Source organism: Prionailurus bengalensis, chromosome D4 (genome assembly GCF_016509475.1).
Source record: "Prionailurus bengalensis isolate Pbe53 chromosome D4, Fcat_Pben_1.1_paternal_pri, whole genome shotgun sequence".
Taxonomy (NCBI): domain Eukaryota; kingdom Metazoa; phylum Chordata; class Mammalia; order Carnivora; family Felidae; genus Prionailurus; species Prionailurus bengalensis.
Window position 1 is genome coordinate 5,430,789 of NC_057359.1, and position 144,179 is coordinate 5,574,967.

A 144,179-nucleotide genomic window follows, 5' to 3' on the forward strand; every position below is an offset into this window, starting at 1 on the left:
CAAGCAAACGTTTCTAATGAATTTTAACTTGCTAAACGAGCGATGTCTTGCAATAGGGGTAGTATGTGACACCAATTGTCACATGATCACAACTGAGCCCCTAATTCTTGAAATTTGCTTTGATATATGAGTGCTTTGGATTACAAGCTTGTTTCCAAAATGAATTATGCTCGCACGCCAAGGTTTTACCGTATTTCTTTTCGGGGTAATGCAAGGGCGACCATCAGTGGTAACAGGCACTAAGGGGAAGAGGGGCCACAAAGCTCTGCAAACCAACAAACGTGTACCTGTCACAAGACTCTGCTGCTGTAGGTCCAGATATGGTGTCAGATCAGACTTTCTTTTTTCTTTTTTTTTTTTTTGTTTTTCTTAAGTTTATTGATTTATTTTGAGAAAGTAGGAGGCGGGGGTGGGGCAGAGAGAGAGGGAGAGAGAATCCCAACTCAAGGCTTGAACTCACAATCCATGAGATCAGGACCTGACCTGAGTGAAAATCGAGAGTCAGACACTCAACCCTCTGAGCCACCCAGGTGCTCCCCCAGCCTTTCTTCTTTAAAGAACTTGAACATCTTAGCTTTTCTGCAAAAATCATCTGATTTTTAATATTGGCTCAATTTTGGGGCGCCTGGGTGGCTCAGTCGGTTGAGCGTCTGACTTCGGCTCAGGTCATGATCTCACGGTCTGTGAATTTGAGCCCCGCATCAGGCTCTGTGCTGACAGCTCAGAGCCTGGAACCTGTTTCAGATTCCGTGTTTCCGTCTCTCTCTGCCCCTCCCCTGCTCATGCTCTCTCTCTCTCTCTCTCTCTCTCTGTCAAAAATAAATAAACAAAAAATAAAAATAAAAATAAATATATTGGCTCAATTTTTTTAACACTATTCAGCCCAACAAAACACATTTGCAGGACACCCACTTTCTTTGCCGCCAATGACATCTCTCACTGTTGAATCATCATTTCCTCCTCTTGCTGCTGCTGTGACATGTCTCCACCACACCATTAGTCCTTACTCCTGCTGCCACCACTCTCTGAGGCAGGGCTCTACCGGCTGCTGAAGAGGGCCAGCTGCGAGGCCAGCAAAGGCCACCCTCCCGTGACGGTGACCTCCCCCCCAGGTTGGCAGAGCAAATGGCCCGGGATGTCCACGAGGGCAGACGCAGCTGGAGAAACGCAGGCTCAGAATCATTTTTTTTTAAGTTGATGTATTTGTTCAGAGACAGGGAGAGCCAGAGAGCCAGGGAGGGGCAGAGAGAAAGAAAGGCTCCCCACTGTCATCGCAGAGTCCAACGTAGGGCTAGAAGCCACTAACCATGAGATCACGACCTGAGCCAAAACCAAGAGTCAGACACTTAACAGACTGAGCCACCCAGGCGTCCTGTACAACCTCAGAATTATTTTTGACGGTGTAACTCCTTAACGTTTCTGGGCTACACACAAGTGTTAGGAGGGGCTTAGTACAAACCTGGGAAAATCAATGTGAATTATCTCTACTTAAGCAAGAGACAAACAAGATTCAAGGAAGTGGATAGAAAACCACCAGTTAGTTCACTGAGTAACGGACCTAATGACTTTCCAATTTCCATATTCCTTTAAATTCTACTCAATATCCACAGCTAGTTAAACAAGAACTGGTTGATATTTATGCTTCTGTTTTATATTTATCAAAGATTTCCATCGAGAGGATGAATATTCTAAAATCTCTGGGCATTTTACAATCTTTCAAGCACTTTTAGAGTCGCTTGTGCCTCTTGAGCTAGACGGGGCAGAAGTTATTTATTTGTCCTATTAATACATCATTTGTGCAGCCTGATAACAGACCAAGCACTGGCAAGACATTGACGATGCAGGAACAAGCTGACGAAAATGGGTCTGACTACACGTGGTAAACGGTCTCGTACGTGCCTGGTGGGTGAGAGGATGTAACCAGACCACACAAGAGTTCATCCATCCGATGTGCCGCAAGCCAGTAAAACTTGATGCAGGGAAGGAAGACAGACTGTTCACTGGTGTGGCACGACCCAGGAGAAGTAGCGACTAAGGCTCAAAAGTCTGGAACTCTCCGATGGCTTACGAGTGAGGGTTTCTAAGGGCAAGATTTGGGGCAGCGGACTTCTGAGAAAGTCCTTGCTGCTGATTAGAGAGCCATGAGGTCATGTTGACAGAATTATTTAGTTGCTTCCGGTGCTGTTTCAACTGGTCCCGCGGAGGTCTGTTGCATCCCAAAAAACTTAGAATCTGAAAAGCGTCTTTGCTCTTTATGTTAGATATTTCACGAGATGTCTCTGGTGCTTCTGTGTTCAGGATAGTGCTGGTAGGGCGCCCGGATGTACTCTAACTACTTACGGGTGCATGAGCTAGTAGGACTGCCTTCCCTCCACTTCCTTCGAATGGTAGGCGAGCATTCCTAGGTCTTGGGCCTGGGTGTGCGTGTCCCTGGGTGGTCCAGCCACGCCCGGGGACAATAGAACCTCAGGTGTTCATTCTGTCATCTGAATTCACAAGATGGAGGCCGGCTTCAACGGTCCACAAAGGCTCCTGGAGCAAACCTCAGGTTCCATCAGAAGAGGCACTAAGTTATGAGGAAGGCTGCTTTGATGACACGTGACAAAAACGCCACAGGGCTTTATAAAAATCATTAAGGGTTTCAAAATGGCAACGGCAGAATGTTAAACCAGGTGCAGACTCTTCTGAGCGTGAGTTACTCTGGGTGCAGAGGACAGAGGCCTGGACCAGGTAAATGCAGGCCCAGGAAGCAGATCACTGAGGTCGGAAGACACATCGTGAGCAGATGTGTGCCGTGAGGGTCCAGACCTGCGGGCCCGGGCTCGGCCTAAGTGCTTTTGCTAAAGCTTCTGGAAGACCCGAGTTCTGGCCAAGGCAGGGCGGGGAGCATGACAGGTAATGTTGCTTTGTGACCAGATGCCCAAGAAGTGGTGGTCAATGTGGTTTATCGACACGGGTGACACTGGTAATTTGCACCCGGTCTTGGTGAGACGCCCAGACGACTCTGTCTTAGGGCTGGTTATGTAGAAAGAATATGTATATACGATCAGCAGAGACGAGAAACCCAGGCCGAGACTCCATTTTGGACTCTGGTTCTGAGGGCTCTGCGCCCAGGCTAGTAGGCTGACAACGAGAGCCCACACCCTGCCTCACAGGTGACGGACGCCCTCACCCAATGCTGTTGCCACGGCGCACCCTGCCCCTGCAATGAGCTGCGAATTGGTAATCGTGTTCATTGCGAGTCCTGTGAGCCTTTTCAGGACTCAGAACTCCAAGTTCACTTCTTTAGCAACTGAGCCCTGCTTGCTCACCACGATTGGTGCAGACACCCCATGGGGAGACATGTGAGGAATGGACTCACCACGGGTGTGACTGGGTGGGCGAGTGGGAAGGGCTCTGGATGGTGATCAAAGGAATGGTACCTTGACTCTAGATGGCAGAGGCAGTGGAACAATAGTTTTTGTGTCAGATGAACAAACACCTCGTTTGTGTGGAGGGGCCCGAGGGGCCTCAGCTGGAGAGGCGTAGCACACGGGTTTTGCTCTTTAAGACATTCACAAATGTTGTTTTGAGGGAGAGAGAGGGAAAGAATAGGGGAGGGGCAGAAAGAGAGAAGGAGAGAGAGAATCTTAAGTAAGTTCCAGGCCCAGCACGGAGCCCAACATGGCGCTCAATCTCACAACCATAAGATCATGTCCTGAGCCAAAATTAAAAGGCAGACACTCAACCGACTGAGCCACCCAGGTGCCCCCACAACACCGACACTTTTCTTTTTCGGTTTTATTGAGATATAGCTGACATACAGTATTGTATAAGGTTTAGGTATACAACATAATGATTCGATGTACATACATTATGAAACGATGACCACGTGCGTTTTATTAACATCCGTCGCCTCATAAACACACAAGAAAGCAAACAATATGGTTTTTTTTTCCTCATGAGGAGAACTTTAAGAAATTACTCTCTGCAACTTTTAATGTACTGTGCAGCAATGTCGACCGTGGCCATGGTGCTGTATTGGCTTCCATTGCGGCCTGTCCTCTATAGACTTTGGGGCAGCCTGCAAGGAGCTTAGACTCTCGGAGCAGAATACCATCACCAACGCCTCTCCTTCTGCAGCCACGCGCATAGGAGGGAGTCCTTTAGGTCTTAAGCAGCAGGGCACAGCAGTTAACAAATGAGAGAAGCTGGCCTGCGGCGGCTGATGTCAACAGAAGAGAACCTAAAAACGTTGATGACCGATCCATACCATTCAACGCAATAGGGTCAAATCCATTAAGTCCATGGGCTGGATCTGGCCCTGTGCCAGAGTTTTGTGTCCACTCCATAATGGGCTGCTGACCCTCACACGTGAGGAAGCATGCGGGAATCTCAATGTAACCCAGGTCTCCACTTGATTATGATGTCAATGGGCACCCACGGTAATTTGCGTTGGATCCGATGTGTCCCACTGGCCATGTGGGTGTGTGTCTTTCCGTTTGTCTTCAAGCATCCTCAGATACATCCGCGGCAGCAAGAGTGGGGACGGTGATCTTCTTTTCCACAACTGACGACGTGGCACAATGAGAAAGGGACAACTCACGCATCGACCCACTCAACCCAGAAAATACGGGGTGAGAAATAGAGCCGAAGGTTTTTAAAGCGTTTATCCCAAAGCATAGGTAATATGTAGGCAGAACGTGTGACATGGAAGACTCCAAACCATTTTTTAAATATCATGGCTTCTCTTTATTATTCCCCAAAGTGTAAATAATAAAGAACAGAATGAGGTTTTTACATTTAGGCGTTTTGTTTGGTTTTGTTTTGTTTTGTTTTTGTTTTTGTTTTTGGGCTTCTCTTAAATATCTTTCTGCAGTGGGTGTATGTTCCCTCTCAGGAATGTTCAGGAACGACTTTCCAAATGGCCTCTCAAAATGGGCTAACTCACTGGAAAGCTTACCTTAGTTTTTCAAACAGGGCATCTGGAACAGTCCGAGGAGACTCCCCCTGGGAAGACAGCACATGTTCTGCCTCCAACTAATGGTTATGAGTCTCCACCAGCCACGTCCCATGCTACGCCTGGGTTTCCCGCTCGAGGAACATCCAAAATCCCATCTGACACCCTTCTTTTTGTTTAGTCAAGCCATGTCTTTCTTTATGTGAGTGAGTTAGATTCCAGATCTTTCTGTTAGGGGCTCCAAGGTCCCAGGAGTCCATGAGCAAGAACGTGGGCTCTGCCTACCCACTTCCAAGTGATCCTGAGCATTGACCTGACATTTTGAGGTAAGGGGTCCTCATCTCTAAAGAGAAGGATGATAGGACCTGACTTGGGGGTTGTGATAATGGTTGCAGAAGAAACAAATCTGCAGAGCAAGTCCCCAGCAGATGTCTATGCAGTGACCACACGGCCAGGAGATGTTGGGCAGATTTAGGAGGAAGATCTCCTTTTGGGTGGATTTTTTTAAAAGACCATCAGGAGACCTCTTCCTTCAGCTTACAGTGTTACCATTAGATTTCTTTTTTGTTTTCACCAGAAACCAAATGGTCTTACTTGAAGAAGTGTCAGTGACCTCAGTCAACCATTAGCAGGGTAACAAGTTTTCGGGATAGCTGTTCCCCGCTGCCTTTCCTCTGGGGCCAATGGAATGAGAGAAAATAATACCAGTTTTGTTTTTTAATGAACAAACCAAAACAAGAAATAAAGTCAAAGATATTTTAAAAGCATGGTAAAGAAATATGCTTTTTCCAAGTAAATATGAATGTGTAAAATTTAGGAAATTTTTTTTTAAATATACCTCTGGGAGCTAATTAACAAATACCCTCAGATAAGTATTTAATAGAATCAAAATCTGCAAATCATGGAGGATGTCTCCAGTATCAAATTCAAATGTCTTAATTACTCACTGCCCTTGTTGGCACAGAAAACACAATCCAGAACAGCCATTCTAGAAAAAAATCAGAGGGGAGGGGGATGGTAGTCCCTGAGGAGAGCCCACATTTGCCAAGCTGCTACATGTCAGTGATTGGTCTGGACACCTTCCCATGAAGACAATCCAAGATCATCCATCATATCAGGGTGGTTTCAGGTAGTTGCCAGAGTCTCAACATTTTTGTTTCCTTTAAGCTATTTAGAAAAAAAAAAAAAAAAAGCACGCAATTTTTCAGCCTTTTTGGTCAAAACACCTAAAAACGATTTTACACTCGTGAGTTCTATGCTCTTGTGGAATGGGGGAAAACCACGTAAGCCCCGACTGGACCACAGTGAGACACGGCTGTTAAAGTGGTATGAAAGGGGGGCCAAGTGGACAAAATAAAGTGCCACCAGCACGTGAAGTAATAAAGAGTAACCTTCAGTACTCTCTTTAGCTCTATATACAATGCAAATCCACAAACAAAATTGCTTTATTGAGATGCAGACAAAAATCTCTTTTATCAGAAACAGTCATATTTCTTTTCTCTTTTGTAATCAGCAAAGTGAATGTGGAGGTATCGAACAGTCAGTGGGTAATAGGTTCAGAGAGATTAATTGGGTAGTTGTAATGCAGCCTGGGATCTCAGTCCCTCCGAGGTCTGTGAGGTCACCTGAACTCCTGAGGCTGACTTACGTTTCCATTTATTAGTCTCTGCTCTTTCTTCGTTCTTAGTTTTGCAATCGACGTCAGTAAGATACGTTCTCAAGACTACAAAAACAATCGGTGAAAGAGTTTTGTGGGAAATTATTTGGGATTTTTGCGTGGAACAGAATAAGGGAAATCACAGTAGCATTGCCTGGGAAGGAAAGAAATGATACAGGTATGAGTCGCTTTCCCACTAACTGCTCTTATTCGTAAACATTTTGGACCAGCATTTCTGTGTGACTGAAAAGTCGTCAGTTCTTGGTAAGCGGAACATCTATTGATTCAAACTCGCCAAGAAGCTTCCACAATGGTCTTCGTTTCCAGATTTTCTGTTGCTTTTCTTCCAAAACCTTCTTTGCATCTTTGACCCTATCCAATATTTTCTCTATTTAAATCAGAATTATTCAACCATTTGAAAACAATGGTATCAGAAACAATGTGACAGGAAAATCCCCGCATGGGGCACCTCTCGTGGCAAAGACAAAATTTTTGTGTTTTCTTACTTTGGCTTGTAAATAAAGGATGATCACACTTAGTCAAATCTTAAGTTGTACAACTTAAAAAAAAATGCCAATGGCTCAGTCACTGCCCCACGCACATCACCAGGTACTGACCACTTCGACCATGCGCTCATCATGGGCCCCCACACAGGAAAGGGGCTGATTAAATAAATGTATACTCAGCTCTAAAACTCCCACGGTTTCAGGCACCTCTTGTTTGACTTAATACAGATAGTTCAGAAGAGTACAGATTATGTGTTCTCTAAGTTCCGTAATAGGATAAAATTCCGAAACGTCGTTTAGACTTCTATTTCCCAGGAGTGCCTTGGGTGGCTCAGTCAGTTGAGCATCTGACTCTTGATTTTGGCTCAGGTCCTGATCTCATAGTGCGGGATCGAGCTCTGCATCAGATTCTGTGATGACACTGCAGAGCCTGCTTGGGATTCTCTCTCCCTCTCTCTCTCTGCCCCTCCCCTCCTCCAAATAAATAAATAAACTTAAAAAAATAAAGAACTTGGGGCGCCTGGGTGGCTTAGTCGGTTAGGCGTCCGACTTCAGCTCAGGTCATGATCTCACGGTTCGTGAGTTCAAGCCCCGCGTCAGGCTCTGGGCAGACAGCTCAGAGCCTGGAGCCTGCTTCCAATTCCGTGTCTGCCTCTTTCTCTGTCCCTCTCCTGCTCACGATGTGTGTCTCTCTTTCTCAAAAATAAACATTAAAAAAATTTTTAAGTAAAAAATAAAAAAATAAAGAATTTTATTTTCCAGCCACAACTGTGACCTTCCAATTTACTGACTCCAGTGACTCAGCGCTATTCCCAGGAAGACAGCCGAAGTGCCTGATCTCCCAGCAAGATGTGGCCCCGGTGTTCTTTCTCTGCTCTCCTTTTTGTCACAAATAAGAGACTTCCTAACCTGACATCTGAAAACCCGTATCATTCAAATCTACCACCTTTCCCAACCCGCTCCGGTCTCCTCCTTCTCCTTCCAAAGGGCCATGTCCTCGGCTGAAATGCCCTGTCCGCCTGGCCTCATCCTTCCTCCTGGACACGATTCACTGCAAACGCTCCCCGCCCACGCGTCGTCATCGGTTCCCCGCGACACACCTATTGCACCTGTTGTCTGTCTCGCTTATTTTAAAATGACTATTGGGGCACCTGGGTGGCGCAGTCAGTTAAGCGTCCGACTTCAGCCAGGTCACGATCTCGCGGTCCGTGGGTTCGAGCCCCGCGTCGGGCCCTGGGCTGATGGCTCAGAGCCTGGAGCCTGTTTCCGATTCTGTGTCTCCCTCTCTCTCTGCCCCTTGCCCGTTCATGCTCTGTCTCTCTCTGTCCCAAAAATAAATAAACGTTGAAAAAAAAATTTTAAAAACAAAATAAAATGACTATTACTCATGTATCGCTTTGCACCCTAATGCTTTTGCAAAACAGCTTTATTGAAGTATAGTTGACATCCAGTATAGAACCTATTTTAAGTGTACTGTCTGATGCGTTTTGACACGGGTATGCACCTGTGAAACCACCACCAGAGTCAAAATAGTAAACATATCCATCAACCCCCAGAGCTTCCCTATTTCTTTTTGTCATTGTTGTCTCCTGCCACTCCCTCCATCCCCAGGCAATCACAGATGTTTTCTGTAACTCCAAGATCAGTTTGAATTGTCTAGAATTTTGCAGAAATGGAAATATATAATATATACCCCTTTTTTCCTGGTCTGTTTCACTCGGTAAAATTATTTTGAGATTCGCAGTGTTATAATTTTTATTGTACGAGAGTGTTGTACGGACATCCCATTACTTGTTCACCCTGGCTCATGGTTTTAGTCACTACACTGGAGAGAAGGACCCTCTTCAGCACGGTTCACGTAAAGGGATAATGAAGGGGTGTTTGTTAGCCCTCGGCCCAACGGTGTGATGAGCTGTTTTAACTACAGAAAACCAAAACCCAAGCCAAAACCCAAAAATGACTACAATTCTAGGCTGCATTCGTGGGCCCACGGCAAGCACTCTGTCCTGATCTGGGTATCACGTCTTAAATGTCTCCACATCATAAGGCAGTACGAGCCATGAGAAGCCCAGAATGATGCCACCTGTGGACATCACAGGGCAATGAGTTGCAGCCACATCGCATAAGACAAGACACAGGGAGGGGCGCCTGGGTGGCTCAGTCGGTTAAGCATCCGACTTTGGCTCAGGTCACGATCTCGCGGTCCGTGGGTTCGAACTCCGCGGCAGGCTCTGTGCTGACAGCTCAGAGCCTGGAGCCCGCTTCGGATTCTGTGTCTCCCTCTGTCTCTGCCCCTCCCGTGTTCATGTTCGCTCACGCGCATGCACTCTCTCTCTCTCTCTCAAAATAAATAAATAAAAACTTAAAAGAAAATTCTCAAAGAAGAGTGACTCCAGCTCAAAGCTGAGGTGGACCCTCAAGAAGCCACCCCACTCTCTGGGGGAGTCATTTCTGTAGGGGGGAGGGGCAGGTTCTCAGCGGGACATCTGCATCTGCCTCCTTGGTGATCAATGGTTCTGGTTTGGCCAGGACTGCCCCGGACCTGACGCTAAAATTCCTGGGTCCTGGGAAGGACCCCGCCAGGCAATGGGGGTGTTAGTCAGCCTGCTGTCAGGGCTAAAACTGAGCTTTACATTAATTATCTCACTTGTCTTGAGAGCCACTCCCGACATTAGGAACATAATCTTTGTTTTATGGATGGTAAGACTGGGCCTCGAGCAGAGGGTGATGCCACAGTGAGTTGACGTATAAACTGATGAAGATCCAAGGCAGATGGGAACTAGTTACAGGCTGACCATGAGTCAAACCTTTTACAGGCAAGCTTGACAATGTGTCGTATATTTTGGCAGATGTCCGGGATGTAACGTCCTTCACAGATCGTAAATTTTTTGCATTTAAGAGATCCTTACATTTGTAAGGATGAGTAAGAGTGAATTCCGGCAGGGCGGCTGAGCTGAGAATCTCATGTACTGCTGGCGGGAATGTAAACTGCAGCAGCTCCCGAAAGTCACCTGAGATGGAGCTGTGTGTGTCTGTTGGCCCAGAAATGCCATTCCTGGGAGTCTCTTCTAGAAAACGGTTTTCTGAGCAGGTCTGTAAGGGGACCCATGCAAGAATGGTGTCGCAGGGGTGGTGTGTGTGGCAGTGGGGAATTGAAGTCACGTCTTGGTATCATGAGAAGGTTGGGTAAATGAAACGTGATGGATGGGTGGATGCTACGACATTCTATGTAGCAGTTAAAGACGTCATTAGAAATGCAGCAATAGGGGAGAGCTTAAAGACGCGGTGCTGGGAAACACCATGTGGAAGAACTGTGTGGAAGGGAAAAGGAGAAGAAAGTAATAAATGCAGGTAACATTCTAGGAGACACACAGATGCCCAGACGGACGACTGGGCAGTTGACTGACACGGATACTTAACCAAGATGGCACCCGGGTCAGAGGAAGAAAAAAGCCCAGGAGAGATGTAACGCTTAAAAACGGGATTTATGAGTGAAATTAATTCCATTATGATAGTTTACCAGAAGCTGAGACGTGAGTTGATGGCTGTACGTGAAATGTTGTGAAGAGTGACAAGGCTTGTACAGAAGAACTCAAGAGGTGGAGTTTGTTGGAGGAGGAATATCACCAGATCAGATCTGGCAAAAATTTATTTATCATGCCTCGTTTGCCCAAAGAAGCGAGGGGCTGCCTGAGAATAGAGGAACAAAGCATAAATCAGAAAATTTAGATTTTAGCTTACTACACTTCCAAGGAGCAAATAGGAATTTATATGCATCTGTTTGGTATAAATACCACATAGAATTTAAAGTTTGTGAAGCTTCATTTTTCTCTCCCCCGAGAACGTTGCCATCTTTGCCCTATGTACGTTTTGACTAAGTTGAAGACTGTGGAGACCACGATTTCAGATTTCTGATGCCCCAGATATTCCGAGGCTGACACTCATGAGTACGATCCATTTCCAGAAGTGCCTCCAAATTTATTTTTGTGTCGCGTTCAAATTTTTATATTTTCATATGGCTTATAATTTTTCATATGTGTCTGCCTCCCTATTACAGACGAGGCTAACAATTGTAAGAAACTTGACACTTAAAAAAATGTTGCTTTATAATTCGAGTTATTTTGTATTCTAGGTAAAAGAACAAATAGTAAACGCGGTACAAAACTTTAATCAGCACCCAGAAAGGTTGTTAATTTCTTCCCTAAGTGATCAACTGATTGAGCGGGGCCAGCAACTTAAAACTCCAGCCTTGGGAGGGGAGAAAAGCGCGTAATTACTTCTAGTCCTTGAAATGGAAAACATGTAGAGAACAAACCTTGCCTGATCGCAGACTCAGACGGACCTGAATGGGGTCTGCGGCTGCGCAGTGGAGAAGCTCCCTGTGGAAGCACGGGGAAGCAGGTACAAGCAGGACAGCCTGACGCAGTGGGAGAAAGAGAAGCGAGCGTGCGGAAAGGCCTCCTGAATCTTTAATTGTTCTTGAAAGTGCTGGAAAGCCATTCGGGTAAGTTTAGTTTAAAACAGCGCTTATTAATTTTCTACCAAAGAATTCGTGATCATCAAGTCACAGTCATGTAGAAGAAAAGAGCACAGCTCTGCCACCAAATGGGTAAGTTGAGTCACCTTTCCAGCCTCAGGTCCTCGGCTGTAAAATAAGAGGGTTGGCCACACGCCCTCTGAGATGCCCTCCGCTCCTAACGTTCTGGAACCAGGTCAGGGCTGATGTCACCTTTATATCACTTTTGAAGAGGGACATTGCTAAAGAAGCAATGTCAACAAGATTGTGGAATCACGTGGATTTTCAGAGGGACAAAAGCTGTTGACGCGTCCTTAGCACTTAATTAGCATTACCTGCCAATTGTTCATTAACTCATTAAGACACATTTCTTGAAGACCCATCATGCTCCCACATGCAGGGAGCAAATGAAGCCTCACACCCACTCTTACAGAGCACACAGCTGAAGGGTGCAAAGCACACTTATAAGATGCGTTGTAAGTTGTAAAAAGCTATGGGACTGGTCAAATCAGGGGTGAATGTCAGGGAAGGTTCTGGAAGAAAAGTCCTCTAAGCTCCATTCTGAAGGAATTCAGAATTGAATAATTGTTTTTTAGTGCACATCTCTCCTGTCGTATTTTTTCCTTCGCAGAAATAGAAACAAAAGAGGCTGCATTTTCAATAATCTGCCTGGAAAATTCCTTAACTAGATAATTGAGTTCATGACACACATTTCATACTTGTGTCTTGCTCCCTCAAGTTGACATTGTTGTCCAACTTTCTGCCAGTATGGAATGAGGGTCCCTTTTTCTCTGGCTTCCAATAATATATTCCTTACCTTACTTTATGCCCTAAGTGACACTTTCATTGAGGCTCATTAGGCTTCACTAATCATCTCCTCAAGGCTCTTCTGCCATCTAGCTTCTAGAAGCTGCTAGCAGCTTCTAGCTTCTAGAAGCTTCTAGCAGCTTCTAGCAGCTTCTAGAAGCTGCTAGCAGCTTCTAGCTTCTATCTGCCATCCTGTGTGAAAGGTTTATTTTTTCTTGTTTTTGTTGCAGCAATAAGCCAAAATTTGTCTTGTTATCTTTTGTCATGGAAAAAACATTACCCCCAAACTTCATGGCTTAAAATTGCTGTGGCTTAAAATAACAATAATTTGGCATGATTTCTGTGGTTATAAATCTGGGGAAGGCTTGACTTGGAGTTTCATTGGCTTCTTCACAACACGGTTGCCTCTGGCAGGAAGACTGCTTGCCTGGCTCTTGTTGGAAATCCCACCAACCAAGATGGAGGCAGCACCACCGTTTGTGATCTAGTCTTGGGCATCACACAACATTATTGTTGGTTAGAAGCGAAGGGGTATTAAACTCCGCTCCTTGATGTGGAACCGGCATGTTTTAGAAAATGTGGAATGGGAGATAGTACGGTAATCATCCTTGGAAAATACAATCTGCAACAGGTCAATAATGGTGTTATCTCCAGAATTTGAATGCAGTGGGGTGCAGAAGGAGATTTAGGAGAGGAAACGAGCCTTGGCAAAAACACAGTAGGGAATGTCATAGAGAAACAGAAATGGAGTAAAGAACTGCAGAGGAAGCCCAACGGAGATTGTGTGTCATGAAAATGTTTGGGTACAATTTAACTTGGTCTCATTTCCCCCCCAGCAGCACTCAGCGGGCTAGAATCTGAGATTGGCAATATGCAAGTAACAGAAAGATAAAAAGTCTAGTAAAGGTTAAACACGGGGTAGCCATAAGGCTGAGAAGATGTGAGCATGGTACATGATCGATGTAAACAGACAAAGCAACGAGTGTGTACTGATACTTTTCTAGATGCTGGGACTGCAGCAATGGACAAGGCGTCTGGTTGTGGTTTCTCAGCCGTGTCTCCGCCTCCTGTTTGTCAACAGTTTAGTGTCACTGCCCTACTAGAACAGAGTTCAGCAAATTGTTTCCATGCAAATCAAGGTAATAACTATTTTTAGCTTTGTTGGCAATACAGTCGTTGTCACAACTCCCTGCTAGTTTAGTCCAAACAGCCGTAGACAATACACCATGAATTGGTGTGGCTGAGTTCTAACAAACTATTTACAGAAACAGGTGACATGGTTCTCCAACACCTATTCTACAGTATTGTGAAAGATAACACATTTCAAACATTTTGGAAGCCACCTCAAGACTTGGAAAACACAATGATCTTCCCATAACAGACTTTTGTCCTTCCTTCCTCTCTCTCTCCCATCGATGAACAAATCTATTTTAAAGCTGTACCCTTCCAAAATAACCTCATGGAAGAAACACAACGAAGTAACACTGTTTAAGATATCTGAGACTCTAACAGATATCCTCCCACTACTTCTGTCAGCTTTTCTTCATTAATTTTGGGGCTCTGTTGTTAGGAGCATATAGATTTATAATTGTTATATCTTCTGATGGATTAACACTTTTAGCATTAAAAAATCTCCCTCTTTGTCTCTAGTAACAATTTTGTCTTAAAATCTATTTCGTCTGATATTTAATGTAGACACTCCAGATCTTCTTGGGTTCCTGTCTACATGCTGTTTCTTTTTTATCCTCTTACTTTTAACCTATTTGAGTTTTTATCGTGAAAGGATGCTGTATTTTGTCAAATGCTTTTTCTGTCTTTTTTTAGACGATAATATATTTTTAAATCTTTATTTATGTGCTGCATAGCATTTATTGATTTGTGTGTGTTGAATCACTCTTACATCCCAGAGCTATAGCCCACTTGATCCTGGAGTACAATCCTTTTAACATATGGTTGAATTTGGTTTGCCAATATTTTGTTGAAAATTTTTGCATACGTTAATCAGGGATACTGGGCTATTGTGGTTGTTTTTTGTTTTTTGTTTTTTTTTCTTGTCCGTATCTGGTTTGGGTATCAGAGTATGATTATCTTATAGAATGGGTTTGGTAGTGTTCCTCCTCTTAAAATTTTTGGAAGAGTTTGAGAATGATTGGCATTAATCACTTTTTAAAGTTTGGTAGAATTTACTAGGAAAACCATCTCGCCCTAGGCTTTTGTTGTTGTTGTTGTTGTTAGGATATTTTTGACTACTAATTCAATCTCCTTACTGAATATTGGCTTGTAGAGATTTTCTATTTCTTCATGATTCAATCTTGGTAGGATATATATATCTAGGAGTGTATCGATTTCTTTTAGGTTATCCAATTTGTTGGTATACAATACTTCAAAGTAGTCTCTTATGATCTTTTGTATTTCTGTGGTATCAGTTATAATGTTTCTTCTTTTTTTTCCTTCATCTAGCTAAAAGTATGTCAATCTCACTTACATTTAAAAAAATCATCTCTTGGTTTTTCTGATCTTTTCTACTATTTTTGTGGTCTCTATTTCCTTTATTTCTTCTCTGATCTTTGCTGTCTTCTTCCTTCTGATAACATTGGGCTTAGTTTGTTCTTTTTCTAGTTCCTTGAGGTATGTTGATGTTGTTTATTTGATAGCTTTCTTTTTTCTTAATGGAGTTGTTTATCATTATAACATTCCTTCTCAGAACTTCTTTTGCAGCATTCCATAGGTTTTTGTGTGTTGTGTTTCCATTTTCATTTGTTTGGAGGCATTTTTTTTTCTTTCTTCCCACTGGTTGTTCAAGAGTGTGCTATTTAATCTCCATGTTTGTAAATGTTCCAGCTTTCCTACTCTTACTGAGTTTTAGTTTCATACCACTGTGTTTTGAAAAGATACTTGGTATGATTTCCATTTTAAATTTGCCGAGACTTGTTTTGTGACCTATCATATGATCTATCCTCAAGAATATTCTAGGTGTGCTGGGGAATCCTGCTACTGTTGGATGAAATGTTCTCTATGTTGTTGTTAGGTCCATTTGTTTTAAAGTATACTACAAGTCCAACATTTCCTTATTGATTTTCTGTCTAGATGATTTATCCCTGTTGAAAATGGGATATTGAAGTCCCCTACTAGGATTGTGTTGCTGTTTGTTTCTTTAGATTCACTAGTGTTTGCATAATATATTTAGGTTCTCCTATGTTAAATGTACATATATTTAAGACTGTTATATCCTCTTAATGAATTGATCACTTTACCTTTATATAATAATCTTATTATCTTACTATATAATAACTGTCTTTTGTTACAGCTTCTGGCTTGTTGTCTATTTTTTCTGATATAAGTATAATTATCCCTGCTGCTTTTGGTTTCTGTTGTCTGGAATATCTCTTTTCCATTCCTTTACTTTGAGCCTATGTGTTCTTAAAGCTGAAGGGAGTTTCTTGCAAGTAGCATATAGTTAAATCATAATTTTTAATCTTTCTAGTCACTGTATGACTTTTGACTGTCATATATACCCACACATACCCATTTACATCAAGTAATTAATGACTGATAAAAACTTACTAATGACATCTTATTCATTTTTTTGGTTTTGTTTTTGGCAGTTTTTAAAGTTCCTTTCTTCCTTCTTTTGCTGCCTTCCCTTGTGATTTGATGATTTTCTGTAGTGGCTTTATCTTTTGTGTATCTACTGTAGGTTTTTGCCTTGTAGATATCCTGAGACTTACATAACAAGTTTTATAGATATAACAACTTATTTTATGCGAATAATAAGTTTCATTGCATACAAAACTTTATCATTTTAGTTTTCCCTGTGTTGTCTTTGATGTGACAATTTACCTCTTTTTATATGGTATATTCATTAACAAATAGTATAGCAATAGTTTTTAATGCTTTCATCCTTTAGCTGTTGTATTAGAGTTAAGTGGTTAACATCCCACATGTTACAGCATTAGAATATTCTGAATTTCACTGTGGATTTACTTCTCTCATGTGTTGCATATTTTTAGATGTTTTCATGTCACCAGTAAGAAAACTTTTATTTTTAGCTTGAAGAATTCCCTTCAACATTTCTCGTAAGGGAAGTCTTGTGGTGACGAAATCCCTCGGCTTTGTTTGGGAAGGTCTTCATCCACCTTTATTTATGAAGGGCAACGTTGTTGGATAGAGTATTCTTGGTTTGCAATATTTTTCTTCCATCACTTTAAATATATCCTCCCACTTTCTCCTGGCCTGAATGTTTACTGCTGTGTGATCTGCTGAGAGCCTAATGGGGTTTTTCATGTAACTTCAAAGAGTAACTTCTCTCTTGTTGCTCTTAGAATCTCAATTTGTCTTTGAAATATGATGGTCTTGTGATAATATGTCTTGGAGAAGATCTCTTTGAGTTTGTTTGGTGACCTATGGCTTTGCGAACTTGGATTTGTAAATCTCTCCTCATCTTTGGGAAGTTATCAGCCATCATGTTCTTAAATCAGTTTTCTGTCTCCATCTTTCTTCTCCTTCTGAAACTCCAATGGTTCATAGATTGTTTCTCTTGATGATGGTTCCCTTAGGCGTTCTTCACTCTTTCTCATTCTTTTTTCTTTGGTCTTCTTTCACTTCCAAGTTTCTGGTTTCAAATTCATATATTCTTTCTTCTTGATCCATTCTGCTGTCAATGTTCTCTGTTGCTTTTGGTTTTGTGTGTGTGTGTGTGTGTGTGTGTGTGTGTTTCTTTTCATTCATTCATTGTAATCTTCAGCTCCAGAATTTCGGTTTGGTCCTTTTGATGATTTCTAGCTGTGTTAAACTTTTCATTTCGCTCATGTATCAATTTTCCTGATTTCACTGTTTGTCTTTCCCTGTTTTCTTGCAGTTCATTGAGCTTCCTTAAAACAGCCGTTGGGAATTTCTCTTTGGGTAATGCACAGGTCTGCAGGTCTTTGGGTTTGGTTGCTGGAAGATTATTGGGATCCTTTGTCGGTGTTGTGTCTCACTGATTTTTTCAAGTTCCTGGAAGGCTTGTGTTGCTGTCTTTATAACACGGTGATCACGTCAGCAGTAGTAGTCACCTCATTCAATCTTTAGTAACTGGGTCTGGGGGAAAAACCTTCCATCGACCCTGATAGGGATGTTGAGGCTTTCTCGAACCCTCCATGGATATGCCTGTTCCATGCTTCTTGCTCCCTCTTGTGGAAGAATTCTTAAACTGTGCCTTCTCTTGGTTGATCGTGCAACGCATGAGGCTGAGTGCTGGCAGCCCCCCTTTTCCTTTTCCAATGTTGGAGTTCAAGCTCAAATTTGTGGTCTCTCCCTTTTCCACACATTCAGACCAGCCCTTTGAAGATGGTCACTAGCTGTCTACCAAAGCTTGCTCTTGCTGATGGCAGGTGACACACAGGGATCCAGCCACAGAGTGGAGGGTGTATGGATGGGGCATGTGGAGTGCTGGGAATGCACTGCAGGCCAGTTGAAGGGATCCCTGTATAAGGGGGTTCCCCACCAGATTAGGAGCTTCTTGATAAAGTCCAGGATTGGGGCGCCTGGGTGGCGCAGTCGGTTAAGCGTCCGACTTCAGCCAGGTCACGATCTCGCGGTCCGTGGGTTCGAGCCCCGTGTCGGGCTCTGGGCTGATGGCTCAGAGCCTGGAGCCTGTTTCCGATTCTGTGTCTCCCTCTCTCTCTGCCCCTCCCCCGTTCATGCTCTGTCTCTCTCTGTCCCAAAAATAAATAAACGTTGAAAAAAAAAATTAAAAAAAAAAAAGTCCAGGATGCAGTGAGGAACCACATCCTTTCAATGCCCTCCACGAGTCCTATTTGAATTTCTCCCAGCCTGTCCCCCATCCCTCACCAAAGTTGGACAGCCCGTGACTTGTTACTCTGGATGGGACGGGAGGGAAAGGAGCCTCTTTGTCGTCCTCTCACATAACTGAGGAAGCCAGACTCTCATTCACAATCTCTCACTTTCCCTCTTGAGAACAATCATGGGATAAGATCTTGCTTCATCCTGAGTCATGCCACCTTGGGCAGGGGTGACAAGGACAAAGTCAAACCACTTATCACATTTGAATTCACGTTTTTGGTGTGTGTTTGAATGGACTGCTGGAATGTTTTCATCGGACACTGGGACCTCCACAAAAGGTCTCCCATCCAAGAGTGATTGTCTAAGAATGTGTTCTTCAGGGCTTCTGGACTGAGGCCAAAAGGGGCTGGATCTGGTTCACAGAGCTGAGATCTGTATGCTTATCACCCAATACATGCATGGACAAGACTTCTCCTGGGTCTCCAGGCATATGGCATTGGATGCCACAGCTCCCACGAAGCCAGTTTTGCCTGTACGTGGATGCCAAATTGTTGTTGACGGCCAAGTGGGGCCGGGGAGGTGGGTATGATGGGGGCTATCCTGTTCCGCAGCATTGCTGACATCACTCCCTTGGTGTTTCAGGTGTTGACCTGAGTGCAACCTTGGTATCCTTGGCGTGAAACGAAGGCATACTGAGCGCCCCACAGTGGTTAGAATTTCCAGTAGCCTAGGGCATCCCATTAGGGGAGGTAGTTTTACCTATCAAAGGAAATTAAAGGTAAATTTAATTTACCTATCAAAGGAAATGAAACCCTGGGATCTATTTTCAAATAGGGAAATAGTGGAAGAGACCTAAAAAGAGAAGGAAATTGTGCATTTGAGCCCATCAGGACCCAGCCACTGGGCATGAAATTACAAAAGAGGAAATGACCCTTCAGGGTGCCATCTCAGTTTTGGGGGGTTTTTGTTTTGCTTTGGTTTTTTGGTGTGTTTTTCTTTTTTTGTTTTGTTTGTTTGTTTGTTGGTCTATAAACTAATTTAGACCTTTTTTTTTTTTTTATTCCTGTATAGTTCTGTCCTTGTCTGAATTGGAAAGAGTCTTCACAGGCAAAAATGTGGAATAATGTAGAGACCTATTAAGATACCTTGATTATTGTTGATTGCGGATAATTACTAAGCAAAAATATTGTTTGATTCTCCTTATTATGTCTTTTTTCATTGTGTGCTGACATTAGCATATATCGACAAAAGAGCACCAAAACACTATCGTTTTCTTTAAAAAATTTTTTTTTCAACATTTATTATTTATTTTTGGGACAGAGAGAGACAGAGCATGAACGGGGGAGGGGCAGAGAGAGAGGGAGACACAGAATCGGAAACAGGCTCCAGGCTCCGAGCCATCAGCCCAGAGCCCGACGCGGGGCTCGAACTCGCGGACGGCGAGATCGTGACCTGGCTGAAGTCGGACGCTTAACCAACTGCGCCACCCAGGCGCCCCGCACTGTCGTTTTCTTATAAAACATAGAACCATGGGAGAGTTAATATATAAACAAAAGTGTAAATATAAGCTCTTCCTTTTTCTTCATCTGATGGCTACAGAAGTAACCGTTTCCTATAATCTGTTCCTCAATTTCTATTCTAGGTTTGTAGTGTAGGGACTTGAGGACGTACCTTAGTATCCCAGGGGCCTTGTGCTTTTTATGAATAGAGGAAGTTACAAACTGAATTCCTGTGGTGCTGGTGACTATGTCGCCAAAAATGGATTTGTTCCCTGAATGGGGCGTCTTGCTTTGATTCAATCGGGTGCGCATTTCAGAGTGTGCTGTTTTTATGTTCTTCTATTAGTTTGAAAGGAAGACATTGTAAAACATGAAGAAATATGAAAGCCACAGATCCATGTGAATACATGTAAATGTGGCCATTTGTCTGTCTTAATCTATTTACCCGCTATAAATAGATTAACCAAAGAATGGCTTCTACTTGAAGTCACTTTCCTGTAGTTGGCCCATTTGAAATAGGCCAGTATTCTACATAAAATCTTTGTAATTACATCCTTTTTAAAGCAAAGAAATTTCTTTGAAACGAAACATTGGAGGTTGGCACAGAGGGCAGAGTTTTAATTGTTTATACGAATGCAAATCATTGATTTTTACTGCTGCAATCTTGGAGCAGGCTGTTTTGTGTAGAAAATTCTACGGAAAGTTCTTGCCTAGGCTGTCTAATTTCTATTCAGAAAATCAAAAGGCTGACATTGTCTGTTATGCGTCTCTATATTCCAAATGGAAAGTTACAGCGAAAGTTCAAAATTTGTTTTGCAACAGTGGTATTCAAAAAATAGAATACACCGAGGGCCATCAAGAAGACACAGGCCAAAAAAAAAAAAAAAAAAAAGGTTCCGTTGCCTATTTTGGGTCCCTTCTTTTCAAAATAAATGAAGTAAGACTCTCTTTAAAGGGAGTCGTTCTATCTCCCCATCTTTAGAGTAATCCTCTGAATCTTGCAATGTGATGAAACAATATGCCCCACTGACCGTTATTTGCAAAACAAGTTCATCCAATGTGCCAGTTCACTCTGTTCTGAGCAGCAGAGCATTTCAGACCAGATGAACACAGGCTACTAAACTCTCTCAGAAGCAATGACTTGGGTTGTTTTCTGTGCTGGCACAGAAGAGACAAAATATTGGATAAATAACAATGTTTAGCTACTCAACCTCTCGCCAGCTTGGAGCTTAGTGTGGCAGTTACAAGACAGTGGACAAAGCAGGCGTCCTAGGAGAATTCAACACTGACCACAGCATGACCACCTTCCAACACACTTGGAGTTTCTAGGACCTAAAGAATAGGTTTCAATCCGTAGCCAGGCTAAGATCTTCAGGATGCTGGAGTCCCTGGGGTCCCCATACTTTCTCTGTCTGGGCTCGCTGACTCCCATCTGGAAGGCCTTTCCCTTCCGTGCCTGTTGACCCAAAGACTAAACAGTCTTTAAGCCCAAGAAATGAGGATATTCTTCACCCTCTCCCACTGCAGTTCCCAACCCTCCCCCCAGCTTCCATCGCTTCAGGGCGCCTCTTCGTGACGTCATCACTTCATGACATCATCACTTCATGACATCGCCACTTCGTGACGTCGCTTTGTGACGTCTCCACCTGGCTTCCGCGCCGCACCTCGGAGAGTCAGCTCGGTCAGTACGAGCCTTGCGCTCCCCGCTCTAAACCTATGTAATAGGTGATCTTCTTGTTTTCCTCCTCCCCCTCCTTTTCTTCATCTTTCTATTCCCTAAACCTTTACCATTACTTGGAATGCAGTAAGTTTCCAAGGTCCTTTTCAGTCGAATTGAAAATGTTTTTTTAAAGTATGCACATGGCACAGATGTACCTTTGCAATCAGAGCTTTAGAAATCATCAGTGGAAACGAAAGTGAGAGAGAATGATGGCTGAGTCCGCAGGGAGGGTCAGCTCGCCCTGAGAAAGGACCGGCGGGCACTCTGACCACACAGACTGGTAGGGCAGACGGCGGCCTGTCTAGAATTTGGAAACTGTTTGGTTGCTGGTTTTTTTTTTTTAAGCTATTCAAAATTTCCTTCTAATCTCAGTCTGTGTGTGTGTGTGTGTGCGTGTGTGTGTGTGTGTGTTGTGAAATGTAGGGGAAATCGTAATATCTGAAAGGAATTGTTTTAACAACACAAGGCAATTCACATTTACTCAATAAGTAAAAAGTACTATTTTGTAGATTACATGATCTAAAGAAAGAAAAACACAACACAACACAACCACAAAATCCTAACCCGTACCCGTGTCTGCATAAAAGCAAACACATGTTTTGGCAGTGGGTAAGTCAGTTTAATGTGACATTCCTGAACAGTGGAGATAAATCTGGCTAACAACAACGATAATCATACATGTTTTAAGGTGCTAAAGTGGGTCAAGCATTCAAACAAATAATGGGATACATGGGTAACCCAAGAGGGTTTTCATTTATCTATTTATTTCTTTGAGAGAGAGAGAGAGAGAGAGAGAGAGAGAGAATGAGCAGAGGAGAGGGGCAGAGGGAGAGAGAGATCATCTTAAGCTTAGCACTGAGCCAGATACAAGGCTCGATCCTGCGACCCCGGGATCATGACCCGAGCTAAAATCAAGAGTTGGATGCTCATCTGACAGAGCCAGCCGGGCGCCCCACCAAGAGGCTTTTTAGAATTGTATACCTAAGCTTTTTAGACGCTTATGTATAAAATAAAGAAAAGGGTGGGCCCGGGACAGGGAAACCGAAGGGACCCATGAAAGAAAAAGCTAGTCTTTTTTTCCCCTCTGCTTTTTTTTTTCCTGCTTCTAGTCTTGCTAGGTCCTGCACCCCCACCCTACATGTGCCTCAATGTATGTCCCGCTCATAAGGGGCAGAGTGAATGATATCTTTGGAGACTTCCAGCGCCAACAGGTAACATCTAAACCACACTGGTGGTTTGCCCATCCCAACCCCAAGGACCCCTGGCTTCAAGGAATAAGTGACTTATGATGGACACCTGGATCCTGTCCTTATTCTGATGTTCTTGGATGACTGAGAGGGCACCCGCTCCAGACCACAGTCATCAAGAAAACCCCCCGGGGCCCCGAACTCAGGCAAGCCTCACTCTCCTTCTCCTTCCTGAGTGTCCCAGGTGGTCCGTCCCTCTCTGCTGTCTATATATCTTTAACACTTTGCTTTCACCTCCTGCGGGTTCACGTTTGATTTCCGTCCTGCCCGAAGCAAGGACCCTCTTGGCTGGTTCTGTGGGAGCCCCTCTGGGACCTCGGACCCGTCCCGACTGCATCGGGCCTTGCCAAAGAAAAACTAGACCTGGATAGGAAACTGATAAAAACAGATTTTATTCAGGATTGTTGTGCTAGGGGAAAAGAAGCTTCTACATAGAACTGGGCTCAGCTCAGAATATAGGGTGGGCAAGCGGAAGGTTCGACACAAGGAGCAGGGTGGGGGCCAGTGCACGGAAAATCACTGAAACTTCGGGCTCGGGGGGGGGGTCACGGCTAAGCCGACCTAAAGGGGTTCTTGCTGAAGGCAGGTCTGGTGACGGGGCACCTGGGGGATGAGGAATCCGGTATCGAGGGTCATCAGGTATGGTCGGGGGGGGGGGCCCTCTTGCTAAACCGACAGCCGGACCAAGAGAAGGTTCAGGAGTCTGGTCGAAGTTTGGTCAAACAAAGATTCTGTTAGCCTCCGTCCCTCCTCGACGTTTCTCAGGCTCCGTCTTCCAGAGGAAAAGGTTTGTTGGAACCCGGCCCTGTTCCTGTCTCTCTCGTGCTGACTGCCACAGCCCTGCTGCCCACCTGGGTTGCAGTAGACGGCAGCCTCATGCTCCGGGCAAGCTTTGGGGTGAGTGAAGGGCCAGCTGGTTGGAAGTCAGAGATAAGAGGGTCGTGGCATTTCTTCCAGGGCCAAGCCAAAAGGGACGCGCCCGGCCCGGGGGCCAGAGCAGCGCCTGCGGGTCCAGACTAGTCAGGAATGCTGCCCAGACGGTTCCCCGGGCAGGACTCCGATCATCGCGGACGCTCAGAAGCAGCAAGCGTGGTTTGCAAAGTACGCCGGGGACCGGCGATGTTTGAGCGTCACCTCTCCAGTGGCGAAAAGGTATTGACAACCCAGACTGTCGTCTTCACGCAGTGGATGTCTCTCTCTACCAAACTCACCATCTTGCAGATAATCTGCGGCCTTTTGAGATCTTCTCAGTGAACGTCGGGGCTCAGTTGGCAGCGAAACAAGCGAAGTAGTCGTGTGGTCTGGAAAGCAGCCATCGAAAGCAAGATACTCGGGCTCAGTGAACAGAGCCTCCCTCGTCACAGTTGTGTCGGGGCTGGGAGGACGTCTTTTCTTCCGCCACCTCGCTTCTGGGATCCAGGGCCTGTGTGTTAACTGACAGCTTCAGGGGAGAAAATGCAAGGTTTCCTGACAGGTGCTGGTGGACTGGCCCAGTAACGAGTGTCCTCAGCTACCCAGAAGCAAAGATTCACACACCGATTTAACAAGAAGGGAGGGATTTTAGGGCATCGCTGCTTGGAAGGTTCCGTGAGCTTTCTGATGCTAACAGCAATAAGCAATCTGTCTCTATGACAACGGGACTAGCAGCGAACTCTCCGGAGGCAGGTTAACGGCAGCCGCAGCCGTATTTTCCGAAGGCTCTGCGGTGGTCAGACAAAGAAAGTGCAGCTAAGATTTCTTTCCGCCCAAACGTTTTCACTTTAAAATAATTTTAATGCCCATGATGCGATCCCTTAATTTGTTACATTCAACACACTCATTCAGGGCTGACGGCGTGCAAATCACCAGGCGACTCTGGGGAGGAGGTAGGTTGAATGAACGCAGCACTGGCCTTCCCAGCATTTCTGTTCTGATGAAGGCTCCGAGAAATATCCCAGGCAGCCTGAGAAGAGTCCCATCATATATTTGCTCAGAAGTGTCTCCTGAAGACAGGGGCGCCTGGGTGGCTTAGCCGGTTGAGCGTCCAACTTCGGCTCAGGCCATGATCTCCCGGTTGGGGAGTTCGAGCCCCCCATCAGGCTCGCGGCCGTGAGCCTGTCCCCGCAGAGCCCGCTTGGATCCTCTGTCCCCCTCTTTCTGCCCCTCCCCTGCTTGCGCTCTCCCCCAAAGAAATAAAGATTAAAAAAATAAAGAAAGAAATATCAACTGAGGAGTTTCCTGAGTGCCGGGCGCTGCTGGGGACACCGAGGAAGGAGCCGGGGGCAAGGCAGGTGAAAGTCCTGACCCGTGGGCTTTGCAAGGATCCAGCAGTAGAGCCCACGAGATCAAGGGAAGGAGCAGGGCCAGTGAGGGCCAGGGACAAGCCATCCACCACCGGGGGACTGTCCACCAAAGTCTAGTTGGACTTCAGGAAACACTGAAGAGAAAACCTGCACCATGAGCAACCCAGAAATCTTGAACACGGTGCTTCCGCATCCACCCTCAAAACTGTGTGATGATCTTCACTTGTTTTGGACACAGGACGGTAGCATGTGATTTTCCTGATTTTACAACCTCATGTTTTGTGGCGTCTCAGTCGCCCGTGCCTTAGGAATGAGGTAACACGTTGGAATGTACTGACACGACGTTGGGCACACAGTGGATCTCGATGAATTTTTTCAATCTGATTTAAAAAAAAAAGGCTATTTACACATTCGGCCTTGTGTTTTATCAAACTAGGATGGGGAGTCTATGGAATAGAAGGTTTGTTTTCTTACACGTGGCTTGAAAGCTGGCTCCGGAAATTTTTGCCCGACTCTGTGGTTCGCCCAAGATGAATGTGTCGCCAGGAGGCTCTGTGCCGTTTCTTGGATTCGTAAAGCTGTCCGATCAAACAGTAAGTCATTCGTGAAATTTTCATGTGAAAATTGTGACCTGCTTGCTATACAAGGACCCATGACAGGAGCCTCATCGCCCTTTGCAAAATTCGTCTTATCGGGTCGCTGGAAGTTCACGATACGCACCTTTTCCCATTAGGGGCACTTCGCCAGGCTCTCTCTCCTCCAAGCCAGGAACATGGCCCAAAGCATTTAAAAATCCCAGGCCATCCAGCTGCACGCTGCCTATGCCTCTCTGGCACCCGGCTGCTGTCCCATGTACACGCGTCCAGGCAGGCACACTCATTCGTCAGTGCTCCGGGAGGGGACAGCTTGCTCTAGCTGCTTGTCCTGGAACCCTTCCTGGGATGATGTGCAGCCACAGCAGCAGCAGGGTCTCATGCTCACATGTCCCAGTATTTGCTGATTTCCCCCCACATTAAACATTCTGGATTTTGTTTAATGTTTATTTATTTTCGAGACAGAGAGACAGAGCATGAGCAGGGGAGGGCAGAGAGAGAGACACACACAGAATCCGAAGCAGGCTCCAGGCTCTGAGCTGTCAGCACAGAGCCCGATGTGGGGCTCGAACCCACCAACTGAGAGATCATGACCCGAGCTGAGCCAAAGTCGGATACTTAACCCGTTGGGCCACCCAGATGCCCCTAAACATTCTGTTTTGACTTAAGAGAGTGAGTGCTTGTCTGCTGTGAATGTAGCCACGCTTCTGACCAGACTTTATTCCTGAAAGGGCCAGGGAGCCAGGAAGCAGCTTGGGGGTGCCCAGGGGGAGACCCACTCATTCAATACCCAGGTCTGTTCTCTGAATCCTCCTGTCAAAGTGAAGACAGCACATCTGTATGGAAATGTCCAGACCTCCACGCATTCCCTGCTGAGCTGTGGGCTGGCCCTCTGGTGCCCTGAAGGTTTTTTTCTTTCCACTTTCTTCTTCTTCTTCTTTTTTAGACAAAAGAGAATACAAATATTTAAATGCAATTTGTTTGGTGTTTCTCTTTTTGTATGGTATTGAATTGAGCTGAATTCAATTGTATATGATAATCAGGACGTTTTACAAAATCATGCAAATATTGTTCCATTTAAAAACTAAAGAATTCCAAGCTTGCCAGCACTAATGAGAATTTTAATTTTAAATACCGTAAAGAGTGAGGCCCAGATGCATAAACTCTAACTCATCAATCAAACCTCATCTGGGACTATTTGTCTTGGCGGAGGAAGAAGCATCTAAAACCTTTTGTCCCCTGAGATGGGGGGTGAGGGGTCATTTATCAACGTGACTCCCTTGATCCTCCCATGATGGTAGATTTACCATAAATAAAAACTATAAAATGAACTTTATTCTAATCAGAAACATTTAGAAATGCTTATGGCTATCTGAAGGGCTAAATATACTAAGATTTCTTGGGACCCCCACTCACCTGTAAACAACGAAGCAGCACAAGAAAGCAGAAGGGAGTGGACAAATGAGCTGTCCTTTTTCAGAAGTATTGTTTCTTCTTTTTTAATGTTTGCTTATTTATTTATTTTTAAAAGTTTATTTATTTTGAGAGCGAGACAGTGCATGTGGGGGAGGGGCAGAGAGAAAGGGGGAGAGAGGATCTCAGGCAGGCTCCACGCTGTGAGCGCACAGCCCCACAGGGGGCTCAAACTCACAAACCATGAGATCATGACTTTAGCTGAAATCAAGAGTCCAATGCTTAACCAACTGAGCCACCCAGGTGCCCCATTAATGTTTATCTATTTTTGAGAGAGAGAGAGAGAGAGTAGGGGAGGTGGGGGAGAGAGAGAGGGAGACACAGAATCCGAAGCAGGCCCCAGAACTCACAAACCACAAGAGCATGACCTGGGCCGAAGTCCTGGGCCGAAGTCCGACACTTAACTGACTGAGCCACCCAGGTGCCCCAGAAATATCGTGTCTTTCAGGGATCCCTTTTGCATTGCTGTGCTTCAAGATCATTGGAAATTTTTTTCCAAAACTTTTTTTCCCAAAGGGTAAACCAGATTAAGGTTGGTAGGATACGAGGTATTTAGTGAATCTAAGAATTTAGCTGAGTGAGGGGCGCCCAAAGATGTCCACGTCCTAATTCCTGTAACCAGTGAATGTCACCTTACATGGCAAAGGGGACTTTGCAGGCGTGATTAAATTAAAGATGGTGACCTGGGGGGATTGCCCTCAAGTGTCTGCATGTGCTCAATGTCACATGCAGATCCAGAAGGATCCACGTGGAAGGATGGCAGGAAGATCAAGGTCAGAGAGACATTTGAAGTTGCTGCACTGATGGCTTTGAAGTTGGAGGGAGGGGGCTTTGGCCCCCAAACGGCAGACAGCCTGTAGAAGCGGGAAAAAGTAAGAGATCGGATTCTTCCTTTGGAGCCTCCAGAAAGAATGCAAACCAGCACACAATATTTCTGACCTTCAGAACCAGGAGCTCATGCATTTGCGTTGCTGGAAGCCCCCAAGTTGGTGGTAGTTGGTCACAACAGCAAAAGAAAACTTGGAAGGCACGTATCTGAAATGATCCGATGACCTTTGGTAACTCTGGGAATCGCCCAGAGTTCCCCCCGCCGCCCTGACCCATCAGCACTGCCTTCTCTGTGGTATCTGTCCTGAGGAAGTGTTTGTCCTCAGTCGCAAAAGCAAATTTCAAAGACTTTCTGAATAAATTAACAATGTAGAATTCAGTGCAGTAAAGAATCTGTTAGCCCCTGAATATGATGCAGATAACCCGACTGTAGACTTTTCTGATTAGGAGGGTGGCCTGTTTGTAAGTGTCCACTGTAATGCCATGGTCTGACCAATCCCTCTCGCCAGGTGGCATTTTCTGCTAAACATATGAAGTCCTAATGAGACGGCTTGCTTTAAAGTGAGTATGAAAATGTCATGGATCCACCCTCGTCAGCTAAATTGTCAGTCCTCCGTAGTCTGAGCGATTGGGAAAACATTCTTTGTGCTACGTGAACATCAGGATTTGAAGAGTGACTTTCATTAATTACAAGAGTTGGCAATATTTATTTGCAGTTTCTGAAATCATAATAAAAATCAATGCAGATTAAGTCAATATACAAAATAATTTATGTGATTTAAGGCAAACCTAGCAGGAGATGTAAATTTCTACCAATATCTCATCCATTTATAAAGCAACGTTCATGTCCTCCGTAGTCTTTAATTTTTATTCCCAAAGCAAAGTAAGTCAGCTGTTTATTCTTGCTTCTATTCTCAAAAGGTTTATTTTCATCATTAAAAAAATTCCTCACTATGGGGCGCCTGGGTGGCTCAGTCGGTTAAGCGTCCGACTTTGGCTCAGGTCATGATCTCATGATTCATGAGTTTGAGCCCCACCTAGGGCTCTGTTTTGACAGCTCAGAGCCTGGAGCCTGCTTAGGATTCTGTGTCTCCTTCCCTCTCTGCCCCTCCCCCACTGCTCGCCCCCCCACTCTCTCTCTCAAAAATAAATAAATGTTAAAAAATTTAAAAAAAAATTCCTCACTCTGTCAAAGTACAAATGATCGTTTGATAAGTTATTAAAACCCACTTTTCCAAGCTTTACATTCTAAAATAATTTTTAAAAATTTTTGTGAACGTTTATCTATTTCTTGAAAGAAAGAGACAGATAGAGCACGCACAGGGGAGGGGCAGAGAGAGAGGGAGACACAGAATCCGAAGCAGGCTCCAGGCTCTGAGCTGCCAGCACAGAGCCTGACCCAAGGCTCAAAGTCGTGAACTGCAAGATCATGACCTGAGCCGAAGTCAGACACTTCACTGACTGAGCCACCCAGGCACCCCTAAAATACTTTTATATATGAAAAGTAAAACACACCCTTTCATAGTGATGTTTTATAGAAATACGGAGCCCCCTTTGGATATTATGGCCAATATTATGCCAAACAATAGCACATTTTTGTGCAGTTCGGAGTTTTCCAGGCAAAACACTCAGGTGCTGGCTGGATCTCTTATAGCTTAGTCTCTTACAGCTTAGCCTGTGACACTTTGATTTGTAATAAGCGATATACATTTGGTCTTTGTCCTGTTTCTGGCGCAGAGCTCCTAAAACTCTTAGAATTTCCTGGGTAACAACAACAGAAGGGTGTAGTTTGTTGTATTAATGAGGTGACTTTGGAAGACACCTTAGGATGGGGGCTGGTTGCTAGGGGAGTCAACTTTCAGTCCCACCCCACCCCCCTTCCGGAGAGAGGAAAGGGGCAAGATGTTGGTTTGCCAATGGCCAACGGCTTAGTCAATCACCCCTATGCCATGAAGCCTCCATAAAAACCCAAAAGAATGGGATCAGAAGAGTTTTGGGGTTGGTGAACACCTGGAGGTTCAAGGAGATTCAAGGAGATTCAAGGACATTCAAGGACATTCAAGGACATTCAAGGAGTGCCAAGAGAGGGAATAGACGCTTCACTCCTTTTCCCACACCTGGCCCCACGCTCTCTTCCATCTGGCTGTTCCTGAGTTCTGTCCTTTTATAAATAAAAATAAACTGGTGATCTAATAAGTAAAATGTCTCTCTGAGCGCTGTGGGCTGCTCTAGCAAATCAATCAAACCCAAAGTAGAGGTCAAGGAAACCTCTGATTTGTAGCCCGACAGTTGGAAGCACAGACTGGGGTCCGAAGACCAAGGAGGGGTCAGCGGAACGTCTGCTGCGTAGCCAGTTGGTCGGAAGCACAGGTAACAACCTGGGCTTTTGACTGGGGTCTGAGGGGTGGGGGGCAGTCTTGTAAGACCGAGCGCTTAACTTGTGGACTCTGATGTTAACTCTGGGTAGACAATGTCACAATTAAGTTAAATTGAGTTGAATTGTAAGCCAGTCAGCTGGTGTTGGAGCATGGCTCTTTGGAGGTGTGGGGAAACCTCCCCCCTTCCCTGCGTACACTCCTTGAAATTGGGTCGAGGAACCTAATTTAGTAAGTCCAAATCATTTCAATGCCACTAGAGCTTAATGCGCTTGGTACTGAGAAGGGCAGCGGAGAGATCACACAGCCCAGGATGGAGGCAGCGTTCCTACTCCTCAGAGGTGTCTTATCAGCACCTCCACGACCAGAGCCTTGCCTGGCCGGGCATCTCCAGCACCATCATGCTGCCCAACTACAAAGGTTCACACGCACAAGCACACACACGCTTGCTATCATTTATAGCGTATGTTGGAATTACGTTCAGTTTGCATAATAACCCAAACTGTGGCCCTATCATAGAAGAAGAACTAAAACTCAAGAGAATGAAAAAAACAAGCCGCGGACTGGGAGAAAATATTGGCGAAAGACACGTCTGACCAAGACTGCTATCCAAAATACACAAAGAACTCTTGAAATGAACCATAAGGAAGCAAACAAACTGATTTAAAAATGGGCCAATGAGGGGCATCTGGGTGGCTCAGCCGGTTAAGTGTCCAGCTCGCTTTTGGCCGAGGTCGTGATCTCACGGTTTGTGGTATCGAGCCGCACGTCAGGCTCCAAGCTGTCAGTGCGAAGCCTGCTTGGGATTCTCTCTCGCCCTCTCTCTCTGCTCCTCCCCCACTTGCTTGCATGCATCCTCTTTCTCTCTCTTTCTCTCACTCTCTCAAAAATAATTAAACTTTGATTCTCTCTCGCCCTCTCTCTCTGCTCCTCCCCCGCTTGCTTGCATGCATCCTCTTTCTCTCTCTTTCTCTCACTCTCTCTCTCTCTCTCAAAAATAAGTAAACTTTTCAGAATGGGCCAACAACCTTAACACACACCTCACTAAGCAAGTAAGCATGTGAAAAGATGCTCCACACCACATGTCATCAGGGAGATGCAATTTAAAACAATGAGGTACCACCACCCACCTATTAGAACGACCCGAGTCTAGAACACTGACCACGTAAGTGTCGACAAGAACGCAGAACAACAGGAATTCACATTCGTTGCTGGTGGGCACAGCCATTTTAGAAGACGGTTTGTCTGTTTCTTACAAAATTAAACCTACTCTTACCATACGATCCTGCAATCGTGCCTCTTGATTATTTCCCAAAAGGAACCGAAAGCACGGCCACACAAAAACCTGCGCGAGGAGGTTCAGGGCAACTTTACCCATAACTAGCCCAAACTTGAAGGCAGCCAAGATGTTCTTCAGTAAGTGAACAGAGGGGATAAACTGTAGAACGGCTAGACGATGGAATATTACTCAACGCTGAAAAATGAATGAGCTGTCACATCGGAAAAAGACATACAGGACCCTTAAACGCATATTATTAAGTGAAGGAAGCCAATCCGATTCCAACCATGTGACGCTCTGGACAAAGCGAAACTATGGAGACAGTGGAGAGATCAGTGGTTGACAGGGCTTCTGGGGGAGGGAAGGATAAATAGGTAGAGAGCCCAGAGGATTTTTAGGACAGTGAAACTACTCTGTATAATGTTTAATGGTGGGTATGTGTCCTTACACATTCATCCAAACCCACAGAAAGTACAAGAATGAACCCTAAAGGAAGCTCTGGGTTTGGGGTGATTACCATGCGTCAATGTAGGTCCATCAGTCATAATAAATGCCCCACTCTGGCGGGACAGGTTGATAACCAGGGGAGGCTGTGCATGTGGGAGGGAAGGGAATCTCCATCTTCCTCTCGATTGTGGTGTGACCCTCACGCTACTCTAAACAACAAATAAGGAATAGTTTTGAAAAGAGAAAGAAATGTGTTGCTGGTATGAAGTAAATAAATTGCCTTTCTGGAAAAACAGACTCTTGAGGACACACCGCAGGTGTGTGTTTACGGATATGTGGGCAGCCATTAAATGCCACGGGTTGATTAAATGGACCTAGAATCCTAGAGAACATCTGCCCGACACAGCCTCGCGTCCCCCACGCATGTGTTACGGAGTATAGTTATGCACATATTTTCTCCTTTCCTGCGATATCTTCCATCCCAGTTGAGGCAGGGGGGAAATGTGTTCAAAGCACAGGGGCTCTGTGCCACGCGTTCTGCCCAGAGCTTCCGGCACAGAAATTAAAATATCAACGTCGTGCGGTAGACGGTTTGGTTATTATTTCACAGCTGAAAGAAATGGAGGCTTGGGGAATTTAAGGTGACTGGTCAATATCGTATAACCAGTAAGGAGTCCAGCCGCTGTGATGCTCTGGTTCATCTGATTCCAAAGCCTGGGCTCTTTCGGCCCTTGGAGTGACTTTCATTAACTTTCGTGATCTTCGTCTCCCTTCCCTTTTATTTCCTACCCGGCTAAGATGAGGTCTTGTTCCATTGCTGCTGTGAACTTATTACTTTAGAATAGAACAAAATAAGGTGCCAGAAATGATTTGCAGAACACGGTCTCCTTGCTTTTCTCCTTGTAATGTATGAGCAGAAGAATAAAATAGGCTCAGCGCTTCTGGGGCCGGAGAAGCATTTGGGGCTTTGGGAAGGGGGGGGTGGTGTTGGAGAGCAGAAAGTTACAGAACCACGTCTGAATCAAGAGGCTGCCAGCCTGGGTTGGGACGCAGGGCTTCAATTCATTATACTCTCCTTCTCCCGAGTCTGAGTCTGCGATCGATTGTCGTAACTCAAGGTCCGTGCGAAACTGCACCACCTTAGACAGAACGTGGGGGTCCTTCCACCCCCCCCCACCTCCACCCCTTAGCCCTTTCGTGATGGGCTGCTCTCACCTCTTGCTAATATTCTTCATAGGGACCAGGTATGGTTTGCCCTTCTGAAAAAGGTTTTCTTCCCATTTTATCTGAGCAGGTCTGACATAAAGTTAAGCTTAACTCTCAGGAAGTGGGCTAATTACAATCAGAGGTTTTAAGTCGTTTTGAGATGAGAGTTCCTAGAAAATGTTCAGTCGTCTGTTCTTTCTTTGGGACAGCTGGTTTTCACAGTGAGAAGTTTTTTTTTTTAATTTTAAGTCTTTTTTTTTTTTTTGAGAGAGAGACAGTGAGAGCACAGTAGGGGAGGGGCAGAGAGAAGGAGCCACAGAATCCCAAGCAGGCTCTGTGCCCTCAGCACAGAGCCTGGGCACGGGCCTCGAACTCACCAACCCACGAACCGTGAGATCATGACCTGAGCTGAGATCAAGAGTCAGACGCTTAACCGACTGCACAACCCAGGAGCCGGGAGAAGATGTATTTTTAAATCATAAGTGAGGAGAACTGGGGTTCCCAGTCTGGAGTAAAATCCCCTGCGAGGACATCATCCGGGGAGCCCTGTGCCAACTGATTCAGGCAGAGGAATAACATTCCTCCTGAAATAATGTAGCATTTTTATCCTCCATGGACCATCTTCTTTTTTTTTTTTATTTTTTTTTTCAACGTTTATTTATTTTTGGGACAGAGAGAGACAGAGCATGAACGGGGGAGGGGCAGAGAGAGGGGGAGACACAGAATCGGAAACAGGCTCCAGGCTCTGAGCCATCAGCGCAGAGCCTGACGCAGGGCTCGAACTCACGGACCGCGAGATCGTGACCTGGCTGAAGTCGGACGCTTAACCGACTGCGCCACCCAGGCGCCCCTGGACCGTCTTCTTAAGAATGAGATGGAAAAGAGATTTCCCACGCCACTATTGAGAGGGTTTTTGCTGGCCCATCTGTTCACCGGGGATGCCGTCGGAAGCAGCCACAGGGGAAAAGGCCACTTGGGATTTACCGGCGGGGCCGCGGCTACTGGCAGGAACCGGAAGTGGTGCTGAAATTTCGTGCTTGGGGATGAACACCCTCCATCACATCATCGCACCGCGTGAAATTAAAGTGGGAACACGAGCCCTCCTCGTATTCTGACGCGGACCCGGGAGTCCAGTGTCTGGCGTTGTGAACGTTGCCACTCCGGTCCTGTCTGCAGCTTGTTGGGTCTGCAGACTCGCAGGAGATTCATCACACACTCCCTGAGTACACCCTCCGTCCCCCGAACGTGCATGGTGCTCACCGCGTCCACCCCGAAGAGGACGCGGGCTTTGCTGGAGCCACGCGAGGTCCACGCGCACTCAGGGGAGCAAGGGCCTTCCTGAGGTTGTCCCCTTGATCTCCCGAGGGGTCTCACTTGGAATAAGAAGATGGCACTCGGGGGCACTGGGTGGCTCAGTTGGTTAACCATCCAGCTCTTGATTTTGGCTCAGGTGGTGATCTCACGGTCCGTGAGTTCGAGCCCCTCGTCGGGCTCCGTGCTGACAGCTCAGAGCCTGGAGCCTGCTTCGGATTCTGTGTCTCCCTCTCTCTCTGCCCCTCCCCTGCTCATGCCCTATCTCTCCCTGTCTCTCAATAATAAAATAAACTTAAAAAAAATTTTTAAAGAAAAAAATAATGCAAATACACTATTTTGATGGAAAACTACAGATTCCCGTGAAGAGAAAAAAAAAACCCAGAAATGTGCATATCCTTCTCCCTCCAAGTTGTCTTCTGTCACTGGTTTGCTAAGACTGTGCTTCCACAAAACGTTAAAATCAATCAGAAAGTGCTTGGCGTCGTTTCTCCAGAAGGAAATAAAGATTATTTCGGGGGAGTGCTGGAGGGGCCTCCCTTTCACAATTTTGATTGGATCAGAGCCTGAAGCGACAAGTGTCCACACCTGGTTTATGCTTAAATGGCTTAGAGATTGAGACCCGAGTAATAAAATGCATTCAGAAGCCGTGAGCTCTTTGGATGATGCTCAAGAAGGCACATGATGAGGACACTGTACATAAAGTGCTTTTTTCGCCTCCTTCAAAACGCTTTTCTGTTTCTCCGCATGTAGAAAGGGCACAAGTCCTCAGCGCTGGGTGGGCCATCGTGTGCTCTGTGGATGCCCTGCGTGAAAAGCGATAGAGATTTTGAACCACAGACTTCCCTGAATCAGAGTGCCTGGAAGGGCCCGGAGAGTCACCATCGGAGTCGCAGGCCTCCACCATCCGTCTGTCTTCCGGACTCGTGCAGTCCGCCACTTTGGTGCACATCTGCATTACCCGCCAAACTTGAAGTATCAGATGTCTGGCCTGCAGAGCTCCAGAGAAGGCCACATGGATCTCGGGCTTTCGTTTTGTGTAAGAGACCCTGCACATGGTTCTGTGATGCCCTCATTCTGCCGTGCGTGTCTCAGAGCTCCAGGGCCCGGCCTCCAGCGTGCCTCTTCCAAGCTGTGTCGCTGAGCCTCTTGGAGTTTTAGCTTCTCCACGCGAAGCACAGGCACAGATATGCCTGCCCTGGCTCTCTTCCGTGTGATCACCTGGGCGAAGCCGCCTTGCCCAGTGCCTCATGGGAATATTACAGAGCATGTGATTCAAGGCCTCGTAACTCGGCCTCAGCTGTGGCCAGGAACCATCTCTGGGCCTGGAAGCAGAACAGAAAGGATGCTTTTGCAGAGGTGAGAGCCAGGCTGGTGGGATCCTGACTTGGCACAGTCTCCTGTGGCCAGCCTTCTGGCCTCACTTGATAATGTCCTGTGTTTGTTCTTCCAGGTCCCCTGCCTGGAATGCCATCATCTCTTCCGGTTGGGAGAGGTCTTTCTCTCAACAGTATTAAAGGCCGTTCTGGGTGGTTCAGTCAGTTAAGCGTCCGACTTTGGCTCAGGTCACGATCTCATGGTTCGTGGGTTCGAGCCCTGCATGGGGATCTGTGCTGATGGCTCAGAGCCTGAAGCCTGCTTCGGATTCTGTGTCTCCCTCTCTCTCTGCCCCTCCCCTGCTCATGCTCTGTCTGTCTCTCAAAAATAAATAAACATCTAATGGCTATTCTCAGACACCAAGTTCTTGCCTCTCTTTTTTCCTTCTCATCTGTCTTCTAAATCTATGCCTTTTAATTCTCCAAGTATTCTGTAGATCCCAACACATCCCAGTGTAGACACTGGCTTATTTATCTTTGTATCACCTGTAAGGACTGGTTGAATTCTGGAAGCGGGTGACAAGCAGATGGCCATTGAACACTCCCCTGGATGGAGGGCTCTGAAGGCGGCCCAAGGCATCCTGGCCATGGGCGGGACACTGATGGCACCCCCACACTATCAACACAACTGTGGGCAAAGCAGTCAACGTAGAAAGAACAGCAGAACAGTGCCCCCAGTTATCAAAGGAGCTCCCGTCCTGGAATTTGGATACAGTGTAAGTTTGGAGAGGAGTGTGTTTTTCCTTTTGCTTTTGCAATGGACTAGGCCACAGTCACTGTGGAGGCACCTGTGGTTTCTCCAAAGGCTGGATAGGACGAGGCGCATGAAAATGTCGGAGGTGGATGCAGGAATTCGAAGAGAAAGCGGAAGGCTGGGAGTGGGGCCGAGGGAGTGTAACTGGCATGAAACCCATCCCTAAAGAGCTGTGTGTCGATCAATTCACTCCCACTTTACCATTAAGTCATGCCCTGCTTTTAGGAGTTACGTATGACCTCCTGACCAGAACCACCTGCTGACCCATCCAGAGAAGATATGTTACCTGGCTGCCGCCAGATAAAACCTGCCAAAGGGACAGAAACGGGGTACGAGCTGCGGATGGCTGTGACGTGCAGGGTGCCCCCCCTCATCTTGCCCTGGGCACCGAAGCAGCGTCCAGAAGACCGGAAATTAGATCGCCCCGAGTCTCTGCTCCAGAGAGGCCAACAGCGTCCCCCACACAGGCTGAGAAGTTTTGTTTGTTTCAGAAAACTTACCTTTTTTCACTGTTTGAAAACCGATGCTTGCCACCCCTTAAGCGTCCACCTTACTTTGTGGGATCGTTTTCCTTTCGTGGCGGGACGGGGAAGGTTTTGCGCATGGGTACGCAGGGAGGACTTCAGGCTCTCACATTTTCATTTAGAGCCGGATGAAGATGCAGGTTGCCAGCTCCCGGACTGCCCAGACTTGGCTTGCCGAGAGATTTCTTTTCAATGGCCTGGTTCCTCATCCTGTAAGCCATACGCAGAATTAGATTCCGCCTCCCACCTCCTCGCTTCTCTGCATCTTTTCTGATTCTGCGCTTTGGATGCTTGACCCTGCTGTCTTTCTGGTTGATTGTCAACTCAGAGACAAGGTACTTGTAGCTGGGGGCTGGGGGGCAGGCAGGGACATAGGGAGGCTGGCCGCAGGGTCCCTCACACTGTTCTCAGTTATGGGGGCTGGCACAGTCCGGAGCACAGGCGTGACCGAGACCTTGCCTGGCAGTGAAGAGGGAAAGGGTTAACATTAGGCAGGGAAGCATCAGGGACCCTCAAGGGATGCCGAAGAAACAGCCTGGGGTTGGAGGGAAAAAAAAAAAAAAAAAAAAAGGATAAACGTATTCCAGACCTGCCCGAGCTGGGTACCATGCACGAGTGTCACAGACTTGCTGATAAAGTCCCAATCAAAAGTCAGGGACAGAAATCCCCAGGGGCCACCCACTACTGCAGTACCTTACGGACGTCGCATCAGCCCACGAATCTCTCTGTTGCCATTTGTCAACAAAAAGGTGGCTTGAAATAATGGTTAATTTTGTCTGTCTCAAAGTTTTCTTGGATTGTTGGCCTGCTTTTGAGACATTAATAGAAACAAAAGGTAGACAAAGGTGGGTTTTTTTTTTTTTGTCTCTTTTGTCTGCCCCAAAATATGGAAAGAACTATGAGTTTTAACCAAAGGGGCAGGACGGCACGCCCTTTCGAGTTGTTCTGCTCCAGCCTTGGTTAAAATTGCCCCTGCTTTGATCCGAGGGCCGGGGAGACGGTGGTGATGTCCTCACTGCTGGCCTCCAAACCCTGCACATTTGTGGGGTTTCTGTTTAGCCAGGGAAGCGTGCCATACAAAGAATGGACGCCACAGAAAGGGCTTTTGCTGGGAGGCTTTTCAAAATAATACGTATGTTTTTGAGGTGACCTGAAACGATGCAGTGTTTCTGTTGAAACAGACTCTTAATGAGACAAAGAAGCCGGAGGTTCTGGGAATGAGCAACTCATTAGTTATCATGGGGGCTGGGGTCCTAGAGGGGGCCTCCAGGTTCCTACTGGGGCCGAGGTACTTCCAACCCAAGATCTTAATTGGGACTATGACTGTCCCATTGAGGAATGATACCCCCACCACTTGGAAGCTTGTGTTCTGGAAACATTATTTGTCTAAGGTTAACGGTTAAATTATGCTAAATTAGCCACTATTTTACAAACACCGAACGCGAGTCCGATGGCCTTCCTGGAGAGGTTGAGGGAGGCTCTCCTGACTATATGTCTATCTCCCCTGACGCCCCTGAGGCTGAGACAATTTTAAAGGGCAAATTTGTCACTCATTCAGCCCTAGATACTTGGAGGAATCTGCAAAAACTGGCCCTTGGCCCAAAAGGGACCCTGGAAAAGCTCTCACGAGCTGCCAGTCGGGTATATCACCACCAAGACCAAGAGGAAAGAACAGACTTAAAAAAAAAAATCTGAGGCCTTAGTTGTGGCCTTACATACTATGTCAGACCCGACTTCCCGAGGTCCTGGCACCAAATGCCAATTATGTGGCCGTTCAGGGACTGGAAACAAAAATGTCTTCAGAAGGAACAAGGGAAGTCAAAGCCCTATAAGCCATGCCCCCGAGGTGGAGACCATCCCTGGATGCCTGAATGCCCTTGGGGACCTCTATCTGCGAGGGCTCAGGTAACCAGTGTCCCTGAAAGGGACTGATAGGGCCTGGGGCTCTTTGTCAACTGTCAAGTCAACTGTCTGTTGGGAAACCTAGAGCCTCGAGTAACTCTGGATGTAGAAGGAAAACCAGTTGATTTCCATCCTGATAGCCGAGCCACATTTTCTGTCCTCCTTTCTTTTTTTTTAATTAAAAAAAAAATTTATTTTTGAAAGAGAGAGAGAGTGTGAGTGGGGGAGCGGCAGAGAGAGAGGGAGACACAGAATCTGAAGCAGGCTCCAGGCTCTGAGCCTGACGCGGGGCTCGAGCCCAAAACCGCGAGATCATGACCTGAGCCAAAGTTGGACGCTTAACCGACTGAGCCACCCAGGCGCCCCCCATCTGTCCTCCTTTCCACTCCGGGCCAACTATCCCAACGCAGCATAACAATTAGAGTCTCCAGAAAACCTACGACCAAATTTTGCTCTCCGCCCCTGGGATGCATAGGGGGAAACCCAAGTTTTCTCGTTCTTTCCTGATAATGCCAGAGCACCTTACTTCCTTGCTAGGAAGGGACATTATAACTGAATTAGAGACTATATAGTACTACCAACTCCAAGAGAGATAAACAATTGTGTGAGTTTTGGGGAATTACTGGATATTGTAATGACTGGGGTTCGGAAAATAGCTCACCCACTATGTCAATTATTAAAGGAGACTCAATCCCACCTACTCTCCCAAGGAAATAAACTGGGGCCTGACTCACAGACACTGTCTTCAGCCCTCAGGGTGGTTATACACAGAGGAGGGGCAACTATTATTGCCGAGCTCACAGTAGAAGATCATTAAAACCCAGCATCAGTTCTCTCGTAGAAAAAGTGCTAAAACTTATCAAACGATGCTCACGGGGGAAAAAGTGGTCAAGAACCGTTCAACAAGTAGAATCGGCCGTGAAGTTGTCTCAGAAACAATCCTCTCAACCACAAACTTGCGCTCCCGGGCACTCAAGGAACTGGAGGCTCTCCAGGGAAGACTGACCTTTCGTTTTCGCTCCTATACCAAGGTCAAAGAAATGCCAACATCTGTTGGCATGGGTTGATACATAAAAAGTCAGGGACGGAAATCCCCAGCGGCTACCCAGTCGGGACCCCTGTCACTCTTGAGAGCTTTATGCTTTCCCTCGATAAACTCTATCGCTTTGCTCACTCTCTGTGGTCGAGATTCATTCTTCGACCCTGTGACACAGGACCAGGGTCTCTCTCCCACTCCTGTAACAGCAGGAGCGTCAGAAAACACCCCACCGCAGCCAGTGATGCTTCCGGGGGTTCCAGAAGGGACTGGAGAAGCGGACAACTTAGATCACAGCTCAGGGCAGCTCAGAGACGGACACTCATGGGTCGGGACTTGGCAAAAGGGCAGGGGGACAGAGAGAGGGAGAAGGAGAGGGCGAAAAGAGAGCGAGGAAATGGTAGAGAGGCTAGACTAGAACGTGAAAGCCAGGGCACACACCCGTCAGGCTGTGGATGAAGCTGGATGAGGTTTTCCATCTTGACCTCTGTGGTCAAGATTCAAAAGCACTGACGTGACCGTGCTCGTGTTCCGAGCAGGATGGGTGTCTGGAGCCTGGGATTCCTGCTAAAAGCCCGGGGGTCCCCTCCCGGAGAGTGCGGTCCCGGTAGGGCTGGTCCTCTAGGTGTGTTCCCCTGGGGGAGTGGAGACACAGGACGATGCCTGAGCCTCAACTCCCTCCATCTGCACGTCTGCTACGTCGGCTTGTGGTGATCTTGGAGTCCTTTGGGGCCTCGACGGTAAAGGTAGCATAGAAAATACGGAGTGTCCACTTAAATTTTGATTTCAGATAGACAGCAAATACTGTTTGGGTACAAGTATTTCCCACACAGGGGCGCCTGGGTGGCTCAGTCGGTTAGGCGTCTGACTTCGGCGCAGGTCATGATCTCGCAGTTTGTGAGTTCGAGGCCCACATGGGGCCCCTGCTGTCAGTGCAGAAGCTGGAGCCCACTTTAGATCACCTGCCTCCCTCTCTCTGTCCCCCCCCAAAAATAAAAAAAACATTAAAAACAAACATTTCAACAAACATTAAAAAAATAAAGATTTCCCACACAGTATCTGAAATATACCTGTATTCAAAGGAATATTTAATTGGGTGATCTCTATTTTTAAAAAATTTTTTAGCGTTTATTTTTGAGAGAGAGGGAGAGAGTGTGTGTGAACAGGGGAGGGGCAGAGAGAGAGGGAGACCCAGAATCGCAAGCGGGCTCCAGGCTCTGATCTGTCAGCAAAGAGCCCGACACGGGGTTCGAACCCACGAACCACGGGATCGTAACCTACGCCAAAGTTGGATGCTCAACCGACTGAGCCTCCCAGGCGCCCCATGGGTGATCCTATATTTTTATTTGCCAAGTCTGGAAACCTGCTCAGAGGACAGCCTCTTCGGCCTGCAGACCCACAAATATGGTGGATACTGGCCACAGATCCCAGATTTGCCAACTACCCGCTGTTAGAGGATACGTCCTGATTTCGGTTGGGCAAACATTAGGTTGGATGTCAGGCAGCCAGCTAGAGGCGGATTTTCAAAGGGACTCTCATCCGCCTGGCCTGGGCTCTTACATCGGTCCTATTCCGAAATGCATTTAGGTGGACTCGGAATTCACACGAGGGGCTCAGAAGACCCTTCCAGAAGTAGCGTGTCTCATGGTGATGCAAGATGGGCCTCAAACCAAGGCGCATGGGAGCCCGTGGGGAACAAATGAGGCTCTTCCCAAGCAGAAGGAAACACTCGTTAGCCCCTCCCCTTTTTTTTTTTTTTTTTTTTGCACGGGCCACATGAAAACAGCAAATGTTCACTACACAGTATGGCTCTGGGGTCTCAAGACCCAAGAAGCTTGGAATAACACCGCCAGTCTCCACAGCCAATATTTTCTCCAGAACTTTTATTGCTGTTTCTACTTCATGGAGCTCTTGCAGTTTTGGACCGTATTTTACAACTCAGATAACCCCCCATATATCTGTAGAAGGAACCGTGTGGATGTGGTCCATGGCATTTTCTCCCCCTCTTTGGGGAAAACTGTAAAAATAGTATTTTCTTTCTACAGGGCTTTCAGTGTCTTCCTACCTATTTGGGATAAAATTGCATTACCTCGCACAGCCTGGGAAGCCCGTTTCCAGCTGTGTCTTTCTACCTCTCGGGTCCGTCTCTGCTGCCCTGGCTTGAAGGTCCACAAATGCCACGTTCTCCCGATGCCTCACTGACCTGCATGCCGGTCACCTCTGTCTGGGGAGCCCCTGCCTTCCACACACCGGCGAGATAATGTACGTTTAGTTTCCCAATCTCTCCTCCATAAATCCTCCCCGTTGTTACTGCTATTATTTTTCACGTTTTTGGAATCTATGCCGACTCTGCCTTCCCCTCTGCATCATTTCAATTACCCAACATAAAATGAACACATAGAATCCACAGAAAAAGAGAACCATCACTTACTTAACTCTGATGAAGGACCACATTACATGAGGATTTCTTCAGGGCAGACATCGTTAGAGAATTAGCAACGATTTCACTCGTTAAAGCCCCAGAAACCCTATATTCTCGCATTCCCTCGCCGTGCTGTCATGTTCGATGTGCTTTCTTTTTAGTCAACTTGATTGCAATTTAACCCAGTTAGAGGTAAAGGGAATGGGAGGATCTCGGATTTTCTCAGCTGTTGGCTGCTGTTCATCACTGTTTGCTCAGGAGGCAGGCTGTCCCCTCTCAGGACAGCCCAGGCATGTGCTAAGTCTTAGGGTCTGCAGATGAGAACACAAATTATTTAGGAAGTGTTTTAGGCAGAGTTGATACCTTTGGCAAAGAAACTAGCAAGGAAACAGAACAACCAATGGACACGGGGACACGGGGTCAGTGTGTTCCTTCATTTGAAATTGCAAAGGTGTCAGAAGGGAACATGAAATACACATTTTAACAGCAAAATCCTCATTATGTTCCATGGATCACCTTCCCGCGTTTGTCCTCCTGCCAGTAAGTTTCACTTCGCTTTTGCATTTTCTGCAACAAAGTAGATTCTTTCTCGTTTCTACATAGCCTTGTTAATTACCACAGCCTAGGCTTTGCTTCCTAGAATTTTGTTGTTCAACCACCGTAGATTTAATCATCTTGCTATACTTGAATTGGGAAAATACATAGAAGCTGGCGTTCTACGGGAATCATTTCTGAAAGTGATTTTTATGTGTGAAAGATCGGAAGCATTTTATAGTTCTTGACGTAAATATAGCCAATTGATTTTCCCCCAAAACATGTTTGCAAGTTAAAATGTCACCAGAAGCTCTCTCCCTCTCTCTGATTCTCCCCCACTCATTCTCCTGGTCTCTCTCAAAATAAATAAACACACTTCAAAAAAAAAAAAAAAAAGGCAGGGGCGCCTGGGTGGCTCAGTCCGTTAAGAGTCTGACTAGTGATTTTGGCTCAGGTCACGATCTCACAGTTTGTGAGTTTGAGCCCTGCATCAGGCTCTGGGCTGACAGCATGAGCCTACTTGGGATTCTCTCTCTCTCTCTCTCTCTCTCTGTCTCTGTCTCTGTCCCTCCTCCACTCCCTCTCTCACTCCCTCTCAAAATAAATAAATAAACTTTAAAATATCACCAGCATAAAAAATAAATTAAAATAAATTAAATAAATAAATAAATAAAAATAAAAATAAATAAATAAAACTTTTTATTAAAAATTTTTATTAAAAATTTATTAAAATTTTTTATTAAAAATAAAAAATAAAAATAAATAAATAAATAAATAATAAAATATCACCAGCAGGACACGACTATTCCAGTTTCACTTTGACCCTGAAATTATTGATGGGGGGCGGGGGGAGGCATCCTCGTTGTAGCTATAAAATCTTGTTCCAAGGTTGCTCAGTTTAATGAGGATAAACAAACCCTGTGTGTTTACTATTTTAAATTTATGTTTGCTTGTGTTGTTCAGGCTTACCTTTCCCCTGTATTTTTCTTTATTGGTCAGCTTGTGCTTTCGTTGCAAACTTGAAAGAGCACTTAATAAAGGCCATGCCATTTTATTTCAGAGCTGACCCTTCATAGAAGGAGTTAGCTTCAGGAAGGACGGTCCAGGTTGAGGGAACAGAAAGTGCTAACTCCCTGAGGCGGCTGCACGCTTATCAAGTCAGAGCAGCGGCAAGGACACGTGGGCCGTTTGCACAGAGTGGTGGGGGACAGCCGGTCATAGTGGAGAAGGAGCCAGAGGCAAGATCACGGGCGCTGCCTGGCCAGCCGTCGTTAATGAAGCTGGGTTTTATTGTAAGCATCTTAGCAAGTTACTACGCTAAGGGTCTTTCTAAAATCCTTTCACATACTCTGTTCTCTTTATCTTCCCCCTCCTCCTCTTCCTCTTTTTTCTCTTTCGGTTTAAATGACCGCTATCAGGGCTTAGAGCCAGGTATCAACTTCTTGATTTGCTTATTGATGAGGGAAACCAAGGCAAGAGAAATAGAACAGAAATGAAATCTTCGAGCCCACCGCCCGCCGACACATACCTGAAACCTGCAGAGCGAGACCTTCCTCAGGCAACTCATGGCTGCCCCACGCCCGTGATGGTTTTGTTTTACTGAAAGTAACCTTATCTCAAGGTCCTGAAAGCCTTGCTTCCAAATTCCTTAGAGACTTACGCTATCCCTAACCCCCACACGCCTAAAAACACATCATCACTCACTCCTCATGGCCCCAGTGCAACTCTTTCTGCCCACGGGTCCTGTTCTTGTGCTTTAATAAAATCCCCCCTTTGCACCAAAGACGTCTCAAGAATTCCTGGGGCGCCTGGGTGGCGCAGTCGGTTAAGCGTCCGACTTCAGCCAGGTCACGATCTCGCGGTCCGTGAGTTCGAGCCCCGCGTCGGGCTCTGATGGCCAGGAGCCTGGAGCCTGTTTCCCATTCTGTGTCTCCCTCTCTCTCTGCCCCTCCCCCGTTCATGCTCTGTCTCTCTCTGTCCCAAAAATAAATAAAAAACGTTGAAAAAAAAATTATTAAAAAAAAAAAAAAAGAATTCTTGCTTAGCTCTTTGCCCAAGAACCCCATCCCTCAACACATTAATTAGCAAATCAATAATGACGAGGGCAAGAGTTAGTGCTAGTGTTTGAGGAAAAGAGGAACTATGTGAATGTTGTCCAAGGGCAGAGCACTGTGGGCAGAAAGGGGCCTGAGCTCAGGGTCGGTCTGGCACCTTCCTTGCCAAGCCACGTAAATGGGGGCGTGGGGACGGGGGAAGGGGAAATCAGTCTTCGCACAACCGTCTTGAGGGTCTTCCGAGGGCTGCACAGAAATCGCTGCCTTTTTTATAGATTTTTATTTGCTCTTCCTATCAGGTCATGAGACTAATTTGGTGGCGCTCGTGCTGACTTTCCGTGAACTTACATATTCACTGCTGTATCTGGCAGATAAAATCCCAGTTGCTTTATATTCTTCTCAGACAACACGCTTCCTGCTGCGGGTCCGGGGCTCACTCTGGGAGCAGGCTTTTAAACGATCATAATTATTTGCTTTATGAGACACTCTGGAACGCTAAGACACAACAGTATTTCAGTGGCACCTGCCATCACCAACAGAGTTGAGACCCTTGTCAGCGGGTGTTGATGACGGTTTAAAAAATCACTGTTGTGTTAAAACTTAGCCTAAAAGACGGTTGCCGGAAAGCGATTTTCTTGCTATGAAATACATTTTGTAAGTAGCGACGGGTCACTTTTACAATCGTGTTTTGTTGTTATTTCCTAACTTAAAACGGCTTCAATAAATAAGAAGGGAACGGCTTCGGCTTTTTAGTCTACGCTGGTGACTAATGTCTTGTGTTTATCGAGGCTCCTTGAAGACTTGCAAGAGGGACCGCAAAACACAGTGTGTGTGGCAGGTGGTGGTGAGGGTCCTGCCACAGCCCTTTCCTGGGGGGCGGTGGGGGAGGGCGGGGGGAGGCACCGGATGTGTGGGGTTGGCTCTATTATAATCTTAATTATGGAATTTCTGATGGGCAGGGTTGCAGCTAAACATCCACAATGTGCATATATGAAATCCCAAACATTTCCATTATTAAAAAAAAAAAAAGTTTCCTTTAGGTCTTGGTGATTATGGCTCAGTAGGTTAAGCGTCCAACTCTTGATTTCAATTCAGGTCATGATCTCACAGTTCATGAGTTCGAGGCCCCATCAGGCTCTGCGCTGACAGTGCTGGGCCTGCTTGGGATTCTCTCTCTCCCTCTCTCTGCCCCTCACGTGCTTGTGCTCTTTCTCTCTCTCTCTCAAAATAAAGTTAAAAAAAAAAAAAAAAGAATATGTGCCTAAAATCATGCCTGAGAAGTCAAATATTTTTTTTCAACTTTTTTTTTTTGGGGGGGGACAGAGAGAGACAGAGCATGAACGGGGGAGGGGCAGAGAGAGAGGGAGACACAGAATCGGAAACAGGCTCCAGGCTCCGAGCCATCAGCCCAGAGCCTGACGCGGGGCTCGAACTCACGGACGGCGAGATCGTGACCTGGCTGAAGTCGGACGCTTAACCGACTGCGCCACCCAGGCGCCCCGAGAAGTCAAATATTTTTTAAGGAAAAGGAGGTAAACTTGAGTTGTTCCTATGACAAAGTGCACCAAACCCTTCAATGTTAAGAGAATCTGTCTCTCCTTTGCAGGTGGAGGGGCCCAGCGGTCTGAATTCATGAGACACTGGAGGACTTCTTTAGCTTTCAATGAAACAAATCGGTCACAAGACCAGTCTGTACTGACCTTCGTCAGCCCTAAGTGCTCGTAAGATGACTGCTCTCAAGGGACTGAAATTTCATTCTGGAGGAAACAAATTCACAGAGAAAACAAGTAAAGAATAGTTTAAGGTGAACGGAAGGGGCTGAGCAGAAAGTGACCGTTCGGTGCTGTGTATTTGCTCCTTTTTGAAGACGTGAATGAATGAGTAAGTGAGTGAATGAATGAATGAATGAACGCACTCAGGAGAGGAGAGTTGCCTAAGGGCTGAGAAGTGAGGTAAATAGTCAGATATTCCTTAATATCTGAAGATCTGTATTTCTGCCCTGTGAACCCATATATGATGATGAGTACTCCTCTTAAGATTCCTGCATTTCCTTTCCAACAGTTATTAATACCCAGCGATAGCTTGCCTTCTTTCAGCTAAGAATTTATTACTCTTTTTTGGCGACTAAGACACAGTTAGGGTTAGCCTCCCCCGCCTCCATCATATCTGCTGTGCGAGACTTAGGTAACCTTAACTGTTGCCTTTTGTTGGCTCTACAGATGTTGGATTGGGGAAAGGGCAGACACGTCGCTATGCAGAATGTCAGGTGCAAAGGAGACAGAGCCAGTTACAGATTAAGCAAATCATGTCTGCACCTCAGCATAGGACCAACTTTTTGGGGGGAAAAAGTGAAGGATGAAGGACCAGATGCTTTAAGGGGCATTTGGTTCTCAGCACAAGACCACTTATAAGTTTAGATATGAACTAAACTTACTATGGTAATTGTTTCACAACATACACAAATATCAAGTCGTTGTGTTGTACTCCTGAAACTAACAAAATGCTACATGTCAGTTTCATTTCAATGAAGAAAAAAAGGCATTTGTAGAATCTGCAGCAGGAGAGAGAAACCAATGTGGCAAATAGGACGCGGACGTTGGAGGGATGTGATGCAGGCTGACCACCCCTAGATGTATGGCTAAAATCCCAAATTACTACTGGTCAGAACCCTCTCTCATCTATTGGGGCCTTGGTAGATTAGGAGGTGGCAGAGGTGAGGTACAGGCTCAGCTCAGGGGGGTGACATCACGGCAGGTAATTGGAAAAGGCTAGGGTCGGTCAGGAATTTCTCTGGACAGATTGGTTTCATGGTCATGTTTCTCCTTGTATGTATTGGAACATCTTAAGAGGCCGGTTATGGGTCAGGCGAAAGCAGTCTTACCTTACGATGGGGGTGGTAAATGTTAGCTTAAAATCTCCTGCCGAGGGGCGCCTGGGTGGCGCAGTTGGTTAAGCGTCCGACTTCAGCCAGGTCACGATCTCGCGGTCCGGGAGTTCGAGCCCCGCGTCGGGCTCTGGGCTGATGGCTCAGAGCCTGGAGCCTGTTTCCGATTCTGTGTGTCTCCCTCTCTCTCTGCCCCTCCCCCGTTCATGCTCTGTCTCTCTCTGTCCCAAAAATAAATAAACGTTGAAAAAAAAAATTTAAAATCTCCTGCCGAATGCCTCTCTTTATGATTTAAAGTAGCAGACATTTTCCAATCTCTTGGAATCACCTTGGTGTTGAGGAGTCAGGCAGAGAACAACAGAGCCAGAGTCAGAATCTAAAAGTATGGGTTTCTAGAACTGACAGTTTTTATGAGCTTTTCTCTAAAGGGAAGCGGAGGAATTTTAAATTCCTATAGCACAAGAAATACTGTCTTATTTCTCTGAGTTTGTAGCTTGTTGATTGTTCCTCAAAAAAAAAAAATAGTGTTTTGGATCAGAAGAAGTGGAGAAAATCTGGTCTGTGATAATCTCTGCAAATGTCAGAGACTTACAGTAAATGAGAGTTACTGTTTCCTTGATATACTTTATTCATGTACTTTATTATTCTACATAGAAACTGGCGGTGAGAATACAAAGAAACATTGGGAAGTTTAAATAAAAAGGAAAACACAAAGAAAAACTTCTAAAATAAAATATGAAGTGTTCACGAGTGGTTCTCAGAAATATAAAGAAACGACCTCTACCTATTTCTACCATAAAATGCAGCTATAAATACTACACAGAAAGTACGGAGCAGCTGGGGAGTCTGAAAAACAACTGATCTTTTACAAAAATTAAATCAAAATGGATCAAAGACCCAAATATAAAACAAAACCGCAAGACTTCTAAAATTAAGAATAGGAGCAAATCTAGGTGACCTTGGGTTTGGTGATGAATTTTTAGGTACAATACGAAAAACATGATTCATGAAAGAAAAAATTGGTAAGTTGGACTTTATTAAAATAACATAAAACAACAACAACAACAACTGTGCTCTCTGAAAGTCACTGTTAAGAGAACAGACAAGCCATAGACTGAGAAAGAATATTTGCGCAATGCCGATCTGATAAAGAACTTGTGACCAAAATATACAACGAGCTCTTGAAACTCTCAATAAGAAAAGAAACAATCGGTTGTAAACTGAGCAAGATACATATCACTAAAGATGTTGCCAGTAAGCATGTGAAAAAGTGTTCAACATCATTTGTCTCAAGGAGATACACATTAAAATAACAATGCAATACCGCCACATACCTAGTAGAATGGCTAGAATAAAAATTTAAGAACAGACACTACTAATCATTGGTGAGGAAGGCGAGCAATGAAAACTTTCACTAATTGCCGGTACAATTTGCAAGACACAATGATGGCTTCTTAACAAAGACAAACAGTCGTAACACACAATCTAGCAATCGTGCTCCAAGTGTTTACCCAAATGGATTGAACAATTTACGTCCGCACAAAAGCCGGAACGCTAATATTTACAGCAGCTTTGTTTATGGGAGAAACAAAGAAACTCGAAGGAGCCAAGAGGTCCTTCAATATGTGGACCGATTGCTAAACTGTGCTACATCCGTAGAACGGAATGCTTTTCATCTACAAAAAAAGGAATAAGCTGCCAGTCCCCTCAAGGATACGTAAGAATATCAAACTCATGCTGGTAAGTGAAAGAAGCTGGTCTGAAATGCTGCATACTGCATGGTTACGTCTAGGACCTTGTGGAAAAATCAAACCCAGAGGGATGGCAAACCCATTATGTGGTTGCCAGGTATTTGGGGTGGGAGGGGACGTTTGAACAGGTGCAGCATGGGCGTTTTTAGGGAAGTAAAACTATCCTGTGTGATAAACCCATAGAACTTTATATATCGCCAAGAATGAAACTTCAGGAGCACGCGTTTTTCTAAAAAATCATTTAAGAGGTCAGAGGACCGTCGGATGGAATAAAGACCGTGTCATAAGCATGTAACTGTTACACGTGTATGAAACAACTTCCGTGACATAGTGGGGGGCGGGGGGGTGGGAAGAGCAATGGATATGAGTGCACTCTGTTGAGACTAAAGGCAAGGGAACTATGTATAAGCACTCTAGTAGATGAAGTTGTTTCCCATGGGGTGCGGGGTGACGAGCCTGAAAACACGGAACATGCATGCTGGAACCGAACAAGAAATACAAGGGTGGCACATGGTAGGAGCCAGGGTTTTCGCCGACGGAGAGGGAGATTACAGACAAGCCGGAGGAATACGTTTGTGCAATGCATGTGACGATGGATTAGAGCTGGAGACATCACTGTGGGTTCACGTGTGGCTTAGGATACAGATGGATATACCGACACAGTAACATGCACAAAGAGGAGTAGCTACGTGGATTTCCTGGCTCAGCCAACTGACAGGAGCAATGACCCCGCAGTAGTGTAGTCCATCTAGCACCCAGACCTTGGTTTCTAATCATTCTCCACTGAGAGGAGAATGGGGAAACGGCTTGCTCTCGGGCTGGGGCAGGAAATACAAAAATAATCCTGGAGGGCACCCTGGGTGGCTCAGCCAGTTGAGCATCTGACTCTTGATTTTGGCTCAGGTCATGATCTCAAGGTTTGTGAGTTCGAGTCCTAAATCGGGCTCCGCACTCACAGCGCAGAGCCTGCTTGGGATTCTCTCTTCCGCTCTCTCTTTGCAGCAGGCCACCTCAAAGTAAACAAATAACATAAAAAAAAAAAAAAAACCACACATAGCCTTGGAGTATCTTATAGAGAGAGAAAGTAAGGGAGTACTCAAACACACACAAAAAAATCTCCCAATAATGGGGGGTATGACAAAGGGTCACAAGACCAACTGAAATTTGGGCAATAAAATAAACAATGTAACATCGGATTATAACTTAAAATATAAAATAAATACCCATGAGTCCATACTAACACAAATAAATGATTGAATGAATGAATGAATGAATGGGAGAGAAAGAAAGAAAAGAAAGAAAGAAAGAAAGAAAGAGACAAAGAAAGAAAGAAGACAGACAGTTATGTGCAGAAAATGTACAAATAACTTACATGGATATTCTTGCTCCTGAACTTGATCGCACTTGATTTCCTGCCAAAGAGTACAATACAGAAGGGACAAAAAAGAGTACTTTCGCAGTTGAGAGATGTGGAGAAGATTATTTCAGCTAGATTAACAAGGTTAATATGAACGGTGGCAAATTGTGTTAATAGTATATAGTACTGACATGATGTGGTGAGAAGGGCACTTACCCCCTGTGGCCTTCTTCCCAAACCCCATAACTACAGTCCAATCATGAGGAAGCTATCAGACAAATCCCACTTGAGGGACAGTCTACAAAATTTTGACCGGCATTCCCCGAAATTTTCAAGATCTTCCAAGAAAAGAAAAGTCTGAGAAACCGTCGCCATCAGTAGGTGACCTTTCAGATGGGAACCTTTCTGAAAGGATAGACTTTAATTGTGAATAAAACATCAATATTGTCTCATTTGGTGTGACAACCCCCCATGCTAATGTAAGATGTTAAGAATATCTTGGTTGAGGGGCGCCTGGGTGGCTCAGTCGGTTGAGCGTCCAGCTTCGGCTCAGGTCATGACCTCAGGGTCTGTGAGTTCGAGCCCCGCGTCGGGCTCTGTGCTCACAGCTCAGGGCCTGGAGCCCGCTTCGGATTCTGTGTCTCCCTCTCTCTCTGCTCCTCCCCTGCTCGTGCTCTGTCTCTCTCTCTCTCTCAAAAATAAATAAATAAATAAACATTAAAAAACAATTTGGAACGCAAGAATATCTTGGTTGAAACCAGGGGTGGGATGTGTGGGAACTGTGACGGGTTTTCTGTATATTTGAACCTAGGTTCCATTTACAGGCGGAATCTAAAGCACTCCAACTCATAGATATAAAGAATACAATGCTGGTGGCTGGGGAGGAGAAAGAGGGGGAAATAGAAGGTGCTACTCAATGGATAGGGAGTTAAAGGTGTTAAGACAACAGGCCCAAAATGGAGTTGCTCGTGCTAAGCCCTCCATCACCCAACAGAGACTTAACTCTTACAGCTTCAGCTCTTCCAGAAGTGGAATCTTAAAGCAGTCACTCAGGAATTACCTGGTCGGTTCCAGTTAGGGAGTCTGCCTGATGGACCACTGTCATCCCCAAAAAGGAAGTAACCTGACAATAACCGGCCCACATTTTTGCCTAGTACAACTTCCTTGTTTCCTGCTCCCTTACGGCCATAAAAATCGTTTATTTTGTACAGCTCCTCAGAGCTCTTTTTTGTCTTCTGGACTGGATGCCACCCGACTCATGAATCATTGAATAAAGCCAATAAAATCTTTAAAATGTACTCAGTTGAGGGGCGCCTGGGCGGCTCCGTCGGTTAAGCGTCCGACTTCGGCTCAGGAACTCACGAACCGAGAGATCATGGCCTGAGCTGAAGTCAGAGGCTTAACCGGCTGAGCCACCCAGGCACCCCAGAGCCTAAAACTTCCAAGGAGTATAAACTGGCCTAAGGGTATGTGGTCCCAAGTGTATAAGGGCAGATATCTGTGGGGGGTTTTCCCTTTCTCTGTTTCCTCTTGCAGCTTGGCCCAGAAGCAGACCCAGTCATTCGTTGAAGAAGAGGGGAAGTAAAGCCCCAACTTGTGAACCAGAAGCCCAGAAAGTTTCAGGGAGATCACAGAGATCAGGGGAAGGCAAGTGTGCAAATTAATTGCATAACTGTATGATTTCTTTTAAATGAAACATCCAGAAAAGGCAAATCTATAGAGAAAAAGTAGGTGGTGAGTGGTTGCCTACAGCCAGGGGTGGGAATAAGAAGTAACTAAAGTAACTAAGAGTGGGCACAAGGTTTCTTCTGGCATGATGGAATGTTCTAAAATAAATCATGCCAATAATTCCATAATTCTCTAAATATTAAAACATTGAATTGTACTTTTAGGAGGGGTGAATGCTATGGTATGTAAATGGCATACATAAACATCGTATTAAATAAGTTATAAACAAATAACAAATAAAGCTGTTATTAAAAAGAACAGAATTAGGTAGCCTAATTTCTTCAGGAACAGCGTTTCTCCTGGCCATAGTGTTGCAGCAATACAAAGAATTGGACCTTGAGAGACCCTGAGCGAAAACACCATCAGTCAGAGCTCGTGAGGGATAAAAATCACCTAACATAATATGAGTATGATTCATTATGCCCCGATCAAAAGGAAATCATTAACTTGGATTCGAAAAACAAGAAGGAAACAATAACAGTGCAAACCACTTGAAAATTTGAGCCAATATCGGAGCTACAGATCACAGAAGCTATATAGGAATCTGTATTGTTTCTGGAACCTAATTTGGTGTATTGCCTGCTGAAATAAAACACTGAACACATCATAGGATATAAACAATAACAGAGTCTGAAAACAGTATTCAAAATACCCAGGATTATAATCTGAAATTGCTTTATGTACAAAGAACCAGGAAAATCTTAACTCTCAAGCAAAGAAACAAAGACACCAGCTCTGAGTAGACAGAAATGTTCAGATTATTAGGCAAGAGTGTTAAAGCAGCTATTAAAACCATGCTTTAAGAAGTAAGGGTGAACACTCTCTGAAATTACTAGGGGCATGAGTCAGTGCGTTAAACATGCAGATATATCAATAGAAATGATCAAATCTTAACAACAGAGACAAATGTTAAAAATAATGAACAGGGGCGCCTGGGTGGCGCAGTCGGTTAAGCGTCCGACTTCAGCCAGGTCACGATCTCACGGTCCGTGAGTTCGAGCCCCGCATCGGGCTCTGGGCTGATGGCTCAGAGCCTGGAGCCTGTTTCCGATTCTGTGTCTCCCTCTCTCTGTGCCCCTCCCCCGTTCAGGCTCTGTCTCTCTCTGTCCCAAAAATAAATAAACGTTGGAAAAAAAAATTAAAAAAAAAAATGAACAAATGTTAGCAACCTGTGGGACAATAGTAAGAGGTCTAAGAATCAGGTCTTAGATCTCAGGGAGAGGAAAAAGACCACAGCACAGAGCAAACATCTGAATAAACATGGTTGAACCCTTCCCAAATTCAGTGAAAGATAAACTTACAGACTTAAGAAGCTTGACAAATCTTAAACAGGATAAACTAAGAAAATATATATTTCTAGACACATGAGGATAGAACTGCTGTGAATTAAAAAAAAAAGAAAAGAATCTGGAAGACGGTTATAGACAAATGACATTTCACGCAGGAGAATAACATTTGGAATGACTGTAGATCTCTCATCAAAAGCCTGGAGGCCAGTGGCCATTAGAACAGCTTTGATAAGATTCAGAAAAGGAAGAATGAAGCAATATTGAATTCTATATCCAGGAAACAAACCTTCATGAACGAGGCTGAAATTAGATTTTCTCAAATGAAGGATACCAGGAGAACTTGTTTGCTAGAAGACTGGATCTACTGGAAATGTGAAACTCCGTTCTCCAGAAGAGAAGAAAAGGACAAATGGGAGTACATTTAGAACACCAGAAATAACGAAAAAGCAACCTAAATTGTCAATAGGGAAGTAAATGTAAGAATCTGTTATTATCCTCTTAAGGTCTGTAAGATATGCTTGACAACTGAAGTGCAGTTATAACATTGTCTGAAGAGGGGTTCCTGTATGTAGATATTACAACTCTAGTATAAAGAAGGAAGGGTAAATGTACCTATATGGGAGCAAAAGGTCTCCATTCAACCCGAATGGTAAAGGAGACCGTGAGAGGCTAAGAATGCATGTTGTAATTCATTGTGCTACTCTTTCCCCAATATCCAAAAGCGTATAGTCAAAATTGAATGGGTAATTGAAAATAGAATACCAAAAATGTCAAAGAAGCCAAAAAGAAGGAAAGAAAGGAGAAACACAGGCCAGATACAACAACAGCAACTAAAGGGACCAAACAAAAAAATAAATAATAAAATGATAAGCTTGGGGCACCTGGGTGGCTCAGTTGGTTGAACGTCTGACTCTTGATTTTGACTCAGGTCACGATGCCAGGGTCATGGGATGGAGCCCTACCTTGGGCTCCAGCCCTGTGTTGGGCTCTGTGCTGAATGTAGAATCTCTCTCTCTCTCTCTCTCCATTGCCCCTCTCCCTCATTCGCATGCACGCATGCTCTCTCTCTCCCTCTAAAATAAAAATATAAATAAACGAACAAATAAATCAGATAAACTTATATCCAAATATATAAATAATTTCACTAAATAAAGGTGGACTAAACACATGACTAAAAGGCAGAGAATGTCAGAATTAACTGAAAAATAATAACAAAAAATAAAATAAAAGACAGGAGCCAAATGCGTGTTGTCATAACCGTACGTGTAACTTGAAAATCAAACAATGTAGTCCATCATACTAACGGACTACAGAAGAGAAGCTACATCATCCTATCAATACATGTAGACAAAAAATGGAAAGTGCTCATTATTCGCTTCGTGACAATAACACCTGCAAGCTAGAGGCAGAGGGAAGATTCTTTACGAGGTAAGAGGTAAAGGGTAGCTAAACGTCATGCAGCTGACATCATAGTAAATGGTGAGAAACTGAATGCTTGCCACCTAGGACTGAGCGAGACAAGGGTGTCTCCTCTCACCAGTCTGATTCAACATCCTGGAAATTGTAGCCGGTGCAACAGGCACAAAAAAAAAGAGAGAGAGACAGTGTACAGATTGGAAAGGAAGAAAAAAAGCTGCCCCTACTCATAGACGTGTGTGCATTTTAAAGAATATGACTCCATTTTTATGTTTGATGATGGCTTTTAAGTGCCACCTCTCACTTCTTCCCTTTTGCCCCGCATCTGGTAAAGACAATAAGAAAGCCCAGGGAATGGCCACCAGGAAAGCCCGAGTCTGCATGCAGGAGCCCTTACCCCGGCCCCACCGCACAGCCACCACAAAAGTCGAGGTGTCTCTTCTCACTGCTCACGGCATTTCCGGACCTACTTGGGAGCCTCACTTGCCTTCCACAGAGAGCTTCATTGTGTGAATCATGAACGTTTTCAAGCTCTCTTGGTGCTCCCTTGGTCTTGACATCAACATCAAATTCGGGGTAGGGGGTCCACTCCACTTCTGTGAGATGACTGACAATTGCCTACGTACAAGTCTCCCAGCATCTATGAAACAAAGAAAAACTCCTAGAAGTAATCAGTGGGTTCAGCAAGGTCATACGATGCAACATCGCTTCACGGAGATGAATTGCGTTTCTACATATAAGCAATAAACGATTGGAAACCAAAATATTTTTTAAAGCACATTGATTGTAACTCCAAGAAAAGAGATAGGTATATATAAAGGTAACAAAATTTGAGCCTCATCTATATGCCGAAAATAAACTCTGATGAAAGAAGTTAAGACATAAATAAATTCAGAGACATCTTATGTGTCCATGGATGAAAGAGTTCATATACGTAACATGTCAATTCTCCATAAATTTATCTAAAGCTTCTTAATATTCTGATAAATAACCCATAAGGATTTTTGTGGATACCGACAAATTGATTCTATAATTTATGTACAAAGTCAAAAGAAACAGAGTACTCAAAACAATTTTTTAAAAAGTCAGAACAAATTTGAAGAACTTACGCTATCCGAATTTAAGAATTACTCTGAAGTTAGTCATCAAGAGCGTGTGGTATGGATGAAGAGATACACACAGACTCGATGGAACAGAATAGAATTTGAAGTAGACCCAAACAAACTGATTCTTGACCAAGGTGAAAATCTAATTTAATTAACTCGATGAACAGAGTAACATTTTCAACAAATGATACTGGAACGATGGGACATCCACACGCAAAACAACGGAACCCTACCTAAACATCACACATTAATTAAATGTATTAATGCATTAAATGATACAAAAATCATTTAATAATGGAACATAGACTAAGTGTAAAATGTAAACCTATAAAACTTCTAGAAGTAAAAAACAAAAAACAAAAAACAAAAAAAAACCAGGAGAAAATCGTTGTAGTGTGGGGTTCGTCAAAGAGTTCTTAGACATGACCGCAATGTGACCCATAACATAACAAAATAGTCAATTGGACCTCATCAAAATTAAAACCCTTTTCTCGGTAAGAGAGAATCAAAAGACAAGCTACAGGTTGGGAGAAAATGTTTGCAATTTGCATACCTGACAGAGGGCTTATATTTAGAATATGCATAAAGAACTCTCAAACGCACCGGTAAGAAAGCAACTTAATTTAAAAACAGGGCAAAAGACGTTAACAAACACTCCACTGAAGAAGAGCACATACAGATGGCAGATAATCACATAAAAGATGTTCAATATCATTAGCCGTTAGGGGAATGCAAATTAAAACCATGATGAGATACCACTCCACACCTATTAGAAGAGCGAAAATTATAAAAAGGAGCGATTGTAATGACAATACCAACGTGGGCAAGGTTACAGAGCAACTGGGTCTCTCACACATTGCTGGAAGGGACGGACAGCGGTTTCCAAGACAGTTTGGTTTCTCTTACAAAGTTTCACGTACACTTACCGCATAACCCGTGATCCCACACACGGGCACTTACCTGAGAAACATGAAAATTGTTCGCCCAGAAACTTACAGACGAACACGAAAGAAGTTCTATTCATACTCATCAAAACCTGCAGCCCAAATGTCCTTCACTGGGGGAGTAAATACGCGGTGGCATATCTATATAATAAAATGCTACCCTGCCGTAAAAAAAAAAAAGCAAATTATCGACACATACATGAACTTGGTTGAGTTAGCAGAAGCACATGTCGCATGAAAGGAGCAAATTTCGAAAGGTTACGTATTCCTAGAAACTGTCTGTAAGACATGCTCAGACAAACTGTTCCTAGGTTGTTTCCGGTTCCCCCAAAGACATGAGTCGGGGAGAGCGGGGGTGGGGGAAGAGATTTGCAGTCAAGAAGGTTGTTAAATGTAGACCAGAAATAAAAATCACATTTATCATATGTTAATTTTAAAAATATAATAAAACAAACTTTTTATGCTACCTTCCAGTTTCTTTGGAAACAGTATTTAGATGGAATGTTTCTTTTTTTTCTTTTTTGTAAATGTTTATTTATTTCTGAGACAGAGAGAGACAGAGCATGAGTGGGGGAGGGGCAGAGAGAGAGGGAGACACAGAATCGGAAGCAGAGCCATCAGCACAGAGCCCAACTCGGGGCTCAAACTCACGAACGGCGAGATCATGACCTGAGCCAAAGTCAGTCGCTCAACCGACTGAGCCACCTAGGCGCCCCTAGATGGAAGATTTTTTTATTTCCTGTATACTTGCTAGAACATATATCTAAGTCGCTATTCTGACCTTTTCAACAATTATTAATTAGGCCATGCTGGGCTAATCTATTAATGATCCATTGGTACTACACTCGATCTTAGCCAAGGGACTTATGTGCTGGTGGTGGGTGTGCAAAATGGTACAACCACTGTGGAAAACAATATGGAAGTTTCTCAAGAAAATTAACACTAGAGCTATCATATGATTGAGGAATCCTGCCTTTGGGTGTGCACCCAAAAGAACTGAAATCAGGATCTTGAACAGATATCTGCACCTTGTTCACTGCAACATTATTCAAAATAGTCGAGATGTGGCGACAACCCAGTGTCCACTGACAGACGAATGGATAAAGAAAATGTGTTTATGTGGTAGACACATCCATTGGAATATTACCAGACTTAAAAAGAAGATCCTGCCAACTGGGACAACATGGATGAAACTTGAAGACATTCTGCTAAGTGAAATAAGCCTGTCACAGAAAGACAAATTCTGTATGAATCCACTTATAAGAGGTATCTAAAACAGTCAAAGTCACAGAAGCACAGAACAGAATGATGGTCGGCAGGGACTAAGGGGAGGATGCGTGGGGAATATGGCAAAACCACAGTTTGCGAGCCTAACTCGTCCCGGAAACGAGGAGTGATCCAAAGCACTCGTATAGCAAAGCGAATTTCAAGAACCATGAGCTCAGTTGTGATCACGTGATGCTTGGCATCTTGTACTACTTGTATTGCAAGGCATCAAATTTATTAGAATGTTTGCTCATCTTGTGGAACACTCGCAGAGCGAGGTACCCACCATCCAAGGTTTTCCTGTATTTTAAATTGCATGAAGTTTCTGTCATACAAGATGCATAGATTCTTGAGATCTGTTGGACAACATAGGGTCTGTGGTTGTAACAGTATGAACTTTAAGATGTGTCAAGAAGAAATCTCATGTTAAACGTTCTGATTTAAAAAATACCCAAAAGAGGGGTGCCCAGGTGGCTCAGTCACTTAAGCATTCAGCTCAGGTCATGATCTCGTGGTTCGTGAGTTCGAGCCCCATGTCAGGCTCTGTGCCGACAGCTCGGAGCCTGGAGCCTGCTTCGGATTCTGTGTCCCCCTCTCTCTCTGCCTCTCCCCCGCTCATGCTCTGTCTCCCTCTGGCTCTCTAAAATAAAATAAGTGTAATTTTAAAAAAGATTTAAAAAAATAATAAATATGCACGGATTTGTTACGGCAGCAACAGGAAACTACTACGGTTATCATTGCCAACCCACAGTCTATGATGGGGCATCACCCTGTCTTGCTCTGCCCTAGGTTGGAGCAGTTATAGGGATTTAAATGTGTTAACATTTGCGAGTGCATCCGCAAAGCCTGGCAGATATTATCACTGGGCATGTCTGTTGAGTAGAGGAAGGGGCATGAAAATGTTGGCATCTCTCTGGCCCGACCCAGACCAAGCGGCGAGGCTGGCACACCTTGTTTCCGGGCCTGGCAAATAACCCCCACCTTTCCCCTCTCCGAACTTCATCCGTGGCAATTGGATTTGGGTCTCGGAAGGAATGGCCGTGGGCTCTTGTTCACTCATGTAGCGCCTGGCTAGTGTGTGGCCAGCACTGTATCGGGCACTTTGCAAATATCGACCTGTTTATTCCACACAACAATCTTGTAGGTAAGAACTATCATACGGCACTTAAACATGCCCAAGTTCCCCAAGACGGTGAGTGGCAGAGTTGGGGTACAAGCCCACCCTGTCCAGTTCCAGAAGTGCCTTTAACCTCTGCTCGAGGACTGAAAAAAAACCCTCAGAAATATTAAGGGAAGCTCTGAACCAGGAATCAGCTCAAAAAATCTGTGTTCCCTTTTCTTGAACCTTGAAAGATGGTCAGTGAGGACCAGAGAGGGTGAATGGCTTTTCGGGTCACACGGCAGGCAGGTGCCAGGGGTGGGCTCAGCACGGCCACCTCCAGTCCGCTGTCCTGTCCCCCCATACCACAGCCCCATGGGGCCCCCAGTTAGGGGGTTCTGCTTTAGCGACAGCTGTGACATGTCACACATCTTTTTACCTCGTGCTGTCCTCCTCGCCAGCCCCCAGCCCCTCCCAAGGTCTGCGACCCCTTCTGCTGTCCCGCCGGTCTTGCTCCAATCTTACTCCTGCAGACTGTCCCCCGAGCCAACACGCTTCAGAAAGATTACTCTGTTTTCCGTACAGCTGGGGTACTTTAACTTCAGTCGTATTTCATTATTTTTATTTTATAAGAGCCTCCATACAACAAACGGAATGCGAGAATTTGGAAGCCCAGAGAGAAGGCTCTTTTTAGAGTTGACGCTTTTATCGGAATTGAGGAATTAATGTTGGGGGGGAGGGGAGAAAAACACAAAACCCTGTGATAATAATTTTGTTAAATGTTGCAGTTTAGAATAGTGTCACCGGATTACATGTGTTGTTCATTATGTTTATGGCCAAAAGTGCTACCACCCTCCTAATTCTGGATGTTAAATAAGTGTTTAAATCTTTAAACAGCTGCACTGTAAAATTTTAGATACTTGCCTGAAGATAACATAATTATGTTTGCGGCTTTCCATCATCTCAGTGTCTGTGCCTATTCAGAAGGTTGTGTCTGCTGGGGGACCCTCCGAATACGCTGGAAGCTTCCGTGGAAACTTCTCGGCATTGCTGAACACGGAAGCCTCATCACCTCAGGAGTTGCTAGTGGTCTTTCCCGAAAATGATGCAAAGACATTCGTGATCGTGTAGAGTAAACAAAAAACACCAGTTTTTGTCCACCGTTCCGCCCACAGTGTGGTGACCCGACCATCCGAGAGGAGAGCCACCATACCGATGAAGCAGATGGAATGTGTCGTGTTGGACAGACACACAGAGGACCCCATTGCTAAAATGAAATAATTATAAACTCAAATTCTCTGTTCTGATGACTCTCTCTTCGAGTCCACAGGGATCTATCATGACGTTTTAGAGACGTTCAAGACACCTCATCATTGTGTCTCTCGCTGTTGGTCACCACACCTTCTCTCTAATCACGAACTAGATTTCCTTTTTATGTTCCTGTGGTCCTTGTTTCTCAGTCTCCCCCAGTGACATCTCCTTCCGTACATAGGACACCAGTGTAACCGCGCTTCCAGCCTGGCTATCTTGGGTCACGACTGGGGTCGAAGAAGTCAGAATGGATGACGTCTTTGGGCGAGAATCTTAACGCAGCGATACAGTGTCGTACGTATGGCACCTTGCTGCCGCTCGGGGTGTAAGACGGAGAGTGGGGAGGGTTCCCCTTCACCCGAAGACGAGAGGACCTTCAAGGGAACGTGGTGAGGAGGTGACCGGCACCTCCTGGACTCTGTGGGATGAACGCACTGATGTTGGACCCCCTCGTGGAAAAGAACTAAAGCAAGATGCTCTGACTGGCTCTTCTGAGGGTGACACAGGGAGAGAGATCAACGCTGGAGACGCTCTGTACCCCTGAGTCTGCTGGCCTAAAGGGCGGTTGTGTTTCACCCGAGCCAGAGGTAGATCCTTCTGTGGAAAAGAAGCCAGTGTAGGCTGTGTGGATGGGATTCCCTTGCCTTTTGAGCTTTAGTTGAGGTCAGCCAAGAAGAGCCACCACAAGATATCGGCACATGGGATGAGAGAGTCTAGGCACTGGTTTCCTACTTTTCTGAGGTTTTGGCAGTGGGCGTTTTTCTACCTGTATCCACACGTCCAGGCAAGCAGCCCCTTCCCCAAAGCTACGGCCCTTTCCAGGTTCCAGTCATATTCTTCCTCCCACTTTGCTCCTCTGCCCCCCTTCATTAAGCTCCTTTTAACCCTTGAGTGAGTTTGTTACCTTCTTCATTTCCAGACACTGACATCTGGTATTATCCCATTCCTTCAAGGACATAGAAGGGTCAATGTTAAAGAGAGAGAGGGAAAGGATTTATTTGGAGAAAGTTAGAGTTCTATGTCAACCCTCCACGTCATAAGGCACCTTTCCACTCACCTCCAGCTTGGTGGGGGGTGGGGGGAACGAGAAGGCTGCTTGGACAGTTCAGTACGTGTCTGCTGGACCTCAGAGGAAGCAGTCGATGCGAGCTGGCTCCATACCTGGAGAGCCTGAGGGGTGGACGTGTGGCGATCTGTCTGCCCAGATTTGGGCAGATTGAAGACGCCGCCCTTCAAAGGGGCTGCGCTTTCACAGTGACCCTCAAGGGCCACGTGAACTGTGGGAAGGAGTTATCTTTCCCTTTTGGTGAGGGGTTTTGCCCAAAGAGAATTCCACCAGGGGCAAGAAAACCTCCACCAAGAAAGGTTAGGGGTACTGTTGGACGCAGAGGCTGTGGTGGAGACGGCCAACAACCCGCCAGATGCCTGTGCTACCCTAGGGGGACGATAGTTGGAAGTTTCCAGTGGAGAAACACCAGTGCGCTCACCCTGCTTCCTAGGAGAGAGATTGTCAGCCTTAGATACCCCTTTAGCCCACAAAGCTGTGTTAGGTCTATGCAGCATACCTCACTCAGAAACTTTCTTGACCTGGAAATCTTTTCTCCTCCCTCCCCTACCCATGCTATTGGTGAGAGAGTGAGTGATGCCAGGGAGGCATGAGGAAGAGGAAAAGCGATAGGAAGAGAAAGAGGAGGAGGGGGAGGAAGAGGAAGGAGAGGAGGATGAGGGGGAGGAAGGGGAGGGGGCGGAGAAGGTAGTAAAGCAGAGATCTGACCTGGTAAGGCGGGGAGGCTTCGGCTTCAGTGATTATTAAGCTACCTGTGTGCTTTAAGTACTAAACTGGGTTTCCTCTCAGAATCAAAGATGATTAGGGAATGTTGTATGATTTAATAGCACCCTAAAATCTTACGGGATTTGCTTGAGCCTTTCACCCAAAGGGAGGGAAGGAGGTAGCCACAAATGGAGTTTTAGAAAACAATGCAAAGAGGAAAATAAAGTGTTTCTTTTCTTGATTCCTTTTAACATCTTTCTTTTTTTCTTTTTCTTTTTCTTTTTTTTTTTTTTTGCAAATGCTCTGGTTTCCACGTTCTTCTCCCCTTAGGCTACGGAATCTTGTAAGAGAAAAGCCCATGAGCCAAAGCAACTGGACCACTGTAATTCCATAAATTCCAATTTCACCTGCACGTTCAAGTCTACTTGTCACTTTCACTTGCCAACTTCCTCTCTTGTTCATCATGAGAAGCGATCTAAATACGTAAGCACAGTTTAACGACCCCTTCCCCATCCCATTTGCTCATCTCGGCGTAAGCCACACGCCTCTCCTGTTTGCCAGCCCTGCGAAGGCACCTCTCAGACCTTCTGTTACAAGTAACCCCTTTCACTGGCGTCCCCAACACTGCCCCTCAGGACGCAATCCTGAGATTGCCAGTCAATGACTGGGCGCAGCAGGCTACATGCAAGCCTGTTCCCGTGAGACGCAGGATCCTTAACAGCTTTGGCTCGAGGATTCCCTCTAGGAAACTTTCTTACGGCGGGGCCCAGGACTCCTCCTACCCAATCTTATTTCCTTCCCCTCCATCACAGGAGTTAGACCTGTCTTTTGGATGACTACCTCCGGGCCAAGTGCACATTAAGTGCACGGACCACATTTCACCGGGCTCCGTCTCCGCACCTAGTACTGTGCCTGGAATACGATAGACACTCAACGACTTTATGTTTCTTCCGTGGGGCACAGCTGAATGACACCTGACATGAACATTTAATACTCCAAAGCCTCGAGGTTGGGTCCATTTCTCTATCCGTCACTTTCTCATGAGCCATAGTGTAAATAAAATCCGGACATGCCGCCCCAGGCTGCCCCAAGTCCCCACATTAAAATGTGAGAGTGGCCACAGGGAAGGTTGGAAACAAAGAGGTAGGGACACGCGGCAGCTGTGGTTGTTACCTTTTCCTTTTTGATGAGGTGATTAAAAAAAATCTACTAGTATTTACCACACGAGCAATTATCTAGAGCTCATGACTTGAGAGAGATGCTGGACAGTTTGAATATTACACCTTCTGGTTTAAGGCTTTGCAACGATCTCAGTTTTAAAATTGAACTCTACAGGTGCCCGGGTGGCTCAGGCGGGTAAGTGTCTGGCTCTTGATTTCGGCTCAGGTCACGATCTCACAGTTCGTGAGTTTGAGCCCTGATCGGGCTCTCTGCTGTCAGCACAGAGCTTGCTTTGGATCCTCTCTCTCTCTCCCTCTCTGACCCTCCCCTACTCTCTCCCTTTCAAAAATAAATAAACATTAACAAAAAATTTTAAGTTGAACTATATTCCCTTTAAAAATTTTTCTGATTTGAATACGAAATACCTTATTTGACATATCTTTCTTTTTACATTTTTTCTACACCAGACTGTGGTCAAAAATGTTAGCAGTTGGTTAGAAATATACACACAATGTTTGGCGCTGCTCACATTTTTTAGGAGAGTGAAGGAGCTATCCACCCACTTTAAGACATTAGGCAAAAATTGAAATAGAAACATAGAACTTCAGAGGGCAAAAGGAACCTCCTCCACTCACTTGGCAGTTGAGGCACCCGGAGATCATAACTGACGCGGATCATTGGGCTAGAAGTTAGGTACCTGGTGAGGTGCCTTTCCTGTCCATGTGCCCAGAAGTGGGGCGGAGGGAGGGGGCAACTGTGGGGGCAGCAAGATTGTGCGGGGCAGAGCAGAATTGCCTCCGTGCGTCTTCCATAAAACCTTTCCGTGTATGATCTCATCTTAAGAAAGCGTTTTTTATCCTAACAGGTGGCACTTGATCCTTCAAAGCTATGTTTTGAAATTAAGCCAAAATTCAACAACTGGCATAACGTCCGGAGAAAAGTACACACGGCTTACCCATCTAGGGAGGAGAATTTATTCCATTCTATGAACAACTCAGAAAACGATTCAGGTTTCAATGCAATTCTTTGATTATAAACGATGGAGGATTTTGATCTTGTCTATATTTTTTTGGATACCCAATGCTGATTAGATTCTCCTGGTTGGTGAACCTCTAGCACAGAAACTGCTTGCAAAGGGGGTCCACTTCTTTCCTGGCTTGAGGCCAATCCATTTCACTCAACCAGAAATGTGTTTCAATTTCGTTCGGGTACTTGCAAGATGCCCTTCTATTTTGCATTGCAAGTGGTCACCTGAATAAGGAGAATAAATGAGAGAATCTAATAAATAATTAAGTCTGCTACTTGAATTGCTCAGAAGTATAACTTCTTTAGATTTCCTTAAGAGGAGACTTTTAGAATTTTCTTGTGGCTCCTTCCTTCCTTCCTTCCTTCCTTCCTTCCTTCTTTCTTTTCTTTCTTCTTTCCTTCCTTCTTCCCTTCCTCTCTTCCTTAATTCCTCTCTCTTCTTTTCTTTCTTTCTTTCTTTCAACAGAATGCATGAATGGGTGAATTCTCTTTTCTTTCCTGATTCTCTATTTCCTGCTTAAATAGATAAAGTTTGTATTGTGCATATGCAGAAGTGTTTTATTACCACTTAACAAATCCTTCGAAAGGTCTTAAATGGGCAGATGGGGAGGGAAGGCAATGCAATCGACTTTAAGTGGCTAGAACACATATGGAGAGTAAAATGGCGTGCGAAGCTACGGAAAATTGGGTGATCCGGGTTTACACGTTAACGTGCGCACTAAGCACACATTAAACCTGCCAAAGTCATAGAAGCTTTCCTAATGCTGCTTAGAATTGTCCTGGAAAAAACACCTTCAGATATTAAGAGACTTGTCATTTACAGGTATCTGACAGAACCTTGAGGAGCGTCAGCAAAGCAAACTAATTTGGTGTTATGCCACAACCCTCTCCAGAAAAATCTGCCATATGCTGGGAACTGATTGCTCCGGCTGAGCAGCAGCCATCGTGCAAATAAGGGATAAAGTTTGATATTAGAAGCCAGACAACACTCCTAGTTAATTCCACTTCCCTGGAATCATCCTGGCCTCGTGATGGCATTTTCCCAGGGGGCTGTGCTGACCTCAGTGGGGACTTCCCTCTTAGGCTTGTTCCATTTGCTGGTGGTAACGTGTGGGGTTTTCTCTGCACGTGTAATTCCTATGGGAAAAGTCAAGGAGCTTGGGAACAGGACCTCTGCAAAGGCTGCTTGGCTGGGAAATCAGAACCCCGGAGACGCACAGAGGTGACCAAGAGCGGAACGGGGGATCGGGCCAACTGGCACTTTCCTGGTGGGATCCTGAGGGCACAGGAGCATCCGAAAGGGCACCAGGCCCTGTCTTCCCTGGAAAAGCTAGGCACGTGTTGGCGCAGGACGGTTGCCCTGCAGAAGGTGCTGACCGCCTGTCCCAGGGCAATTCTGGAGGGAAGGAGGGATGTGGCCATGGCTTGGGAAGCCTCCTCAATCTCCCCTCTCCTGGATGAGGTGAATCCTAAGAGCAGCTGAAAGCCTCAGGCGTGATGCAAAGGAGCTCTAAAACCCTGGGCAGAACATCCATCCGAGCCCTGCCCTAGGGCTCTCCACCGACCTTAGCACAGCTCCTGGCCCCCAAGGCCGCATCCGTGGGCTGACCCAGCTCCCCTTTGAGTTTCTATCTGAAAAAGTTCAAGACCGTAAAAGACTCTACTGTCTGTTGTAGTCAACAGCTGACAACAGACCCCTCACTTTGAATCTTTACTGAAAGCTGACAAGAGTAAATCTTTCCGTGTTTCTTTGAGATAGAAACGCACGGATCTCCCGAAGCCATGGAGTGTCTTTCTCAAGGACCCGAAAGCCATTCCTTTGAAATGTAATCGTCAGGAAGGTTGGGGGCCCTGTCTCCCAGGCTCTGGGAAGATAGCATCCCAATTTTGGTAGCCACCAGCCAGCAGACTCAACCGGTCCAACTGCATTCACGCTGATGGACCCAGCTCTCCTTCCTGCTTTTTATCATTTTTGCTCCCCTGACTCTGCTGCAACGTACACTTGCTCTGCCCCGCCCCCACTCCCCCTTCCCCACCCCAGAAAACAGCCGGCCACTCCGGGCAAATTGGCACAGAGATCAGCTCTTCCCTCTGCTGTCAGCAGTGATTGAAAAAGAATCAGCCCCGTGACCTGGACGCACCTATTTGCCCCAGAATCATTTGTGATACTTTGGAAACGTTTTTGATGTTCTGAGACTCAGCACAGAACAGAGGAAAGGAGCAAACACGTTTGATGAATGTGTCTACAGTCCTAAAATTAAAAAAAAAAAAAGAAAAGCAGTTATGTCTTCTAAGCTTATTTATGTTTTTAAATGTTTATTTGTTTTGAGAGAGAAAAAAACCTTCTAAGTTTGCTTGTTTTTTTAAATGTTTATTTAATTATTTTAAGAGAGAGAGAGAGAGCGAGAGAGAGAATGCAAGCAGGGGAGGGGCGAAGAGGGAGAGAGAGAATCCTAGCAGGTCCCACAGTGTCAGTGCAGAGCCTGACTCGGGGCTCAATCCCATGAACCTAGGATCAGGGCCGAAGCCGAAATCAAGAGTCAGCCACCCAGACATCCCTGTCTCGTAAGTTTAAAGAACACACTGATTTCCCAAACTGACAAATTTGGGACCATTGATTTCTCCAGTTCAGTTCCTTCTCCATGACAGGAACTATAGACCCTCGTGCCACATACTAGCCCCAGGAGAGTGCTGGACAAGGACTGAATTGATATGATCTAAATTGATTTGAAGCTTTTATCTTTTTTTTTTTAATTTTTTTTTCAACGTTTATTTATTTTTGGGACAGAGAGAGACAGAGCATGAACGGGGGAGGGGGCAGAGAGAGAGGGAGACACAGAATCGGAAACAGGCTCCAGGCTCTGAGCCATCAGCCCAGAGCCCGACGCAGGGCTCGAACTCACAGACCGCGAGATCGTGACCTGGCTGAAGTCGGACGCTTAACCGACTGCGCCACCCAGGCGCCCCTTGAAGCTTTTATCTTATTAAAATATTTACAATTTTTGAAACTCATAAACATCAAATGTTTTCCTAAATGTAATGAAAACATCATAGTCCAAAGCTGAGTGTTTTCTTGATTTGGGGGGGGGCAGGGAAGTGGGGGAGTAGAGGAATGGGAAGTCTTTCTTCAGCTTTCCCTCTTCATGCAGGAAGGTCAAAGGGTATTCTGGCCTATTGATCAGTCATTGTTTTCATTACACACACACACACACACACACACACACACAGGCCTCCTACTGGCTTTTGTTTTATTTATTTATTTATTTATTTATTGTTTTATTTATTGTTTTATTTATTTACTTATTTATTTAAGGAGTTAAACTGATTTCCAAGCTCCCCGTGAGACCTCGTATCTCCAAGTAAATGTATTTGCGTGAATTTTTTTAAATGGAGTCATTCAAGGGTGCCCGGGTGCCTCAGTGGGTTAAGCGTCCGACTTCGGCTCAGGTCATGATCTCCTAGTCTGTGAACTCAAGCCCCGCGTCGGGCTCTGTGCTGACGGCTCAGAGCCTGGAGCCTGATTTGGAATTTGTGTCTCCCTCTCTCTCTGACCCTCCCCTGCACTCTCTCTCTCTCAAGTAAATATTAAAAAAAAAATTTTTTAAATGGAGTCATTTTAATTTTATTTTTATTTTTTAAAGTTTATTTATTTATTTTGAGAGAGAGAGCAGGGGAGGGACAGAGAGAGAGAGAGACAGAGAATCCCAAATAGGCTCCTCGCTGTGGGCACAGAACCCAACTCAGGGCTCCATCCCACAAACCACGAGATCGTGACCTGAGCTGAAATCAAGAGTCAGACACTTAACCAACTGAGCCACTCAGGCATCCTGAAAAAATGAGGTTATTTTTAAATTAAGATAAAATTTTGCTCTTCTAAGTAAATGGACGAATGTTCAGGAAAATAAAATTACCTGCACAACGTCATAGAGCATGAGATTGAGTCCAGAGAGGGAGGCTACCCACGTCCGTGCCTGTGAGCCTGCAAGAGCACACCGGTTCAGTATTTCAGTGTGTGTGTGTGTGTGTGTGTGTGTGTTCTTGGCTTCCCTGTTTCTTTTGCCGTTGATTCCTTTTTTATGAGTTTCCAAGGTGATGGGAGAATTTTAGCAGCTCTGATGAGGCAGAGAAAAGACCACCAGCCTCCACTCACCACTGCCATCCTTCACCCTTCTGACCAGATCAGCCGAACACAGGCAGATCTTCTAGAAATGCTGGTTGCGTAGCTCCTTGGACCCAGCGGTTGGGCTGGGCCGCAGTCTGAGGAGCAAAAGTTTTAGCTCCTTACGTGTGGTCCAAAAGGGGGCCGTATGCCTTTTGCCTCATGTTTTACGACCGTGAGAATGACAGGAGATTGGGGGGAAATTGAAAACCAACGACAGGTGCACAGGTATTTCTGGAAGACTCGCTGGGTGCCTCGCACTGGCCTGCGCGTGAAACAGCAATTCTCCAGGGCCCAAGGAGGAATCCTGAGTGCTCATGAAGTTCAGGCGTATCAGTGAAACAATCCACAGAAATATTACTGATAGCAACGCAGGTGTTACCTTCTTTTGGAAGGAGAAAGGAAGGACTGAATTCGTTATACGGAAGAGAAAGTGGGGCCATCAGTCAGTGGGGAATTAATTAATACTCCACTTGCGTGGGACCCTGTGTGGGTTCAGAAAAGAGGCGTGAGTCAAATTCCTACCAGTGAAGAGACCGGTCAGGCTTCGCAGGATCAGGGCCCCCTGCACTCCTGCACCTCTCCCGTCGTGGCCCGGAGGGAAGGCAAGCCCTGCCCATTCCCCTTCACAGTGTGTGGTGTCTGCCTCCGTTAGGTGCTCTCTGTGTGTATTTTGGCCCCAGTTCTTGCAAGATTCAGTGTCCCTCACCCTGCGCATGACCTCTGCTCTAAATATACACATGCCCTTGTTAGCGTGATTCCCAGCTCGGGGCTGATGGGCCCCCTACCATGACTGTGGAATAATCATAGATTCACATTAATGGACCGGAGGAGAAAATAGGAGAATCAGGTAGCATGGGATGGGAATTTTCTTAAAATGCACATTTTGAGGAGACTTTTCTGGTCAGCCCTGTCATCTATTTTTCTTCCCAATTAACGAAACAAAAAGCCAGGTTGAACCAATGTTGCTTTATCGTTACCACTCATGGCCACGGACTGACCAGGCCCCTCATAAAGATGCACTCACTTAAGCCTACCCCCGGGGGCCCTAGGTAAATGTAAAAAAGATGCCCCAAATGACAAAACAAATCAACTCAGCGTTGTGTGGGACATAGTCCTTGTTTTTATTTTTACATCTAATGAACGTGGGGATTTTTAAAAACATTTTTCTGCTTGATATTCTGTGTCAGGGATTCCGATACGATGAAGACAGGTTCTTCCCTTGATCCCAAGCTGCCCAGTTTTCAAAATGGAGATCCCTCTTGGGCCGACCTGAACCCCAGATGCGGATACCTCAGTAGCCCAGCATAGCCCTCTGGTGCGTGGGGAGAATTGGCCTGGCTCATTTCAATATGGCAGCCTCCAAGTTCTGCTTTTCTCAGGCGTAAGGAAGTGAAAACTTCATGGTGCCCTTTTCTTTCCGCCAGCTACGATGTATCCTTGATTATAAAACGTCCTGGGTGTGTGAAATGAAAGACCGTTGGTCCCACAGGAGTTGGACCGGCTTATGTTATGTGAAGGATATTCGGCAGGGCTGTGTTCTGCATTTCAGGGCCCAAGGGAGAAAACACCTCTGGACCCACTTTCCCAACAAGGCACCAGAGACAGAACCGTAAGATGAACATTGAAGAGTGGGAGCTCCCGGATGCAAATTGGAGCCTCTCCCCTGCAACACACCGCTGCCCCCCGACCTACAGAACTTGCATCTGAACTCTTCAGTCCAAAATTCTGTCCGAACTGCTTACAGACAGAAGCCTCAGTTATCACCAGTCTACCATAGCAGCTCTTTTTGACGGAATGGGGACAACTGTCTCCTTGCAGAGGGCCTAGACCCTCTCTCTCGTGGCACCCACGGGCTCCAGTGCCCTGTAGGTTTCTTGAGAGTCTATGGGCTCTTGAGCAAGTCCTTTGGCTCGATCTGTGCTGATGATCCCAGATCCATTTGTCTTCAGGAAAGTATCATCAAAAATACACCAGAGAAAGGAGAGCCTGTCATGCTGGAGGAGAAAATGATCCTCAGGCCCTGCTCTCGGAGTAAGCGGAACCGTATTTGTTTTTGTCTTGAGAGTGAACTGGAGCCCCGGGGGGCTTGTTTCCAATTGCTTCCTATACCGGAACCGAATTCCCATAATGATTCACCCTTTTCCTCTGGGTTAGAGAAACCCAGAGGTTTTATCAAGATTATCGCATCGGGGCACCTGGGTGGCGCAGTTGGTTAAGCGTCTGACTTCAGCCAGGTCACGATCTCGCGGTCCGTGAGTTTGAGCCCCGCGTCGGGCTCTGGGCTGATGGCTCAGAGCCTGGAGCCTGTTTCCGATTCTGTGTCTCCCTCTCTCTCTGCCCCTCCCCCGTTCATGCTCTGTCTCTCTCTGTCCCAAAAATAAATAAACGTTGAAAAAAAAAATTAAAAAAAAAAAAAAAGATTATCGCACCTAGTACAAACATTATGTGGAGGATTTTACAGCTTCACATTCCTTGGTCTGAAGTCTGTAGCTTTCTTGAGTAATTGAGGAGATGAATTTTAAGGAGCCCTACTACAGGACGGCTGGCAATTTTTTTTTTTTAATTTTACCTTCACTTAATCCCTCTTCAAACGCTTCCCTTTCTTTATGCAGACCCCCATTTCTGACCTACATCCCTTTCCTCCTTTCTAAAGGACTTTTTTCTCTTTTCTTTTTTCTTTTTCTTTCTTTCTTTCTTTTTTTTTTTTCTTTTTTTTTTTGGTAACACTTTATGGCAACAAGTTCCTTCAAGGTTTGTGTGTTTGAGAAAGTATGTCTCCCTCACTTCTGAAGGATAATTTCACAGGGCACAGAATTCTAGAGTTGGTTTTTTTTTTCCCCTCTCCTCTCAATACTTTAAATATTTCGCTCCACTCTCTTCTTGCTGGCGTGCTTTCTGAGGAGATGTGGGCTGTAATTCTTCATCTTTGGTCCTCCCCGGGTACGGTATTTTCTTCCTCTGGCTTTGTTCAGGATTTTTGCTTTATCTTTGATTTTCGGTAATGGAAAATGATATGCCTCGGTGTCATTTTTTTGTTTCTTGGTCTTTTCATCTATCGTGTTTGCTGTTGTCGGAGTCGCCTGGATGTGGGGTTTGGGTCTGACATTGATTTGGGGGAAATTCTTGGTCATTCCTGTTTTAGATGCCTCTGTTCCTTTGTCTCTTTCTCTCCTGGTATAAACCTTTTGGGGTCGTCCAAAAGTCCGTGGATATTGCTGTTGTTTTCTTCAGTGGCTTTTCTTGCTTTTTAGTTTTTGTGGAATCTGTTGACTTCTCCCCAACTTCAGCAAGTCTGTCATCAGCCATGTCCAGTCTGCTAATGAGCCCATCGTGGGGAGGGGTGAATTTTTCCGTGTCCCTTCTTAGAGTTTTCTGGCTGTGCCTGCGACTTCAGTTGACGTGAGAAAGACCCACAGAAGAGCACACAAGTTTCACATGACATGGAGCCCTCACAAGGAGCCAAGACCCAAAGACAAGGTGGAGCCTGCATGCTTTCATAGCAGGTCGAACAAAGGGAGGCAATTGTGCAGAAGTAACTTAACTCTGGGGAGGCTGCAGGGAGAGAAGTTATTTTAACAAGGTTATATAGAATTCCCTCGGTCTCCACTCCCTGTTTTTGGTGATAACAAGGTTACTCTCCTTACGGTTCGGAGAGGTCATCTATCACATGGGAATCTCATCTGCTTTTAAGAAAAAAAAAAAAGGCCAGGGGGGAAAGTCAGAGTGTTTCTCTTGCATCTGCTGCTATTCCAGGGCCTTTAATTCAAAATAATCCGTATACCAAAGGGGCATATTTTAGGGTAGCACAATCTGCTATTCGTCACCTTCGAGGGCATTCTCCATTTCTGTTGTGATGGTTTTGTGTTTGTTGTTTGCTGTTCATTTATCGCTCACGTTTCCTTTTGTTTTTTTATTCTCGGGATTTCCGTCTCTCTGCTGTATTTCTGCATGGTTCTTTTACACCTACCCTTGCCAGAAGGGGGTTTTCTGTCTGATATTTACCATGGAAGCCTGCTAGAGTGCCTGGAGGTAAATCTCACAATCTTATGGAGGCTCCCGGATGAGTAGGGCTCCCGGGAGTTTTTAACCTCCGAGTTGCCTGCACTGACCCTCAGCGATGCATCAGTTATAGTTCCGGATTTCCTACCTGGGTATTGTTTTCTGCAGTGGTTTCCACTAGCGGATCCTCGGCTCCCATCAGCCCACAAATCAGGTGACTGGTGTGTCAGGGGGCAGTGGTTTGCCCCGTGTCCTCTCTTGCCTTACGGATCCGGGAAGAGTTGTCGATTTTTCAGTCTGTTCAGATTTTTACTTGTTAGGGTGAGTGATGATTTCCAAGCGCCTTGCGCGTGGCACCAGAAACCAGAAAATCTGTTTTTTTTAAAAACACAAATAATTCTCTTTTCGAGGTAGTAATCACTAAAGACTTGAGAAGAATGAGGAACCAGTGAAGCCCTTTCAGAGCTAAAGGTCATTTTGAACAGTGAGCTCTTCATGAACAGACAGCTCAGGAAAGAAAATGACCTCTGAAACAATACATACTCCCCATCTTGTTGAAAACGTCCGGCTCTAACTTAAAAAAAAAAAAATCAAAAAGTTGCTGTAACTTAAACGTAGTTTGTCTTTTTATATTTCTTATACTGATTCATGAATGTGCTTGTATTCGTGTTCTGGGATTGTTGGAGTTAGCAACAGATAACAGGTAACAGATGATCTCTTAGATGATAACAGATAATAGCATCACACGATGCTCGGACGTGGATACGCAGACTATTGGGGCAACACTGTGGAAAAGACTGAGTAAAACAGGTTAAACGTTTCCACAACAGTGACCCTTCTGTCAGCATCTCCTTATATTTTAAGGCCTTCTAAATTCATTTACTGTGATAATGTATCAGTCTGTGAATACATGGCATAGTTCGAAATTTCCACCGTTTCTTTCCGCAATAGGAAATGACACGTTTAGTTCGTCGGTTGGTGATGGCTTCTATTTCGAGTTGATGTGATTAAGGTTGACATTCCTGAGTTCTTCTATCTTTTCTTTTTTTAGACTTTCTACATCCTTCTGTTCTAAATAGGACTCCTAGGGGCGCCTGGGTGGCGCCGTCGGTTAAGCGTCCGACTTCAGCCAGGTCACGATCTCGCGGTCCGGGAGTTCGAGCCCCGTGTCGGGCTCTGGGCTGATGGCTCGGAGCCTGGAGCCTGTTTCCGATTCTGTGTGTCTCCCTCTCTCTCTGCCCCTCCCCCGTTCGTGCTCTGTCTCTCTCTGTCCCCAAAATAAATAAACGTTGAAAAAAAAAATTAAATAGGACTCCTAAAAGCCACAGAGGGTATCATTTTAATTTAAAACTCAGAAAATTCTTGTCTTTTCACCGTACAAGCTAAATAACTTAACATTTCACCAAGTAGCCAAACAGGTTAGTGTTTTTAGCACATCACTGTTGTAACGGAGATAATTAAAGACCACGAAGAATAATAACATCGTTGTATTTCTTGAGCACTTCCTCTTGAACTTGAGTACTTACGACAATAACCTGGGAAGCTTTTATGGAGTACTAACCTTCGATTGCCCTGTCCAAAAATTCTGATGTGATGGCCTTGAGGTGTCTCCCTAGGCAATTGTGATGCTCAGCATCTGAATTCTTTTTAAGCCGATCTCTCTTTTTTCCTGTCAACAAACCGGAAGAACAGGTTGATATTCGCACTGCAGATATAGACGTGACCAATTTCACTATATACATGACAAAGCTGGTAAGAGAAGTGCCAGATGGTTTTCTAGGTGTAATGAAGGTGGAAGTGATGTCAAACCCTCTTCACCTCCTTTTTCTTCCTAGTGCTCTGACGAACAGCAAATGAGTTCAAAGACGTCCCAAGTCATCGAGATCTTACATAAATAAAGAGTTCAGACGCTCTTGATTTGATCTGCGTTTCTGCCAACCTACCTGGAAGTTATCAAGTTGCTTATGTGAATTTCGGTGTTAGCTAAATACACGGATTTGGTGGTTACATATCACTTCCTTTATCCAGCGCTATTACATCGACACCACTGAATTGCTCTCGGAGTTACTTTGCTCTAAAATCTGATCTGACAGGACAGGGGAATTTGATTTTATAATCGTGAGTCGGAAAGTGAAGATAAAGGATTAATTCTTAGGGAGCTGCTTCAATTCCAGGATGATCACTGTTACCATTTTCAAGGAGCCATGCCAGTCTTGAGAATCAGTCAATCAGTCAATCAAAATGATTTCTCTGGTACCAATTTGTGTGAGGTACCCTGCTGGGAAGGGTGAGGGAATTACAAGGCAAGTGCAAATCAGAGTCCTTCAGAGATCTCTGGTCAACTTGGAATTCATGGGAACGCAGAAAGACAGCCAACGGCCGACAGCACGTTACTGATGGGCCAAATGACTCATAGAGACAACACAGTCTGCGTGGTATTTATTTATTTATTTGTTTATCATCTTTATTATTTTTTGGTGGACTGCTTTTATGAGAAAAGTTCTTCAGAGACTTTCGTCTGGATACAAACACAACTTTAAAAATGCCCCGTTACCAAGAACTTTGACTCAGAGCTTCCCTTTTGGACCATGGTCCAAACCCAGTTTCCTTCTAGAGGCTGACTTCAATGGATTCGCCAATCGTCTAAGGAACGAAAGAACTAGAACTCGATGTGATAAGCGTAAACGCGTAAACATGATGATGTGAGTAACTGATGTTGTGAGGGCAAGTCAGATTCCGTGTATTTTAGCAACTAAGGATATAAGCGAAATAAGATTAAAGTCGTGTACAGTTTTGTTAAGAGAAATCTACCAAATAAGTTCAGTGCTGGATTTTTAAATAGCAGAATGCGCTTCGGGTCTTTGGAGCTTATGTTATGCTCATTGTCTCTCCCCTCCCCCCATCCCTCTGTCTGTCTGTCTCTCTCTCTCTCAAAATAAATAAATAAACTAAAAAAAAAAAAGAAAAGTGAGAGTGTGGAAGAAGGCTTTTCCTAGGCAGACAGATTGAGGCTGGAGTATTGGCAGGAGCAGAAGCCAGTGTTTGCTTTGGCTTGGCCAGTCTTCAAACATTTGTCTGGAAGGTAAAGCAATTGTGAGTCACTGGTCTCTCTAGGTAGGATGCCACAGCTGCACAACTCCAGGAAAGCGTGATGCTCGTTTTCCTTTAGGTAAACTAAAAATGATATTGTCAGCCCCAAAGTCTGTGAAATCAGCAAAATAAAAAGAAAACAACAAAAGGACCTAGAAGAGTCTGTGCGGTACAACAGAAAGCCATAACCAGGCGTGGTCTGTTGATGAGTTTTTGCATCGGTAATTCTTTAACAGCTTTAATGAGATATAATCGGCATTCCACAAAATTTACCAATTATAAGTAGATAATTCAATGATTTTATGTGCAACCATAATAATCCAGTATGAGAACATTCTCATCACCTTAAAAAGTTCCCTTCCGCCCACTGACAGTTACCTCTCGGTCCTATCGTCTACACGAGGTCACAAATGATCTCTCTGCATCTATAAACTTGCCTTTTATAGACATTTCACATAAATGTAATCTTATAATACATGGCCTTTTGCACCCGGCATCTTTCGCTTAGCATAATGCTTTTGAGGCTTTCCAAATTGCAGCGGGTTTCAGTGGCTCTTTTCTTTTAATTACAGAATAGTACTCAGTAGCATGGATATACCACATCTTGTTCACCTGTTCAGTCGTTAATAGGCATTTATGTCATTTCTAGCTTTTAGGTATTATGAATACCGTTGCTGTCATGAATATTCACATGCGTGCATTTCTGTGAATATATGCTTTCATTCGTTTCTTTAAAGGAAATACCGGTAAGTAGGAAGCGGAATCTTATGGTTAGCGTATGTTTAACTTCAAGAAATGGTTTTACAAAGTGACCATACCATTTGGAAGTTTTGCCAGCAATGAATAAACGTTCCAGTTTCTCCACATCTTTGTGAATACTTGATAGTCTTGGTCTTGTTGTTTATAACCATTCTAAGAATGTGTTGTGGTATCTTATTGTGACTTTAAATTGCGTTTCGTTAGTGATGAATAATATTAGCTTCATTTCATATACTTGTTACCCACTAATATATCTTTTTTGGTGAAATGTCTATTCAAATCTTTTACCCGTTATTTAACTGGGTTATTTGCTTTCTCGTTATTAAGTTTTAAGAGTTCTTTATATAGGGGCACCTGGGTGGCTCAGTTGGTTGAGTGACCTACTTTGGCTCAGGTCATGGTCTCACAGATTGTGGGTTCTACCCTCCCATCAGGCTCTGTGCTGACAGCTCAGAGCCTGGAGCCTGCTTCGGATTCTGTGTCTCCCTCTCTCTCTGCCCCTCCCTCACTCATGCTCTGTCTCTCCCTCTCTCTCTCAGAAATAAATAAACATAAAATTTTTTTTAAGAGTTCTTTATATATCTAGGATACTAGTCCTTTTTCAAATACGTAACATGCACATATACTCCCTCTGTCTCTAGATTTCCATGTCCTTACTAGATTTGATGGAGTACAAAAGTTTTTAATTTCGATGAAGTGCAGTTTGTCAAGGTTATCTTACATGAGGTCATGGTTTGACGTTTTACACAAGAAGAAATCTTTTCCTAATTCAAAATCACAAAGAGTCTCATTTTGAGTTAATGTTTGTATACAATCTGAGGTAAGAGTCTAAGTTTAGATTTTTACATGTGAATATCCCATTTCACATGTAAATATTCCCTTTCCTAATTGAATCATCTTTGCATCTTTGTGAAACATCAAGCCCCATAAACGCAAGATTTTATTTCTTGACCTTTGGTTCTGATCCATTAACGTACATGCCTTGGTTACTGCAGCATTAGAGTAAGTTTTGAAATAAAAAAATGGAAGTCCTTCAATTTTATTGTTTTTCAAAATTGGTTTGCCTCTTCTAGGTTCTTTGCATCTGTAGATAAGTTTTAGGACTACCATATAAATTCTCACAATAGACCTGATGGGATTTTGATAGAGATTACATTGATTTTATGGATTAATTTAGAAGGTATTGCCACGTGGACAATATTGAACCTTCCAATTTATGAACGTGAAATGTCTACTATTTAGATCTTTAGTATATATAGCAATGTTTTTAGTTTTAAATGTATGTATCTTTCATTTCTTTCATTATATTTATTCTCAGTGATTCTATTTGAAACTATTATGAATTAAATTATCTTCTTAATTTTACACTGGAATTGTTTGTTGCTACTATATAGGAATACAATTGGTTTTTGTATATTGATCTTATATCCTGTGACCAGCTTAATTTTGTTTATTAGTTCTATAGTTGTTTTGTAAACTCCTTTGGATTTTCTATTTACAGAGTCATGTGATCCCAAAACAAAGATTTATTTTTTCTTTCCGCCTTATGTGCTTTTATTTTTTATTTGCCTTTAGTATATTCGTTAACATCTCCACTACACTGGTAAACAGAAGTGGTGAAAACAGTCATTCTTGCCTTGTACTCAGTCTTGAGGAAAATTAATTCAATATTTCACAACTAAGTAAGATTTCAGTATAGGTTTTTGTATATTCTTTAAATCAAGTTGAAGTGGTTCCCTTCTTTTTTTTTTTTTTTTAAAGTAGGCTTCGTGCATCGGGGGGCCCAGCGTGGAACTTGAGCTCATGACCCTGAGACCAAGACCTGAGCTGAGATCAAGAGTCGGATGTTTAACCAACTGAGCAGCCCAGGCATACTAGGGTGGTTCCCTTCTATCTCTAGTTTGTTGGAAACTTTTTTTAAAATCACAATTGGGTCTTGGATATCGTCAAGTGTTTTTTCTATTTTTATTGAAATAATGTGACTTTTTTTTCTCTTTCTTCTACTGTCACGGTATATTACATTAGTGGATTTTCAGATGTAACCCTAAACTCAAGAGGTAAGTTTCAATTGATCATGATGTGTAGTCATTTTTAAATATGTTAATAGGGACTTTTGCATTTGTGAGGAATATTGATCTGTAGACTAGTTTTGTTGCTATTACTTTCTTGTGACATCTTTATCTTTGATAGAGGGTAACGCTGGCTTCATAGAATTAATTAGGAAGTATTCCCTTTTTCTCTAATTTTCTGAGAGTTTGTAAAAGATTAAAATTATTTTCTTCTCTAAATATTTGTAGAATTCCCTGGTAAAATATTCAGGGCTTGCACTTAATCTTTGTGAAAAGATTTTAAGTTATCAACTCGTTGTCTTTAACTGCTGTGGAACTATTAACATTTTCTATTTTTTTTTTTTATTTGTTTTATTTTTTTTATTTTTGGGACAGAGAGAGACAGAGCATGAACGGGGGAGGGGCAGAGAGAGAGGGAGACACAGAATCAGAAACAGGCTCCAGGCTCCAAGCTGTCGGCACAGAGCCCGACATGGGGCTCGGACCCTCAAGTCATGAGATCATGACCTGAGCCGAAGTCGGCCGCTTAACCGATTGAGCCACTCAGGCGCCCCTTTCTTCTCATTCTTTAAGATAGAAACTTAGGTTATGCCCTGAGACCCTTCTTTCCTCACGTAAGCCCTTCAAGTTATTTTAAAAATCTATCTCTGTGAATTTTGGTATGTTGTATTTTTCTTTTCCTTAGTTTCAAAATATTTTCTCATTTTCTTCTTTATGTCTTCTTTGACCCATGGGCTGTTTAGAAGCGTGTTTTTGAATTTCCAATATATGGGGATTATAAATCTCCAATGGTTGATTTCTAATTTACTTTCATTGTGCTCAGAGAACATTTCTTTTTATGATTCCAATTCTTTTAAATAATAGGCTTTTAAACTTACTTAGCTCAAGAAATTTCTTGGATAACGTTTAAGGTGGTCTTGAAAAAAATACGCATTTTCAGCAGCCATTGGGTAGCATGTTGTATGTTGTTTCGTTAGATTGAGTTGATTGATAATGTTGTTCATCTCTTCATTCTTCCTAATTTTCTGCCTAGCTATTCTTTCAATTATTGAAAGTAGGTATTGGAATCATTTTTCCATTTTATGTATTTGTAGGTTTTATTGGTAGGTACATAAGAATTTATCATTGTTAAGCCTTCTTCATTTTTCTCTCTTTATCTGATGATATTTTTCATCTTGAAGTCAATTTTCTCTGATATTAATATAGCTAGCTCTCTTATGATTACTGTTTATATGGCACATCTACGTCTATCTTTTACTTTCAAACTACTTGTATCTTTGAGTCTATACATGTGTTTTATGGATAGCATATACATAATATTTTTTTACGTCTAGTCTGATAATCTTTGTCTTTCTATTGTGGTAGTTAGACCATCCACACTTAATGGAATTACTGGCATGACTGACTTTACAGATGCTATATTCTGCTATGTTTTCTTTATTCTCCTGTCTTTTTGTTGTTGTTTTTCCTTTGTCCTTTCACTACTCTCTTTTATTGTAAATAAATATTTCTAGCCAACGACTTTAATTTTATTCTTAAGTTTTTTACTATGTTTTCTTAATGATTGCTTTAGAGATTAAGTGTGAGTTGATTCATTAACATTCATCTGAGAATCACACTCTGATTTTAGGTTAGATTTGCCAGGTGCCTCAGTGTTGGGTGTTCAAGACAGCTGTGGGCAAGCTCTCTGCCGACACAGAAATTGTCCCAATTCTGAGCTCTTGGGAATGGGGACATATTACCAGCTTTACTACTGACTTTCTGTGTATGCCTCAGAGAGTGGAATCTCCCTCTTTTGTGACCTTCTAGGTTCTACTTTATAATAACTATCTCATTTATAGGGCTTACATAAGAACCAATTAAAAATAATTTCTAGAGAGAAAAACCATGGATACCCAAATGAAGCTATCCTTCACATTTTCAGATGTATTTATGGCTGCATACATCAGTCTAATACGAAAGCACACTCAGTTCTTACCAGTATAGTGAGTCACTCAGACAATTCTTTGCTCTGTTTCGAGCCTGCACTGTAACTCTAAAACCTCTGCAAGGCTTGACAGACAAGACCTTGGAACAAATAAAACAATGCCAAAAATAATGTGATTTAGTGGTAGCACCAATCCTGTATTTATAGTGATTCACATTTAGATTTTGAATGGATTATTCAATTACTTTCTACTGTGCTCAGACCAAGCTCTAATGTGGCAATTTTATATCCATCCTAATGAAATGGGCTCTGCCCAGATCCGTGGGGGATCATTGGCATTAAAGCAACAAAGCAGATATATCTTTCTCCTCTAGCTTATACCATTATGGAAGAGACAATGGCTCATACACAGCCGACAGAGGGAACAGAAAGGACAGATTTTAATCTATATCACTCTCTAACCTCACTGCAGTTTTATTTTTCAAGAAATACCACCACTATGTATATATCCCAAAGCTTACTCAGAAAACGCTAATCACCTAATGTACTATATACTACGTAAGAAGCTACTTTATTAAAATCTAATTTTACATCTACTCAGGAAACATGTTCACTACATGTTTTTATAATTAATTATGGTTCAACATAATAGAAGCAAGAGTATGCATTTTCAATGAACTCTCAGTAGTCACATTGATTAAAGTTAAATTAATGGTCTACTCATTAATGGCAGCATTGAATTTCACTGTTTGTTTCCCTAACATCATGAATAACAGTAAAGCCAATGATCCCTAGACCAGTAACATGGATGTATGCATAAGAAAATTAAAGAAGACTCTTTTCCTTTTGACGAATAGTAAGCATTCGTATAAAAATCATATAAACACAAAGTGTACCAAGTTAATTGTGATTGTATTGTGTAGTATAGTCATTTTAATAATAATTGATTCTTTTTTTATGCATATTTCAATGTTTTGATTGTGTATGCCAGGTGAAAAGCGGCTCTTTTTCTAGACAGTTGATCTGATTATGTTCTTTGATTTAGTTTTAATAGAGTTTACCGATGATTGTCTTAAGTATGGGGTGTCTGAAAGTTGTTAATATCATAGACGAGAAGTCGGAAGCCTGCCGGTTGCCTGACCACACAGGACAGTTCTGGAATGGCAGCTCTTCTCCACCAACAGGAGAACTGCAAGCTGAGATTTTTAGAGTTCAATGCCAAGTCAGACGCTGAAACCAGCTCAGCCAAGTATTAGCTGTGTATCTTGGGGAAATAGTAAGCCCTCTCCACCCTTAATTTCCTCACAATGCCTGACTTTTAGAGTGGCCATAAAGACTAAATGACATAATTATACATAAAGTGCTACAGACCATGTGTGGAGTGTGGCAATGTTACCAGATACTATAATTATTACGTGTATTTTTAGGACAGAAATCCAACTCTAGCCTTGAACGGTTACATTATCTCTGTGGGCCTGAGTTGCCTCATACAAAAAATGCAAGGCTGGCATTGAATGACTTTTAATTTTACAGTTCCCTTCTGAGAACGAGAAAAAGTAGCCTCTGACACCCAGAAACCGATCTAACCTCATGGCTAGATGTCAAGGTTCCTACAAACTGATCTAATGCTTATGACTAGGCCAAGTTATGTTTTTGTTGTGGTGGTACACACACACATAAAATCTCACAATCCAGTCGAAACAACATTACACACAAACCCCAGAATATCAAGCATTCCTTCTTTTGCTAAGTGAGTGAGTGCTATTCTTAATTACAGCTTTGTCTTCACTCTCCTTTATCCTCTCATTAGGTAGGATTTGTTGAGATGCCCAATCACAGACTTGTCCTCTGACTTTTGACAATATCCAATCTAGAGCAAGCCCCTGCTTTCTTTGACCTTCTCCCAAATGACCCCCCCAAAAACCCAATTGTATGTTAGGTTCTTTCCAACACCCTTTTCCTGAGACACCCCACATTTCTTCCTGGTGTGTGTTCTCTCTCACTGCAGTGACTAATAGACCCAACTTATCCAACTCAAGGTGTTCATGATGGTCTTGGCTGAAGACCATGGATACTTACTTTTAAGCAATCACTTAGATATCCATACCATGTCACTCATCAGCCCCCAGCCCCCCATGAAGTCCTCGTCTCTGACACCCAACTAGAGTTGACCCTTAGATTTGTGGCTACGTAGGCCTGTCACCATCACAGTATTACTAGCTTTGGTGGGGAAAGGGAAGAGTCACAGATGACCTCAACACTGTCTCCCAAAAGAGAACACAGACTGACTTCTGCTACACGGGTCAGAGATCAAATCTGGCTTTGCCATTGTCCCCAGTTCCTAAGTTCCCAGTCCTAGGAGCTTTCTTCTAATGCTTCTGTACTTGTAAATAGATAATTTTTGAAAAGCTCAACTTAAAAAAAAAAACTCCAAAAATCAAACTAAAGAAAAAAACAAAAAGACACTGTAATATAAAATCTAGGACACGGAAGCCTGATCGGACAGAAAGTCCTTCTCGTTTGCTTGTAGCTAAGAGAATGGGGCAAAAATATCCATCACCTTTCTCTATCCCTTCCATGCCCCCTTCTCTTCAGGTGCTCATTTCTCTAGGATCTTGGTAAATTTTATCAAGCTCAACCAAATGCTCTACTCAGTGTTTTGCCCACCCACACTCTTCCACTCCATACCGTTCTTGCCCTGCCCTCTGCCCATTGGACGAACTACTCTGTGTCCATCTTTGGGAATGCACCTGAGAGATCCACCACTCCCGCTGCCCCAGAATCTTAGTCCTTGCTGGGTTGGAGGCCCTGAATGCCAATTTTCATTTCCCCAGCCATATGAGACTGCCAAATCTCTCAGTCCCAAATTCTGCTTAACTTCTTGGCATCTCACTGCTTACAATTGGCAACTGTCCTGAGTGAAAAGGAGTGGAGAATGTTGGCCTCACTGTAGCATACTTCTCTTTACTCGAGTTTTAGGCCTCAATACCTGGATGCTGTGGTTACTCTCTGACACTTGTGAACAAATGCCTTTTAAGTTTTATTTAGTTTTCTTATTTTTCTTGAGGAGGGACGATCTCACACAAGCTGCTCTACTGTACTTGGAAACAAATGTCAACGTCCACCAAGATACATGTCATTTTTCACCAGGGAACCCAACCAAGGTTGGTACAAGCTGTGTCTTATACGTCTGTAAGCAACAAAAACTCTTCCTTACTTGATCATAAAAGAAATGAATCAAAGGAAGATTCTTTACTGACAACTTAAGAAATGGCTGAGAATCTTCCATTATTTTTTATTTTTGTGTCCCTTTATACTCAAGATGCAGGTTCCAGGAAGATCTTATTTCCTCTGCTTGTCTAGATGAATGTGGGGACCCACCCATGGGTGGGTCAAGAGACAGCCCACTAATGAAAGTGGGAAATTGAGGTGCTCTTACCAAAAGAAAGGCTTGTTTGTGGGTACTTGGCAATCACACCCACCCAGAGTATTAGGAAAACTGTCATCAAAACAAGGCCCTCATAGAGTCAGGTGCAGTCACATATATGACACATTGCAGTTGGTTTGAAAATATCCTGAGGGACTCAGTGAAAGTGGCTAAGATCCAGACTGTTCTGGGCTGGCTAGCGAAACTCTTCTGGAATGTTCTTTTTCCCCTTCTTCTATTGCCTTTAGCAGATTCGCTGGTCTGGAGGTGAGGATTATTCTTCCTCATCTTTGGACTCCCAGCAGGGACTCACAAAGTAGGCACCCCAGTGAATACTTACGGAAGTCATCAAAACCAGGGGTTAGAAGCAGAACCAAATCCTCAGAACAAGAAGGTCTATGTGGTAAAAGTAAACGAACAGGTTTAGAGGCAAAGGAAACAAAGATTTAGAAAGCAGAAGGCCTTACAGATGGAAAATGGACCTGATGCCAGGTATGTGCCATCTGCCAGAAGCCGAGGTAGCTTCTGTGTGCTCCATGCTGTACGTGGGAAGATGGTCTGCGGGCCTGGCGGGAAAACCAGCCCCATGGTTATACTTAGATCACGATTAGGTAAGAATTTGGACCAAAGCGTCATGGCCGTTCTCAGGGTGATTCTGCCCTACACGTCCCAGCATATTAGGTACATTTTAGGGAAGCAGGGAGCCAGTGTTTGAGGACTATCCTAAACATTTTCTACCTCAGAATTCTCAATAAAGGCTAGAGTACCAACGTGCTTTGCTTTCGTGGAGTTAAAAATCACTACAATCACAAAGCATAAAACCTCACATGATTTTCACTGTCCTCTTACCTTCAAATTCTAATGTGCACTCTGTACTCCATATTAACTCATAGGCTTTTCATTTCAATGCAAAATCACTTTCTTACCTTTTCTTTAGATATTTGCTTGTATTTGTTTTAGAGATAAAATATTCAAAATATTCAAAAATCTTCCAGGATTCCGACATTTTAAAAACTAAGTGGTAGCAAGAAGCAATTTATCATGTTTCCTCAGCAATCACATTGATCTCACATATCATTTAAGGCTTAATGATGATTAAGTGTATTTAGTAAATTCAGGAAGACTTTGAGAAATGGACCTTACTTTTCTGCTGTGTGTACTAAAAGACCCTATGATAAATAATGAAAACGCTTGAAGTTTCCGATTTCTCCTGGTCAGGTCCCCAAACCATTTGTTTTTTTTTTTTTTTTAACAAATATGGCACAATGTAAACATTTCCATTATGAGATACTTGGGGATAGATCTAAATTGGGCAGACTTCAAATTTCTTTTTTTAAGTGTATTTATTTTGAGGGAGAGGGAGACAGAGAGCAAGGGAGGGGCAGAGAGAGGGAGAGAGAATCCCAAGTGACACGGGGCTCGAACTCATGCACCATGAGATCATGACCTGAGCCAGAACCAAGAGTCGAACGGTTAACTGACTGGGCCACCCAGGCATCCCAGATTTCAAATTTCTGATAGGCTTAGAGTTGAGGAATCCTGATTTGAGCAGGAATGGAAAAAGTCAGATTAGTTCAAGCCAGTCATTTGAATCCTACCACCAGTAATCTAAGACAGCGTATAGCATTTCCTTAATTCATGAAATTCATGTTTACGGCTAGTCACCGGAAGAGTAAACAGTGTCATTAGTGACGTGTATCCTGCATCAGGCTAAGCGCTTGGCCTGGATTATTGTGCATAGCCTTCTCTCAGCCTACCAAACAGCTACTGCACAATCCCATGTTTCAGACAGGGAAGCTGGGCCTAGGAAGTATTATTTCCCTGATTTTAGGAATGTGCATTCCCAGATGAAGAGTGGTAAGTGGCTTTGGCCCTACCTGATGGAGCAAGGAATTTAACCTCTTCGGAGGTGCAGCTCGGGGAATTTTTAACTAAGAAGGTGAAACAGGGGGGCACTTGGGTGGTTCCATTGGTTAAGCATCCAACTTCAGCCCAGGTCATGATCTCATGGCTCATGAAGTTAAGCCCCAGGTCGGGCTCTGTGCTGACAGCTCGGAGCCTGGAGTTTGCTTGGGATACTGTGTGTGTGTCTCTCTCTGCTCCTCCTATGTTTGTGCTCTCTCTCTCTCTATCAAAATAAACATTCAAAAAATTAAAAAAAAAAAAGAAAAGAAAAGAAAAGAAAAGAAGGTGAACCAGGAAGAAATTGTCTCTCTTGGTCAAAACAACAAACTAGCTCCCAAAGGAGGCCTCCCACTTGTATACCTGAATTATTAGGGAGCAAGAGAACTTTACCTGAAAAAGATCTGTTAGTGTTACTGCTAACCATCTGATAGTCAATAGAGCTTTAAGAAATTCTTACCCTCCTTAAGGTAAAATAGAACAAGATACAGTTCCTGTCCTCAAAGAGATGGGGGACTAGCAGAAGTCCTGTGATATGCCCAGTGCAATTAGGAAGCCAGGTAGAAAGCCAAAGGCATCTCGAGAGGGTAGTGGGGAAGTGGGGTAGAGGACTCCGTTATGGCAGATTCTAACATTCTTTCTTTCTAGGTTGGGAAAAGGGTTTCTGGAGAAGGCAGCACTGACCTGCACACATAGATGTGAGCCAGCTTCAGTCTGCCTGATCCGAGGGGCAGAGTCGTGGAGCAGGACCTATATAAAAGAAATGATGAATAGGTCTGTTTGGCTGGGGGCCTGCCGAGGACTAAAATAAATTAAGCCTGAAGCAAGGCCCTGAAGCCAAATTTATGACGGCTTTGAAAGCAAAGATAAGAAAATGGAAAGTCATTGAAGGATCTTAGCTGGGAAGAAGTGTCACCTAACAATTCTTTTGCAATAAATGGACCCCTACTTGCCCAGTCCCCCCAGATTTCCAAGATTTCCACATTCAGAACATTTGCCCCATCCATAATGTTTTCCTAGTGTCTTGTGCACAATATTACCTCTGTCTCTGGACTTCTAGTGTATTGATATGACTTACCCCCACTCATCAGAAAAAGATAAAAATATAGAGTGTCATCATTCTTAACCCCAAGATTCCATCAGTGGGAATCGCGAACACTCAAGGCATTTACAAGGGATCCAAGGGAGAAGCTGGGGTAGGGTGGGGGCATGTAGAGAGAAGAAAGAAAGAAAGAAAGAAAGAAAGAAAGGGGCAGAGAGAGAAAATAGAAGGAAGGAAGGGAGGGAGGGAGGGAAGGAGGTGGGGAGGTTGGAAGGAAGGAAGGACGGACGGAAAAATAAAGAGGCTGCTTTGATTTGCAGGCATGGGGAGCAGAGTGCATGGCGACATTAGCAGGTAAGGTCAGGATCAATGTTTCGCAGTGATTTGTGAGCCCCAGGCACTGTACCCAGGCTCAACCACCAGCCTGAGGCCCAGAATCCAGAAGCCGAAGGTCAAGGGGACCAGGGCCTCAGGGTTCTGATATGCCCATCAGTCGTTGCAGGAAAAACATCACCATAACAAAACAGGGTAAGGAAAACTAATCATCTCTTCCCCTCAATTCAACCAGTTGGAGGCAGCAACACTTCTAAGACTTTGATACCTATAGCGTGAGTGCTTGCCGCCTAGTTGTAATTGTGACGTAAGAAAGAACCTGACCCTGAGCTTTTGACTGTCGGGCAGCCATTTCAAAGACATTCACCTCGAGTAAACACCTTGCCAGGTACACAAGGAGATAAAGAGTCGCGGACAGCCCCGCCTAACCTAGACTATTGACCGCTTGAGTGACCCCACATTTTCAAAGCTCCCTGTTAGATGTTCTGCAATCATAGTAAGAACCACAAGGGCGGCGCCAGCCACAGCATTGGCTCTACTCAGGGAAATGTCTGGGGGGCTCCCTCCTAGTGATAGGGGCTCTAGGACAGTGCCCCAGGCATTCCTGGCCAAGAGCATCACCATCTATAGACAGAGATGGACACAAAAACAATATCTTTACATAAAATACAGATATGGGGGGAAATACAATGTTACTAGCCACTATTTTCAGTTCATGTTGGAAGAATCTTCTATCCCTAACCTTTTTGGATCTTTGACTAGCACATTGGACATACGTGTTCTCAGAATGTACCTTTTAAGATACAACTCACATAGCATGCAATTTACTCATTTAAGCGTACAGCTCAGGGGCACCTGGGTGGCTCAGTCGGTTAAGCGTCCAACTTCGGCTCAGGTCATGATCTCGCGGTTCATGAGTTTGAGCCCCCCCACTCCCCGGTCAGACTCTGTGCTGACAGCTCAGAGCCTGGACCCTGTTTCAGATTCTTGTGTCTCCCTCTCTCTCTGCCCCTCCCCTACTCATGCTCTGTATCTTTCTGTCTCAAAAATAAACACTTAAAAAATAAATAAATAAAATAAAATAAAAGTGTACAACTCAATGTTCTTTAGTATAGTCACAGAGTTGTGTATCCATCACTACGATCTATTTTTAGAATTTTTAGAATATTCTCGAATACCTCGAGAATAAACCCTCTACCCGTTGGTGGTCACTCCCTAGTCTGTCTTCCTCTAGGCCATTATGAACACGATTCTACCATTCTGTCTCTGTGTCTGTCCGTCCTCGATAGTTCAGATCAATGAAATCCGGAAACACATGGTCGTTTGTGACTGGCTGTTTTCACCTAACATGTTTTTCAAGATTCATCCATGTCCTAGGAACTGTCAGGAGCTCACCCCTTCTGATCACTGATATTATTCCAATATGTGGATATACTACAATGTGTCCATAACTTAGTTTATGGACATTTGAGTCGTTTCCATGTTTTTGGCTATCAAGAATAATGGGGCTATGATTATTTGTGTTCAAGTGTTCATGTGGACATGTTTTCAGTTCTCTTGGGCGTACTCGTTAGGAGTAGAGTTACTGGTTCATATGGTTTCTCTGTGTTTACTTTTTGGAGAACGCTTAGCCATTTTCCAAAGATACGGTGGCATTTCAGGAATAGAGGAATAGAGCAAGCTCCCGATTCATATAGCATTGGAACCACTGTAACTTACATCACCTCTGTTTGAAATGAAGCAAGGGACCTGTGAATGTGAGTCTGATCAAATTTTGGAACGCAAAGGTAAAGAAATCACGAGATTCGGGCAACACAGGACAAATCCGGTAAAGGAAATAAGTGTGTGAGGTTGGCCCCCGGGAGGAGAAACTTCATGTTTTCATCTTTCTCGTCTTATAAATCTACTACTGGCAAATTGTATTTTTTTGTTTGGTTGGTTTTTTAACTGAATACCTTGGGTATGATAAAAAGCATCATAATGGGCACTGACACCTACTATACACAGCTCTAGCCAGACTTTTATTAAAAAGAACTCGGGGCATGTATGGTAGGCAAAAGAAATATCTTTTGAGCACACTCTATAGCTTAGATAGCGGGTTACAAGACATTATACTGTATCCATTAGGGAGAACTAACACTTTTTGAGGGACTCCTATGCAAATACAGACAAGATTGATTGTTGGCCAGGACGGCTGACTACAGAAGCACCGGCCCAGGCGCGCCCCCCTGTGGCCATTCAGCAGGCTGCAATGCAGGTGGCCACAGGTTCCTGCTGGTTTATGCTTCTCCTGTGGCTCATTCCCAGCCTTGACCTCCTTACCTTTGACTTCTTGTAGGGACTTCTGTTCCCGTTCATGGGACTCGTCAGGAAAGTTAAATAGGTGTCCCTTTGGGAGACCTGTGTAAAGCACGTTAGAGGCTGTTTTTCTTCGGGGGAAGGACACAGGTGGGTGGGCTACAGGGAGACTGCACATCTCACAGCTTAGAAGGTAATACCACGTTTCGGGCAGATTGCAAGAAGCCTGGTTTGTCTGTGGCCCGATGATGAACAAAAATATCTGGTGACCTAGGAAGGACCCAGGGAGCAGAAAACCTGGCCATCCGCACATGTGAGTTAGGGTAGGGGCTTGGCTCAGATGAGCTGGGGCTCACCCTCTCTGCAAGGTGACACATTTGAACAGATAAGCTCTATAGATGTCCAGAGAGAAATAGTCCCTGATTCTTAATAGCAGCTCTTGTCTCTGAGCCCCAAGGATCCTCCCTGATTAAGTCACTGCCTTTTTTTTTAATGTTTAATTATTTTTAGACAAGTAACAGAGAGAGAGACAGAGACAGAGACAGAACATGAGTGGGGGAGGGGGAGAAAGCGAGGGAGACACAGAATCTGAAGAAGGCTCCAGGCTCTGAGCTGTTAGCACAGAACCCGATGCGGGGCTCAAACTCACAAACTGTGAAATTGCGACCTGAGCCAAAGTCAGATGCTTAATCTACTGAGCCACCCAGGCGCCCCAAGTCACTGACCTTAAAGAGATTGAGCCTGCCTCCCTGAACACTCAGGGTAAGAATGGCCATTTCACGAGTAGTCAATACCTGAGGCAGTTTGCTTCTTTGAGCTAATTCTTAGATGAAAAAATCTAGGAAGTCAGTCCTTCGTTCTTTATTATTTCTGTAAACATTAAAAAGAGAAACCGAACATCTTCACTCAAAATATTCAAATAGAATTAAGCATCTTTAAACTGAATAACGGGGCATTCTTCACAGAGACCTATTTCTTCACCTGAAGAGCCTTCCCTCCCTGCCGTCTTGCCCATCATCCCACGTCTTAAATCCCAGAGTCTGCGACTGGATCCCCGACACGCTGTTGTTCCTCTCTCGCTTCCAGGTGCTCAGGCACGACCCTGGCCACCCCCAACCTTCCACCCTTCCTGTGCCTGTCCTTGCGAAGCCACACCCGACGGAGCGAAATACACAACGATGTTGACATGGATGACCTGAGACGTCCATGGGCATGCTGCCGGACCGCACACCGTGCTCCCATGTGGTCCCGTGCTCCCGTGTCCATTCACTTCTCTCCTCTCCTTGACCGCTTTCCTCACTTCCCTTTACTCACCACGCTTCTAGCATCTCCTTGCAAACCTCGCTCTCGGCTTCTCATTTCCCTTGCCTCTGACTTCACGAGAAACATGAAGAAATCAGGAGGGAACTTGCACAAGCTCCCTGCCTCTCATTTACCTGCCTCCCAGCCTCTGCCCCTGCACGTGGGGTTCCCCACCTGATAATGAGATGAAGGGTGTCCGTGCCGTGTGTAAGGACAAAGGGCCATTGATAATGATCTCTCTCCCCTCTTGCATTTTTTCACTTGTCTTAGAATTATTTCCAGGGGCATCCAAGGGCACTATTCTACCTCCTGGTTTCCAGTGTGTTAATAAACCCCCTTCTTTGGACCCACTTCCTCAGTTAACTACGGGCCCACGGTGTCCCCTACCGCACCAATGTTCCTTGAGTGGTCTGTACCAGCTGTCCCCAAATCCTCTCTATCCATATTCTCTTTTCTGTAAGTTTATTTATTTACTTACTTACTTACTTACTTATTAGAGACAGAACACCGGCAGGGGCGGAGCAGAGAGAGAGTCCCAAGCAGACTCTGTGCTGTCAGTGCAGAGCCCAAAGTGGGGCCTGAACTCAGGAACCATGAGATCATGGCCGAAGCTGAGCTCAAGAGACAGATGCTTAACCACCTGAGCCAGCCAGGTGCCCCTTGTATCCACGTATTATTCGCTGAAACGCACTCCAATCACTGTCTTGACGTCCCAGGAGAACTGTTCTTGTCACGGCAACTCTCAGGTCACATTTCCAAAGCCGGAAGTCAGCTCCCAGTTTCCATATCATGTCCGCCACAGCCACCACCCCTCAACCTCGATGCACATCCTTCCCTTCTCTTCCGAAACAACAGCTCCGGGCCGCTTGAGCGTCCTCGCAACACGGTGGAGTGGATAATCCAAGAGAGAAAGGAAGGAAGAGGCAGCAAGGCCTTTTTGACTTAACGCTGTGTTGTCAATGCTGCTGTTTCCTGTTGGTTTGAGGGGAAACAGCAAGCCCGGCCCACGCTCAAGGGATTAGAGGAATGAGGGGGGAATTAGGCTCCGCCTTTCGGGGTGTCTACGTCTCGTGGACATGCTTGAAAATGGCTGCATGGAATGACTCGCAGCGATGAGCTCAGCAAAACCAGAGTCACTAAATCTGGACCACTCCTTCATTCCCACGGTGAGCCTACGGACCAATGGAGAGAGAAAATACAGGAGGAAGACGGTGGAATATCATGATGTCATAACCTATACATTTCTTCACCTTGAAGTAGAGGTCATTAGGAACCCTCCTCAGGGGAATTTCTTATCAGGAGAATAACAACCCCAAATCAGAGGGTCGATGCACTTCCTGTTATGGCCGGAAGTGTATTCCCCCCCAAATGTTTAGATGTGGAAGGCCCAGCCCCGAGCGCTGCAGAATGGGATTGTGTTTGGAGAGAAGGCCTTTAAATGGTTGATCGCGATGAGGCCGTTTGGGCGGGTTGAGGCCAGTTTCCTCATGAGAGGAGGAAATTTGGGCACACAGAGACGCTGGGACACGCATGCAGAGGACAGAGCAGTGAAGAGGCTGTCACATACGTGCCAAGGACAGAGGCCTCCAATCGACCCTTCCCTTACAGGCCTCAGGGGAAACCAAGCCTGCCAACACTTTGACCTTGGACTTCCAGCCTTCAGAACCGTGAGAAAATAAGTGTGTTGTTTAAGCGGCGGAGCCTGTGGTGATTTGTTATGGTAGGCCTAGCTCACTAATACATTTCCTTACATAAGATCTTTGTGTCTTAATTTCAAACACCTTTCTTCTCTTATATATATATATATATATATGTATATATTTATATTCATATTTATATTTATATTTATATTTATATATTTGTCTGCACACAAAAAGAAGACCCACAACTGTTCCCTGTTACGATTTTCTACCAACCACTTTCTGGACTTTTTTCCCCTACCTTGACTGGTTTTGTGGCCTAATAAATGACACCAGTTTCTCTGAAATGTGCCCTTTGTATTTATTTTCATGATTACCAACCTGTGATGTTTGTGTGTCCACTTGACTGGGCCCCAGGGTGCCCAGATTTTTGGGGTGACCGTCACTCTGGGTGTTTCCGCGGTGGTGTTTCTGGATGAGATTAACACGTGGCGGCTAAAGCAAATCGGCCTCCCCAATATGGGTGGGCACGGTCCGACCCACAACCTGCATAGAACAACGAAAAGGCGGAGCATTCGCTTCTTCTGCTTGGTTGCCTTCAAGCTGGAACATCACCCTTCTCCTGCCTTTGAATTTGGACTTAGCCTGGACCTCACATCATCAGCTGGCCCCGTTTCTCAGGCCTTCCGACTCCGGCAAGAGCCACACCACCCGCCCTTCTGGGCTTTCGGCGTGCTGACTGCAGATCTTAGGACTTCTTAGCCTCCGTGATGGCATGAGCCAATTTCTTATAATAAATCTCTTTATATGTATTGGATTGGGTCTGTTTCTCCGGAGAATCCAGACTAGTATACAATCATTCATTATTTGAGTGAAAAATGAGGCTGTCACCATTGAGTATGAAGAGAGTAGATGTCAGATAGTTAGAAATCCCATTTCCTAGCTGATTTAATCATACGACATGCCAAGCTCCTTTTCCCTCATTAAGATAACAAAGTGTTACACAGTCGCATTTCATAAACTTCCACGTGTCACAAAATAATCCCATTGTCTCCCTGGAATCACTGATGGCCTTGATGCTCTAGGAAGTGTTAAATTATGTCCAAATCGTAGAGAACCTTGCAATAAACTTCGCGAAAGGAAAACCAAATTAGGACACTTCCATCAGCTGGTATTGAAAGACTAATTCGTTCAGAATCAAACTGCTTGAGTTCTAAGAAAAGAGGAATTAATCATAGTAAAAACAGCCAAAGCTCTCCCCGTGGCACGTGCCTACACCTGTCTTCCCTTCTGGCATGGTGGATGAACTGTCAATGACCTTGTCAGGGCCTGTCCCCCACCCCCAACCTGGGCAAGAGGCCCTCCTCTCTCACCCCCTGGGAAGTCTCCCTCCCTCTCTGAATCTGTTTTCCCTCTCTGGCTCCAGGGAGAACACAGACCAGAACGCAAACATGTGTCCCTTCGAATTTTGTCTTGTCACTTCCCCCTATGGCTCCTACGGGAGCTCTTATGTCTCTCTTCCTGGACAGCAAAAGTGACAGAGGAATGCACAGAGGAAGTTCATTCTCGAACTTGGTCCATTCCCCTCCCCCGAAGCTGTTCTCGTCAAGGTCACAGTGACCTCTGCATTACCGAGTCCACAGATCGTTCCGGAAGCCTCGTCTTCCCAGAATTACCGGCACCATTTGCGCTGACGAGCACTGTCTCTTCTTGGGCGCTCTGTCCTGATTCGGACCCGGGACACTTCTCTCAGCCTCCCTGCTGCCACGCTGGCCGCTCGTTCTATTCTTTGCTCCCTCCCCATGTCCCTGACCGCTAAGACTTAGAGGGCCCAGGGCTCAGGCTTCCGACTGCTTCTTCCTTCTCTTTTATTGAAACCCATTCCCTCGGTAAACTCGTCCAGTTTCGTGGTCCCGAAGATCATCGAAATCCTGATAAATTCCACACGTACACCTGCAGCGTGGACAGCTAGCGTCAGTCCCAGACTTGTGGATACCACTGTCCACGGGACTCGCTCTCCGCTGTACTTTCAGGGCCCGGAACAATGCCAAGGACGTAATGGCCACTAAAGGTTTGGAAATGAAAAAGCAAGCAAACGAAGAAAAGAACGGACGGACGCGGCAACACCGGCTTGGCCACACTTCACTGTCTGCGTCACTTCGGGCCAGTCTCCCAACTTCTGTCGAGATTTTCTCACGGACACTTAAAGGTAACCAGCATGACCTCTCCAGGCCGGAGTGACAATTAAGCGTGATGGGTTTGGAAAGAGAGAGGCCACCTGGAACGCAGGTAATCCCCACGGCTGTTCCCCCTTTTCAGCTCAGGCTCCTGCCCCGGGGTGCACCCCTGGGTGGGGACGGGTCGGCCTTCCGGAGGTGACTGCTCACAGCCTTGCTGCAGGTGCAAGGGCACGTGTGCCACAGGAACTGGTCCAGTTACACCGTCTCCACAAGGGGGGGATGTCCACAGCCTTCTTGAGAAGAACCCCACCCGACCTCTGCCCCTGCCCCTGCCCCTACTTGCATCATAAAAGCTTCCTTGCTGCGAACCTGTCCCAGGCAGCCCCTGTGCCCCGACTGATCCTGGAAACTCTACTCAGACCACAGTGCGACCACCAAATAGACAGGTATTCACCCTGGGCCACCCGAGCCACACAGCTTCCTTCCAAGCGGATGGTTTCCCAGTGGACTCTTCCAATGCGGGGGGAGACTGACTTTGGCTTCCGAGGTGCCGGTGGTGATCTTTACGGCTTGACTGAAGGCCAGAGGCCATTCTCCACACCCCTCAGGACCTCCCTCACACCCAGGGGACGAGGTGACTTAGAGCACAGGACAGGGTAGGCAGGGCAGGAGATGAATGGAGGGGATCGCTTCCTTTTTTTTTTTTTTACAGCTACGATACGTTAAAAAAATTTTTTTAATGCCAAACTAGGACTACAAAAACCGGGATATATTTACATGGTAACGTTTAAACCTGAGCGACGAAACATGAATCCGTACATAATTGTGATGTCCACAAGGTAATTACAGCATGAATAAAACCCGTGGATCCCTAGTGAAAGGCAAGCCTGCCGGGCCAGGCCTGGGACACAAATACCCGTTGGAGGATGATGAGGTCCCCACCGTTCGGTCTCTCAACGATATTTCTGTGGTTGGCTGAGTAACCTCAATCAGAGATGAAATCCAGAATATAAATGTGGGCCTTTGTGAATGTGCCCCTGAAGCCAAAGGGGCTGTGGTCTGTCCCTGGGCTGGCAGTGACGAGGGTCCCCACTGTGAACCGGGAGGGGCTGGTCCTTCCTGGAAGAGGAGGCGCATCTGGAGGAGAGGGCGGCATTTCTGTGCTTGCGCGAGTTCGTGTGGTGAAAGCACCTGCAAGACGGGGCCATATTCCAGACGGACAAATGTAAAAAAAGGGCTTATTTCTGAAACAGTTGCAAGATAAAGTGATTGTTAATCAAGACGATCCCGGTTTATGGACACACTTTGTGTCCGTTTTTAATCTGAAAATGGGTTGCCCTGGTCGCATCACCAAGACGGTACCGAAAAGTTTGCGTGTAAGTTGCCGTGTGGTCAGAACCACACGGACACGCGGCCCTCCACCCGCATAGAAAGTAGAGCGAACGGACCCTGCTGTGATCCGGGTTGGAGTTAAAAGCGGGGGCCACCAGGCCGCCCAGTCGTATTCACTGTTTAAGTTTGAATGTGCTTGACTTCATAAACATTAGTTAACGTGTTTGCTCGTGGAGACGGTGTTAATGGCAGTATCATTTGACCAGATTTTGTTTTCCTAAAAGGAGAGTTTCAAATTAATCACGGTAGCTAGATTTCTTCGCGCCAGCTCCTCGTTAAGTGAGGCCAGTAAGTACCAATGCGAAGAATTCAAGGAAAATCCAGTGTATTAGAGAACAATGCTGATGTTTCAACAATGACAGATTCTCCTCAAGGGAGGACAACTGTGATTTACCCTGACGGCAGAGGGGACCACGGCTCCGCATCTGAACCCAGAGGATGAAGTTATCACATGCTCGCAGGGCGTGGTCCGCTCCCTGGAGAAGACGCTGCGGTGACGTAGGCGACCCGGCAGGTGCACGGCTCGGGGACTGGCAGATTCTCGGAGCGGGCGCCCCGGCGTGGTAGAGCTCAGGTCTGGGGCAGAATCAGCAGCAGCGGGTGTCACTGGGGTCTGTCTTTATAGCAATTAAATGGGTTTAAAGTTGGCTTTAGCGGTTTAGTTGTCCCCGTGGCTCCCGAACAGTCCGTCTTTCCTAAGGGCAAGGAGTCATTTTTTCTCTCCAAATAGTCTTCATAGCCTGAGTCTCCAGGAGACCTCAGACCCCGTGGTTCCACACGGGCCTTCGTCTTGTGGCTTCCCACTCTTTGACAGCCGTTTATCATTTACTTTTTCCTATCACGCGGTCTTATGCTCCTCTTTCCCCTATTTATTTTTCTTGCCTCCCTTTAAATTGTGCTTAGGATGTGGCTAGGCACCACACACACACATACACCTGGACCCCCGGGTTTCGTGTCTTCTCTCCGACCCGCTTCGGATTCCAGTGTCACGAAACCTTGGTGTCCCGTCTACTGCAGCATGAGCAGTCCGGGCCTCTCCCACTGGGCCCCTCCCAGAGACTCACTGGTCTCTGTGCTGTCCCTGCCAGCCTGCTGCCTCATCTACATGCTGACCGGGAAGGCCCCATTTCACAGAAGGAGTAACTGAGGCTCAGACGGCATCCGTGGCTTGTCCAGGGTCCCCCGACTACATGTGCAGAGTTGAGACCCTGCTCGTATGCTCCATACCCTGCCACCCTGCCATCTGATGGGACGATAAAGATGGTCACGCAGTGTCACCTCTGGGTAGCAATTTGCAAAATGCCCTTGTGGATTTGACGGACGTGGGTGCCCACAGACCTGTGTTCCGGGCAGAAGAGTCTCCGAAGGGGGCGGAAATGTGGCTCAGAGAGGGCTGGGACCTGCTCAGGGTCACAAAGCGTGTCTACGGCACAACCCAGGTCTCAGGCTCAGGCTGACTTCCGGCTGGCTGCTTTCCTCTTGCCCAGGGCTTTGGAGCCCCTGACCTGGAAAGCCCTTGGGCCGCTGTGGTGTGGCAGTCCCAGGTACTGTGGACTACCGTGGTCACCCGGGAACCTTGCTGACACACGACGCTAAACAAACAAACAAACAAACAAAAAACAACTCTAGTTTTTATATTATGTATATATTTCACATGTTCTTCCTGTAGAGCAGAGAAGCGTGAACCCAGACCATTCTGGATGGTGGAATCTAACTCCATTGCTGTAACTCTGACATTGTGAGGAAGAACATCACATCCGCAGAGAAGAAGGAAGAGATCTTTGAGACCTTTTTACTGAGACCAACACACCTAGACCTCCTGGGGGGGGGGGGGGGGCGGGATTGAATTATGTGTGAAACTTTGGAAGTAGAATGTATATTAGGAAAATAAATACATGTGAAACTTGGAAATGCAGAGTATAAAGCATGAAATAAGAAAGTATTAAAATAAGTTCAAATAGACTCAAAGGATTGACGATTTGAAAACTGTTAAAATTAGCTAACGCGTGTGAAAGTAAAGTAATATTTTACCTTAACTAAAAGATACATATAGACATATCCGTACTCTATAGGTATCCATACAATGTAAAGATGTATCTACACAGAGTCAGTTACCTAAGTTGTTGGACGCAGTACAAAAAGGGAGGGACCTTTTCTTCAAAAACCCAAGGAAAAAAGTTCTGTTAAAGCTAATACATACAGGGGCGCCTGGGTGGCGCAGTCGGTTAAGCGTCCGACTTCAGCCAGGTCACGATCTCGCGGTCCGTGAGTTCGAGCCCCGCGTCAGGCTCTGAGCTGATGGCTCAGAGCCTGGAGCCTGTTTCCGATTCTGTGTCTCCCTCTCTCTCTGCCCCTCCCCCGTTCATGCTCTGTCTCTCTCTGTCCCAAAAATAAATAAACGTTGAAAAAAAAATTAAAAAAAAAAAAAAAAGCTAATACATACAAAGCTTTCTTCTTTCTTCTGGTTCTTCTCGCTCCAGATGCTCACAGTATTTTTTACTTGCTATATATTGGCCTAAGTAAAAAAAAAAATTAAATTTACTCTATTAGCATGGGGGCACCTGGGTGGCTCAGTCGGTTGAGCGTCTGACTTAGCTCAGGTCATGATCTCCTGGTTCATGAGTTCCAGCCCCACATCGGGCCAGCTGCGGTCGGCCTGTCAGCGCAGAGCCGCTTCAGATCATCTGTCCTCCTATCTCTCTGCCCCTCCCCTGCTTTCACTCTCCCCTCAAATTAATAAATAGTCAAAAGCAAAAGAATAACATATTATCATGAATTTTTACCATTTATTTTTATATCACGTGATGGCAGTTTTAAATGCAGGGAAAAAAAAAAGAGCATTTAACTCATCTGCAGAATCACCACCTTAATTGCACAATTTGTATTTTGTAGCTTGTCCTCCAGAGTGCCTCAAACTGGCCAAAAGACACAAATGCAAGGCAGGCTCAGAAAGGGTGGAAGGAGGAAAGGAAGGGTCCCCCAGATATCGAGTTGGCCTGAGGCAGTGCTACCTGTGCGTGGGGTTAGGAGGGGGCAGAATATGACACCTAAGACTTTTCTGGAAGTCATCTGGGACACCAACTCCAAGGATTTATGAGGTAAATCAAGATGAAGGACTCGGAGGAAATTGAAGAATAGAGGGGCCGTGTACTGAGCATTGTGCCCTCTCAAATAGGCAATTGAGCACCGTCTAAGAGACTGTGGCCAGCAAGGTCAGAGAAGAGAATAAGAGCCATCCCCCACAAGTAAATACTGGGATGGGGAAGAGTCTCAGTGTGCTACAAGCCCATTTATCATTGTAAGAAACCAATGAATGCTATCTCGGTAAATACAGTACACAGCGTGTGCTTTAAATGATATCCAATTCTACACCAAAAGAACAGGCGACAAAGGGAAAAAATAATACATCGGAGTACATTAAAATGAAAAAATGTCTGTGCGTCAACGGACACAATCAACAGAGTGAAATGCAACCTATTCTGTGGGAGAAAACATTTGCAAATTACATGAGAGATTAATATCCCGAATATATAAAAAATCTGTTTGACCCAACAATAACAACCACAGCAAATGCAAAAAAAAAAAAAAAAATGGGCAAAGCACTTGAATAGACATTTCTTCAAAGAAGACATACACAGGGTCAACAGCACACGAAAAAGAGGCTAAACCTCATCAGTCGTTGGGGAAATGTAAATCAACACCACATTGAGGGACTATTTCACGCCCATTAGGACGGCCACCATCAACAACAAAACAGGAAATGAAACAAGCATCAGCAAGGATGTGGAGAAATGGGAACTCTTGTCCACTATTGGCGGGAATATAAGAAGGTGTCACTGCTGTGTTAAAACAGTATGGAGTTCTCTCCAATAATTAAAAATGGAATTTCCCTATGATCCAGCAATTCCGCTCCTGGATATATGCCCCAAAGAATTGAAAACAGGGTCCTGAAGTGGTATTTGCACATCCATGTTCATTTCAGCATTACTCACAATAAGGAAGAGGCAGAAACAACCCAAATGTCCATCATCAGATGAATAAATAGAGTGTGCTGTATACATACAATGGACTATAAGCGAGCCTGAAAAAGGAAGGAAATCCTGTCATAGGCTTCAACATGGATGATCCTCGAAGACATTACGCTAAATGAAGAGTCACAAAAAGGCAAAATACTGTATGATTCCACTTACGTGAAATCCCAAGAATAATCAGTTCATAGAGACAGAAGATAGGATGCCAGAAACCTGGGGTAGAGTAGAATGGGGAGGTGATGATTCATGGCTACAGAGTTTCAGTTTTGCAACATGAGCTGGTTGCACAATTAGATGAATGTACTTAACACGCCAGAATTGTACACTTGAAAAGTTGAGATAGTATATTTTGTTATTGTATTTTCCCAGAATTACAGGTTTTTGATTTATTTGGAAGTCTAATCAAGAGAGGGGTGCCTGGGTGGCTCAGTCGGTTAAGTGTCCGAGTCTTGGTTTCCGCTCAGATCACGATCTCACCATCATGAGACTGAGCCCCACGTCAGGCTCTGTGCTGCGTAAGATTTTCTCTTCCTCTCCCTCTCTCCCTCCCCTGCTCATGCTCTCTCTCTCTCTCAAAAATAAATAAGTAAAATAAAAAAGAACGTCTAAACAAGAGAAAGACTCCATCCTATTGACCAGTCTCCAAAATTTTTTATCATCATTTGTAGAAATATTTTGGACACCGATACATATTGTGTTGAAGAAATATTTAACTGAAATTTAGTAATTCATTTATGACTAAATAAATTACTAGTTATTTTGCTCACATAAGATTATTCTTACAAGTCTTAATAAAATTAGTAAATGTGTAAATAAAAGTATGCGTTGTCTATATTGGCATGTCTATAGGAGGCATCTGAAATGCAATGTAGCAAATCAAATGGGTTCTTAGGGATGGGATCTGGAATCACTTATTTTTCCATTTCTTCCCTGTAGTTTTCTGTATTGTTTGAATGCTAAAAATAAAACTGTGGACATTTTTGAATTTTAAATTCGGTTATAACAAATTTTCTATTTGGCATGGGTACTGAAACCGGGCGCTTTGTTTTCTCTATCTACAGATTGGAGGTGGGAGCCAGATGATCTATAATGTCCCACATGATAAAAGCATGATTCAAACTCCTTTTGATTTAAATAGGAAAGCTTTCCTCATCCTAGTTCTAAAGGACATGAAACCAAATATTACAGAGAAATAGCAGAAGTCTAATAATATAAACCGCTTTGTAGTTGAAAGGGAAGTACTTCAAACAAGTGGTACTTTTTAAAAAAATGTTTATTTTCAGAGAGAGCACGAGCAGGGGAGGGGCAGAGAGAGAGAGGGAGAGAGAGAATCCCAAGCAGGCTCTGTGCTCGGCACAGAACCTGACGTGGGGCTCGATCTCACCACTGAGAGACTGCGACCTGAGCCGTTATCAAGAGTAGGACGCTCAGCTGACTGAGCCACCTAGATGCCCGGCAAGTGGTACTTTTTAAATCAAATGTTGAAATGTCCGAACATGCCAACATGGAACATAAAATTAAAGACCAAAGATCACTTCTTTTTTTTTAAAAGATTTTTTTTTCTTAATGTTTTTATTTATTTTTGAGAAACAGACAGAGCATGAGCAGGGAAGGGGCAGAGAGAGAGGGAGACACAGAATCGGACGCAGGCTCCAGGCTCTGAGCCATCAGCACAGAGCTCGATATGGGGCTCGAACTCACAGACTGTGAGATCATGACCTGAGCCGAAGTCGGACGCTCAACTGACTGAGCCACCCAGGAGCCCCCAAAGATCACTTCTTAATATAAAAGAACAGGTGGCAAAATATATAATCGCATGAAAAGATAGAAGAATTTAGCAAACATGAGGATAGTTGACCTCGCAAACTAACATCTCAGTCTTGAAATGTTTAATGGACTCATGAGCGCTTGGATTCACCTTCTGAGGGAAGGTATGGCATGCCACAAGCTGTCAGGGTGGGGGGAAGAAACGGAAGACGAAATAAGAAATCTATCTATATAAGACACCGTCTTTAATAGATTTTTAGTAAACGTGCCTGCTGACTTTCGAAATAATTGTGGTTAAACGAATGCAAAGGTAAGGGCTTTCAGAAATTTCTTTGGGCTTATACTACCCAACGTAACATGAAGCGTGATGCAAGGCCTTGAGTATTAATGCCTAATGATACTGGACGTTGGAAGAAAGCTACAGCCTAATGCAGAGAAAAAATTATTTTGACAAGCTCTAATTTCCTTGTGTTCAATACTTGGAACACATAAGGGACTTAAAGAGTGAAATAAGATCGATATGTTAAAGAAATAGGAATACAGAACATGCAGAATGTGATTTTGGCTGCACGCCCGACCAGCAATTCTCAGGAGAAGGCAAGTGAAAGTTCCATCTTGATGCATTTAGAATTTAAAGGGCCCTGAGAAACCATTCCAAGTATGGAGAGAAACAACCTGAGGCCCAGAAAGTTTCAGAAGTCGCCCAAAGCACATCAGTTAGTTACTGGTTCTGGGTCCGGGAGAAAACAGGTGCAAGGACCACTTACAAAGAATCCGTGAAAGGGGGAGGGGGGGAAGCAGAAGAGGCACCCGTGCACAGCAGGGACCCCGTGCAGGGCTGTTCCTGACAAGTGGCGGATCAGGGAGACAGCAGCCAGTGCCCTTGTGTGGACATCAGAGGCAGACACAGCCAGGGTTGCTTGTTAGGGCTGTCTGGTGCTCAAGGTCAATTTCCCTAGCGGTGGAGTAGACAGAGGCAAGTTCATGGCTGACAGCTCCCGGGAGAGCAGCAGCCTCCTTACCATGCTGCAAGAGGATGGCTGTGATGGGTACGTTGGAGTTACAACTCCTGCTGCGACCCAGCAGGCGTCTCCTCTCCACTTTGCGCTCATCCGCAAATGAGTCATCCTAAAATGCAGTAATTTTCTTTCTGTTGTTCCCATATACAATAACACGGGAAAATCAATCAATTTCTACCCTGTAGAATTAAAATAACCTTATGCATCTGTTTTTGTAATGTTTATTTATTTTTGAGAGAGAGAGAGAGAGAGCACGCGAGAGCGCAGTGGGGGAGGGGCGGAGAGAGAGGGAGACAGGATCAGAGAGAGGGGAAGAGAGAAGATCAGAAGCGGACTCTGTGCTGACAGCAAAAAGCCCCATTCGGGGCTCAAACTCACCAACCATGAGCCCAAGTCGGATGCTGAACCGACTGAGCCACCCCGGTGCCACAATAACCTTATGCTTTTAAAGTGAGTATCAGAGTGCCTGGGTGGCTCAGTCGATTAAGCGTCAGATTCTGGATTTCAGGCTCAGGTGTGTGAGTTCGAGCCCAGAATCCAGCTGTCTACGGTCAGTGTCAAGCCTGCTTGGGATTCCCTCTCACACTCTCTCTACCCCTCTCCAACTCTCTCTCCCTCTCGCTCGCTTTCTCTCAAAATAAATAAATAGGGGGCACCTCGATCCAACTTCGGCTCAGGTCACGATCTCGCAGTCCGTGAGTTCCAGCCCCACATCGGGCTCTGTGCTGACAGCTCGGAGCCTGGAGCCTGCTTCCGATTCTGTGTCTCCCTCTCTCTCTGCCCAACCCCCACTCACGCTCCGTCTATCTCTCTCAAAAATTAAATAAACGTAAAATAACAATAATGATAAAGGAATAAACTTAAAAAACCAAAGTGAAGATGATTATCTATTTCAAACAACTGAAAATACCATATACACACTCATAACGTTAAAGGAAATGTAAACAAATGTAAACTGAAAGATAACTAGTTTTAAAAACTCAGAGTGAAGACATAGGAAAGAGAGCCCAGTTGTGGCTGTGGGCTTCCAGTTCAGCTCTGAGTTTCCTTGAGAACTGAATGGAAAAGAAAACGAATCAGTAAGAGGTTCCCAAGTGTCCACAAGATGAAAACAACAGGTGATCAAAGGAAACACAGTGTTTCCTAGCACTGACATCTAGGATACACTGTGACGCAGAAGGCCACACAGAAGCACCATTTCTGGGAGAAACTGTGTTGTGACATTCATAGGTTGTTAAACTGTCCCTCAGTGCCATAGGCATGCCTGCTCTCCATAAATTGAAAAGCGCTCGTAATCCGACTCTCGCATTGTTCAAAACTGCCACTCTCCTTTCCAGACAGGCTTGTGTCCTCACCAGCCCAGGAGCACACCCTCCTCCGTCCTCACACTCCTGTGACACTCTTTCCTCTACCCTTTCCAATTCTCCATGTCATTGAACATCGAAGAAAAAAAGGGCCAGACTATTGGAGCAAACACCGTCTTTCCCCAGGATTCTTAACATTTATTGTATTCAGCCAACCTCAACCAACACACCAGGTGGAAGGATTCTGGACCCCACTCGACTCCGCTGTTTGAACCCTTACGTGGGTACTTTGGGCTTCTCTACTCTGGCTTTCATTGGAAGCCTGTATACGATGAAAATATTCTTCAGGAATGAAGGGGTTATCAACACCTTCTCAGGCAAAACCAAACTAAGAAAATGTGCTAGCAGCAAAACTACCCTGAAATAGTGTCAAATGAAGCTCTTGAAATAGAAAAGAAATGATAATGGATGGAACTTGGAAACATCTAGAAAAAAAAGAGAATGATACACAACAGTGTGAGTACATGCAGAAGGCTTCCCACTTCTCTTGAGTTTTCTACATTATCTTCAATCGTTGACACAAACATTATAATATGGTGTGATTTTACACATGTAAAGAATCTTCTTTTATGTAGAAGAAATATTTGACAATTGTGGTATAAACAGAGGAGAAAGAAGGTTTTCTACACTCCATCTGAATGGATAAAATGGCAACACCAGTAGTCTGGGCATGAGTCACATACACACATGTCATGTAACACCTAGCGTGACCCCTGACAGGCTGTGCAAAGATATACAGTCGAAAACACTACGGATAAATCAAAATAGACTCTAAAGACCATTCAGGTAAACCACAGGTGGGCAGGAAACAGAAAACAGAAAAGCAAAAACAAACACAAAAAAATCAAAAAGCAGATCTTAACCCTCTCGTGTCAATGGGATGTTGCCTATAAATGGTTACGAACACACCAATTGAAAGACAAAGATTGGCAGAGTGGATTAAAAAGCATGACTCAACTATATGCTGTCTACGGTAAACACTTAAAAAATAATAATGTAGGCACATTAAAATTAAAAGGCTATATCATGCAAACATTAATCAAAGGAAAGGAGGGGCTGTATTAGCCTCAGATAGAGCAGACTTAACAGGAAAGGAACTTTCTAAAGACAGGGTTGTTAAATAATGATGAAAGAGTCAACTCACCAAGAAAACATAGAAACTCTAGATATGTATCCACTGAAAAACCACCTCAACATCCACGAAGGACAAGTTGGTAGAGCTACAAAAAAAATAGACAAATCCATATTCATCGTTGAGGATTTCAACAAAGTACTATCAGCAGTTCGATAGAACTTTTAGACACAAAGGCAGCAAGGATGTAGAAAGACTTAACGAGGACACCAACCAGTGGGACGTAACTAACACTTACATAACACTCTACCCAGAAACAGAATACACTTTTTTCCCCCCCAACAGCTCATAGGACATATACCAAGATAACCTGTATCTTATGATACAAAACAAATCTCAACAACTCATAAATACCTGGCACTATGCAGGGTGTTTTCTCTGGCTATGGTAAAATCAAAATAGACGTCCATGACAAAAATTACAGACAATTCTCTAAACACTTGTAAACTAAACAGTAAACTTCTGAATAATGCATAGATCAGAGAGGAAATCGTGAACAAATTAAAAAAAAAATCCGTTTAACCGAATGAGGAGAAAAATATACTGTATCGAAATCCGGGAGAGCAAAGATGAGAATCAACATTCTAAGACTAAATGCATACATTAGAAAAAGGAAAAGTGTCCAATCGATAATCAAAAACTCACATCTCAAGAATGTAAGAAAAGATGAGCAAAACAGGAAAAAGGAAATAATAAAGAACAGAAATTCACATAGTTGAAAACGGAAGAATTACAAAGAAAATCAATGAAATGAAGAGTTGGTGCTTTGACAAGTTGAGTAAAATTGACAAACATCTAGCAAAATGGACAATAAAAGAGAGAGAGAGAGAGAGAGAGAGAGAGAAAGGCACAAAGTACCTATATCGGGTATTGGACAGGAGGTGCTTACTATAGACTTTGCAGACATTAAAAGGGCAATAATAAAGAAATAACATGGACAACGCCACACAAATAAATTTGACAGATAAAATGAGTGAATTTCTCAAACACACACACACACACACACACAAACTAACACAATTCACCTAATATACAAAGGCTAATTTGAATAGCTTAAAACTGCTAAGTAAATCAGATTTGTAATATGAAGACTCTCAAAAAAGAAATCTTCAGATCCAAATGACTTCACTGGGGAATTGCATCAAATACTGAGAAGTGAATTCAACACAATCCTTCCCAGTAAATAGAAGAAGAAGGGACACCCCGTAACTCATTTGATGAAGCTGGTGTTTCTCTGATTTTGAAACCAGAAGAAGACAGTATAACAAAAGAAAACTGTAGATGAATGTCCTCATGAACATAGATACAAAAAGCCTTAAAAGGCACACAGGATCTCTGTACTATGTTTCAAGACAGCATATGAACCTTCTCAAGAGATTCATCAGATAAAAAGGTTAATTTAAACAAACTCTTTCATTAGCCTGAAGCACCAGGCCCATGGAAAAATAGCTCGTATTGTTTTGTTTTGTTTTGTTTACTTTGAAAACACAGTCACGGATTATTACATGTGCGCTTATATTGGGCAAACTTAACAGGAAAATATATCAAGATGAAAGTTTTTCCTACAGTTAGGTAAGTCTATTTTGTGTAATTGGATAACTAAATAATCTAAATTCAGAAAAAATAAGATACACAGGCTGTTAATGGTGTGACAGAACTATGAATGGTAATTAAGCAAAAACAACTGTATATTTATATGTATACCTATATTTATATTTATATTTATATTTATACCTATATAATTACCCCCATTTGTAAAGTGAGAAAATACATGTAAATTGGGAAAACATATATATATTTGAGGAAAAAAATAAGTATATATAAACACCTCCATTTGTAAATTGAGAAAAACTCCCAAGCTCACAAAGTGGTTGTGGGATTATGTGAGGCAATGTATATGCCATAGATAGAACAATGTTCCCTGCCATGTTGTTCACATACTAATCACAGAACCTAGGAACGATACCTTTCATGGCAAAGGGGCTTACAGAGCCAATTAAGTTAGGGATCCTGAGCTGGAGAGATTTTCCAGGATTACTGAGGTGGGCCAGATATAACAGGGAGTCAGGTGGGTCAACGTCATAAAAAGGATAGACGACGGGGGAATCGAAGGTTGGGATGGAACTTTCTGAAGACGGAAGAAGAAGGAACCACACACCAAAAAAATGCAGGTACCCTTTAGAAGCTGGAAAGGTGCAAGAAACAGACTCTCCCCCAAAGCTTCCAGAAGGAAAACAGTCCTACCAACATCTTCTCTGTAACTGGAAGATTAACTGCCTTGTGTTATTTCAAGGAACCGAGTCGTGGTGACTTGTCACGGCCACAGTAGGAAGCCGATACAATATATGAACACAACACTTTGGACCAAGATGGCATAAGAAGGAGCAGATTTATTCTCTCAGCCAAAACCACAAGAAGAGAAAATGTTTGAAATGATGGTATTTCAAAATGTTGGATGTTAGGTGACAAAGGGCAGCGATCCCAGAGAGACAGGACACAGAAAAGGTGAGCCCTCCAGCGATCTCGGCTCGCTCCCGGCCTCGAGAGAGTTTGCGGATGTGATGCAGGGTGAAGGAAGGAGGGCAGAGTCAGGGATGCCCAGAGTGGGCTTCTGGAGAGGAGACGTGTGCATGGGTGTGTCCCTGTGAATCTCTGAGCACAGCGCCTGCCCGCAGAGGATACTCCTTGTCACCCACAAAAGCCAAGACACCCATCGTCCAGTTCCTGGCACGCACCACGGGCCATGCTTGGCCCACCGGGTTGTATGACATCATTAACAACAATCACAAAAGGCTTCCCCGTGATTTCTATCATGTCGCCCAGGACAATGGTTTTCTTGAGCACAAAAGTGACACACATTTCCCTCTTTCAATGGAAAGGATTTGTTAACCTTCACTTTAAAATGAAAACAACAGAGTCAACTTCCTTTTAACTGTCAAGAAAAATACCATTCAGTGAAACTGTGAAGTTAATAAAGAAATACGCCTTTAAATTTACAACCAGCAGCGGTCAGGGTCCTTTATCTTCAGGAAGGTGAGAAATCCTGGTTAGTTGCTTTATTCTCACTTTGAAAGAGCACAAAGTTCATAAATAATACGCTCAAGTGCAGCCAGCAAATGCCCCAAATTTCTTGAGGCATCTGTCACTGCCAAAGCAATGCACTGTTCTGGGTGTAGATTATTCCTAATGATTTATACATATTCTGAAACTCCCTCTAAAAGAGTCTGAACCGAGGGTGACAAATGTCTCTGCTCCTTGTTGGAACAAAGGAATATGTGTCATTTAACCGACTTCTACCGTTGTTTCCTCTGACATGAGCATCCTTTGGCTGGATGTAATATTCTCGAAAAATAGAATGATAGAAATGTAAGTGACGAAAAGAGCTTCATAGCTTCATAGCCACGTGTTCATAAAGGGATCACTAAATACTTTGGAGATAGAGAATCTCTGTCTTTATATGTATATATAGACATGCACGGGGTTGAGAGAGAGAGACCATAGAGTTCCTTATTGAATCTGATAGATCCATGGCGAACAACCGTACAGTCTGTTCTATCGACTAAGTTCTTCAAGAGTACAAATTGGACCACCCATAATTTTTACACTTTCCTGTTGTCAGTGTAGACTCAAAACGTTAAAAATACAACTCTAGAGATATGTGGGATGAACACACGCCAGAGAATGTGTCTACTCATCAGTGAGAGACTGACCGTACGGTAGAGCAGAATCAGTGGAATTTGAGAAAATGGGTACTTATAACCATCTTTTGTAAATACTCTACAATAAGATTTCTGGATATAAAGCAAGCTTTCTAGATACGGTAAGATTTCTAGATATATCCGCCACGACAATACAACAATCAGGCGGATTATCCCTTTCAACCTAGGCAGAACCCGCTGGCATTTCTAGAAGACACAGTTCTGTAAATTAACATAAAACCTCACAGAGGCTGGGCTCAACTCCTACAGTAAGTAGCAAAGTCAAACACATTCTTAGCGAATTAATGATCCTTGCATGTGAAAAATGCGATCAAACGGTGCTCTAATATAACACTGGAAGGGCATGTCATTTCCTTCAGCCTTACTTCAAGTTGGGAAAAGTTTTCCTAACGCTGTGCTTCGTGGTATTCGTGTATAATGTCACTATTGATAGACCTGTTTAATAGTTATCTTCATAATGTGATGGAAACAAACAAACAAAAAACCTGGTGAAAATCCTTAACGACCAAAGGCAGATTACATTCTTTCGGACACCCCAGTGCTATTTGACTTATCTAAGTTCGTACGGAACGGAGTCCTCCTGTTCACCGGTATTCGATTGTCAGTCTGAGTTCACTTGTAAAATTATTGTCCTCCACCCCTAAGGTTTCATTCAGCGTTATGTCCACAAAGAACCGGCAGGCACAACCAGCCGCCCTTTCCTGAGTGTCCCCCGAAGCAAGAAGAGAGAACACATGGGAAAGCTGTTCCGCCAACTAAAACAAGGGGAAACCTTGCCAACAAGGGCAGGCAAAGGGCCTGGTGGGAGGGTCTCCAGCCCGAGGGACACGGTGGCTCTACAGATCCCGCGGCCGCTGGTTCTAGAGCCCATGGTAAGCATTATAGTTAGTGCACGTGAATAGCGGGAATCCCATTGACACAGGGCTGGATATTTCAAACAGCGTGATCCGTAGACATATGGAACCAGAAAACGTAGTTCAGAGCCCAGTTCAGAGACAAAAACAGAAAATTACTAATTGTTAAGCTAAAAAAATTTTTTTTTTCTGAAATTTATTGACAAATTGGTTTCCATACAACACCCAGTGCTCATCCCAAAAGGTGCCCTCCTCAATACCCATCACCCACCCTCCCCTCCCTCCCACCCCCCATCAACCCTCAGTTTGTTCTCAGTTTTTAACAGTCTCTTATGCTTTGGCTCTCTCCCATTCTAACCTCTTTTTTTTTTTTTTTCCTTCCCCTCCCCCATGGGTTCCTGTTAAGTTTCTCAGGATCCACATAAGAGTGAAACCATATAAAAAATTTTTTTAATCGTGGGTAAATAACTAAAGTTTGTTGTTTTTTTTTTTTAATATTTATTTTTGAGAGAGAGAGCACAAGTAGGGGAGGGGCAGAGACAGAGGGAGACACAGTATCTGAAGCAAGCTCCAGGCTCCGAGCTGTTGGCAGAGCTTGTGGGGGTCAAACCCACACGCCATGAGATCATGATCTGAGCCAAAGTCGGACGTTTAAGCAACTGAGCCACCCAGGTGCCTCCAGCTTTTGTTGTTCTTATGTAATTCATTCCACAGATCATCTGATACGGGCTGTTCCCTTGACCTCTAAGAGTCATGCTCACCCAGGAAAAATACCCATTTGTCTGTTGCATTCTAAGCAGGGAGAAAACATGTAGGGTGAGCTAGCTCACCTCTAGCTGTGCCCTTTCCCGTTTTCAAACAAATTCTCAGGCAGCAAATACTTTTTTTCTTCCTTCTGCTTGATTTTTAGTATTTTGCTCTTCCTTCTCTAGTTGCCTAAGACCACTGATTAGAAATATTGACTATTGACTTGAGAAAAAAGTTTAATACCATATGTATTCCTCTCACCATTGCTTTGGTGGTGCCTCACAAATCTCAATACATTGTATTTTCATTTTCGTATGATTAAACATATTTGCTAATTCCCTTTGAGAATTTGATTATTCTTGTGGATTATTTAGAAGTGCCTTGTTTAGGGGCGCCTGGGTGGGTCAGTTGGTTAAGTGTCCAACTTCAGCTCAGATCATGATCTCATGCTTCGTGGGTTCAAGCCCCGAGTCAGGCTCTGTGCTGGCAGCTCAGAGCCCAGAGCCTGGTTCAGATTCTGTGTCTCCCTCTTTCTCTGCCCCTTTCCCACTCATGCTCCCTCTCTCTCTGTCTCAAAAATAAATAAACATTTAAAAAACATTTTTTTAAAGAAGTGCCTTGTTTAATTTTCAAAGAGATGTTACTTTCATCTTTCTGTTACTGACTTCTAGTCCAGTTCCATTATGGTCTGAGAATATACTTTCTATGATTTCAATTTTTTAAATGTGTTAAGGTTTGATTTATGACACAGAAAATATGGTCTATATTGGCAAATATCCCACTTTAAAAGAACGTGTTCTGCTGTTGTTAGATGGAGTGTCCGATAAATGCCAGTTAAGTCCAACTGGTTGATGGTGTTGTTCAGTTCTTTTATACCCAGCTGATTTTCATCTCCTAGCTCTGCTACGATGGAGAGAAATGAGTGAAAGTCTCCACCTACAGTGTGGGTTTCTCTCCTTCTTTCAGGCATCACTTTTTCTTTCGTATATTTTCAAGCTCTCTCAGATGCATCCACGTTAGGATTATATCGTCTGATGAACTGACACTGTTGTAACTACGTGACGTCCCTTTTCATCCTGGTGGCTGTTTTTGCTCTGTACTCTACTTTCACTGGTATTAACAAAGCGACCCCAATGCTCGATACCACAATTTTCATCAGGGATCTATTCCTGGGTAACAAACCATCCCAAACTTAGCAACTTAAAACAATAAACATTTTAAATTGCACAATGGTCGGAGAGTCAGGAATCTAGGAGCAGCTTAGTGGGGTTTTCTGGCTCTGCCTTCACCTGAGACCTCCGTTACCTGAAGGGAAGTGGATCTGCTCTCAAGCTCACTCATGTGGCTCTTGGCAGGAGGCTTTAGGTCCTCGCCATGTGGACGTGTCTATAGGGCTGCTCACAGCCTAGCCACTGGCTTCTCATGGAGCTTGTGCTGAGAGAGAGAGAAAGAGAGAGAGAGAAGAGAGAGAGAGAAGAGCTGCTGGGTCTTTCACCACAAAACTTTAATTTTGGAATGACGTACTGTCACATCTGCCATGTTGGTCACATAGACTGGCCCTGGCACAATGAATGTTCACCCGAGAGTGTGGATACCAGGTGACAGGAGTCACTGGGGGCTGTCTTGGAAGCTGGTGCCCACCAGAGTGGTCCTTCCCATATCTGGACTTTTTCTCTGTCTGTTTCTATGCATTATTTCATCTTTGAAATTCAGGATTTTTCTTTCTCTCTCTCTCTCTATCATTTTGTACTGTACATAGGACAGCATAGATAACACATTGTAGAGACCCTGGATTGTGCTATTTTTCTCAAAAGAGTATTGGATGTAATTCTGGAAGGCGGGAAAATCATCACCAGATCACTGTGATCATAGGCTGGCCCGGAGTATGCTTTTTAATGGGAGGCTTATTTCAGCTTTGCCTTTACTCCGAGTGTATAAAGATTTGTCCCAGATTAGAGTCTTTTTTAGGGTCTCCACTGAATGCCAGAAGTTTTCACCAAAGTCTCTGCACTCAGGACGAACCCTAGCCACGGTATTACTGTAGCTTTTTACTGTCCTATCACTGTCCCAGCACTCAGCTTACCTACTGCCAGTAGTTACGAGTCCTTGAATTTTTCTCCAAACCTGTGCAGCCCAAGTGTTGACCACAGACTTGAGCAGCATCTCCGCACAGGTTTCTGAAGTTCTCTCAGCTCCTCCAAGCCCCCTGGCACCGCCCTCCCCAAACCCACCCAGCCTGGCAGTCTCTCGTTCTGAGAACTTTTCACTCTGCCCACGTGATAGCTGGTCCTTCTGGAGTTCCGCCTCCCTGTGCCCGCCAACACAATGTCCCCAGGAACAAACCCGGATGGATGGAGGGCTCACTTCACATGCCTCCTCCTTTTAAGATTTATAATCTTGTATTCAAAAAAAATTTTTTTTAGGGGCGCCTGGGTGGCGCAGTCGGTTAAGCGTCCGACTTCAGCCAGGTCACGATCTCGCGGTCCGTGAGTTCGAGCCCCGCGTCGGGCTCTGGGCTGATGGCTCAGAGCCTGGAGCCTGTTTCCGATTCTGTGTCTCCCTCTCTCTCTGCCCCTCCCCCGTTCATGCTCTGTCTCTCTCTGTCCCAAAAATAAATAAACATTGAAAAAAAAATTTAAAAAAAAAAATTTTTTTTTTAACATTTATTCATTTTTGAGAGGCAGAGAGAGACAGAGCGCAAGTGGGGGAGGGGCTTAGAGAGAGAGAGACAACAGAATCTGAAGCAGGTTCCAGGCTCTGAGCTGTCATCACAGAGCCCGACACGTGGCTCAAACCCATGAATGGCGAGATCATGACCTGAGCCGACGTCAGACGCCTAACCAACTGAGCCACCCTGGCACCCCTATAATCTTGTATTTTTTATTGCACATAGTGGTTCTGCATATTTTTCTGAGTTCTGTGGTTGGTCATGACAGCTATTCTCCCTCCTATTTATTTTTTAAAGTCTTTTCGATCACTTCACAAATATCTCATGGATTTAGGCATTGTCAGATTCAGAGCCCTTTAGTTAACTTTTGGGAATGAAAGGTGAATCTTTTGAAGAGGGATCGGTAACATATGAAATATCCCTCCACAACTCGTATTAGCTATGCGGCCCAATGGACAGTGACAGCGAGCCCCCGCATAGAGCTGTTACCTGGCATGGGGTTCTATCATTTCTGTGTCACGTCCTATTCTTTTTTTTTATTTTTTATTTTTTTTAACGTTTTATTTATTTTTGAGACAGAGAGAGACAGAGCATGAACGGGGGAGGGGCAGAGAGAGAGGGAGACACAGAATCGGAAGCAGGCTCCAGGCTCTGAGCCATCAGCCCAGAGCCCGACGCGGGGCTCAAACTCATGGACCGCGAGACCGTGACCTGAGCCAAAGTCAGACGCCCAACCGACTGAGCCACCCAGGCGCCCCATCACGTCCTATTCTTAAAGAAAACATATTTTTAAAGAGACTTAATTGTGCTTCTTACATTGTAACAAGACATAACAGTTCCAGAGTCACTTGGAATATACCATGGGGTAATGATATAAAAGTTATATCATCACCCTACAACCCGCAACAATAGAAACAGTTGCTATGTTTTAACAATATTTATGTTAAATGTTTTAAATACAACATATTTAAAAACGCCCCACCCCCTAGCTTGTCAATAAGGTAAGCAGATTGGAGAAGACTTATTCCCACTTGCGTTTTGAGTATTTTACCTTTTGCTCTGACCGATGTTTGCTACGGACAAAAAGACGGTTTCATAAGAAAGGGAAACCACAAGATCTCCAGCCATTTTCTTCCGACCTGTCCCCCTCCTCAAATTAAGCCATTTCTTAGCATGGTTAGTATTAGGCCTAACAATTGAAATTTTGGCTACTAGAGTCAAGATTGAACCAGAAAATATACCTAAGAAGAGCTGGAAATAACTCCATGACCATATATGTGATTAGAAATCCACATGTTTAGAATCGCATAAAACATTGTGTTACGCTTTTGTGGACAAGACAGCCCAGGACTGGTCCATCGGTGACTTTCAGTGGAGATAGCATAATGCAGTACAAATTAAAAATGAGTCCTCTTCAAGCATAAAATCATTTTTGTTCGCTACCAACTATATAAAAATAGAGGTGGACATAAAAGAATGTTTATTTAAGGAAATGCTCATGACATCATCTTCAAAGAAAAACGAAAATATACACGGGTTAGCATTTCATTTGTTAAAAAAAAAAAAAGTTGGTGAAAATTTAGTTCTGTATTTGCCAACACAGAATTTTCATTGATTGTCACTTTTTTGGCCAAACTTAATTTTTTCCTGTATTTTCTGAATTATATAAAAAGACATGTATTTACTTTCCTTTTGCTCCAAAGTGAGAGCATTTCACTTTTTAACAAAGGGGTATTTTAAAATAAAAACGGTTTTAAAATGTTGTGCTAAATGAAAGAAGTCAGACACAAAAGGCAAGATATTATAAGATCCCGTTTATGTGGGTGTCCAGGATAGACAAATCCGTGGAGAAAGAAAGTGGATGAGTGGTTTCCACGATTGGTGGGGGGTAGGGCAATGGTGTCCGTAAATGCAGAGTGACTGCTATTTATGTGAATTATATCTTAATAAAAAAAGTTCAAGTAAAATCTTTTAGAGTAAGATAATGTACTTTAGTCATCATATATTGGTACGCATTTCTAATCTGTTTTAAAAAAAAGCTTTATTAAGATATAATCCACATAATACAAAATTCAACCATCAAAAGTAGACAGTTCAGGGGTTCTTACATATTGGCAGAGTTATACATCCATCAACACTAATCCTGGAACATTTTCAATACCTCCCGAGAAATCCATACTCATTGTTAGCAGGCACGAACCATCGTCTCCCCAACCCAGCCACTCTGGCCTGGGCAGCAGCTATATGTTCTAATACTTATACATTTGCCTATTTGGGGCACGCCATCTACATGGAATAATCTGGGGGCTCCTGGGTGGCTCAGTCAGTTAAGCGGCCGACTTTGGCTCAGGTCTTGATCTCACAGTCTGTAGGTTCGAGCCCCGCGTCAGGCTCTGTACTGATGGCTCGGAGCCCGGAGCCTGCTTCGGATTCCCTGTCTCCCTCTCTCTCTGCCCCTCCCCCACTCATGCTCTGTCTCTCTCTCTCTCTGTCAAAAAATGAATAAACATTATAAAAATATAAAAAAATAAATGGAAAAATCTCAATCATGGATATCTGTGATTGAATGCATCCACTTAGCAGGTTTTCCACGTATATTCTAGCGTGTATCAGTACTTTGTTCCTTCGTATCGTCGGATAGATTCAAATGCATGGGTATCCTGTGTATTGTTGAGCCAGCCCTCAGTTAATAGACATTTTGTCGTTTTCAGTATGGGGCCAAAATAAGTTCTGCTGGTATGAATATTCATGTATTGGTTTATAAGTTTCCATTTTTTTTCTGAGCGGGGGGCATACATGAAGATGTGGAGTCACTGGGTCAGACGGTACCCCTCTATCGCCAAATTGTTTTCCCAAAATGGTACCACGTATATTCCCACCAGCAATATATGAGCATTCTCCTTTCTCCACATCATGGCAAACCCTTGTTTGTTGTCTGCCTCTTTAATTACAACTACCTTAGTGTGTATGAAGTTGTAGGTCATTTCAGCTCTGATGTACATTTTCTGAATGAGTAATTATGCTGAGCAACTTTGCATGCATTTATTTGCCACGTGTATATTTTCTGTGGAGAAATGCCTACTCAGATCCTTAGCTCATTTTTATTTGGTTTTATTTGGTTATTTGGGTTTTTTTTATTATTGAGTTGTGAAAGCTTTTTATTTATTTATTTAAAAAAATTTTTTTTCCAACGTTTTTATTTATTTTTGGGACAGAGAGAGACAGAGCATGAACGGGGGAGGGGCAGAGAGAGAGGGAGACACAGAATCGGAAACAGGCTCCAGGCTCTGAGCCATCAGCCCAGAGCCTGACACGGGGCTCGAACTCCCGGACCACGAGATCATGACCTGGCTGAAGTTGGACGCTTAACCGACTGCGCCACCCAGGCGCCCCAACTTTTTTATTTTTTAAATATGAAATTTATTGTCAAATTGGTTTCCAGACAACACTCATCCCAACAGGTACCCTCCTCAGTGCCCATCGCCCACCCTCCCCTCCCCCCCCCTCCCCATCAACCCTCAGTTTGTTCTCAGTTTTTAAGAGTCTCTTATGACTTGGCTCCCTCCCTCTCTAACCTTTTTTTTTTCCTTCCCCTCCCCCATGTTCTTCTGCTAAGTTTCTCAGGATCCATGTAAGAGTGAAAACATGTGGTATCTGTCTTTCTCTGTATGACTTATTTCACTTAGCACAACACTCTCCAGTTTCATCCACGTTGCTACAAAAGGCCAGATTTCATCCTTTTTCATTGCCATGTAGTATTCCATTGTGTATATAAACCACAATTTCTTTATTCATTTATCAGTTGATGGAAATTTAGGCTCTTTCCGTAATTTGGCTATTGTTGAAAGCACTGCTATAAACATTGGGGTACAAGTGCCCCTATGCATCAGCACTCCTGTATCCCTTGGGTCAATTCCTAGCAGTGCTATTGCTGGGTCATAGAATAGGTCTATTTTTAATTTTTGAGGAACCTCCACACTGTTTTCCAGAGTAGCTGCACCAGTTTTCATTCCCACCAACAGTGCAAGAGGGTTCCCGTTTCTCCACATCCTCTCCAGCATCTATAGTCTCCTGATTTGTTCATTTTAGCCACTCTGACTGGCGTGAGGTGGTATCTCAGTGTGGTTTTGATTTGTATTTCCCTGATGAGGAGTGACATTGAGCATCTTTTCATGTACCTATTGGCCATCTGGATGTCTTCTTTAGAGAAGTGTCTATTCATGTTTTCTGACCATTTCTTCACTGGATTATTTGTTTTTCGAGTGTGGAGTTTGGTGAGCTCTTTATAGATTTTGGATACTAGCCCATTGTCCAATATGTCATTTGCAAATATCTTTTCCCATTCCGTAGGTTGGCCTTTAGTTTTGTTGATTGTTTCCTTTGCCGTGCAGAAGCTTTTTATCTTCATGAGGTCCCAATAGTTCATTTTTGCTTTTAATTCCCTTGCCTTTGGGGATGTGTCAAGTAAGAAATTGCTGCGGCTGAGGTCAGAGAGGTTTTCTCCTACTTTCTCCTCTAGGGTTTTGATGCTTTCCTGTCTCACATTCAGGTCCTTTTATCCATTTTGAGTTTATTTTTGTGAATGGTGTAAGAATGTGGCCTAGTTTCATTCTTCTGCATGTTGCTGTCCTGTTCTCCCAGCACCATTTGTTAAAGAGACTGTTTTTTTTCCATTGGATATTCTTTCCTGCTTTGTCAAAGATTAGTTCGCCATACTTTTGTGGGTCCAATTCTGGAGACTCTATTCTATTCCATTGGTCTATGTGTCTGTTTTTGTGCCAATACCATGCTGTCTTGATGATTACAGCTTTGTAGTAGGGGCTAAGTCTGGGATTGTGATGCCTCTCACTTTGGTTTTCTTTTTCAAGATTGCGTTAGCTATTCGGGGGCTTTTCTGGCTCCATACAAATTTTAGGATTATTTGTTCTAGCTCTGTGAAGAATGCTGGTGTTATTTTGATAGGGATTGCACTGAATGTGTAGATAGCTTTGGGTAGTATTGACATTTTAACAACATTTATTCTTCTAATCCATGAGTATGGAATGTTTTTCCATTTCTTTGTATCTTCTTCAATTTCCTTCATAAGCTTTCTATACTTTTCAGTATACAGATCTTTTACATCTTTGGTTAAGTTTATTCTTAGGTACTTTATGATTCTTGGTGCAATTGTGAATGGGATCAGTTTCTTTGTCTTTCTGTTGCTTCATTATTAATGTATAAGAATGCAACTGATTTCTGTACATTGATTTTGTATCCTGCAACTTTGCTGAATTCATGTATCAGTTCTAGCAGACTTTTGGTGGAGTCTATCCAGTTTTCCATGTATAATATCATGTCCTCTGCAGAAAGTGAAAGCTTGACTTCATCTTTGCCAATTTTGATGCCTTTGATTTCCCTTTGTTGTCTGATTGCTGATGCTAGAACTTCCAACACTATGTTAACCAACAGAGGTGAGAGTGGAAAGCTCTTTATATATTTTGAAACTTCTTTATGTATAAGTACCTTCTAAGACACGATTTGTAAATATTATCTCCCCTTCTTTGGGGTGTTTTCTCACCTTCTTGGTGATATTATCTGTTGCACAAAAGGCTTTAGCTTTAAAGCATTTCCCTTTATCCGCTGTTTTCTTTTGCATTTATGCATTGGTGTCATTTGTAAGAAATTGGTTCCTAACACAGGTCACAAGATTTACTCTCATGTGTCCTTCTAAGTGCTTTACAGTTTTAGCTTTTACATTTAGTTCTTTGATATATTTAAGTTTATTTCGATACATGGTGTGAGATGCTAGCCCAACTTCAATCTCTTACATGTGGATATCCAGTTTTTCCTAAAACACATGTTAGAAAGACTATTCTTTTTCCCATTGAATTGTCTTGACCCTTAGTTGAAAATCAATTTACCAGTAATGTGTTTATTTCTTTATACTCAATTCTATTCTATTGATCCAAAAGCTAGTATCATACTGTCTTGAGCATGTATTTCTGTAAGAAGTTTTGAAAGCAGAAAGTGTGACTTCTTCAGCTTTTTCTTCTTTTTCATGACTATTTTGACTATTCTGGGTCCACTGCATTTCTATACGATTTTAGGATTACCTTGTCAATTCCTGCACAAAAGACAACTGTGATGAATAGAAATTGTATTGAATCTGTGGATCAGCTGGGGGAATATTTTTTAATGTTTATTTATTTATTTTGAGAGGGGGAGAGGGCAGAGAGAGAATCCCAAGCAGGCTCCGCACTGCCAGCACAGAGCCCCACGTAGGGCTCAAATTCATAAACCATGAGATAACCGTAAACCATGAGTTGAGATGAAATCAAGAGTCAGACACTTAACCAAGTGAGCCACTCAGGTGCCCTAGGGAGAATATTGTTATCTTAGAAATAGTAATCCTTTGATAGAAAACTATGGAATTTCCTTATATTTATTTAGATATTTAATTTATTTCAATGACATTTTAAAGTTTTCAGTGTACAAGTCTTAACGTTTCTCTTTATTTGTTAAGAGTTTTTTACTCTGATTCTATTGTAAATGGAATTATCTTCTTAATCTCATTGCTAATGTGTGGAAATACAATTGGTTTTGGCTTATTGACCTTGTTTGCTGCAACCTTGGTGAGTTCATTCATTAATTCTAATAGATTTATATTGGAGTGTGGGGATTTTTATGTATAAAAGGTCATGTTCTGCAAAGAAAGATGTTTGTTTGTTTGTTTGTTTCCCCTTTGCAGTCAGGATGCTTTATGTCTTTTCACTTGCCTAATTGTCCAGGATAGATCTCTAAACACAATATTGAATAGTGGTAAGATCAATAGTGTCCCTGTTCCTCATCTTAGGAGGAAAGCACTTAGTTTTTCACTACTAAACTATATTTCCTTTGGACTTTTTTTTTTTTTTTTGTAGCTGTCCTTTATTAGGCTGAGGAAATTCCCTTCCAGTTCCAATTGGTGAAGTTTTTGTATCATGAAAGAGTGTTGGATCTTATCAAATTTCATTTGTGTGTGTGTCTGCTGAGAGATTCATGTGGTATATCCAACCTTCATTCTAATGATGAAGCTTATTACATCAATTGACTTTCAGATATTTAACCACTGTTGTATAGATCCCACTGGGTCACAGTGTAAAATCTTTTTTTTTTTTTTAAACTTTTTTCAACGTTTATTTATTTTTTGGGGGGGACAGAGAGAGACAGAGCATGAATGGGGGAGGGGCAGAGAGAGAGGGAGACACAGAATGGGAAACAGGCTCCAGGCTCCGAGCCAACAGCCCAGAGCCTGACGCGGGGCTCGAACTCCCGGACCGCGAGATCGTGACCTGGCTGAAGTCGGACGCTTAACCGACTGCGCCACCCAGGCGCCCCATGTAAAATCTTTTCTTATGTATGTTTTTGGATTCATTTTGCTAGTATTTTGTTGAGAATTTTTGCCTCTCTGTTTATAAGGTTTATACATCTGTGGTTTTCTTCTGTTCTCTCTCTTGGTTTTGGCACCGGGGAAATATCAGCCTGATAGAACAAATGACAAGAGTGCCTCTGGCTTCTGTTTCTTGGAAGAATTTGGGCAGGATTGACGTGAAATCTTTAACTGTTTGCTGGAAATCACCAGTACAGCCACTCGATTCAGGTTTTCAAGTTGCTTATGTTCACATTTTCTGTTACTTTAAAAAAAATTTTTTTTAACATTTATTCATTTTTTGAGAGACAGAGGAGACAGAGCGTGAGCAGGGGAGGGGCAGAGAGAGAGGGAGACACAGAAACCGAAGCAGGCATCAGCCTCTGAGCTGTCAGCACAAAGCCCAACACAGGGCTCGAACCCATGAAGCTGAAGTTTGTGACTTGAGCCAAAGTCAGATGCTCAAGATGCTCAGATGCTTAATTTCCCTCTAACACTTACCTCTTCTACATCCCTTAAGTCTTGATAGGTTATTTTTTTGTTTTCATTTATGTCAAAGTATTTTCTAACTTCTGATGTGAGTTCTGTGCCCCACAATCCCCCACCACCCCCAAGAACTTGTTTCTGCTGATTTGGTTTTTTAGTGTCCTGACTGGACTCATACTTTGAAGTCTATTTCCCAGGCCCCCAGCATACAACCTCTGATGCTTCTGATCAATTTTTTTTTTTGTAATCTCTGAGCCTCACCTTCTCTGTGTCACCCCAGAGTCAGCACCATTTACTGTCAGCCATTGATGGGTCAGAGTTGTGGTTTAAGCCCCCAGACCAGTGAAACCTTCATCTTTTACTGTTGGGTCTGTGCACAGCTTGGAGACTGCTGTCCCTGTTCCGGGAGCATAGGAGTATGTCCTGAAATCAACCCTATATCTGTACCTCTGGAGTTCCCTCTGTAGCCACTCCTCAGACAACGTGGCCTGGAGTGTTGGGATAATATACCTGATCAACAGGAATGACTGTGGTTTTACGTGGGCTCTATTTGAAGATTTGTTTTTTAATTTTTATTTTCTTTCTATTTTTAAGTACTCTCTCTACCCCAGTGGGGCTCCAACTCACAGCCCTGAGATCAACAGTCACATGCTCTACTGACTGAGCCGGCCAGGCGCCCCGGGGTGGGGGTGGGGTGGGGGGCTCTATCTGAAATGTCTCCTTCCCTGATCTTCCTTTTAAAAAGCCTCCAGCTCTTCCGTGTCTGCTGATATCACACTCCCTTGTGCATCCCCAGTAGTGGCCAGCTGGCCATTCTATCCTAAATGATCTCTTGGGGCATACGTTCCTCAACAATGGAAGCCCAACGGATCAGGGTGCTGGTAGGCCCAGAGTGTCGCCGGGCTTTGAGGCCCCTGGACAGAACCTCTGCACTCTGGAGAAGAAGCTGGGAGCAGGGATGGGAAACCCCCTCCTCACCAGCAGACACACCTGGATCCTTCCTGCGGGGGCAGAGCTGTGTGCGGAAGAGTTGGGTGGGTGGTAGTGAGCGGTGCCAAGACCGGTTGCCACCGTTGCTGAGTATAGATCTTCAAAAGGAAGATCAGGGAAGGAGACGGGGCGAGAGAATGGGCACTGCCCCCCCCCCCCCCCAGCGGCCACCACCTGCTTTGCATCAGCTGTGCACCATGCGGGGCTGTGCGAAGTGCGCGTTTTCCAACTTTCCTGGGCACTGAACCCAAGAGAAATAGTTCTTGACGGCCGCGCCCCCGCTGGGGAGTAGGCGAGATGGAAACCACACAGCCTGCTGGAAGGGTCTTCTGCAAGGCAGAACTGTGGGTGTAAGCGCCACCGCCTGCCCGGGGCCTGAGCGTCCGTAGACGATGTAGAATACGTGTTTCTCCATTTGATGTAGCCCCTCTGATCCGTGTAGGGAGACTCTGAATGATTGTCTTCGCTAATTTTCATCAGTTTAACAAGTGTCTGTCCGGAGGAGAGGCTTGCTTAAGACCCTCACGCTTTCATTCCAGAAGCCCTGCTCACCACTTATGCTTTCTGGGACTAAATCTTGAATTCATAGATATTTGGTAGATATTTTCTGCTCCTGTTCCCAACAATGAACGCTTAGCTTTTTGAGGTCAGGAAAAAAACCTTAGATTTCTGTACTGACTAGCTGTGAGATAGCATTAAATGTAACACACAGAAAAGCTTCGAAGTTAAAAAGATAACAGGAGACCAAAAAAAAAGATAACAGGAGACAACATCACATTAAAATGAAGACATGTAGGAATGCCTGGGTGACTCAGTCAGTTGAGTGGGTGGCGCTTGATTTCAGCTCAGGTCATGATCTCACAGTTTGTGGGTTGGAGCCCCGTATTGGGCTCTATGCTAACGAGGCAGAACCTGCTTGGAATTTTCTGTCTCCCTCTCTCTCTCTGCCTCTCCCCCACCTATGTGCTCTACCTATGTGCTCTCTCTCTCTCTTAAAATAAATAAATAAAACATTAAGATGAAGACATTGATTCAAAGATTATTCCTACCTGTTCAAACATTAAATCATAAAATACATCTAGTATATCATCAAGAAAACACAGTCTTTTTTCAACAAGTTAGTGCGTAGTGCTTTCCAATGTCAAATTTCTTTTCTTTAAGTACCTGCAAGGCAGAAGAAATATTGCTGAAAGCTTCCTAACATAACCATCTTGCCTGCCTTTGTGCATGGATTTGTGAGCTCCGGGAAGGCAGGAGAAAATCCTTACTTTAAATTTTCTGACCTGAGACTGCCATGGTGGCTGGGTCAGATGAGCTCATGTGAACCACAGACCAGGCCACGGAAAGGGTTGTCCTGACAACTGGACTTGCCTGACCCAGTTTTTCATCCCTGTTATGAATCTGCAACTCTAATTTCTTTTGTTCTAAGTCAATTAAGAAAAACATAAAAATTCAGTACGTTTCTTTAAAAGCGGAGCCAGCCCAAAGGAAAAGCGATGCCCAGGGCCCTGGGTTGTTCTGAATGCAAGTAAAAAACCCTTCACACTAGTTCAAACCAGCCTGTGGGAGAAACGGAGAAAATCTGTGTGGTTTTCTTCCCTCTGGGACCACGCCTACCCTTGCCGCGATCGTCTGTGGTAGATTCTCAAGTCCTCTAGTAAATTGCAGACCACTGTTTGCAGCCACCAACCACCTCCCACCCCTCAGGTGGAACCAGCTCCTGGTTCCTGGGTGGAACCAGGAAGGGTACAAGACAGGGTAAGGAGCCCTGTTTTGGAGGGTCTGGTGTGTTGCCGCACGCTGAGCTAGTGCTGACTACGTTGGAGTGCTGCCTCCCCTTTCTCAGCCTACCATTTCTCCCCAAGTTCATTCATTCGCCCCGTATCATGTCTTCCTGCTTGTCTGATTACTGACAGCTTCCCTCATTTTTGCCCCCACTGCGAATTCAGGACCAACCAGAGAAAGACAAATATGCGTGCTTGTCTGCTTATCCCAGTCACATGGGATGGCCCCTTCTAGTTAGCCTGCCGATAGCTTTCCCCATGCCTACGGCCTCCAAGCAGAGCAGAACTGAAGTCTTCCCTTTTTTCCACTCTGAATCTCTCCCACCCCTTTGCCTGCCTATACTTCTCTGCCAAAACACAAGTTATGGTAGCTGATTCCCTTGTGACGGCAAGCTCTAAATAGATAACGTTTCCCTGTTTCCATTGGGTTGGGTGCCTTTGTTTCCACATGATGGAACACCTTGTGGACGACAAAAAAAAAGGAAAGTGTCAGTCCTCTGTTATTCATTAGTCCTGACTCCATTCAAAATTTTTGTCGAGTACACACATTACTGACGAAATAACAGTCCGTGAAATAAACATCTCGTGTCTGTTGGGTAAATTAGCCAGCCGCCTCTGCAACCGTGTTGTGAGTTTGGCGAATAAAACCTACGGAAGTAGGATCCAGTCACAATAATCTTTTTTTTCAACGTTTATTTATTTTTGAGGCAGAGAGAGACAGAGCACGAATGGGGGAGGGGCAGAGAGAGAGGGAGACACAGAATCGGAAACAGGCTCCAGGCTCTGAGCCGTCAGCCCAGAGCCCGACGCGGGGCTCGAACTCACGGACCGCGAGATCGTGACCTGGCTGAAGTCGGACGCTTAACCGACTGCGCCACCCAGGCGCCCCTTGTCACAATAATCTTCAAGACGAAGCATTATTTTTGTATGAGGTAGTTAATCACCATTCTTGAAGCCCTGAGTATTCCTTCTGGTGGGTTCTGTAAGGTAGAAACTAGAAGGTTCTCAACGAAGAGAAGGACAGTCTGCAGCTCTCTGCCCTGGTGTAAGCTGAGCATAAGCTCACACAGCTGTGAGTTTTAAAGATTGCTCAGGTGATCCAGAGTCACTCCATATACTTACAAAAACCGGTGGCCCAAGCCAAGAGAGATCATCCAGCCTGTATATGCATCATTTACGTATACAATAGTATAGTGTATACGACCATAGTCCTAAACACTGTTAAACATGTAATTCGAATTGTTCCATAATACGGTCTCCCAGCCACGCAACAGAAGAGCATAGCGCCAAGCGGTATGATTCCCTGCGCATCCCCCATTTTCTGTCTCCATCCACCGCATAGACACACGTGGACACTCATGTGCACGTACACGTGCACCCACATACCACGTACTAAGGTATCTCAGATGCCAACTTGAAGCAGAGGAGGGGGTCCAACAGCCGAGCGATCAAGATCAAGAATATTTAATACAATATCTTTAAAACTAAAATTAGTGGGAAAATCCACAGTCAACAAAACACCACAATTTCAAGTCAAGTCAGCCCTGCAAGTGAGTCACCACCCTGCCTCACCTGCTTCCCCCTGGAAAACTTTATTTACAAAGACAGATGGTTCAGAGTTTGCCAAATGTATTCTGCAGAAATAGGTTTCCTTTTGAAATAGTGGGAAGTAGTATATCAGTGAAAATTGAGAAACACGTTGGTCTGCTCTGCAAATTAATATCTAGACATCCTCGCAAGGTAATAGTATCAATGTATCGACACTAGTATGACAATATTTACTGATATAAAACTATGATACATGGTAACAAAACTGTAAGCCTGACCGGTGAATTCGAAACCAAGCAGAATTTCAGGATTTTTGAGGATTTTGTCTATAACATTTAAAATAGCTCTTCAGGGGTCCAAAGGTCAACCCATTGATCTGGGAGGAAGAAACCAGTCAGGTGAATAAAAACTTCACACACTGCAAGGTTTTCTTAGCATTCATTTATTGCATGAGTGCCTCTTTCCATTATATTCCCATCCCCCCCTCTGGTAAAGCGCTGAGTACTGTATTTCAAGTTGTCATATCTAAGGCTAACTTCTGTTCATTATTATATAGGATAGTCTCTTACCCACACAAACTCTCTCTTAGGAAGGTGAAACTGCCCTGCCTCATGCATTTACTATACATCATGCCAATGTCAACAGCAATTCTATTTTTCCCCTCGATGCTGTTTGCTTCTCTTCCAGCTCCAGAAGGACCACCCCATTATCAGCTGGAGAACAGGCTTTTCATATGTGTGTGAACTTGTGTGAGCCCAATCCCCAGCCTCCTAAATTAGATCCATTTCTTATCTCTATTTTTTTTCCCTGGCTTTTGTGTTTTCTAGTTACATCTTTCAAAAGATGTACATGTTTCCTAGTTATATCTTTCAAAACATGCTACCATGACCAAAAGAAAAAAGATACATTGTTCTCCAAAATTATTAGAAAACAAAGCATCTCCGTTACTGTTGAGGTCTTTGAGTTTTACATTGTTAAGAAATTAATATTTCAGGGGCGCCTGGGTGGCCCAGTCGGTTAAGCATCCGACTTCAGCTCAGGTCATGATCTTGTGGTTCTTGGGTTCGAGCCCTATGGGGGGCACTGTGCTGACACCTCAGAGCCTGGAGCCTGCTTCGGATTCTGGGTCTCCCTCTCCCTCTGCCCCTCTGCCCGTTCATGCTGTGTCTCTCTCTCCAAAAAATAAGTAAATAAATAAATGTTAGAAAAAAAAGAAATTAATATTTCAAACAGAAAGTAAATGTACATGACCACGTTTATAACTGTTACCTTTGCAGAGACACATCCTCAAAAGCTTATAAACCCTTCACGAAACAGTCTAGAAAACTCTACTTATCACACTTCTCCTCTGGCTTGTTGCTAATTTCTACTTTTCTGAGCTTGACAGAAACTTGCAAAAATATCTATCAAAATCCCTAGCCAGTGAGCTGTCTCTGCAATACTGAGCTTCGTCTTATGAACCAGGAAGTTTGCTTTGGCTAATGAGGAACTACAAAATCTAAAAGGGATAAACTGCATTAATATCAAATACAAAAAGTCAGGGTACGAATCTGGATCTAAAAAGATCCAGTAGTCCTAGGTCTGAAAGTAGTCAAGCAGTCCTAGGTCTGTCTGAAAGTCCCGATGCCCACCCCTCAATCTTGACCTTCTTCTATCTGACCTACCTCCTAGCTAGGTGAGGCTTCCTCTGTCATCTGTCACTTTTCTGCGCCGCTCAGAACTCTCAAAGACACGCCATTGTGCTCAAGGATTCAAATTAAGTATCTTCGCCTAACAGTCAAAGCCATGCATTCTCCGTTCCTAATCCCTTTTGGAGTTGAACAATGAAGCAACCAACCAACACGTTGGTAAGCATATGGCAAACCACAGGCAGGTGAAACCATATACGAAGAGCCTGAGAATCACAGGAATTTCCAAAATAACAGAACTTGTGCATAATTAAACCAGTTCAAATTTTCTCTATCTATGGGGTTTTCAGAAAAGGAGCTTCCTTCTCATAATTCTTTTTCATTTCTCCCACCTCTAGTTTACCCCTGCCAGATAGTTCGTTGTAAACATAGGATTACAGGAAGATATTTTTACATTGGGACTACTGCCACTATACATATAGAGTGAATAAGAGTCCTTCAGATGCTGTGGGATTTGAAAATATTTTCTCCTCCTCTGTGGCTTTTCTTCTAATTCTCTTACCATTATCGGTTGCAAGTAATAATTTCCAAATTGGTACAAATTTCCATTTATCAACATTTTCTTTTATACATTGTTTCTTCGTAGTACCTGAAAACTCGTACAAAAGCCAAAGCGAGCAGATTTTCTCCTATGTTTTCTTCTAAAGGTTTTATCGCTTCACATGGCACATTAAAGCATATAATCCACTTACAGCTAAATCTGATATAGAATGTTAGGTATGTGTCAGTGTTTGTTTTATTGCATATGCACATCTCACTGTTCCAAGAACATCTGTTGAAAGGAATATCTTCCTCCAACGAATAATCTTTGAACCTTTGTCAAAATGAGTTGAGCAGATACGCGTGGGTTTATTTGCAGACATTCTATTCTGCCCCTTGATCTTTGTGCGGATCTTTTTGCCAGCCCCATTAATGTCTTAATCGTCACAGCTTTAAAGTAAGTCTGGAGATCTAGTGGGACAAGTTCTCCACCTTCTTTGTCTTTTTTTCATAACTGTTTTGATAATACTACCACCTTGTGCCTTTCCATTATGTTAGAGTCAGCTTCTGAATATCTACAAACAGTCTTGCCAGGATTTTGAATGGAATTTCACTGACTCAATGAACCAGGGTAGAGAAGATCAATATCCTAATAGCATTTAGTCTCCCAAACGTGACCCCAAACTATCTTGACAGATTTTAGGTCTTACTTGATTTCCGATTTCTGTACATATTTTGTTAGATTCAAAAGTGAGATATTTCATTTTTATTATTCTCTTTTAAGCGGTATTCGTTTTAATTTAAAATTCCGATGGTAAATGTCAAGTTCGCAGAAACATAACCGGATTTTTAAAATGTTGTTCTTAAGGCACCTGAGTGGCTCAGTCGGTTAAGTGTCCTGCTCTGGATTTTGGCTCAGGTCATGATCTCACGGTTCACGAGTTGGAGCCCTGCATTGGGCTCTGCCCTGACAGCACAGAGCCTGCTTGGGATCCTCTCTGCCCCCTTCTCTCTGCTCCCGCCATCCACACACACACACACACACACACACACTTTCTCGCTCAAAATAAATTAAAAAAAAAATTAAAATGTTGCTCTTGTATCCTGAAATCTTGTTAAAATTACTTGTTAGTGCTAGAAATATGTTTGTAGATTGTTTTAGATTTTAGATGAGAACACTATGTTTTAGCTCATTCTTTCCAACTTGTGTGTCTCTTATTTCTTTTTCTTTATTGCACTAGCTAGAAATTTTAGCATTATGTTTCATGCAAGCAGTGAGAAACAACAGTATTGCTTATCTTCCATCATTGGGAGAAAGAATTGGGTCCCTCATCATCACAGGATTTTAGTTGTAAGTTTTTGTAGATGTCTTATTATTACCTTTATTAGGTTGTGTCTATACTTAATTTACAGAGAGTTTTTTTTTTATCGTGAAGGGAAATGAGATTTTGTCTAGTGGCTTTTTTGCATCAATTGATATGATTGTATGCCTTCTTGTTTCGTCTATTAAAATGGCGAAGTGCATTTATATATATTTTTAATGTTGAATGAGCCTTGCACTTCGGGAAAAAATTCTACTTGGTCATGAGAATTCAATTTAATATTATATTGAGGCTTCAAACTGAATCTCAACACGCAAAATTGGTCAGAAATTATGGGATGTGCAGGAAATATTACATGATGAGAAGAAGAAATTCAACTAACCTATGTGAAGACGGTGTAGGAAAAATAGAAGCATTTCATGATATACCCCATTGATTGAGTCAGGACCACTGCATAAAGCAGTACACTCATACACAAACACAGGTACCAACACTCACATGTGCACACTCACATAACCATGGGGAAATGGAATACGACACAGCAGTTAAAAAGAATAGATATGTCCTTGTGGATAAATTATTTAGAGTAAGAAGAAAACTGTAGAATGAGGTAAACAGTACCCTCCCACCTACACAAAGTTTAAATATGAATAAAATCATACTACTCTGTGTGTGTGCATATGTGTGTGTGTGTGTGTGTGTGTTATGTTGGGAAAGTCTTCAGGCTCAAAGAAGGGCCCAAGTACATGTGTATGTGCACGTAAATGTGGAAAAAGACTGAAGGCACAGATACCAAATTCCCAATGAGGATTTGTATCCGGGAGGGAAGAGAGTTAGATTTAGGATGATCACATGGACTATGGGTCTATTTCTAATATATTTACTTTTTACAATGTGAATCTTTAATATGCTACTTATATGACTTTGAAAGTATATGTCTGCTTAGAAAACACCTGAAAACATGTTAAACTGTTAACAGTGGTTCAGTCCCTGTGGCCTGAAGATGAATGATGTGTCATTTTCTTAGTTTTATATTGAAAATAAGAATCATTACAAAATGGTTATTTGAAGAGAAGAAGTATTACACAATTCGAGTGATAGCACACAGGCAAATTTCACTCTGAAGTTAGTTGCTATTTGGCTGGCATGGAGTATGGGATTGCAGAATGGTCCTCTACATAAAGCTCTCCACTCTTCCTCTGTTTTTGGACCCTCAGGTGAGGACTCCCCTCAGTGGGTTTTTTTTTTTTTTACCTCCCTATCCAAAAATGGCACCCACACCATTCCTTGCTCTGTGATGACTGACTATATTTTCTCCTGTATTGCCCAACACTATCGGATCCTATGAATAAGTTTTGTTCATTTTGTTTTCCAGCCTTTAGAAGGTAAGACCATGAGGACAGAGATTTTGTGTTTTCTTCATCGCTGTATCTCCTTTACCAGGAAGAATGAATGGATGATGTGGGTATGTAAGAAATATTTTGAAATGAATCATAACTTTTTACGTCTGAAGCGGCCCACGTAAAACACCTCAATGTGCCACCGGGCGCCTCTGTCCCCTTCTCGAGGACACTCTGACCACCTAGTCGTCCTCAGTAGTGTCCGTGGGTGATTAAAATGCTTCTCTAATTCACAGGCCTAACGTCGCCCACCAGTGAGTTTAGTGTGACAGTCACTCCCCTAAAACGTCCTGAAGGCAACCCTCACCTCTTGGAAGTGTTTTATCTGTTTGTTTTTTAGCCAGAATTCAGTCAAGCCTCTCGATTTTTTATATCTGGCATTTGAACTGGCTTCCTATGAAGCAGGAAAGAATTCAAAACTGACCCCCGTGTCTTTAAAAAAAAAAAACACCCAGGTAGAGCAGCGATTCCAGGGAATGGACCCCGCTCACTGTGGTGGAACACATCACTTTTCAGTCCTCCGTCACCTCAGGGTGACACTGACACAGAGATGACGGATAATGGTCACCCATGATAGGAGACATAATCCCATTCACCAGAGCAGGAAAAACACTGCCAATGTTTTTATTTATTTACTTATTAAGTGTCTCAGTTTACTCACACGTAATCGGAGCACCATTTATTCTTGGTAAACCAACTTTTGCCCATTTTGAAGGCTATCAAACCTCTACAATTACCAAAACTGGCCCCAAAGTGAGAAAATCTCGTTCAGTGAACACGACTCCAACCATGGTCATAGGCATGACTCCACAGAGATGGCTTGGCTGGCAATTCTTCGGAAACTTTCTTCGCCATGTTCCGGGGCGGGGGAGTCGGGTGGGGAATGTTACAGGAAACACGTGCAACTCTGAAACACGCAACGTAACGGACAGAGGTGGGTCCATTCTTCCACCACAATCCATAAGCCCGAGATGCCATTTCCAGAGCAGGCAGCTTTACCAAAGATGCCCCAATCATAGAACTTCTCCTGGTGGTCACAAGATAAGAAGGCTTTTCCTTTTGGACAAACCCAAGACTGGCCAAGTTCTGATGTTTTCAAACTGGCCTTTGTCACAAACCAACGACAAAGCCAAGGACACCTCTCTCCCCCAACAACAAGCAAACGACAAAACCAGATCACGTTTCTTTTCCTCCAGAACCAACAGACTGACTCCACTCTGCTTTCTGCTTTTCAGTTTGTATTCCTAGACGGGACCTTTTCCCCTGGCCAAAGAAATTGCAGCATTAAGTCTTTAAAGTATTTTTGTTTTCCCTTTTCTGTTTTATGACCTAAGGCAGGCTAGTACACACAGGCATATGGAGACAGCTGAGAAAAAAGGAGAAGCTTTCCAACTTCAAAAGCTCATCCCCAGTGTCTCCCTGAGCTGCTCTCCCACCTCCAAGTGCAGAGTCTATAGGGTCGGCTTTGATGTGCAGGGTTAGGAGGAGGGATAGGCGTAGATAAAAGCTTGCTACAGGCAAGCCTGGATGGGTCCATTAAATTGCTTTGAAAAGCAACCAAAGGTCATTTTGCTGATTGAGATTCGAGAGGGGTCCTGTCCCCAACAGTGAGGGTGGCAGAGAGCTGCTGCTGGGCTGTAGGGCAGTCACCGCACAGGTCCTTGATGCTGTGCAGAACGTCAACACCGTCCCCTACTAAGAGCCCATTAGAATAAAATGATAGTTCAATGATATGATCTAAAACTTTTTTTTTCCTGCACAAAGATGATTTTCAAGGAGCAGCTAGAATGTGATGAAACAAAATTACCTGATTAGGTAGATCCCCTGAAACCATCTGGACTGGAATGTTAAAACCACATCTAAAATTTAATCTTCCTTGCTTTTCCTCATCACATGATTACCTAAGTGGAATTTAGTATGAATAATTCCATTAATTTTTCACACGGCTACAGCTTGACTAGGTCGCTCTTGCCCAGCGTTTGTCACACTTCTTTGTAATGCGGTCGTCTTTAGAATTTTAGGCTCGGATTTGCAATACCTCAGAAAGAATGCAATTGAAATGTTTTGGCAACTGGATGCTGAAAGAGAAAGCTATCTTGAAAATAAATTATTTTAGGGGCATCTGGGTGGCTCAGTTGGTTAAGTGTCCGACTTCGGCTCAGGTCATGATGTTGCGGTTCATGAGTTCGAGCCCCGTATTGGGCTCTGTGCTGACAGCTCGGAGCCTGGAGCCTGCTTCCAATTCTGTGTCTCCCTCTCTCTCTGCCCCTCCCCGCCCCCCAAATAAATAAACATTAAACAAATGTTTAAATACATTATTTTAAAACAAGCTAGCTTTTGTCTATTGACTGTCTTTAAACCTTAAGCCTATTTCCTTATGAAGAGTAAAATCAAATTTAGGTCTTAAATTCTCTCTTGTGTTCAGAATAAGTATTTGTAGACCACTCACAAATTTTATGAAAATTTTCATAACAGCAAACTTGGCTATGGCATAAATTTTATTTCATACTAGCCCACTTAAAGTTGTTTTTTTTTCTTCATTCCGATTGCACTGGTTTCCTATTGCTACTGTAAGAAATCACCACAAATTTTGTGGCTTAAATCAACACAAGGTTATTATCTTATAGTTCTTGAAATCAGAAATCTGCCATGGGTCTCTCTGGGCTAAAATCAACGTGTCAGCAGGGTTTTTTGTTGTTGTTGTTGTTGTTTGTTTGTTTGTTTGTGTTTTTTGTTTTTGTGTGTGTGTGTGTTTTTTTGGTTTTTTGTTGTTGTTGTTGTTGCTTTGGAGATTGAAGAGGATGATCCATTTCTTTACCTTTCTCAGCTGGTAGAGGTCTCCATCGTCCCTTGTCTCCTGGTCCCCTTCTTCTTTTTTTTTTTTTAAATTCTTTTTTTTAATGTTTTTATTTATTTTTGAGACAAAGACAGAGCATGAGCAGGGGTGGAGCAGAGAGAGAGGGAGACACAGAATCCGAAGCAGGCTCCAGGCTCCAAGCTGTCAGCACAGAGCCCGACATGGGGCTTGAACTCACGGAGTGTGAGATCATGACCCGAGCTGAAGTCGGATGCTTAACCGACTGAGCCACCCAGGCACCCCCCGGTCCCCTTCTTCTATCTTCAAAGCCAGCAGCAGAAAGACAAGCCTTCAAATTCCATTTCTCCAGCCTTTTTCTGTCTCTTTCATTCACATTAAAGACCTTCATGATGATACTGGGTGCACCCAGAAAACCCAGGATCATCTCTCCCTCGTAAGGTCAGTCGATTAGCAACCTTAATTCTATTAGCTACCTTAATTCCCCTTTGCTATGTAACCTAATCTAGTCACAGATTTTGGGATAACCACAGAAGATGTGGATATCTTCAGGAACCATTATTTGACTTACCATACTGATAACCTTAAAATTTTCTTGTAATACCCGAAATTTGCACCCCTTTTTTTCTGTCCCCTCCCCCCATGGCCCTGTGAACAATTGCTTTATATGCTTTTATTAGATTATGACATATTTTGTGGCATTTCTGAAAACCTGTGACATACCCTTTATTAATTTACGGGTCCTAATTTTTGGTGACTATTATGAAACTCATTGTTTATGAGCTATATCCCATTTCATAATTTAATTATGTTGAATAATAGTATGACTTAGATTCAGGAAAAAAATAAGTGAGCAACACAAAGGCATTTAAGCAGGCATTACAATTTTCATGAATATTATAATTGAAGTGACATGGAGTTTAAAATTCTGGTTGATATAATTGCTTCTCAAAGTTTGAGGACTTTGAAATAGTTCCTCTTCTGTTATTGCACTGCTCCATGCGCTAAGACAGAAAAGTTGAAAGTGTGTAAAAGATTTGACCAAAAAACCAAGAGAAAGATCTACAAGACTGGAACGCCAGCCAGCGGGTCAAAGGAGACACAAACAGTGGAACACACTTGGAAAATGCACTCACAGTGTAATTTCCTACAGCTTTACTGGGAAGGAAGGGCTAATTCGCTGAGTTAGAGAATGTATGGATATGCATAAACGAATCTAGCAGTATGTCTATTTATCAGAAATTATGAAGAAGGAAATGTATCTTCCAAAAGAGAATGCTTTGCTCAATGAAACAAAGAAAAGAGAAGCAGAAAGAAACTGTAGGTACTGTATGTTCCTGATACTGAACATGTATATCCGTTGAGCACATAATGTTGCAAAATCTGATTAAGTAAAATGCATTTTTTATCATAGCACTGGTAAATTAGGCATTGCGTTTGTCTTATTTCAAAGCACTAAGTTTGTATTAGAGTGATATACGCCTGCTGCTTTGCTTATCAAGCTAGAAAATCCATCATGCAGAGCCCATCTTTCAAGCAAGTCTAAATCCTTTCTTTTTACATCACCAGCCAAGTTCATGCTAATGCAATTCCCCTAGGCAAAACCATCAGGTCAGAAATACCCAACACAGAGCAGAAATAAACAGCCTTGTAACAAACGCGTATTCCTGAACACTAAAGATACTTATCTAGCGTTAAGCACAAAAGAAGTCTATTTGTGTAGTCTGAAACCTTCAAAACACAGAGGCTTTCTATGGACAATTCTTGAATAAAAATTAAATTCGGTGGCTTAGCCTGAGGTTTCCAACACTTCTGTAAGCCGCGTAAGACCTGACATTGTATTCATCGTAGATGTCAACACGGAGTTGACTTTTATTCACAGCTCTCACTTCCTTCCGTTTTGATGGGCTGCCATTTGGTGCCTCCATTATTTCATGTGTTAATTTTCATTGCTCTATATAACCTTTTATATATAAAAGATCAGAGCCCTAAGTTTTTTGCTGATGATGTTGTCATCTCAGTAGAGTTGATAAAGGAGCAATCCCTGTGGGTCTCCAGTCAGCAAAGCAGGAACGTATCTGAAATGTTTTTTCCTCCTAAGTGTAAAGAGAACATCTTTAATATTTGTAAAAATAGTCATCTCCCCCCACACCCGGGGGGCGTTCCTTCTCCTAAGATGAGTGAAGCTAGACACCTGGAAAGAAAGCAAGATTTTTTGTTTTTGTTTTTGTGAACATTAAAATGCTGATGTATAAAAAACAGTGCAAGTATCTTTGGAAATACTTGTAATAGAAAGATTGCAGCTATGGGGCACCTGGGTGGCTCAGTCAGTTGAGTGTCTGACTCCTGATCCCCTGGTCATGGGATTGAGCCCAGCATCAGGTTCCACATGAGGAGGGAACCGGCTTGGGATTCTCTCTCTCTTGCCCTTTGCCTCCTCCCCCACTCACATGCTCTCTCTCTCTCTCTATCTCTCTCTCTGTCTCTCAAATAAATAAAAATTTTCAGGGGGCACCTGGGTTAAGCATCCCACTTGGGCTCAGGTCTTGAGGTCATGTTGGTGAGTTCAAGCCCTGTGTCGGGCTCTACGCTGACAGCTCGGAGCCTGGAATCTGCTTTGGATTCTGTGTCTTCCTTTCTCTCTCTGTCCCTCCCCTGCTTGTGCTCTCTCTCTCTCTCTCTCTCTCCCTCTCTCTCTTTCTCTCTGAAAAGTAAATAAATGAACATTTTTTAAAAAATAAAATAAATAAAAATTTTTTGAAAAAAGAAAGATTAAGTTATGGCAACAATAGACATGTATATTTCTTATATGTATATCAGAAAGTTGATATAAATATGTTCGGGGTTGAGTGGGTTTCTCCTTTTGTTGTTGTTCTTTGGCTTTAGAAAGGAGTGCAAAGGGATAAAAAAGAAAAAACTTTCCCCTTCTTCTGGCCACTTATTCTATTTTTCCCCAAGAAGGTCTACATGTCTGTGCGGGGAAAGAGGAAGTAAGGCGCTGAAAACTTAATTCCATCATCTAGAACACCCAGAAATTTATCTGAAAACCATCCGCCATTTTTAACAATTTTTTACAGTGAGAAAGTAATAAATATTCATCACTCAGATTTATGCAGAAAAACACATCAACATTGGTTATTTAAAATAACCTCACAATGGTAGGGTGTTCTTTCTCTTTTTTATTTTCTACATGACATATATTTTTATTAACTTCATCGGCATATAATTCACATAGACTAGAATCAACAGATTTGGACTCTATATAGATCCAAGATTTTTTGGCAAATGCATCTTTAATAAAGGAGATTACTTTTATTTAAACAAAAAAGAAAAGACAAATGGGCATCCTTCACATTGTCACCACTTTGAAAAAAAAAATAATACAACAAATATATCTACTGAAGGTAAAGTGAAGTTCAAGGCCATGAGATATAAGTGATTTTCCCCATTGGAGAAATCGCCAGGATAAGCCCCGCCCCATCTGTTAAAATTCCCGAGGCTGTGCTCAGGTTTGTGACCTGTTCCTGATCATCTGGGTCCGTAGCAAATGAAAGGTCTGAGAGGGAAAGACAGGGAGAGGGAGAGACAATTATAAATGATGGCGCCTTGGGCCACGTTAACAGAGGTCACTGTACCATATTCATGATCTAGAAACACCCCTACCCAGCCCTGCGGTCTTTGAATGTAGTGGGGCAGTGGCAGGGGGGCAGAGTGGAGACAGAATGGTCATCCACTTTGACATAGAGAAGTAGAAAAATACCCTCAGAGTAGAGGATATCATTGATATATATACATATATATATATATATAGAGAGAGAGAGAGAGAGAGAGAGAGAGAGAGTTGGGTCCTGACTATTCCAAAACTCCAAATAAATGAAATTAAACAGTGCATATTCTTTTGTGTCTGGATTATTTCACTCAACACAATGTTTTTAAGGAAAAAAAAAATAAGACCCATCTATATGCTGCCTACAAGAGACTCACTTGAGATATAAGACGGACATAAACTGAAAACGAAGGGATATAAAATTCTATTCCAGGCAAATGGAAACCAAAAGCAAATTGAAGTAGCTATACTTACATCAGACAATTAGACCTTAAAACAAAGATTAAGGGGCGCCTGGGGGGCTCAGCCAGTTAAGCCTCTGACTTCGACTCAGGTGCTGATCTCACAGCTCGTGAGTTGGAGCCCCACATCCGGCTCTGTGCTGACAGCTCAGAGCCTGGAGCCTGCTTCAGATTCTGTCTCTGTCTCTGTCTGCCCCTCCATCACTCATACTCTCTCTCTCTGTCCCTCTCCCTCTCTCTCTCTCTCTCTCTCACACACACACACACACACACACATAAACATTAAAAATTTTTTTAATCAAAAGATAAAGACAGAAAAAAAGAAAAAGAAAGGAAAGAAATGTCTTTATAGACTCTAAGGAAAAAAAGGCCAACTTATTTGAAATCTATTAATATAAATTTACCATTTGACAAATATTATCCTCAGGGCTGGAACTAACACTTCTGTCCATGAAACTCACATTAGAGGAGAAAACAAAACAAAACGGGACAAAAACAAACCAACAAAAACCATGTAATTAATGAGACCCTCAAGTAATAAGAATTTCCGTTATCATACTAAAATATTTGGGGTGCAAAGAACAGGCAAAAGACCCCTATTTTAGGCTTCTACAGGTTATTTGCAAACAGGACAATTGTAAAATTCAGAAACCAATTATAAATTTAAAGCATAAAAATAGAAAAGAAAAACATTCATGCTTAAGGATATGTACCAGGGAATGGGGTCTGTAATAACTACAGAATAAAGCACAGTCTGTTTTAATTAAGTTTAAATTAGCTTTACATGAAAGTAAATTGGTTCTGGATCTACAAGATTAAAATGATAACATTAATATCTAAAAGAAATGCTGCTTTTAAAGTCTTCTCAATCAAACCCAAAGTCTTACATGAAATAAAAATAGAAATTGTGGATTATCAATTAATTTAAATTGCAGAGTTATTTATGTTCATTTGATTTGGGGAACATATTTAATAGGCAATTTAAAATGTTGAAGGCTATCAGTTGGTGTGTGTAATGAAAATTAATATTCTAATCAAGAGAATTATTTGAAAGATGCAAGTTTTTCCTATCTTGGAAAACTCAGTTCTGCTAAATCAATAAGAAAGTTTATATTCTATTGTTAACTGTAACACATTTAATAATTTATGTTAACAACAAATTACCATTAATTGTAATAAAATCTATTTTTCCTGTTTTCCTTATTCTAACAAAATTAGATCAAGCTTTGACTTAAGGAAAGCATCTCTCACACGATCAGTTTTTCTTTCATCGTTGTTCTTTTTTCTCATGGGCAAAAAATCAGAATTTATCACTGACACATTCAAATACCCCCCCCCCATACACGTTTATAAAGAATTTCCTAATGTATCATTACTGGTAACATATTAATGTTCCTAGAAATGGAGATTGGGCAGGTCTCTTTCTTTCTAAACAAATGAACTTAAGAGTCATGACAAATATTGAGTCTTCCTCATGTTTCTCTCTTTTTTTTTTAAGTTTATTTATTTTGAGAGAGAAAGTGTGTGTGTTGGCATGCACACGCAGAGGAGGGGCAGAGAGAGAGAGGGAGAGAGAATCCCAAGCAGGCTCTGGGCTGTCAGTACAGAGCCCAATCAGGGCTCAGACTCACAAACCACGAGATCATGACCTGAGCGGAGACCAAGAGTCGGATGTTTAGCCAACTGGGCCACCCAGGAGCCCTTCATGTTTCTGTGTCTTTCCCTTCTCCAGTCACTTTTCTAGAAAATGCACACTGGTGCCAATGTCCTCACAGGGTCAGGAAACCTCAGAATTTGAAAGTCCCTTAGACCTAAATCTCACATTTCATATATGAAGAAGGGAAAGCCCAGAGCGTTTGAAAGATGTGCCCGTGGATCAGTCATGCTCGTCTGACGTTGGTTCCTGCGACCCTTGGAGAGATGCCCAATGGCCTTTCCCAAGGGAGCTCGTGAGCGCTGGGGGCACTCCTCACAGCTATGCGTCTGGGGCAGAGTGGGACCATTCCCGAGATCAATGTCTCCCCTGGCAAGGCTGTTAAGAGGATTGATCAAATGAGCATTATGAAATTCTACCACAGCAACTGGCACCCAAAGAAAAGAGGTGTTAGTTGAGATGATATTTTTCCTTCCATCTCACAGAAAATGTTCATTCCTACTTCAATTCCGTTATTGTGAAGATTAAATAAATTCCGTAAACGGTGACAGAGCAAAATCACACAGGCATGAGCATGAACTCCGTCCAGCACGTAGCCATGCAGATAGATTCAGTCCACATCAACTTCCGCATCTGTCGTAGTCAGAAATACTCCCAGACATCTCTGTTCAGGCCAAAGTTGCCTAAATAAATGAGTCTTAAGGGAGTCTAACTCCTTTCTCTGTCGCTCTGCGATTTCTCGAATCAGCTCTCATCAACCGTTCCTCTCCCTGACCCCAAATCCCATCTCTCACTGTGCCTTGTGGTCTAACTTGTTCCTGCCGGTTGACTCCTTTCTTACCTCCCTCCTTCTTCACTCATATCACCTGCTGCTTCCTCTAATGACCCCCTACGGACAGAGGACAAAGTGAGTTTGACTCTCCTAGAAATTCAAAGGCAAGTTACGCAGACAGCCAACTGAGGAAAAGGAAAGTACCCTGGGAAGGAATGAGCTTAGTAATAATAACTGACATTATTATCCATTATTAATTACTTATTAATTGATTGATTGTTAATGATTAATTACTTATTAATTGGTTATTACTAAGTGTCAGCGACATCCCAGATAGCGTTCCCGGAAAGTGCCACACGTTAGTTAGTTGAAACTCATGAGAATCTGGCATATATCCCCGTTTTTAAAATGAGAACTTTGGAGAAATACTCATGGGCTTTCATGATCTCCGAATGCACCATTGCAATGGTACGTGTTGAGGCCTAAATCCAATCAACTTCACTCAGACATGGTTCCAGAAAAATGAAATTTTGCACAAAAAAAGCTGAAACCTGAAATTAATTACCTGGTGACATATGTGAAGTCATCATATAGTAGAGGCAGGGTGGTGGCCAGTCTCCAGAGTCAAACTATAGCTTTGTTTGTCCAGGACTATTAGAAGAGAGACAGCAAGGATGAGGTGCAAGCATTTCTTGAGAAGACACATTCTGACGTATGTCATGAACGTCTGCAGCATTTCAACATCAGCCTGATGGACCATCCCACAAATACCTGTTCAAATAAAAACATGTCCAGCGGTTCATTTGGAAGCGTCACAAGGGTATTCTTAACCGTGGACTGTCCAGATCTGCTCTATAAAGTGCAGGTTTCCCCACATAAATTAGTAACTGAAAGTCTTGTTTTATACTTCCAAATAGTTATTGTTGGCCATTTCTGACGACTGAATTCTTGAGACTCATTAAGTGGATCAGGATGCTTTGAGTGTAGGAGTAAGTGGAACCTATTGTGAACACTGCAAAAGTCAGGAGGGAGGTGACAAAGGCTGGGTCATCTACGGCCCCAGATCCCTCTTGATAAGATTGCTGCAAACAGACTGAACACACTGACCCGTGGACCTCTCCGCACTCTCCCTCCTCCCCACTTTCCTGCCCCATGTCCTACACGCATTCCCTCTCAAATGGCCTTTAAACTAATGAAATGGTATTTAAACTCCTTAACCAGCAGGGAAATGCAAATAAAGCCTCAAGGAGATATCATTACTCAATCACAGAAAGGGTTACGTTCCCCCAAAACAAATAATAACAAACAGACAAACAAACAAAGGACAAAGGCAGGAAAATACCAATTGGTAAGACGGTGGAGTCCTATGAATGTTCACGTACCATTGGAGACTATGTAAATGACTGCAGAGACTTTGAAAAGCAATTGATGTTATGTCTAAACTTGGAAATAACTACATCCCGGGAGCCAAAAATTTCTCTCCTGTGCATGGACCCCACAAAACGGGTCCAAATGTGCACCAAGGAGCATGTCCAAAATGGAATTATTCGTAATAGCCGAAACCTGAGAACAATGCGAACGGACACGAACAGAAGAATGGATACATTTGTTATATGTTCATAGAACATATGTTATGTAGCAATAAATTGGAACAAATTATAATTGTCTGCAACAACACTGAAGACTCTTTCAAATACAATAGAAGCAAAAGAAGGCAGAATCCCAGTACATTCTGTATGATTTTATTTGTATCGAGTACAAAAGGTGACAAACTTACTCCACTGTGTCAGGATTTAGAATGCTGGTTATCTTGGGGGAGAACAGGAGCGTGGTTATCTGTAGAAGGCATGTGGAGAGCTTCTGGGACGCTGGCCATGTTCCTTCTCCTGATCTGAGATGTGAGTCCGCAGAAGAATGCAACCCCATGATGAGACATTATGCTATTTGCTTCCTCATAAAGGAAAAAATAACTGTTTTTAAAGAAAGGCAGCGAATAAGAAAATATGTTGTACAGATTGGGATATACATACCTACAGGACCGAGTGGAAACAATGATTAAATGCTTGCTGAATCCATGCATCTTCTCTAAGATGAGATTTTCACTGACAATATCATATACAACTTTCAAAAGTGCTGTTTTCCAAGCCAAACTCTAATGATGGAGAACTTCGTTAGCCTAGTCAAAAATATTCTCAAAAGTCGTACAAGACACAGCACTGAATGTGTCTGCCAACAACATGAGCACAACTGCTTTCGAAATACCAAAGTGGGAAAAGGCATTATTTGTAATATTATGAAAAAAGGCAGGCAACTGTGACTCATTTCACCCCCACACCCAGCTGAAAAAGCTTGAGGGTCAATACTGACCTTTGGAAATGAATGGAACTTGTTTCAAGCTACTTTTCCAACAAGAAGAAAAAAAAATTTCTTTTTAAATCATGGCACTCCCTTAAATTTCACCTAAAGAAATCCTCTAAAGACCCAGCTGGTTTAGCTCTATAAAAAAAAAAAAAAATCACTTATAAGTTGTACACACACACACACACACACACACATAACACAAACATGTCAATCAGCTGTCTGTAGAAAGCTATTTACTGAATTTCAGTAAATAAACTAATCTCCCCAGTCAAGTTCCCTGTCTTTTTTTTTTTTTTTAATCAGAGAACATAATTACTAAGCTTAAGCCAAAATGTTGTTTTTCTTATACATTCACTTGAGGGAAATAAAGCTATATGCTCATGATCTTGTCCTGTTCTGGATTCTAATAGTAAAGCACACTGTGATGATTGATTTTGCATATCGGTTTGACTAAGCCACAGTCACCCAGATATTTGGTTGACCGTTATTCTCAGTAGGCCTGTGAAGGTGTTGCTGGGTGAGGGTAACAATTGCCTCAGTAAACTGAGTAAAGCAGATTGCCCTCCCCAGCGTGAGTGGGCTCATCCAATCCCTGGAAGGCCTGATTAAAGCTAAAGGTTGCATAAGGGGGTGCCTGGGTGGCTCTGTCGGTTAAGCATCTGACTCTCTGTTTCAGCTCAAGTCATGACCTCACGGTTCGTGAGTTCAAGCCTCATATCGGGCTCTGTGCTGACTGCACAGAACCCGCTTGGGATTCTCGCTCTCGCTCTCTCCCTGTGGCTCACCTGCTTGCTGATGCTCTCTCTATCTCTCAAAATAAATTAATTAACTTAAAAAAAAAAAAGCTGAGTAAGAAAGATCTCTCTCTCTCTCTGCCTGTCTCTGATCTGGGACACTGGTCCTCGCCTGACCTCAATCTCCTGGGTCTCCAGCTTGCTGACCACAGATGGCAGGGCTCTCAGCCTCCATGACTATGTGGGCCAATTCTTTATAACATCCCGCCAGGTCTGTTTCTCCGGGGAACCCGGACTAAAACTCACACACAGAGTTTCTTCGCATGTTTCCTTCTGGCAGTAGCCGCAGGTCTTAATCTCACTCCCATTGACATCCGCCTGCTCTGTGCTAGAAATCCAGGCTACCTTTCCACTTACATATTCGAATGTTCCCGCACTCCTTTGCTGAGTGCACATTAAGTGTTGGGTCTAGGCCCCACGTCTGCGTCAGGGTTGCAGAACAGGGTTGCAGAAAGGCATCCTCCCTACCCTCCGGGAGCTCACATCTGGAGAAGCAGAGAAGGAGACAGCCGTCCAGCCAAGCTCCAGGGCTGGGGCCATACAGAGCGAGGGCAGGAAGTGAACAAGGTGTGATGTCCCAGGGAGGAGAGGGCTCTGGGTGTCCCTGACTTGGACCTGTCGATTTTC